General features: G+C 36.9%; 1 protein-coding gene across 10 annotated transcripts; it reads left to right on the top strand.

The window, feature by feature from the left end:
• The first annotated feature begins 62,003 nt into the window (after positions 1 to 62,003).
• On the top strand, positions 62,004 to 143,587 carry LCORL (ligand dependent nuclear receptor corepressor like). 10 transcript variants are annotated; one of them, XR_014590089.1, is made up of 8 exons: positions 62,004 to 62,207; positions 87,906 to 87,971; positions 94,664 to 94,743; positions 94,974 to 95,103; positions 104,130 to 104,384; positions 112,158 to 112,210; positions 113,128 to 113,218; positions 142,194 to 142,299. XR_014590089.1 is itself a non-coding variant. In XM_083861489.1 (8 exons), the coding sequence occupies exons 1-8, from the start codon at positions 62,060 to 62,062 to the stop codon at positions 142,797 to 142,799; spliced, it is 951 nt and encodes a 316-aa protein (XP_083717615.1). In that variant the 5' UTR covers positions 62,004 to 62,059; the 3' UTR covers positions 142,800 to 143,585. The 10 variants fall into 10 exon arrangements, 7 of the variants coding, with proteins under 7 accessions (XP_083717615.1, XP_083717610.1, XP_083717614.1 ...); XR_014590090.1 differs by lacking the exon at positions 142,194 to 142,299 and adding an exon at positions 122,206 to 122,295; XR_014590091.1 differs by lacking the exon at positions 142,194 to 142,299 and adding an exon at positions 114,624 to 114,737.
• Positions 143,588 to 144,179: the final 592 nt, after the last annotated feature.

Raw genomic sequence — 144,179 nt, 5'->3', positions numbered from 1 at the left:
ATTCAGCAGAATGAAAAAATTAATAACTTTATCTTGAAAGCTCATTTTGACCATAGTTGTTTACAAAAGCAAACCTTCAAAGGCAAATATTGGATTATTTCTGTTGGTTTTGCTCCTTTATAAAAACAATTTATAATTTTGATTTCTATCTCAAATGCTTAAAATGCTCATTATGAAAATATATATAGCTCAGCAGGATCTTCACACAATATGTTGATTACAATTCTATGATATTTATTTAAGACTGAGAGAAACGTCCCTGGCATATTGCCAGTATCTTTCACTACTGTCTACACTCAGTACAGAGCCTGCATAACTGAAGAGGTTAAAAAGGCTAAATTCGGGTACATTTACTTGCTGCTTTAATTATTGAAGAGAAGACAGTTGGTCACTAGTGGCTGATAACATTCCTACTGTTAAAGGCCCTTTTATCTCACACAGTAAGGAGAAACTTAGCTTTTTATATAAATAATCATCTCTATATAATGTTAGGGTTTTTAAAAACGCCAAATTTTGCATTAATTTTAATTAAAAACAAGAAATTGTAATACTAATACAGAGTGCCTAAGTAAAGATAATAAAGTACAAATTATTGATAATTAAATAGTACCTGTGGCAGTACTTGAAAGTATTTCTATTTATCATTAACAAGAATCTGAAATAAAAAGAGATGTATGACAACCCAGATCTATTATTGTATTAAAATTGTGTTCTTATAAGCTCAAATTTTCTTTCATTAAATTATTAATATAAAAGCTTATAATTTGATACAACAATATTTAATTTTTAGCACATGATCAGTAAATTATGAACATTATTTTTGGTACCTTCTTGTATTCTTTTCGTTCTGACTGATACAGTACATTTCTTGTGGCAAGTAACTGAAATTTTTTTACATTATGATTTACAGTTCTCTCTTCTATTGGTAGTCAGTTAATTGAATAGTTTGTGTGTGTGCGTGGCTAAGGTGTTGTGGCAGATCATCACCTCTGTATTTTTTAAACTTTTTTAATCATCTCTGATGTGGAGAGATTTGTAGAGTTTTACTGGGAAAATAATTTAAATATGATAAAATCTGGTTTTAATAGAATACATATTTTGACAATATTTCTATTTTTAATAGTCATAAAGTAATCTTTGAGTTTACCTGTGTGAGATCTAAGAGTTAATCCAGACTTCAGAATGTCATGCTAAAAGTTAAAGTATAATAATTCATGTGAATCTGATTTTCAAAAACCTTGGTTCCCAAATCATACCAGTTTGACTAAGAGCAAATAAGCCATTGCTTTTCTAAAAAAAAAAAAAAAAATCTATTATGTGGATGTGCATTTTTAAATGAACATTAACAAATCTCATAAAAGCTCAAGAATAAAAAAGAAATTGAACTAATTCTGTTAGCTAATTTGCAACATGGACTTTCATTGGCGTTAATAGCAGAAGAAAGGTTTTAGCATCTAACAGCACCAGGTCTATTCTTATTTATTTTAAATAACACCTTTATTAAAAGCTGTCATGTTACAAGTGAAATGAGGGAATGTTTATGTATGCATCTATGTAACAATGTGCAATAATAAAGATGTAACAATTTTGTATGTGCTTACATGCACTAAGTAAATCTCATGATCTCTGAAAGGCAGCAGGGTTTCTAATATTCTTGCTTTTGAATCTGCATAAACCCTTTCCATTTCTTTATTTCTTATTCTCCCTCTCTCCCTGGTGAAGGACAGGAGGGCATGTATATTGCTGACAGGAAAAGCTTTGCTTAATGAAAATAAACCAAGCTAAAGATTCTAGAGGAATGATACCTCAACACTGAAACTATGTGCATTTGCTTTCTGTGCATTTTAGCACCAAACAGATGAAACACTGGTGCCAGTAACTGGAGTGTAGAAAAGGAACAGATCAAGAGCTCTTCACGTGGAAAGATTGCATTAGCCCAGGGAACAATAGTCTCCTGATACTGCTGACCCACAGTGTAAAGAGGAAATGTAATTCAAACAAGTGATAGCAGGTGTATATTACTCAATGACCTACTACCATGGTTCTCATTTCTTAACCCTTAAAGGCAAACATCTATTTGTTGGAGGACAAAAGAATGGTCTTGGTATAAGAGAATATGACATACATTAACACCAAAAGTAAAAAAACCCCCGTAAGTTAAATATGGTTTATGTTACAGAAAATTCTTCATACACATGAATATGCACATATACAAAATCTGTCATTATTAATCTTGTTTCCTTATTTGAAAATAATGAAAAATCATAACAGTGCCAAAATGCTTCTCTGCAAGGGTTTTAAATGAATGTTTCATACAAGAGAAACAATCTTTCCAATATTATAAGTGATACTACATGACCAAATAAAGGGTAATTGCAGACACCCTTTATTCAGCATTACATTTTACCATTATTGTGGGAGTTTTGCCACTGTAATTTTTAGGGTTCATCCCACTTCTAAACAGCCATCTCCATGGCTTGATTCCACATTGCTACAGAGATGATTCCATCGCAGGCGAGCAACCGACAAGAAAAGGAACCGGGAAATGGGTTGGCCTGGCTCAACAGCATTCACCGAGGAGAATTCCTTAAAATTCTCCCATGGCAGTTCAGATCACTTAAAAATTTTTGCATGCTGATATTATCTTATATATTCATGAGTTGTGTGAGGTCTCTTACAGGAAAGCCCCATGAGCAGATGCAGCCAAAGGAGGGGCTGCTCCTCGCTAAAAGCAGCCAGGGCCTCCAAACTCCCCACAGTCTGAACAGAAATGCGTACAAAGAAGCCAGATGGATCTATGCATGGTGTCAGAACAGACCAAGCTTTGAAAAGAATCCAAGGGAAACTTATTCCACTATTTTCTTGGAGTATTAGAGATAATCTCTTATGGATACACTGAAGAAAATGGTTTGACTGTCCCTCAGCTTTCTCTTTTCATCCCGTGCAGTCTTAATAGCACTATCACTAGCTCATCATGTGAGGAATTCAAAGCAAATAGCTGTTATAAAAATAAAAAATAGACAAAGGTCATTAGCCTAAAACTTTTGACAGCAGCAGGCCTACCTGTATGCTTGAGTACAGGGCACCACAAAATATTAACTAAATAATAGTTAAACTATCATCAATATGTCACCTTAAAGTAAGAGTCTATGTTACTGAGCACTACTTATCTTTAAACATAAATCTGTTTCTTGATCTCCACAGTTTCCTATAATGACCTCTCTGAACTTCTTTCAGCACCATCTGGTACCAGAAAAAGTAAATCATATATCTGTACTTTTTCCAATTTTCATATGCTGCAAATACTTTCTCTTGGTACTGGTATCTGTGGTACCAGTCCACCAATAGGACTTGTTCATATTCAGGTCCTGTTCAAAAAGTAGAAATTCCATAAGCTGCTGAATTTATTGATGTATTTGAATATTTGCTGGTGGTAAATAAACAGCTATTTACTGAAATATAGGTAATATTTTTAATCACCAATTTAACTATGTACTATTCTAAGATACTGACCAGGAAGTTATACCCATCCTCCTAAAACTAAAAGCATTCCTAGTCCTCCTAAGACTGAAAATATCATGTAAATAATATTTGCCAGTACAGTAACCTACCAATTTTGCCACCTTTCAATTACTGGTTTTACTTATTTCACAACATGGAAATGCTTGGCTTCCTAACAGGTTGTATTATTTAGCACAAGAGAAGATAGGAGAACATGACCTGAGCAACACGATTACCTAAAGCTTGATCTTGTTCCCACTGAATGGCTTCACAATAACTGTATCATTACCTCATGGCTTTGGGTCATTTTGTATCCATGAACACAGAAGGCGTCTGTGCAGGAAGGAAGTACCATTATCTCCCTTGGGAAATCTGACGGCACAATTTTGTTTTGCAGCTCTGTGGAGTCTATCTGAACTGGCAATCCTGGAGAAGCAGTCCCACTCCCAAAACACCTGCCTGTCTGCAAGATCCAATTTTCTTGGATCTTGACTGTGCAGCCACATGTGATGGAGCCAATCAAAATAAGACACGATTTTGCAGGACAGTGTTCTGATGTATGAGCTGAAGCCAACTGAACCTGCAGCTACATAACAGTAATTTCCAGTCAAGGGGAAGGGGCCAAAGACAGGCATGGGAGAGGGACTGCTGCTTTCAGAGCCAGTCCCTTTGGGTGTGAAACCTATGCTAAGATGTAAGAGCTACCAGGTATGATGTAGTGGCAGTACCAAAGTTGGGACAGCTTTAGGTCTCCAGCCTCATGACCTAAGTTCTTGGAGAAGAAACACATGTAGTTGTGAGAGGGTGAGAACCAGACCAAGTCATCTGTCTAGGCCATTTGCTGAGTGGGAATGTGTGCCTAATGTTTAAATGCTTCCCTTCACCTCTGTGAATTTCAAAGACGAAAGGCTATGCTGGGGAAGGAAAGAAATTATGATGTCAGCAGAATAAAAACAAAACAAAAAAGCCTTTCCATCCCTGATATTTCTCCGCAGGGAAAAGAGGGAATAAACAATCCATATTTCCTGATTTATTGCCAGTCATTGAGTTGGCTGTAACATTTACTATTTACAACCTTGTGCTGGGATGGCTGTTGTGTCAATTTTTTCAGAGCAGAAAATGGAGACTAGGACTGAAACAAGTATGGTTCCCTCTTTCTTTTTCTCTCCTTTTCCCCAAACACCCAAATAGCAGCACACACACCAAATTCAACCTACATTGTTCATAGAATTAGTGTACCCACTACATTTTGCTGTTATAATTATCTGCTTTTTATCCTCTGCCTCTGATTTTCCCCTCACCAGAACAAGTATATTGTAATGTACCGTTTGCAACTGCTGGAACACAAAACACTAGCATCCATTTCCCAAAATAATATATTTACAGTAAATGTACCAGCTTTTTAGCATGGGTGACAATGAAGTACTTTAGCTACAATCAAGACCATCAACAGATTGTACGGCAATCTGTCACACATTCTCAGGAGGAAGAAATTGGCAACTCACTACACTGAAGAACAGTAATCAAGCATCTGGAATATTACAGTACAAGTAGATTTTGTATGATCTGACTAGTTGAAGCAATTTGTAATAATGACTTTTTAAAAATGGGCTTGCCAACAAGACTCTGCAACAAGCTCAGGCTCCTATTGTCGCCAGAATGCTTAATGCATGTGACTCTGTGATCAATAGTGTCTCTCATCTATTTTACTAATGACACTGTCTAAATTATTTCTACCCAAAAATAGATGCATTTTAATGGAAAAAAAAAATTAACTCTTGGTGTTAATCAAAAGTAGTATTCTGTTTCTATGGATGCCTAATGCTTGGGAAGAACTTTAAGAAAGCTCAGTAAGCAAAACATCTGTGTCATTTTCTGCGCCATTGGCAAGTAAAACTTAATAACTGCTTTCTCTCATGTGAGGAAAATGATATATAGAACAATCTGAACAAAACCAGAAAGGCTGTCAAAAAATAATCCAAAGAGGGAAAATAATGTCCTCTGCTCTCTATCACTCTGAGCTTGGACCATTACAACAGTTCCTTTTGTTCAAAGGAAACCAATAAGAAAAGAATGAAATGAAGACTGAATATTATGTTTAATTCTTGAAAGCACAAGTTATTAATGTTGTGAAGTCAAATACTCCATATAGGGGAATAAACTGACAGGGATCCCAGTCAATAAAACCGTTAAGATACTTCTGGTGTTGTATCTGTCAATCACCCACACATCAAATAAAACAACAAAAACAACAACAAAGCCACCTTAAAGAGAATTCTATGATTTTCTTTCAAGACAACTGTTTTAAAAGGGAGACAAAATTAAATTCAGAAGTACCTTATGAATTATTTTAAAATTAGTATGTTTTTTAAAACAAGCTTGAAATTATTCCTACCTTCTAATTCTGAAAATATGTATGCAAAATGGAGACTTAAACCAAAATTTTGGGGTAGTCGTTATGAAGGATATAGCTTATGATTAAGGTATAGGATTAAGAAATAAGCCACTTCAAACCAGCAATACTTATGAAATACATAGTAAGATGAATTAAATAGATTTATTAATTAACTAAATCAATAAAATTAATTATTTATTGCTAGCTTTAAATCAGAATAGCAAAGCACAGACTTGCAGAGCCTTAAAGCCATTGTGTGACCCAGTTCTCACAACCAATTGCACCTGTGCAGGCAGAGGACTGGAAACAGCAGTGGGTATGAGCTAAATGAAGGAATCAGAGTAGTCACTCACTGCTCCTGCTCCGCATCTTCTTTATTATTCTTCTTTTTGAGCCCAAATCAACTTCTTCAGAGAGTCAAGCTAGTCCTAAACATGAAGATCCATGCTGGGCCCCATTATGGTCAGGAGTAGAGAGCTGCTATACCTTTCCTTTTCTCTGTTTCAACAAGTGAACTAAAGTTTCCCATCATTTCTGTTGGTCATAGTAGGCTGAAGGAAAAGCCTTACCCAGGGATGCTAATTTTCTTGTGCCTATACTTAGGAGGGGCAAACCTGGCAACAGACACACACACACTCTCACTAGCAGATTACAGGATTACAGGCCTTTGGTGTCTCTCAGGGTCAAGAAAAACACCATCTATACGAATCTTCACTTGACTGATGATTAACGCATTCACAGCTCACTATTGTAGGACATCTAGGAAAGCAGACGTGCCTCTGACCAGGAGCTGCCTTACACCCAGTATCTACCCTCATAATGTACCTCCTAAATTCTGCAGACCCTGTCATATCCATCTCACATCATCTGAGCATCGCCCTCTCAAAAAATCACTGGATCAGTCTCATCAAAAGTTAGAGCTACAAGAACACATCTGAAATCCTCCCTTGCTTTTCTTGGAGTTGTCTTAGTTCTGATGAGGGGCTGCTAAAGATAGCTGCAGCTTAAGAAGCACTGTAGTTTTGAAGGGTGCTCACTCTCCCACTTGAGTTTAGCCTAGCTCAATCCTTTTGCTTAACTAAGCTTTGATAGATCCACTCTTATTGGCAGATGATGCCAAAGAGGAAACAGAAACCCTAAAAGTCTTATGAATCATCAGGCTGAAGCTGGGAAAACTTCAGTCATAACACTGAGTGTAAGGGAAGAAAAGAGCCTCAAAGATGATGTGATGTAGAGGAGAGACAGAAAAGCTCCTTTGTGTTCACACACACCTAGATAAGGCTTACTCCTGAATACCTGGAGTTATCTGGAGTACAGACTCCTGTGCAGTACAGGACTCCATGTCTTGTTTTGAGCAAGGATAACACCTTGGAACAAAAAAAATTGCCTTTCAGTTTAAGCCTTGCTTTTGCATATTAACATTGGCAGACAGCCTGACTAAGCTGCAGGTACCCGCCTTCTGAACTTTCCTCCTCCTACTTGTGAGTACCTGCTGCTCTGTTTAAAAGTGTGTCACAGGGTTCAGACTCAGAATACCCAACATTTATTCTGACTTGCACATCTCACTGCCTGCAGATCTGCAGGGTGCTTTGTGAAACTTGGGGGGAAGGGGTGGAGGGAAGGTCAAGCAGCAGCACATTGATTACATTTGTGGACACATAGAAGAGTTATGGAGAAAAGAGGGCTACCACAGCACATCAGGGGAGTCAGACTGTACCTAAGGGCTTCAAAGTGACTGGATATGACTGCCAGTATGAACACAGACAGTGTGAGCAAATTTGCAAATTCCAGGGAAAGTGATGAGAGCGATCAGGCAGTGCCTGGGGCATCAGCGCCTGGCATGAGCACTGCAGAGGAGGTTGGCCCCAAGAAGGGGAAGGAGAAACTGAACTCCTCATGGCAACTGGCAGGGATCAACTGCTTTAACATCAAAACATCGACTACTGCAGTAGCTCATTTCTTTGTTGGTACAGTCTGCAAGGCTCTATATGGATTATCCCTGCTCTGCTCCCTGGCCAAGGAGGAAGTCCACCACATATAACCTCTGACAGATGCTTCTTCCCTGGAACATGGAAAAGATTTTAGTGGGCTGAAATGTTTATTCTGATCTTGCAAACCAAGTACTTCCTGATGGGCTTTTCTGATGTCATTAGAAATTGGGTCACTAATACTTACTAAGTACTTTTAAAAACCAAGTCTGCATATTCATTTTTATGGGTTTGATGATATGTTATCATAGATTAAAATGAGTGCTGTTTAATTTTATTTGGAGGAGATCTCACTGCTATAAAGAATTTCCATTGCTCAGTGTCCTAGAACCAACTTAAAGTATTTTTTCATACTTCAAAAATTACATAAATATTTCCCAAACCATTTCATTAGAATTTAGAGGAAAAGAACCCCATACATTTGTCTGAGTTCATAGTTCCTTAATATTCTTTCATTAAATGACCTTTAAAATGTTTTTCATGCTCAATTAATTTCTTCACAATCTAAAATTTAACTGCTGTATAGTGGTTGTTATTAAATATTCACAAAGAAGGAGGAAGCTCATTTTTTAATGTAGAAGTTAGCAAAGTGTGAATACAAAAGACTCAGCCCTATGAATGTGTTTGTTCTTTGAATCTTTATGGGTGGGACAGGAAAAACTGACAGAATATTGCTTAAGAAATGGACGAAGGAGTTATCATTTTTTTGGTCATTTTATAATATATTCTTTCATTCAAGAGCAAAGCCAAAAGCAGAATTGTTAACATCTCTCACATGATTTTTCAAAATTGTTTTAGAAATGTGAGCTAAATATGGATATTGTGAGAGTTTTTCCATCATGTGTAAGAGTACAGTAAAGTAGTAATAAAAGCTCTTTATTTACACCATAGCTCAAGCGTCCTGCTTACACAGAGCATTTTCAACCTATTCCATTTTTAACAGTTGCAAATATAATGCTGATTCTGCAGCTGATATAGCAAAGGACAAACCATGTTCAGCACCATGTCAGCTAGCTGTATTTAAACTCATTAAGAATACAGCCTCAGTTTGGGGGCATGATATGATTATTATCAGAACTCATCCTTTGCTACACTGTCTGAAAAATCCCACCAAGATCTGTTAGCTGACTTGAGCATTAAAAATTTTATTTAGAGATGATAATATTTGCACTCTTTCAAGCTGTGTTTCTTTTACTCAAATTGGACTTTCTTTACCAGAAGGATTCATTGAGTTTCAAAACTGAAGCATTTTCTCATATTTTACTAAGAACTTTCATATAGTAAGATACCATCACAACTGAGATGTGAACTTGTGATGTTTTCACTTAAAATAAATTCCTTTACTTTGCTACATTAACTCTCTGTATTAACTGAGAATATAAAAAATAGAGCTACCTTACTGATCCTGTTGTATTTCATTGCCAATTCCTCCCTCTCTTCTGATCACATACTCCCACGCACATCACTGAATGTGCAGTAAGGCACCCAGGCCTAAGTCTCAGTGCTCTGCAAGTTCTGCTGGCATTTCACTTTTGCTCTGCCTTCATCTGTCACCCTAATATATTATCCTGGGGAATCTGTGCCAAAACCTGTTCTCAGACACAGGAAGGCAAACCTGAAGGCACTGTGCTGCAAGTGCTGGCTCACACTCATATTGTCCCCAGCTGCCCTGTCTCAGCTGGACATCACTCTGGAAGCTGCAGGGCTGGGGTCCTGCAGGGCAGGAACTGTCAGTGACTCGAAGGGACAGTCCCTCATGAGCAAAGCACCCAGATAATCTCGTTAGTAACTCTGTGAGTCACAGCAGAACTGCTTCAGGATGCCAGAGCAGCAGTGGGATCCATTTAGCTGCTGTAATGCCTAAAACACTTAAATGATGGAATAATTTACTCTCAGCCTGTCTGCTACTAAACTGTGGCTCCTTCCTAAGAATAAAAGTATCAGCAAGTATCAGCAACAGTGGCTCTGAAACACTTTAATAACAGAACACTGCCTAAGCAGTTTTAAGGAATTTTTCTTATATGTTTTTTTTATTCTATATTGAAAACACTATAGACACTAAATTCAGAGCCAGGGGTTGCATTAGTGGTCTGCAGAAAACACAGACAACCTATACTAACTCCTTCTAGAAACATGATAACAAACTGAAGCTTTCCAAGAAACAAAATATATTCTTTAGAAGGTCCCAAAATTCAACTGATGACCAAAATTCTCTGCTTTATTTACAGATACTAGAATATGAGCAACATGTGTATCAAATAGTTATAGTTCTGGCCTTGTTGTAGAAAGAACCTTTAAAAAGTAGTAATTGTAATCTTTCAGTTATATATATTTCATCAGAAAATGCCTATTCATTTGAATCAGGAAAGAACTGACCCTGGAAAACCTATAAAATGACATACAAAAAGTTCAGAAAATACCAGTACATTTCATCATGGTGCTTTAAAATTTTGAAAATTAGTTTTCCTGAACTAAAAATAAGTTTAGGTAATAACAAAATAAAATGTTTTTAAAAAAACCCACAATCAAATAGAGAAGAAATATTTGAAGACATTAAATAAAGCATTTAAATTGACTTGAGCTGACTATTTTCCTCATTTATGGTTGTGAAGACTTTGAGATTTTCATATTGCATTCCTTTCTTGAATAAAAAACATTTCACACTCCAAAACTTGCACCAAAAAAATCCCTTCTACTTTAAATGAAAATCCATACTTTAGAGAACAATCTTGTAGCTCTGTCACCTTGGCCTGGTGAAGAACTACCAAAACACTCTAGGAAGCTCCATTGTACTGCAGTGCTCTGAACAGTTCAGCTTTCCCTGACTCTCATTGTTCTGCCTACACCATGTAAAGCTCTCCAGTTTCTTTGTATGACTGCTTTACAAAAGCAATTATAAAGAATACTATTTTTATGTTTTGAGTATTCTTCAGTCAACAGAGGTTACAATAACTATTTTTTTTAACACAAATGCTGAGAAAAAGGCCTGACCTTGCTGCTCCACAGCTCCAGAAACAATTGATCTGCTAGTTCTTTCTGAAAGGATGTAGCTTGCTGAAGTAAATGCAATATGCCAAGGCTTAGAAGTACAATTGACTAGTACATATCCCACCTGTGTGAGTACCTCAGTGGACCCCAGTCTTCTGATGATTAATGTATTTGGCTTGTGAACATGCTAATGAAGATGCTAAGTAAGGATAAGCATTACATGATGCAAAACAACAGGCTCACAGAGATAAAAATACATCCATCAATGCATATGTGATACTGCAAGCTGCTTTGAATCCGCTTTGTGAAGTTAATTCAAAATAATAAATGCAGCGTTTACAGTAATTACTAATCTAGAAAGATCACTAGAAGTAGTACTGAGAAAGAGTTGTCTTGTATCAGAGAGTCAAGAGTCACTGGGATATTTCTTCATATGGAGTGTTTTTTTCTGGGATGATCTGGGAAAGATATTTAATAAACATCCTGCTAGTGCACTGACAATGGCCACAGTGTCTTTTGATCTCTTCCTGTGGAAAATTTTAGCTAAGACTTTTATTACAGAGCTTATGTTTTTAATGGAATGCAGAAATATTTCATGCCCCATGAGATATATAAATAGTGTGTGGCATAGATGATACTGTGGAACCTTTAAACTTGGTGTGATTGCTGAGAATTACAAATAATTAGATCTGATGATGCAGGAGACTATTTCCAGACCTATATTCTTGTGCACTTTCTCTTTTGTTCTGTACCTTCTCACATGTCTTATTTTTGTGGAAAAGGTGGCTCCTCATACAGGACTCAGTTTTAGGGCTAAAGCATCCATCAATGAAGGAGGTCTCCATTACTTTTATTGTTTTTATTACTTTTAAAGTTGCTGCTTTTATTTTTTATTTTTTCTGCAGTCCACAGGGACAGATTTCACAGCCATGAAAATTGAATCAGTAGCAGTTGATTCAGGACATTCAAATTTGATTCTCCAAAATGTTGAACAGGCTAGCCCTTATCCAGCAATTTATACAAATAAATGCTCAACCTCAAACATATTACAGACTTCAAAGAAAGCTTTACTTTGTGTATGAATATAAGCTATGGTTAATTTACTTTAGTGAGAGCTACATAAACCAGTGAGAATATGATTGTTGCACGATAAAAGCCTGTAGCACTCATTTAGGTACCGATCTATAAATCTTTAGTTGATCGTGGCAAACCAATCACTAATCTAATGGATTAATGGAAAGAAAGAAAGAAAAAAATTATTTACTTAAATAATTCAATTGCAGCCTTGGAATTCAAGACCTACTGGATTTCCTATATCCTGAACTCTGTTAAATTATGTCCTCTGTTTTTTTTCAGATTTTCAGTCTTCTGGAAATGAAAAAAAATCTATTTAAAATATCATGTATATAAATGTCATGTATATGTATATGTATATGTATATATACACACATAATACATACATATATCATATGTATAAATGTGTGAAGCATATTTACCTGCTACATATGTAGCTCTTTCACCTAATTCTTAGCAAAATAGAAAACCACTGGTCAATTTTAATGTTTCATTTCTAATTGTTTTTCATTTTGTAGCATCTTCCCTAAATACAGATGGGAACTGATAGTATGGTGTCCAGTACAAGATAACTTGGTAAGGTTTTCATATAGAACATTCAACTATAAGGAAAAATGTGCCGACGTTCCAGGGCAGCCTTTGGTGATGTAGCACTTCTTCCAGGGCACACAATCTCTTCAATCCATCAAATGAAAAAAATATGAGCTACCTCTACACAAAGAAAGCTTCTGCTACATCCTAAAGAGAACACCCTGCCACAGAGGTTTCATCTTTTTTGACTCCTTAAACCAAATTTCTGTGAACTTCATGCTTTGCAGTTTGTTTGAAAGTGTAGGAAATACATTAGAGTGCTAACCAGAAATTAGTAAAAGGTGTATATGCATGACCAGAGCAAATGTTATCAATGTCAGGCAGGATATTTGGTTTGGTGTATTCCCAAAGATCTGTATCACCATGTTAAGTTTCTAGTATAAACAGTATTATTAGATTCCTTAAAGATGGAAATTGCTTCTTACCTATGAAATATCTTTGCAAATTATTCATGTAATTCTTAACTACTTTTGACAGAAATATGTGGAATTTGTAACTGCAAGTTTCATGTTTGGCTCAATTATAACATAAAATATATATGAGAAAAATAAGTGTAAGCATATGCCATAAAAATTATAATGCCTTTAAAGGAGAAAGTCCTCTGGATAAATTTGTGTAATCCTTGAGAACAGAGCAATCCATTCTCTCTAAGTGAAATAACAGCAATAACTGTATAGTTCCAGAAATCTTCACTTGCAAATGACTTTAGATAAAGTATGTTTCATAATATAGACACTCAATAGTTAGTTATTAAATGTTCCTTAAAATGCAACTGTAAAAACATCTAATATAATGCTTTTTTTTAACTTTTAAGCCAAATCTTTCAGTAGTCAATACCTTGAAAGTCCCTCACACAAAGCTGATTTCCAGAGAATCCTGAAACAGTCACATCCTTTTCAGTCAAGTGTTCACAAAGGCCGTTATTTCTGCAGACATGAATATACAGCAACAAATTTAAACAACGAACTGTCCTGTTTCAAGTGGGAAATTGCTTCCTGGGAAATTTCTTTTAACAATTATAAAAGCTTTGAACAAACTATTCACTTCAGAAAACACCACTGTCTAATTACATTCTCTCACCTTCTCTGATAAGTTCCATATAGCTTTTTTTCTCTTTCTCCTCCTACTTGTATTTTACAGAAATTACATATCTCTTCACACATTTGCCTACTCATTTTTACCACAAGCATTTTTTTTTTAATAAAATTAGTCATTAAGTACTATATTACAGATCCAAAGAAATCATCACCTTTACCATTCATCAAGAGGTAGTTGTGTGCTGGTCTCTCATCATTATGTCCACCTTGACCTAATTATTTTTAGATTTTTTTCCACTGATAACTCCATAAGTTAACTAATGTTCAGTAGATTTTGAACTCCTCCTAACAAAAATATGTTATCAGAAATTGTCTTGTTCCACCTTCTCTGACTTTAGACAATTAATTCAGATTAGTTTAGACACCAGAGATACATAGTTCTGAATAATTCTTTGGGCAATGATTTTCCTAATTGTCTGACGTCTGTGTGGTGAGGGGTTACAGGGACATGCTTGCAGTTGTATTGCAGACCAAGACATAGTGTTTGGAGCTGAAAAAAATTTTTGTGTCCGTCTTAGGAATCTGAAATTGTCAGAAAATATTTTTCATAAATGGCAGAGAGTAAATGAATATTTTCTAACTTTCCATCCCAGGATCATAACGAAACATTAAGCAGTATCCTTCACTCCCTGAGTTCTGCAGCTACTGTTTTGTAAAATGTATCAGACAATGTCCTCAACATGAAGTCTTGGAATTTTCTCCACAGTTTCAATGCAGGATCAGGTCAGTCTTATCACAGATATTCATGAATTCTTTCCATTTTTTACCTCCACCTCATAGTTTGTGGAACACCACCCACATAAAGACTTACTGAAGTGATAAGAACACTAATTAGATAGCCTGACACACAGATCACATTCCCATATGAGCCTTGGGCAACATTACAATTACTGTGAACTCAGAGATGAATCTGGCAGTATTTCAAGGTGGAACACACAAGTTCATCTGCGCTGAATCCCCAGAGACTCTGAACAATTAATAACAGTGATTGTATATATAATCTGCAGCAGAGCAATGTCTTCCTTTTAAGTCATCTAAAACATCACAGAAGCTAAAAGCCACCCTACTGTATCTATGCTATTATTTCCTGGTTGTCCTCCCTCACTGGAAATTATCAAGGCTTTAGACCCTTGTGGGGAATCCTTCAGAGATCCATACCCTCACTAACCACCCTTCCTGCAGCTGAGAATCCCTTGCAGCAAGAAGGGAAATCACTGAGAGCCCAATGCTACCCTGCCCTACCATGCCACAGCCTATAACATCCATTTGTCTCTCGAGACCTGCACAATGTCTCAGTGGCAGCTTCTGCCAAAGTCTCTTCCAACACGGAAATGCTATAAATAGCCGATATGGAGGATGCGGTCACCCGAAGTCAAGCAAGGATGTATCTTCTATTACATCTACTGATACAGTTGAAAAACAACTCCAAGCTTAAAAAAACCCCACAGATTGCTTTTCAATTAAAACTGAGATTATGTGTTTATTATAAATCTATGCAAACATTGTTTTCTGTAACCTGATAAAAATTTTGTCTTTATGAGCATAGATCTCATGTTAAGTTGCTCCTACCATTCAACATTCAGAAAAATTGAGTCATTCATCTTTCAATATTTGAATTGTCCACTGTTGGTTTTTTTTTAATTTGCCTTTACTTGGACATACATGATATTTATTAATATAAAGGTCACACTTCTTGTAGTTCACATTTTCTGCTACAGAATTTTAAGGAAATAACCACAATTACCTTCTGAGCATGTCTTAAACTAATATAGTGTTTTACCAAAAACATCTCAAAGTATTAGACAACGACCAGCTAACAGGAATAATTGGGAGCAGCTGTAATTTGATGAGCCATTTTTCTGATGTACTTGTTTTTAACAGATTTCAGTTAATTGAGGCAGAGGAGTATAACTATAAAGTTGTGATTCTGAAATGTGAGTTCTGCACTATCAAATTAAAAATAAAATATAATTTGTATATTTTATGTAATAGTTCAAAGAGTAAGGTAACTTCTTTTTATTACTGATACAAACCTGAAAATGCAATTGTGGGAGATTGCACTTCTGAAAATTTAAAAAAAAAAAAAAAAAAAAAAAAAAAAAAAAAAAAAAAAAAAAAAAAAGATAATTGCATTATGGGAAGTAAAATCTGTGGAATGAGAGTAACCCTAAAATAGTAATTAGAACTTGCCAATCAAAGTCCTCTAAACTAAAATAAGGTTTATGAAAGCTAGATGATATCCTTGTGTTATGGAGAACACAATTTCCTGCAAGGAATGAACATGGAAGCAGACAGACACTTCAAATGAGCCTTCAAGAGCTGCACTAAAGCTATTTCATCAAAACAATGCAAACCAAATCATGATCCAATACTTGAAAGAATATGTAAGGCAGTAAAAGCAAAGAGAAGAAAGCTCCTTAGCTCAAAAATTGTTTCATAGGCACAAGGCACAGAACTGCAGCAGCAAACACAAAGAGCCTTGTTCCAAAACATGTTGGTTCTCGATCACTGTCTTGGCAGTGTGGTGCCAAAAGCAGTTATGTCATTTAAAAAAAAAAAAAAAAAAAAGCTTCATGATTTAAAATTTATATTGATATCATTTAGGATATCAAAAATACAGTCCAGGTTAGGAAAAAAAGTGAACTTAATCTGAGCGAAAATAAATTGAAAAAGATGGAATTTGCAGCCGTACTGCAGGGGAAAGTATCTATCTGTATATATTGAAAACACCAGTTATATCTACTGAAGGAAAAGGAAGCTAAAACAACTGAGGAACAGTTTGAGGTGACTTTCTAGGTGGATATTTTTTTCATCATATTATGGAATATAGGTGATGGAGACCAAATTTTCACCTTCTTCCAAGGGAAAGGATGAGTATCAGAAGAGGTTCATCACTTTGGGAATCAAAGAACAAATAATGCCATGTTTATGTTGAATAGAAAAGATGCAAATCTGGGATATTTTCTGAGAGAAGAGTAAGGTTAATTTTTCCTAATGTAAGAAATGCATTGCATATAAGTTCATAGCCACCCTTCAAAAAAATACCACGTCCACCTGTGTATGTTCAATTCACCTTTTGGATGACTCTTGCACTGTTATTCCCATTACATTCCATAGTCAACATGCTCAAATTTTGCGAGACATTCATATGTGTGTGTGTAAATGCATGTACATCTCATCATACAGATGTTTCTAAGATTCTTACAAGTATTTGCATTCATGAAAGTGAAAAAAAAGCATGGCCAAAAGATGTGAACATCTATGAAATGGACAAAAATTATTGGGCTAAACTTATAAATATGTAAATGTAGACTGTGTTAGGGTCAAAACTCACACAGCAAAAGACACAAGGTTGAAACTATCACCTATATTCACCACTTATAGGCCTAAATCTCCTAAAGTCCTGCCTAAGTTTCAGTTCACTGATGAACATTGTTCCAAACAGTACACCTGAATAGGAGCATTCCTTGAATAGCTCCAGCTAATCAAGCAATCCAGATTTCTCTGAATGACAACCAAACATTTCCTTAGGAAACTCACCATGTGATGATGATTCACTATTGGCAAGGACCTCATATCTGTCAGGCCTGTTCGAAATTATCTATTTCCTTTAAGTCATATTAATGATGATAAATTACATTCTTATTTTTCAATGGTTTTATCAGATAGCACTTTTTACACCATTTCACTTTTGTTTTCAGGATAGCTGGAATATCTTTTACCCTTTTGAATTACTGATACAAATGGGGTTAGTTTTCAACTCTATGGAACATCCCTAGTATTAAAATGTTTAATAAGTTCAACACTAGCAGACCAGATATCTTAGCCAGCTCTATTCAAACTCTATACTCCTGTTATGAACATCAGCAGTGGTTTCAGCTCTTTTTCTATGAGCAGGCTAGAAAGTTCTTCTTAGTTCTTATGTAACTCCTATACATCAGCCTTTCCAAACAGGGGATAGGAATAGCTATTGAACATTTCCTGAGACATTATCTTCATTTTAGCTATCTCCAATTTCATAATGGCCCATCCCATTAGTAGGATCTCCTTTGTTCCCAATGTGATTTTGAAAAAACTAAATTTCTATTAGCCTTTTTACTGGCAGACATGGCTTTTCTGCAATTCCTATTTTAGTAACAATTTTCTCTGCTGAAGATTGAAGCTCATTTTTCTCTCTCCTTTGCTTTTCTTGGATTTCACAGACTGTTTCTCTATTTCTGATATCTCCATTGCACCACTGATAAAGGGTGAGCTTCTAAGAAAACAAGTCTCTTACCTGATACAGAATCAAAACTTGGAAGATTTTCTGATAATTCTCTACATTTACTCAAAATCCTTATTTTTGAATAATTCTTTCCTTAAAGAAGCCAAATTATTAAACTCCAAATTCAGTCCTTATCCTCTATAATAATGTTCAAAATATTGATGTTCCATGGTGAATTCATGCTACTGCATTTGATTTTAAAACCTCTATCAGTGCTTAGAGTTTCTTGCTCCACACATTCTCTTACATTTGCTTTAACAAGTAATTATAGGTTTTTTTCCCTACACACTTTATAGTCAGATGTTTTCCATTTTTATTAAATGATCTTTAATAAATTCCCTTTTGTGCCTGTATTTGTTAGTGTTTACCTGGAGTTCTCTATACTGTGCTAAAGGTACAACAGTGGCTTATGTAAATTTAAGCAGTAATTCAAGTGGAAAGCAGAGGAAAAGAAGTTGTGTGCTGAACTCAGTAGACATTCTCAAAAGTGTCTATTACTAAAAGTTCTGTTATGATACCACAGCTTTTGGACACGGATGACTAAAACTCAGCATCAGAATAAGGGATGTAAAATAATCCACACAACAATGATTTTATTTCCTTGGAGGCACTGATCAGGAACAGAGGGGTTTATTTTTTCAGGTGCCTGAACATGAGTTATGCTTATTTTTTTTTTAATATTCCTTAAAATTTTTAAGGGAGCGTTACTAAGATATTCACTTCAAGAGTCTAAAATTTGACATAGGCTTGTAAATATTTTATGTTGTTTTCCAAGTGAAAATTAAAATTCATCATTTTGATGGGCTGAGAAACTCACATCATCCAATACATGGTCCCACCTCCCTCTAAAAAGCATTGACTTTGGCAGGTTTTGACCTCAGCTGTAATGATTTCTGTTCTTTAGTGGAGGGAGAATTTACTTCTATGGAGTGCTGAAGAAATTTTAAGTGGAAAAATATCTGTACTGAGAAAAGAGTAAATATAGGTTTAGTTGGATAATGCCCCTTCCTTACATCTGTGGGGTGGAGATGGTCGTTCCATATTTTAAGATACATTTTCAGAACAGTTGAGGAAGCTTTATCACAGCTTGCATCTACCCAATAGTTATTTTTCATTAATTTTAAATATAACTTAAATAATAAAATTTGTGCAAAAGAGTAACTCATAAAAACTATGTTCCTTCTTAGCCAGAGAAAAGCAAGAAAAAGTTTGTGTCATTTCACAGGCTGCAAAACTAATCTAAAACAAATGTAAGGAGACTTAGACACTCTGTTAAGTACAGATCTTCTACAAAACCAGAATATTCTGATGTTCATTATAATTTTATTTCTTGTTTCAATTTTTAAGGCATCTTTCTGAGAGCTCCTACTGAGGTAAAAACTTTTTCATCATTTTCAGGACAGTACAGAATTTTATTCTTTCTTCACCTGTTGGCCTATGCCAAAAATTATAATCTCATGTAAAGTCAATTATTATTTTTCTTTTAATAAAATGGACATTATACACAGTTTTCTTCTTACATGTTTAATAAAAACTGAATGGCCTAATAGAAGATATGGTGAAGGCCCCACACGTGTTTGTTTTCACCTGCTTGATTCCAGCTATCAATTAGATCTCAAAGAAACAGCATGACTTTGGCAAGTGTAACACACAATTAAACGGTAAGATCTTGTTCTAATGCTTCTGTGCTCTTGTAGAATTATTTTATTTTAATTAGTTATTTAGATTTATAAATAAATGGCATGTCTTCTCCTCTCACACCAGGCAATCAGGGAAACAAAATCTAAGCTTAATTATGGTGTGCTTTTCTCCATCTGCAAACTCTTTTAATCATTCCCATTCCAAATTCTATTGCTATAAGGATGTGGGTAACAAGAAAGATTAGTTTTGTTGTCATATTTTCTGGACATTTTTGCAGCCTTTGATTATAGATCCTTGTAAGTATAATAAAGATTGCAGCTGTTGAAAAAGGCTGACTTCATGCTGAAAACTACCAACAATTATAAACTTCTGTACTTCACATTGTAATAATTATTATACAAATTCTACTTATGTCATTTGATGTCAGAGAAGGGTGAGATCCATGTTGCGGCTTAGTAGAATATGGTTAAAATGTCAATTAGCTGTGAGACACAAAAGTATAACAAACCAGACTTCTATAGTTCCCCTGCTCATGGAACTACTTATTTAAGCACACAGTCAGCTGACATTTACACAGATTGTGAATTGTTATTGCTGTTGATGCAGAATTTGCTTGCTTGCTTAATCTCAGAAAAACCAAAAGAGGGATACACTAATCCCACAAAACTCATCCAGAAACAATACAACTTCTTTCATGTGATACAAAGACTACGGCTGTAAACTCAGCAGCCCTAATTTGCTCCTGGAGAATAATCTCAGTGCCTCAGGATTGCATTTTGAAGCACCCCAGTTCCAGGAGAGATTTAGATGGGCGCAGCAGCACGTGAATGGCAGGATGTGAGCTGGTTTAAGGCCAGCACCCAAGTTATCCAGAGATATGATCAAAGAGATCCAGAGATATGATCCAATGTACCTGGAAAAGACAGTGTTGACTTTTGGAGTTTAACAAGATTTATAGAGCCCAAAGTATGTTCCAAGTAACTTTTAAAAAAAAAAATTTCCTTGTCAGACAGATTAATAATATTCACAACACTGAGATTTTACACTAGCCTAGAAGTCTCTAGCCACAATTTTCCAGAATAATCCAGTGTTAACAATGGCCAAAATGCAAAAAAAAAAAAAAAAAAAGCAAAGTCCATTACTATGTTTGTTGCTAAATAGATATATAAAGTTACAAGTAGCGATGTGTATTTGCCAAAACTATCACTATTTATTTCTATTCTGTATTTGTAATGAAGCAAAAGATGTTACATATCATATGATGTTAAGGATGCAGTAAAATTTACCATCTGTTGACAAAGAAAGATGTGAAGGAGAATTTGCTGAAATTAATGATTACAGTTACTGAACATCTTATATCTAAAATCCCCACAGCAACTAGCTGAAAAGCTCCCTGGGATAGTCTAGGGTTATTCTAAGGACTAGGAAACTTTTCTAATGTCAGACATGAGCAAGCTAAAGGGTGAATCAGGGATTTCAGGCTGCCATTCATCCCCTGTGGCACAGAAGGGCTCCCATGCCCAGCTGTACAATAGTTCCCATTTTCAGGAATGCGTGAGCAGGGGTTTGCAGTACAGACTACCCCTCAAAGCATTGTGATGAGTTGTGATGGGAACAATCAGGAGGGAGAATGACCTGAATGAACAGTTGGGGCCACTTTAGCCCCTGGTAAATCACCACCAGACAATTTTAAGAAGGACTGGAGAGCAGTAATGCTGTTCTGGCATTCATGTAGTATTTAATTTATCAAAACTCATGTTTCAGGGATTTAGTGAGTCCTTAAATACATTAATAAAAAAATCTCTTCTTTTTCTGAGCAACACAGAGCTGAGAGATGCATTCAGGAGAGACTTTTCTTAGGATTTAGGATATTGGTCAACAGAGAAGTTTACCTAGAGAGGTCAACAGGACAGGTCAATCAGCTTTCTTTGCTGCTGAGCAGCCCATTTTCTTACCAAGTATGAAACAATTCAGCTCAAAGGATTATATCTGTATCACTAGATTTGGAAAGTGTAAACTTCTGTTACTGTTTGCAAGAGATCAGCCAGGACAACCCACATGCCACTGATTAGTCTCCCGACATTTAGACTGATTTTCACTAACTGAAGTATTTGGATTATAGGGGAGGTAAGTATGTGACACAACAGCCTTTGACATACAGAAAGTCACACTAGTTGATTAAATAGAATTCTTTGGCAAACATATCTGCTGAACACTCTGACTTGCATATTTTCTGCTTACAGGAACAGACACAGACTTGACCCAGCTGGGATGGATTCCTGAGCTCAGATGAAGAATGACTGTTCCTAGAATGATTTTCACAGACCACTAGATCACTAACAGCAGATATTCAAGAGATAATCTAATTCAACAGATAAGCTTTATTCTGTATAAGTAGGCATATTAAGAAGAATTAACCTGCCTGAAAATAGGTAAAAATTTTAGACGCTGTAGAAACTGGAGTTATCCACAGTCGACTGGCTGGTAGACTGTAGTTGTAGGCAGAAGCAAAAGAGAATTTAAAATTAAAAATGTGTTTGGACACATGATTATCAATAGTTATCAAAAGTCCTTTTAACAGTCATAAACTGTTTGAGCTTTTAAATCTTCCTAGTTTTTTGTCAGGAAAGAGATGCGATTTTCTTTATGCTAGAAATAGAAAAGCTGTAAACATCCTCAACATAAGTTTCTATTTCCCTTAGTTTGGAGTTTCGTACTGAAAATCAAAAGGCTAAATTTAGAAGATGAAATCTAGGCATCAAAAAACTGCAATGGGTTGCCTAAATTCAATTAGTTGGGGAATAGACCTGGTTTAAAATATTGATATAAATCAATCAGACATCAAAGGACATGGAATTAAACTGGACTGATACAGTCAAAATGAGAAATCAAATATTTTTGGGAGGTTCTTGGCATGAATTTATTTCTGCTCATAGAGCCAAAATTGTTTTGTGAAAATATAGTGATGCCATAATAATAGGATGGATGAGATCAAAAGAGCAATGCCTTTATTTCCAAGGATATAATGTGTGCCTACAAGTAATCATTCTCCAATGCTCCTGAAAGTTTAGAGTACTGAGTTAGTCACAAGGCAACAAAAGGAACCCTCCAGCAGTAAGTTATGATCCCTCTGTCTGATTAACTACTCAAACAAATTGCCCTGAGAAATACAACTTTTATATATGATAGAGCAAAAGCAGAGTAGGATAAACTCTGAGAGCAACAGAACCAGGAGGTTTAGCTAACACTGGTCATAATCAGTAAAAAACTGAGGCCAAAAAACATGTAGATCCTGTCATGCTGCTGCAGAAGATGTAGAGTATAACAGTGTAGGGGGTCAATAAAGAAGGAAGACATTAGGAAGCCCATGTATCTGTATCTGTATCTTGTTTCTTCCCTTCCACTTACAGGGAAGAGGACAGATAAGTAAGTCCAGCCTGACAAGTCACCAAGCAGACCATTAGCCACTTTTCCACAGCATTGTCTGAGGGTTTGTGAGCAGGTAGGGAAAGGGCACTTTATTTCCCTTTATGCTTCCATTCCTCATCTCTCCATCTCAGATTAACTGCATGGCAAAGGAGGCTTTCTATCTCTCTGGCACTCTCAAAAGAGACATCCTTCATTCTTTGGTGTATTTGGATTCTGAAGAAGAGAATTGCCCCTCCTTTTAATTTTCTTTGTCTACTTTCTGCTCTCTGCCTTTAATGTTGCTTCCATTAAGACCCATGGGCTTTGTGGTGTTTCTGTGGGGTTTCTGTCGTGCTACCACTCCAAAGATCAAGCAATATCTTTAGTAACCTGTGCCTCAGAGTTGCATAAATAAGGGTTTAAACCTGTGAACACAAACAGGGTGATCCTGTTGATTCAAATGGTCCATATTAGCATATCATATGTAATACAAACAGACCTAGCATAAAATCATTTATCCTAGCCACTATATACATTAGCATTTTTCTTTTTTTTCTTTTTCTTTTTATTTTTTCTTTTTCTTTTACTTTTTTTTTTCTTTTCTGAAAACAAAGTATTTGTCAAAGGCAAAATACCATTCATCTAAATTGTGATTATGGAAAATAGTTTCACATCTGATATGGTCAATCTTTCTATTAAAATATTAATTAGGAAATTATAGCAGTAAAATTTTAGGTGTGTTTTTAATATTTAATTTACGCATTTCACGTCCCCTAAATCATCGTTTACTTTGTAAATATTTGCTAATCTAACAAAACATGTACTACCAGCCTCAGGTCATAACTCAGGCTGATAGCAAGGAGGACTTCGTGCCATTTTATGATGTGATGTCCCCATTTAATTAACTCTTTTAAACTATTAATATCAGACTTTTTTTTTCCCTAGCTTCATGTTGTTTCTTGTGTGACTAAAAAGCTCTGTGTACTATTCAGCCAGCAAAGGTTGGCTTCCTCCCTCTCTCATAGCAACAAAATCCTGGCTACCTCTGAAGTGGATATGCTAAATGGGAGAGATTTCACATCATCTCTTGTCTTTCTAGCTCACATGCATAAAATTTCACAGTTCTGCTCAGGTGTTTTTCAGCAACCATTTTGCACGTTATATTAATCAGTTTGCTATTGATGACCACATCTACGCGGTAACAAAAATATATCAATTAACATAATTAATCTGTTTCATGATATATGATATAGACAGACATTTTTAATAAATATAAAAAGAGCATGAACATTTACAAATCTACTTGCTGTTCTTGTTTAAATAATAAAGCCATGTTCTTCTCTGGATGCTTCACTTAGAAAAATACTTCTGACTAGCAATCTCTTGGACCAATACATTAAGCATTTATGTTGAACATTGTAGCCAATTTTTTCTGACAGAATTTATACTTTCTGGTAACACAGGGTTCAATCCTGGTCCAGTCCTGTAACCCTGATTCAAATCGCTTCACGGGAATAATATCCCTAATTTCAGTAAATCTATTTGCGTTTGTGCTGTTCAATATCCTGTCAGCTCGCTGAATCAGATCATTGGCAAAGATAGACAAATGTACTCAACCTAGGCAACTTGCATTTCCCTGTTTCTAAATAAATGGGCTTCTCCTGCAGTATAAACCCCACTTACTTTCCTCAAAACTTTAAAGGAACAAATATGCTCAAGATTAATCTCTTTATAATGACATCTGTTATTTTTCCATTACTAGTTTTTGTTAGAGAATGTTTTGTTGCTTAGTTCAGCAGTCAAAAAGGATTGTTTTTACAAGGCACAAAGGAAATATCTCCAGACCAGTTCCACAAGCTTCTGAGCTCCTTTCACTTCTAATGAAGCACCATTACTTAGCAATCATAGAGCATTTGCTAGCCCTCAGTAGCTCTTACTCCATGAGACTATTTATGACAGCAGAACTAAAAGTGAATATAAGCATCTGCACAGTGACAGCTTTGACAAGAGGTTCTGTGAAGAGTATTGCTAACACAACACCTTGCTCCTCAGAGCAAAGGCAGGCAATATGATGCACTGCTGACTAAGCTGCTATGCTAATAATACAATAATGATTTAAGTTAGAGGGATTTTTGACCTAATGGTAAAAGGAAAAACTAAATACATTACTAGTTTGGTGTAGTAATACTGCCTAAATCCATTTATCCCCATTTACACTCATCTACATTACTGTAGTGATTTTTCTCTCATTTTATCTAAGCCAAATTCTGGTTTGATAGTCTTGCTGGAAGGGAAATATGAGAAACAGAAGGTCTGCAGCAGCTGAAGAGAAAAAGAAAGATCAGGACCTTCAGTGTGATTGCAGTGTGCATTGCCTGAATTTTCTTTTCCATCTCCTTGGACAAATAAGAGTGCTTCTAGTCTAGGTTACCATAGTTTCTGGTTTCCTTAGTAACCCTTTTGAGAGCATTCATGTGTTTGTGTCAGTAGGCAAGAGTGTGAGGGGGTCTAAAATGGAATACAAACCTCTCGAATTTGGAGTTAAAAAATTCCAATTTTTCTCCTCAACCAACAAAAGAAAACAAAACATAAACCAAGCAAAGTCTTACTGGAAATCAAGCAGAATAGCTATGACAGGGTATGATTTAAATCACGATGTGATGAAAGGATGAGTTTGTTCTCAAGTCAGAGAGATCTTCAGAGTAAACCTGGAATCTGAAGAGAAGAAATGCAGTTACTGTTATTGGGACAGGAATTTGGAATTGTGAACTGTCACTTGCAAGGATGTGACACCTTTCTAGAGTTTTGTTGCATGGTAGTTACAAAGAAAGCAGTTACTCACTTGAGGCATAATGTTAGCAAACAAAAACAAGGCCAGTAAGACTCATGTGTTAGTATCTTTGTGCAAGTATAATGGAAATGCTTTAATAAGAATATAACCAGAAATATTTTGTAGAGCATTTCCTCCACATTTCATGCAAAAGAAAATGAAAAAGAAATATAGTTTATGAGCTAATGGCTTGATCTTGCTTTTTTCTTAGTCTGAAATATTTGATATGATACTTAATTACTTGAGAGTCTAAATTTAAATTTAGAAATAAATATAAATATATATTTATTAGAAAAAACATTTTATATATATTAGAAAATATAGAAATTTATTTATGTTTAAAGAAGACTACTTTTTACTAGTAGCCTTCAGTAACCTTTCTTATTGTACATCTGTCCTAAAACTTTTCAGTAGATTTGTTCTATTGCTCTTGCTCTTGAAGAGCCCTTCTGTGTTTGGAAGCTGTGCAGACACTGAAGGCAGGTCTTAGCTACGCAGGATAAAGAATGAATATGAATATAAGAAAACACATTTTTACTGTGAGAGTGGTTGAGCTGGGGAACAGGTTGCCCAGAGAGGCTGCAGGGTTCCCATTCTTGGAGATATTCAAAACTCAACTGGCCCCAGAGTAGGACAATCTTCTCCGAGGAAGGCAGTTGCATTAGAGCTCCAGAAGTCCTTTCCAATTTCTGCTCTTCTGTGACTCCAAGATTCTCTGAAGTGTGTAATGACTGGGAAAGTGCCTAAATGCATATTACTGAGACATCTAAAAAAAGTCTGTGGTTCATGTAAGGAAGCACATTGCTGTTTCACAAAAATAATATTTTTCTAAATATTTATTTAATAAATATAGCATTTGACAACTTTAAGTATAAGTGACTTTGAGGGTAGAAGGAAGGAAGGAAGGAAGGAAGGAAGGAAGGAAGGAAGGAAGGAAGGAAGGAAGGAAGGAAGGAAGGAAGGAAGGAAGGAAGGAAGGAAGGAAGGAAGGAATATATATGTAATAGTAACTATAGCATTGGTATTAAGTAGATCAAATGTCCTAAAAGCAAGTTCAGTAATTATAGGATTTTACATCATAGGGATTTGGGGAACTTAGCAAAATTTGAAGCTAGAGTTGGAAGGATTTCATTTTATATGGGAGAAAGATAGAAAACAAGTACATAGACAAGAGTGATATGGAAAATGGAATTGTTTTAGAAAGACAAGAGAATAAATATTTATCATTATTTTGTTCATATTTTCCATTCTTGTCCCTGAACTGTCATTCCCTTGTGCTGTTGATGGCTTGCTGTGTTTTTGAAGGCAGATATGGAAAAACTGCTGTTACTACTTTTCTAATTTTTGGCTCCTGTGCCAATGTTTTTTAACTTATAGTAACAGATTGCAAAATACATTTGTTGATATTTGTCTAACTGATTTTCTAAAACAAAAATTAAAAAAGGATTACATAGGTCAGCAATGAATAGTTTAAGGTTTTTTTCTATGAGTTTCTTTGAAAGGAAATTGAAATTTTTATATATTGTTTGCGAAAGAAGCATTGCTAACAGCCTTGTTCTATATACAATACATTACATATACATTTTGAATCAGATAACCAGTTTCAGTAATTTGCTCCTAATGAGCTATTTGCTACACTTCAGAGGTGATTTATGGATTGGCTTTGACTGATTATTGATTATCAGTAGGAGCTCTGCCCTCTGGTAGATACTGGCCAGTTTATTGTCCTCAAACTATGTCTGATCCTATCTTTGTTTTGCATTTCATTGCCTTGGATCTTGCAGAATATTTACTTCAGCACAAAGAGGAGAACCAGAACAGTAATGTTTTGTGCTTGTTTTGTACCTATTATTCCCATCAAGAAACAGTCAGGGCCTTTTCCTTCAGATAAATACCACTAAAAGCACATGGGATTACAGAGCACCACTTAAAGGTCTGACTCAAACCTCAGTAAAATCTGAGGGAATCTTTCTATTTAATTTCATAAACTTCAGATCAGATCCTGAATAGCCCTGGTTTTATATTAGAGTCAAAGACATCTTTCTCTTCTAAGAGGCTGAAGTAACTCCCTAGTGACTTCTAATGCTGTTTTTGAAAAGTAGAAAACTGTCAAGAGGAGACTGCATAATAACAAAGAAACAATTGAAAATACTATTGCCACACTTTACTTCTTAGCTGCTGACCACAAAATTTAAGATGCAGCTCAACTGAAAAAGAATGAAAACTCAAAGTAAAAACTTACAGTAAGATCTGTAGCTTGTATGTGTCCAGATTCCTGGTAGAATTTCCCTCCTCACACTTAAAAAAGTCTGGACTGTAGGGGATACTTATAATTTGGGTATCATTCTTGGTTTGCAGACTGAAAATGCTCAGGTATCAAGTAGAATTCTTCCACCATAAAATAGTAGTGTAACACATTAGTGCTACAGTTAAGATTAATATTTTTATAAAGACACATATTATTCCATATTAATAAATTTTCTTCTTGGTAAAGTGGGTCCCTTCAAGATGTTGATGTTTAATATTCAACAAGAGGAAACAAACAAGTCTTACTGTTTTCTTTCATCTTCTCATTCCTTCTTTTACTACTGCATTCTAGTTTTGTATTAAAAATAATGAGCATTCCTACAATAGACAAAAAAATCACTGAAGCTCAAGTTCACTTATTAGCAATCAGCTGTCATAATAAAAATAAGTCTCTTCTAACCCAGCAGCATGCATAGATATGATAGTAAGAAGCCATGAATTGGATCACATACTCATTACAGTGCCATATATTGTTATCATATTCTTTCCATCTGATAGTGTTTAATAGCTCATATAATCCAGACCACACTTCACTTTCTTGCTGCAAGTGATGTGTCCCCCCACCACAATAAAGAGAGACATTAACTGGCACACTGGGTGACAACCTCAACATAAGGCTTGAGTGACAGAGGCTTAAATGATCTCTGAACATACAGGGTGCTACCCCAAAGCAGAGTTTAGGTAAAATTATACAGGAAAATTTTCATTAACACTGCCTGGTATTGAAACTTGATCACAAAGGTATTACATTGCAAGGAAAAAGAGCTTAGGGGATAGTGGATTTTTATACATGATGGGTGTTTTTAACAGTTATTCTTGAGTGCTAGGTACAAGTATAGGGATAATCTTCAGCTATGGAATTAAAACAGCAAGGCTGCATGACCCCACTTTCAGCAGAGGCTCTGTCTGGTAAGATTGTTGGAGAATCAGTTAAAAGGTGTCTCGTTCTGATTAAACTACTTTTTTCTAGTAACTTTGTACTTTGTTCAGATTCAGCAGCAAAGAAAGAAATTCATGTTCCTCATTTTGACCCCCAGTAACCCACTGGCTTTGTGTACTTTTCTATTAGAATGAGAAGCACTGAATTTCTAAGGTACTATGAAATACATGCATTGTCAGTAACGCTACGAAAACCCCTACTCTTATACAGTTAATTAGTCTTGTTACATTAATTGAAAACCATTCAGAACTCAGAAGCGAATGGAGGGCGCTCTGGGAAAGCAGCCAAGCGGGGTTTTAGAGAGCGATGCCCGCTGGACGCGCCTCTCTCTGCACAGCCCGCGGCAGGAGGGGACCGAGCCCACGCTCCCGTTCAAAACGCTGCCGAGGAGACACGTATTTATCTCAAGTAATCCCATTTAGTAGTGGTTATAATAATGAAAAAGGTGGAAAGGAAATGCCTTTTAAAGACTTTCAGCAATTAAGAAGCCAGGAAGATATCTTCTTGCACTGACCATACTGAGTCATTGATACTGGCTAATTGCTCCTCACAAAATAACTGTCCTGTCTTTCAGATGTTTGCAATCCTCCAAATACAGTTTTTGCCTCTTTGGGTTTTGGTGGTTTTTTCCTTTTTGTTTTTGTTTTTGTTTTGTTATTGCTAGTTTGGTTCTTTGAAAAACAGAACGTCAATAAAATAATGATAGATAGTAAATTAAAAAAGGTAGATCAAATATTTCGTTGATGCACAGAAACTGAACTCTGCAGTGCAGCAAATAGAAAAAAAAAAAGGACTAGGATGGAAACATTTTTAAGAGCTGGATGACTCAATGTGAAGACAACGAAGATATGCTCAGCCCTTTCTGAGCTCCTACTCCAGAAGAAAACATAAAATACAGTAACAATGTGCCTTATGATGGATTTCTCTTACTGAAAGGCAAATATGTAGAAAACCAGAAAACTGGGAATTATATGTGCACTTGTATTCTAGTTTCTGGAAAACTGAATTTCAGTGCGCTTATCTTCAGGAAAATAAATGTTTTTGTAGTAGAATACCCTTGGCCACAGATCAAACTCCCACCCAGCAGCTCTGTCACCCCTCTTTTCAATAGTCCAGGTTGAAAATAAGACAGAAGTATTCCTGGTCTAGCAGAAAGACAGGGACATTTCTCAACAGTTTGCAACATGGCCAAAAAGGACTTGACTTTGGAAAAACTAATTTATTTTAATACCAATTAAAATAGACTTGGTTAGAGAAACAAAGACGAAAATTTAAACAACCTCCCCATTTTTCTTAAATATGCTTATCTACTAGCTTCCTATTTGTGGCTAAGGGACTTAACTGTGAGCTGCTATGAGCCTGCTGCACACAGATTGGATGGGCTGTGTCCTCCTCACAGAGGCACCTTGCCAAGCAAACCCAACACAGAGTTTGGTTCAAAAACATGACTAAATTTATATATGAAAGAACATTGTCTGCCATAAGGAAAGGCTCTTGTTCTACCTTTGGAGGCAATAACGAAATGCTCTTGGTTTGTTCCAAGACTGGAGGAGGAGACTGAGGGGAGACCTCATTACAGTCTGCAACTTCCTCATGAGGGGAAGAGGAGGGGCAGACACTGATCTCTTCGTTGTGGTAACACAACCAAAGGGAATGGCATGGAGCTGAGCTGGGAAATGTTGAAGTTAGATGTTACAAAATTTTTCACCCAGAGTGTGGCTGGAACAGGCTCCCCAGGGAAGTGGTCACAGCACCAATCCTGACAAGAGTTCAAGAAGCATTTGGGCAATGCACATGGTGTGATTCTTGGAGCTGTCCTGTGCAGGGCTGAGTTGGACTTTGATGATCCTTGTAGATTCCTTCCAAATCAAGATAGTCCATGATTCTATGATTTATAAAGATTTGTATATTTTTTATATTCTTGTGATATAAACTGATCCAAATTAAATCCAATTGTAGATTGAAAGTTAGTAGAACTTGATTTTCTGACAAATACATAGCTCTTCAAAAAGTCAGATCATTTGTTTTCTGGAATATGCTGATAAATTGATTAAAAAGGTTTAACTCTTTTGGGAAATAATGCTTTGAAACATGAAAGGTGTTGATAGTCTTACAGAAAAGATATGCACCTGAAGGCTCTCTTCTTTCTATCATACTGTGGTTGGACCAGTAAAAATGTATCTTTCTTAAAAATACTGCCTTTTTAAATCATTGCAGAGTTCATTCCCATGTTCTGAATACCATCAGGTTTGTAAGATATTTTAGTAATCAGGACTGTCTTTAAATGCTGCAATTCATGGCTACAGAATATTTTTTTTCCGTTTTCCTCTTCTTTTTCCTCCCATATGTACATCATAAATTACCCTCCTTCCAGATACGTTATTAGAGACATCCTTATTTGGCCATATGCATTGTCTTTGACTTTTTTCTGTTTTGACTTTTTTTTTTCCTACAAAGCATTTTGTGACCTGAGCTCTTTTTGCAATAATAGAAAAAAATGAGGAGCAGTGCACGCATTTTTCAAAAATTGATGCTTGAATTATTAAATACATCTCTATTCCCACGTGCAGTGACAGTCAAGTAGAAAATGAAAGCTGTCTATAATTTAATCATAGTACATACAATAATAATTAGTTGTCATTAGGACCTGATTTTCACTGTGATGTACAAACAGAGAAGAGCTGCATTCACAGAAGTGAGGTGTTGTGTGACTTGCAGTGCAGGAATGAGTAATTTTTTGTGCAAAACTGCACTTTTTATTTATTTCTAGTGTTTATTTCTGGTGATGTTACATCACTCTAACTTTTAATTGCACACAGTGAATACATGAGACTAACAGACGTTATAATTGAAAGAATCCATAGTTTACAAATAACTTACTTTTGATGCAAATCATAATAGTAGTCATATTCTAGAAAAGGAATCAGAGATCATGTTCTTATTTCTAAGTGATTCCTGTTTAAATTGTGTGTTCGTGCTACTATTTTGAAATTAAATGCCACAGTCTCAGCTCTCTAATGACAGAAATTTGTTGATTACTACAGATCTTTAAACAGCACTCAGGCACATATTGAAACAGATTGATAATGCCAACTGGATACAAAGTGGGAGTGTTAAATTCTGCTGCCAGTTTCTGATGCTTTGAAACACTTTGGGAGTAGAGTTCTGGTGGCTTCAGCATGAAGACTGTGCTAAGCACTGTACACATAAATAACAAAAGATGCCTATCTCCACCAGCCTGCATCCAATGCAGAAAAAGAGTCATGTTGACCAGATCAATATGCAAGTGACACAGGGCAAAGGTCATAAACACAATGATAGGAAGATATGAAAAATTCAAAGTCTAATTGTCATGGCTACGCAACTGAAGGACTGGCAGGAAAGATGTCCATAGTCTGTTGAAGGACAAGTGAAAGTCTGCTTGTGGCACTGTGTGGAAGCAGCCTGGAAAATGCCAGAAATAGCTCTCAAACATATATAGCTTGTACTGAACATGTGGTGCTACTAATGACTACATTTTGTGTGCATGTTTTGCATGTTAATAAATTAATTAACCATTTTTAAAGTAACATGATGAAAACTAGAGCATATAGGGTTTTGTTTAAGGAACTGATTAGACATCAGTGAAGGAGAGGTGTAAGTTTGATTCATGTTGCTGGACAACAGACACTGATGCTGGTGATGATTAAGCAGCAGAGCACTCAGTGCTTTTCAGTGGCTGTACAGCCTTAACTAAGAAACACAGCAGGTGAACCAGGAGCTGCTTCAGTCAGTCTTTGTGGCTGGGCAAAGTTGAGCAAATCTGGTTCCTATGAAAGTTAGGATTCAAAACAGACACTGGGACAGTGAGAAATACCCTCAGGAAGAGCCCATGAGCCCTCTAGCACCTTGCAGGTCAGGGTATTCACCGACTCTTCACCAAATACATGGAATTTCTGTAAGAAAAAACTTAGTGTTCTATATTGCATGTTTTGGAGGGGTTGGAGCCTTTATTTTTCACAGTTTTCACAATCAATAGAGTGCCCAAACCTGCACATTGCGAATGGCCACTAGTTCCCAAAGAAATTAAGAGGTACTACTTCTCAGGCTAGTAGAGTTTTCTCCCTCAGTTGAAGAACACTATTCAAGACTATCTGAAAAACACATGAAAAAACCCTGTCACCCCATCACTAACAAATCACAACACACTGCTTGCACAGGAGATTAATTGTTCACAATCTCACAGCAAATTTTGCCATAAGTTGCGAACTTTCAGTACAAAAGGATTTTTTAAGGCCTTATCTCTCAAACTGATGTCATGCAATGAGACTTGCAGCTTTCATATAATCTAAAAAAGGATTTCAGGGTGTCATAGTTGTAAGCATATTCTTGAATGCATGACTTGGCCACACCTCGTGGGTTTAGAAACCAAAATGTAGACCAGCTATCTACAGACCTGCCTACCTTAGTGCCTATGTCATATACCTGAACACCTTTTTCTGTACCTTACTAGATAAAACTTTGGTCTGAATTTTTAATAGCACTTTGATCCAGCACTAAAATAAGGAAGTCCTTACTGTTCAGACTAAGCACACCAAGTCCAGTGTCTAGAAGGAACCAGCACATTCCACTCAAGTCTGCTACAAAATCAGATGTTGTCCCAGGTAAAGAAGATAAATTATTCCACACCTACTCTTTTTTCTTTTTTTTTTCTTTTTTTTTTTTTTTTTTTTTATTAAATGGATTTTCCACTGTATTCACCTACTGAATTATACATTTAAGCCATGCAACCACAAATTTTTTTAAAAGTTGCAATTTTTAAAATTTGCTTTCTTTCTTCTATTATACTTACAAGGGCCATTTAATGCCTTTGATAATGCAGAACTTTTGCACTACCTTTTGTAACAACATAGCTAAAACCTGTAGGAAAAACTTAAGCTCTGGACCACCCCAGGTTTTCTCTGCTTGTGAAATATTTACTAGTCAAAGGACAAATTTGCAAGCATTTCACTTCTGAAAAAACCAAAAATTTCAGGTTATGCTATCAAGAAAAAGCCCCTTCTCTTTCATATAAAAATTTGTTTTTACACCTGTCATACAGGACTAAATGTAGCCTGATTCTGTGCTCCATCATGTTATATTGCCAGTTTCTGAGTGGAGCAAAAGTGGTTCTAGACTTCAAAGATTCTACGCAAATTCCAGCTGTAAATGGTACTAATTTTTATGTTCAAAAGTGGTGTACTGCTTTATGTAGATGCTTAATTTCTATTTGTAGTTACTTAATGTATATTTAGACATTAGATGGCACTTTTAGATGGCCAAATTTTAGATCATATACTTGGTTTGTATACCTGTAAAGGTTCTTAAGAATAAGGTTTGGCCAACTACTCACAGAAAATGTTACTTCATGTTAATCAGCACATTATGAAAACATACAAGCCATTGCTTAAAGTCCTAGCCTGCCTATATTTGGTCCTTACAGATTACATCTTCTCAAATAGAATTAGAATTATGGCTTTCTTATTACCTACTTCTATAAGAAAATGGGGTGTTCTGGAAGCAGGTTAAGGGAAACACGCCTTCCAATGTTTGGGATAAGGCTTTTGCTCATAACCTGTGTGCATGCAAACGCTTTTAGGCCAGGCACAAAATGAACACATAAGCACAGACTGGTAACTTTTCCCATAGTCACTGGAAACTGAACACACTGTGTGATAAATTCAGCAGAACAACCTTCCAATGAGTCCCAGAGAGTGGCAGTAACAGAAGAGAACATCTGTGAATCTGATATGCTAAACCCCAACAGAACACTGTTGGGGCACTCAGCATTGTTAAGGGCACCTCATCTCACTGCTCACCACGGGAAAGGAATCATCCCTTTCATACCCTTAATCTGACACCAGAAGTGTTACAAACTCATGAAAGGTTAGAGTCCCTAGTTCAGTAACCCAGATCATCTTGATTCAGCTTAGATGTTCCCTGTGTGAAGCATTTACATCTAAACTCCTACCCTGCCCAGATGTTGCCGAGCTACTTCTTTTCAGACCCAGCCTGCATAATCTTGCAGACCTATCTGAGTACCAATTCTGGGCTTTATTTCTAAAAAGTTGGCCCAGGTGGAGAAGTCTGGCTGTTTTGTTCATAGAGAAAGAGGATAGAAGAAAAGTTGTCACTGTTACATTCCATAATAAACATCTCACTTTTTAGCTTCCAGTTGTCTGTAGTAAGACTTTACAACACCTTGAATAGTCAATGACCTCTCAGAGAACTTTTGTTACTCAGTACACACTGAACCAGAAAAACTTTCATAGTCATTCCAAGTTCATGCTTCTGTTAAATGTCCTTACACCCTTCTGAAGCATAGTGTTTTCTCCAAAACTGTGTTCAGAGCCAGGAAGAGTATTTGGAAATCCAGTATGAACATCTGATACCTTACAGTCTATACTTTCTAGAAACTAACAATCAACACCTTAAACATGTGACAATTTAAAGTCAAAATGTTGATAGATTTGGAATACTGATTAATCCTTTTCCTCAGCAATGTGAAATCCACTAGTGCAAAATAACAGCTTTAACACTTGTAGAACACACACCTTCATCCTGCCTAAAGGCAATAGGTAGAGCAAATAGGACAAATCCTAGAAGCTTAGAAAACTAAAAGAAAATTTAGGAAAAAAAAACCAAGTTCAAAAGCTAGTTGATTGTACTTTACCTTTAGGAGCCTAACTTGAAATCAACCAAGTATTTTTGATTTTTGGGAAGCCCCACACTCACTTTCCAAAGACTAGCTCTGTAGGATGAGCCTTATGGGGACTTCCTTTCAAATTCCTTTGAAAACTATTGGCCAAAGTTGGTTTGAGTTTTCTTAGCTCTTCAACTAAGCTGGCAAGTTGTCAGTTGCTCTTCTGAAGGGATATATTGTACCAAGACTTTTCTTGAAAGCCAAATCAGGGTCCAGCAATGAATTACATAAAACTGTTAATCTAGAGCTTGTATAACTAGTGTATAACTATTAACTTGTATAACAGTTACATCATCCTATTTTGCATCCACCTTTTTCTATTTTATGCAACTAAAGAGTGGCATGAAAAGACCATCAAACAGGTACAGGACAAGTAATAATAAAAGGTTTTATAACCATGATTCTGGGAAGAGTGTGTTCCTCACAAAGAAGTTACGCAACTCATTCTTAGAAGTGACAATAAATCTTTATTCCTCTCCTTTCTCACCCTTTCCCATCCACACGCACGCAGGCAGAATTTTTTATGCTATCTGTTGGAAAAACATACGTAATTACATTTTCAGATTTGGAGCCTGTTTGTCATTCACCTAGTTTATTCATTATTCTGTATCTGTGTGAGGCTTTTCACAGCTTCATATACATAAATAAACATATGTAAATTCCTTCTTTATCCTACCCATTTTTTTAGGTATCAGAAAAACCAGTTTCAAAATATCTTAGGTCAGGTATGGAAAGATTCACTGCTAAGTCAAGCTGTTCTAAACATACTGTCTTGTAAAAGATCACGACTGAAAACTTGCAGATTATTATTTTAGACTACAAGGATTCCAGTCTCTCCCAAAACTTTTAATGCATTTGCAATAAACCTCCCAGCTAGAGAGTCATCAGTCACATAATCAAAACAAGCATTTTTAGAGATAATCTTTTAAATATATTTTGAAGCCTTGCATTTACAACAAAGAGCACAGGATGATCTAGTAAGACAGAACATAAACAGCCAAACTGTGCTGCAGAATTTGTAGGGATTTCTTGTGTCAGAGCAGGCAAGCAGATTTCTAACTGTCCCATACTATCTTCCTCTGTAATAATGAACCATGGCTTCTCTCTTTCACAAAGCACTTGAGATTTACGGGTTAAGTACTTTTTTCTCCGCACCATCCCTACTCCAAGAGGAAATAAAAGTCACAAAATTAAAAGGGAGTTTCTTGATCAGAAAAATGAGTAAACCAAAACTGACAGGATATTGTCAGGCATGTCCATGGAGCTTATTATGATAGCAGGTACAGCTCAACAAAATCCAAAAAAGGACTAGATATTGAGGGATAGTGTTTCTGACATATATCAATTAAAGATACTCCAAGGCACTTAACTGAAATATCTAGGGAAAAAACTAAACTTTTGGGTCAAACTACTTCCTGTTAATAAAAAGTTAGCATGGCATTTAATATGTGGGGGGAAAAAATTGCTGCAGCTGCTTGGTGAAGTTTTTGGAACTATGTTCTTCAGTCTATGCTACCTGTCACTGGCTGTTGGCAAATATCTGGCCGTGGGTTTGATCCACTGTGTTAATTCCAGTATATATATTCTGTTGTTTATTACATTGATAAAACACTATCATTTCACAAATTAAAAAGACAAAATTGCTACCTAGTGCTACAAATTAACAAAGCTGGAAAAAGCTGAAACAGGATTTCTTAGTTACACTATTAGATGATGTGTGGTACTGGTGAATTCCTGTGAGGTGGCTCATAAATTTGAGACAAAGACTTTGCCTCCTATAAAGTCTGAACGTTGTAGGTGCCGCCTTCTGTAAATATTAATAATGGCTGCAGAGAGAGTGCCACAAGCAAAGGGCACTCAGTCACACAGAGCCAGCCCAACAAAACCCTCCCTACAACACAGATATTGCTTTTTCTCAAAGCTTCATATAAGATTGTAAATGTAAGGTATATTTCTGTGCATTCCACAATAACAGGTGTATTAAAGACTGCAGTTACTTCTACATTGCTATTTTTGCATTTTGATTTAAACATTTTGCAGTATTTGGGAAAGATTTGGTGTGCTTTAGAGCACTTGCAGTGACTGCCCCAACCCAAAGGACATGCCCATCTTCTCTAACCACACTCTAAAAAATACTCTTCAAACATAAACTGTTTCAAAGGAGACTCATTTAATCACTTCCAAAAATTAAAAAAAAAAAAAAGAAATAAATACATAATGGAACTTTTCAATGACTATAAAAGAAAGCACCCAAAATTCTGCTAACAATCTGACAGTCCAAGCAGGTGCCCAGCAGAGATCCCTTGTGCCTTGCTTCCCTGGATAATGAGGACGCAGACTCAGGAATGGAGCCTAAACCTGCCAGGAACAACCCAGAATCCTTTCCATTTTTTTACTGCTCTGTCACTTTAAAATATCTCACAAGCATCCACTGTCTCAAAAGGCAGCTTGAAAGAGGCAGAAATTGCCGTGTGTGTGCACTCTCCTTTTGAATCCAGGGCAGATCAATGATTGTTTATTTATCCTGAGCAAAGCAAGTGATGGGTTTTTTTTTAAATTCTAGCAGACGAATCTCTCATCACTGAACCTGGCAGGGCAGGTCACACAGAGCTGGGAGTGGGCACAGGAGTGGAGCAGGTTAGAAACTGGCTGCCTTGGTCACCAGGGGAGTACAATTACTTAATGACAGCAATTTACCCGTTTTACAGTTTGCAGTGCCAAGGAAATATTGCTTGTGACAGTGGAAACAAAACAAGCCTGAACTGGTAATTCAGCACAGAAAACCTGAGCTACTTCTTCTAAAACTGAAAATCATGGAATTTATTTCAGTGCTTGATTAAAGTTTTAGATGCCCAGTCCTAAATAGATTTGCTGGAAAGTTTGGCATACCAGTCCTTTTGAATAACAAGAAGTTATGGATTAAAGTGTCTTTGCTTCTATCTAGCATTTATTATCTTGATGCTAGATTTTTTTCTCATGATTATTCCCTGTGTGCTACTCATCTTCCAACTGTGAGAGTTATTTATTTGTGCTATTTTCCTAGGCAACCCTGCTAATTCCCTACTGGAAGATGATGTGTAAGCATGGGGCTATCAAAACTGGCTGAAGTCTTCCAGTGCAAAAGAAGAGGACATTAAGAAAGAAAAGCGTTATTGAAACCACTCAAGGCTAGATTAATATCTTCACCTTTCCACATTAAATGAGTGCTTTTCAATTTTGTACAATCATCTATTGTAACAGGAGTTCAGGAACAGAAAAAATATATTATTCTTTTGTATTTAAAATCACTTAAGGAGAAAAGACAGAAAAGGATTTGGTTTAACAGGTAAAGAACTCACAATCATTAGGAATAACGTCATTGGTGCACAGGAGGGGAAATCCCAGCTATATGTATTTTTCCCTGTTTATGTACATCTTTAATGATTTCTCCAAGTCAAAGGAAACAAATGAAAATCAAAATGTGAAAGAATCAGTAATTAAACTTGATTTTTGATTAAAAAATTAATTAGCCCAAAAACTAATATTGAAAGCTTTTACAGCTGGATAACTTTCAGACCAAGAAACACTGGAAATCTATCACTGTTTTCTGACCTACTTTCCATGGTCATGGCTAATTCGATCTTCTTGCCTTTCATATCTCTGTCTCTGCCAACAGATAGATGAGCAGTGGAAGAACAGAAGAGGCAGGTTGGGTTAAGAGGACAGATCAAGACAAATCATTACAAGCAAGAGACTGGAAGATTTCAGAGACCTTCTCCCAAAATAAGCAGACAATTTTTCTTATGAGGACGAAGTCAAAAGATGTAATTATTACAAATATAGTATGTCTCATAAATCACCAAAAAGTGTTCATGTAAATGATCTGTGAGAGCATAATGTCATGCCTGAAATTATTATACCACTTATATTTCAAATCTAAATGGTACAAGAAGTTAAACAAGGAAATTAAATAAATAGTAGATCTATTGGGGAAAAAAAAGAAACATCAGAAATTAGCAGGGAAATCGAGTACTTCAGACATTTTTTATAAGAACTATTGTTATTTTTGTTTAATAACCACATATTTGCTTTGAAACAAAAACAGCTATAGGATGTGAAACCAACTTACAAACCCAGAAATCACACATTTTGTTTCAATTAAACTATTTCACTTGACCTGAACAACATAAAGGAATGCTTTTAAAGCTAATTGAATTTTGCACTTTTTCCCCTAAGAAACTTTTCATATGTCCCAATTTCTAACCTGAGTCCTCCCACATTGATTTTACTCTGATTTTCTAACTAAATTAGGTTTAGGTAACAGTACTGTCAATTGACATCTGTACTCTAGGTCTTCAGATAGCTGCTTTTCATCCCATGACTACGTTAAAATACAAATTTAGAGATATGAATTTCTACAAATGTGTCTGCTAATTGAGAGCTGTTTGAAGAAGGCAGACTGAATTGCATATCCCTATTTAAAGCAAGACAGTGTAACTCCAGCAGTTTCCTGTTTGGACTAAGCCAGCCTCTGCATGAGCTGCTACGTGCCCAGCCAGACATGGAAGTGATTTAGGAGTCAGAAAAAAAAGAGGGGGAGAGGACCGGAGTAATAGCACATCAGCATGTTCTGTGAGATGAGAGAGAATTAAGACACTGATAGGTTGTAAGCTTGTTTCCACTAGTACCGTCCCTGTGACTTTTTTCCCCCTCAAATCTTTCAGTAGAGCTCCCAAAATGAAGTAGTCATTATTTGCACACTCCTAATTAAATGTTAATAAACTGGTGGGAGAAGTTGCATGAAAGAGATTTAGTAGGTAAACTTCAGATTCTAGGAAGATTCAAATAGAGACACCTGACAGCAGTAACAAGGCCTTGATTCTGAGGATCTGCACCTTCTGACCTTGGCCTGACTGGAAAACAGGCCACCAGCTGCATTGATCCACGTATACAGTGCCTAAAGGCAACTATCACGCCTTTTCATGCTTGCTTCTAATAAACACATTACCTTAAGGTAATGATTGGTTGCCTTTTTTGAGGTGAACAGTTTATTCATCATTAAAAACTATAGCTGGACTGAAAGAGATATAAAAGCAGCAGGAGCGTTGAGTCTCTCAAAGAACATGCAGATGTCTTCCCAGTCCCAGATTGTGTTCACACTGCTGTAATCCTGTTTTAAAGAATACATTGATTGCTTTTCAGCATTAAAGAAATAACTGGATTTTGTGGTTTTCAGTTATGACCACAGAAACATACAGGGCAAGTTTCAACCAACAGTCCCAAGCTTTACCCTCTTACCTGTTTTCTAGTAGAGCTGTGTGCTCCTCACCACCACAAAATAACAGCATCTGTATTATCAATTTTATAATTTCACAGAATTTAATTTTTATTTGTTTGTTCTTGCCTTCAAATTTCCCTTTCAGAAAGCCATTAATATTGGAAATGAAAGATGTTTCAAAAATGCCATTCTCTCATTTGTTATACTACTTTTAAAATTCTTTAGAAAAACAAAAACAAAAAACAAACAAGCAAACAAAATCACCTCAAAAATGTAAATAAATTTGTAGGAGAAAAAGTTATTTATTTCAATGAAATAATTTTTTTTCAGCTGGAAAACACTATGATGAAGATGAATTTTCAGCCAGTTCCGAATGATGAAAAAGAAGGTGGAAATACAGAAGTTGTGCAGCTCCATGGCTAAGGCTGTGTGGTCTGCTACACCTTCAGCTGGATTAAATATGCTAGGTTTCACAATTTCACAATCTCAAATTTGAAAATAATAATTCTTCAGAAAATGAAAGAGCCAGACAGGCAATTTTTGTATTTAATTGGTAACTTTAAAATATAGATGCTGTATTCCGCAGTGTGGCCAGAGCCACACAGAGAACAGGAAAGGGGGTGGTGATTTCACTGCAACTTTCAGTTTCAGGGCTGCTAAGGAAGTGCATTTCTTTCAAGAGCTGGCGCCATTGTTTGTGCATTTTCTCTGTGACAAATATTTTGTCAGAAAATACAGTTAAAGTATCTGGAAATACTTTTGTTAACATTAAAATAATTACCACAAGTTAACACGTTACTATAAATGTTTTAATGTTTTTAAAAAGTTATTTCTTTATACCATAGAAGATTACTATACTATAAAAAGAGAGTAATGTACCAATCATTAAGACAGTGAAACTTCCTGAGGCATCTAGTAAATCTAATGTAATATTTGTGGGCTTTTTGGTTGTTTTTTTTTAACCTAGACTGAGGTAAATGTATGTGGGATATTAAAAAAATATTACATAGCCTAATAACTTTAATTTTGTCTATGTTGAGTAACCAGCTTATACTAACAGGGGGTTAGTTACTGTGAGCACAGTTGTTCATAAGAATTTGCAGAATAGCAGCCTGCAACACAGTCCTTTCAGAAAAGCAGGTTCAACTAGGGAAGAGTATGAAACACACATAAAAGAAAAAAAGTTCACCTTTGATAAAGGAGTCTTTCATAGTGTTTTTTAAACCAAAAAGGATTTTGGTTTTGCTGTTATTCAGAAACAGTGATTATTTTACAGTTTTCTGCTTCCATCCTTTTTTCAAACCTTTGAAGCCATACTTTTGTAAGAAATGGAAAAAATTACTTCCCTCAGGGTAACAGGAAGAAATTTTTCATGTAAAAATACATAGTTCAAGCTCAGAAATATATGATAGGCATTTATTAATTTATAGTATTTTACCTTCTACCATATATGGACTAAAAACATTATCAGAGGATCTTTTTAAACAACAGAAATTTTTCATATACTGTGATATTTCTTCAGTGGTCTTCTAGAAAGTGGTTTAGAACTTATTTTATAGTTTAAAATGACACATACTTTTTATAAAATATAATGGAATATTTAGTACAAAAACCTATGGTTCTCTACTGAAAGGAATTATGAATCTTCAAAGGTCAGCTATAAATATCTTTTCTAATGCCTATGTGACTGAAAAGAGCTTCCTAGAAATGAGTATAATCTTTGTGTAGATTTTCAAGGCAATCACAATTTGGTAATTTCTACTTGTTAAATTGTTTTCTCTAACTCTCTTATTTACAGCTACTCTGCAAGGTTCATCCTGTCATAGCAAACGAGAAAAAAAAAAACCTGTTTGAAAGGAGCAGCTGGCATTGTTGCAAAGTGGACTGAAGTGTGTTAAGACATGAAAAAACATAAATTTTTATTCCTCATCTACTCAGACTTTAAATCCCCAGGATACCAGGGTCTCTCTCACAGCACTAAGTTGGATTTCTCTGAAAATAAGACTCACCCTTCAGGTGAGTATGATATGCACGGTTATTCAACAGCAACCAAATGAGGAAAGATTTCAACATCTTTCCTCCAGTCTGACTCAAAACTACACAGAAGAGTAGGGCTTTTGCAGTTCTTTCTCCCCAGAAATAGTAACACAGGTAATCCGTTGACCCAAAATTCTTTTTTTTTAAGGTCTACCAGCAATAAGAAGTGCTCAAAGGCTGTGTAATAAGCCAGATATCAGCTTCAACAACCTGATCAAAGAGTAACACGAATATAGAGCCAGAAGAAAAATAATACACCTCAAAATAACACAAAATGCAAGCATTGTAAGGGCTGAGTAATTACTGACCACTGAATGATGCCAGATACAGAAAGGAAACTCAGCAACAAATGAACCATCCATAACCAGAGCTAAAACTCTGTACATGTGAAAACAACCAAAGAACTGGAAAATACTGCTCAAGTTTAAAATACAAGCAGTGGAATCTACAAAAAACACACCAACAAACACAAACAAACAAAAAACACAAGGAAAGAAACTCAAAAAATAAGAACAAAACACCAGAGTAACTGTTCCTCTTTTTCCTAGATGCCTTTGAGGCATTTAGTGCATTCAGCTCTGTTACAGAAATCTGAGGATTATTTCGTGTCAAGGAACTGGAAGGAACTGAACAGAGTAGTAATTTTAAAAGAGTGCTAAATGCTGACTTTCCAGTGCTCAAGTGAATGTAGCAATAATTCATTCTGTCTGAACTTTTGCAGTTATAACACAATGCTTTATGTCATGATTCCCCAATTAGTTTAATTCAGTATAAATCCACACTACTGCTGAGGGGGTTCAGCCTGTCTTCCCCTGCTCCTGTTCCCTCCCTGGTGCTAGCACTTGCACTCAGGATAACACATGGCACAACAAACCGAGACCTCATGTCCATGGAAATTACAGTTAAGGGTTTAGTTTTTAACCAGATCATTGCCAGATCTAATTCAGCTTGCAGTTCGAGAATGTTCAGGTCTGCCCAAGGGAAGGGGCAAGAATAAACAACTGAAACTCTGCTGACTGCTATTGGATTCCCAGGGAATGGGGAAACCCTAAAAATTGAGCAAAGTGACTGTTGAATACTGTAGCCTTGCAGAGCAGCAATGAAAGTGAGTCCTCAGTTATCTCTCAGTTTCTTTTTCTGCCTGGCACTTCATATATTTTTCTGTTATTTAAGCAATTCAGATGCAGTAATAACAGTTATTTGAGCACCATTAACTAATGAGAATAATTGCCTATTGTGATCTTTATTAAATCCCTCCTTTTTCTTTGTTTTTGAATAGTTCTGCTTCTTACAGTACTTCTTTCCCGTAAGTTGAATAGGATGAGTTTATTTCCATAGCATCTGCTAACATAGGATGTTGGTTTAATAATTATGGATTAAATCCCTGTACAAATTAAATCAAAAGCATCTCTCTTATTGAATTGCCGCTTCAATTAACCCATTGCCTTCAAATGCAGGAACTGTGCTAGAAGACCTCCAAGCCTCTATTCCTTTCTGTCTGGGAATCAGCAGCTTTCCTTGTGCTGTAACTTCCCCGAGCCCATAGAGATTTTACAGTTTCTCTGACCTGCTGGGAAGGGAGTTGTATTTTCCACCCCACAAGCACACAGATCTCCCCTAGCTGCCCTTAGACTAATTTGAAGACACATGGAGAATTTGGCAGAGATTATTGCAGTGCAGTGAATGGAGCCACTGTAGTTAGTAAGGGCTTCGTGAACAAGCCCATATTACAGTGTCATAACACAAATATATTACTAATTAACTAAATAATGAAGGGGAAACAAAAACAGTTTCTAATGCCTGGGGAATTACAGAGCCTAGAGATGAAATAGCAGCTTTAAACAAATATTTCTTTGTTTTTGTTAATACAGGTCGCTTATTTTAATACACATTTATATTAAAATCAATTATAACGTATATTGGATTTTGTGGCTATAATTTGTATTTCCTGCCTTATGTGTCACTCACTCATTAGGTTCCTAAATAACAGAGAACACACTTAGTCAGTTGGCATTTTCCAGTGTTTTAATTGCCTGCTGTGATATAATTATTGTGACATTTTGGGATGTTTTTAACATCCTGAATTAAATATTCTGACATCCCACAGAGCACTTCATGAAAACAGTCAAACTGTATTCAAGTCATTAGGAGTCTACAGTTGTCCTTTAATATTAAAATTATTTTTGACACAAAAAATGCAGATAAAATTAAAGTGCTTAACAGCTTATATCTTATGTCAGTTTTCATCTTTAAAATTTTAAAATGTTTTAGCATATAATGAGCAACTGTGGAGCTCAAAATATCACATTAATTTGTATTTTATTTATCTTTTTTAAAAGAAGCTATCAAAGAATGTTGCATAAGAAATTCTATCTACAAAGCTTAATTTTTGGTGAATTTTTACAGCATAATATCTCACAAATATTTTAAAGAATAAAATTAATCATTTCTTCTGATTCTTCTTTCACAACAGCTGTGAAATACTGTACATCTTTAAAAAATATTTTTCTTGGCACAAAAAAATAGTTCATGACAACATAAAATCCTTTGACTTTCAGATTAGACTTCATTTCTAGAACCATTAATTATTTAATGGGTTAAACAATGAGAATTACATATGTGAAATAGAATGTCGTGAATTAGTTTCTAACAATGGGCAAGAATCCTTAAGAATAAGATAAATTTACATAACAAACAGCCATTACCCTGTCTTGGTTTTTTTAGCCCTGTTTTGCAAATAGTTTAGAAGCTTCCTGGTATGTGCTAGGACTGCATAGGAGAGGTTATGGGAACCACGCAGCCAAAAAATCAGCTCAACACATCTTTCCATTCCAGCCCCTCTGTCTCTACCAACACTGCTACAAAAATGTGTAATCTCATCAGGGATAGAAAGGGAAGTCGGGAAACTCAGGGAAGGGGGTACTGTGCACTGGCAATCTCCAGCTTGCACCTGGTCCCTAACCTCTCATGTGCTGCCTACTGCACAGCACTGTATTGAATTGCACTACAGTCACCCTGGAAAACCAGGCATAAACTGCTACAACTTACACATGTGAGAGAATGGCTCTAAAGGCACAAATTGCATGAGTCAATGTTTAATATATACCTAATGTTTCATTTGTACTTACCACCGATACTCCAAAACCTCAAATGAAATCCTCAATTCATATTCTCACATTTTAAGGACAAAATAATTTTTTGTTTTTATCTTAACTGCAAATTTAGGTAGTGTATGAGATTAATAATTTAAATTTCCAAAGATTGTCTGTATTTTCCTGATACAGGTTTAAAAGAAATGCATCTCTGTAGCACTGAAGTAATACTCCACAAGTTTTAAATGTAATTATGTATGTTTTTACTAAAAATATGCAGGACTACTGAGTGACTAAGGTTCATGCAAGATGTGTGGAAAGACTTCATAGTTTGTGTGGAAAGGCAAACCATCAGTAGAGAACCAGAACAGAAATTAGAAATGAGGAAGCAACTGCAAACAGCACTATACTCTGTTAGCATCAATTTGACAGCAAGAATATAGGAAGTGAAGTTCTTTCTGTTTCTGAGGCAGAATACAGAAAAAACCCCTCTAAATCAAGTCAATTATCTGGTATAAGTGATGAATGTGGCAGTATTACTGAGCACAGTGTGTGCAAAATTAATGTCCATTGTAACTTTAGTGAGAACCTGGAGAGAGAGATAATGGAGATACAACCAGGGGACAAATTTGAAGGAAGGATGTTACTTTTATGTGCACAATTACCTGTCTCTTCTGAGTTATTGCTTTGCTTAGGTGAGTACTTATTTACTTCATATCTTTCTGATGACTCATATTGACTCGAGCGTGCCCTAGTGTACTTACTACAATAAAATTCACTGAAACAATCACAATTATATGATCAAAATCTTCAATAATCCAGCTGGCATTTAATGCTGTCTACACATCAGGCTTCTATGCAGACTCGAGTCTTTTTATGTTCAAATCCTATCTTCATTTTTATATGTCTTTAAAACAATTTCAGTGAGTTAATTACAATTCCAAACAGCAGATGTGGGGTTTAAAAGCCATAGGGTTTGCACCAACAGGATATCTGAGCAAATATCCTGTTAACTTAAGTGAAACTTGCAAAGATATGGAACCAAGAAATTAGAGATGAAAAATAACATGTTTAAAATTAAGCTCACAACACCTGTGTTTGCATTTATAGCCTGGAGCAGATTACCACTGGTCTTATTTTAGTCTATTATTGAGCCACTTTTCAATATGTTATAAGACCACGAAATTCAATGAGACCAAGTTCCAGGTCCTGCACCTGGGTAAGGGCAATCCCAAAAATAAACATGGGCTGGCAGGAGAAAGTATTGAGAGCAGCCTGAGGCAGAAGACTTGAGGATGTTGGCTAATGAGAAACTCAACATGACCCAGCAATGTCCACTCACAGCCCAGAAAGCCAATAGCATCCTGGGCTGCATCAAAAGCAGCATGGCCAGCAGAGCAAAAGTGCTGTTAAATACCAGACGCAAGACTTTGAAAAGATTTTCTAAAAGTTTTATGGGATTTTTTTATTGCAGGAATATCTACTAAATATTTTGTTTATACGCTGAAAGATGTTAAAAGGCCATATCCTCACTTAGAAAATAATCACCCATCAAACAAAAAAAAACCTTATTGCTCTAGTCATTGAATTTATTACTTCTTCTGAGATAGTATAGAGTTACTGCCATGTATTTATTCTCCATAGTTCTTCCATCTATATCAAAGTCTTCAGTAAAATAATGCTCATGTTTCAACACTATCAGCAAGGTATTTCTATTAATAAATTGGATCATTATCTTTACTGAAGGAATATTATATTACATTAGCATTTTAGTTCAAAGATTACTGTTCTCAAGCATGTTTCCCACTCATTGCCACCTACTATGCTCCACTACACATCATGGAACTGGTTTAGAGTCTAAAATTCCTTTCATATAAAACTGAAGTAGAAGGCATATACCAGAAGCACATGTAATATTGTCTACTCCTGGCTGGACATCTAGGCCAGGGGAGATTAGTGCAAGTCCAAAGAAAACCTCAAAAAATATAAATAACAGGAACATAAGACACAATCACCAGTACAAAATGCTACAGGTTCAATCAGGAAAACTTCTTGCTGATACAAATTTAGTCCTTCAGTCCAGAAGAATGTTATAGGAGTTTTGATGTTTAAATGTACAAATCATTGAAACCCAAGATTTTTAAGAGAAGTTATAAAAACTGTGGTGAATGAAACAGATGGCAGGAAGTTTCTCTCTTCTTATGAGGTATATCATAATTTTGTAGAACATCAAGCGCACCCTTGCCAATGGTTCACCTTGTAATGGTTTCCCAAAATATCTAGTGATAAGCTATCCTTGAGACTTAAGCTTCCAGGTTATCTCTGACAAATCCTTCTTGACAATGCATCTTCACCTCTTAAATAAAAAACTCAACAAGGTGATCCAGACTCTACCCTTGGTTCCATCTGCAGGGATTTAAACCTCTCTTTCCCAAAAAATATCTGTAACCATCTGTAACCTTTCTGGGTGATTTGGGGGAGAACGTGCTCTTTCTATACTACGGACACTGGGACATCATGCAGAAAGGAATTTGTCATCAATTAGATGGGAAAGAGAGAGCCCAACTTTAACCTATTGATTGAGACATATCTGTTAAAGACAGGAATACTCAATAACAGTCTGCAGGTTGTTGTAGCTGCCATTACAGAAAGTGATTCCAAGCACTGATTTAGAACACATTACAACTGCATTTTGTCAGGGCCCTAATCCTGTAGTAAGTATTAGGTATGCTCTGAGAACACCTCCCAGATGAAGCTGCTTAGAGGATTTGGTAGAGAAATGCTTCCCAGATTGCTGCCAGACTAAGGCAGAACATACGAAAACTCCAAGCAGGACATGCACAAAAGCAAGTGTCTGGACATGTACACTCATTAAAAGGAAAAGAAGCAAAGGAAGTCAAGTAATTTTGAGGTATAGTAATACTCTCCCTCCAAAAGGAATAGCAGTATATTGGAAAAATAGAGATGAACAGGAAGAAGCATATATACTGCAAGCTGCATAACACACTAGGCTTTACCAAGACAGCTTGAGCAGTGGAAGCCAGTCAGTGAACTCACCCAGCTGTGCTTACAGAGCATTTCCAGCCCCTGGGCACGGTCCTTTCAAACTGGCCCAGATAGTGCCGCGCTCTCTGCGGTCAGCAGGCATAGCACGAAACCAGGGCAGGAAAGAACTTTTGGTATGCACTTAACTTCATAATTAGGAAAGTGGGTAAGTGGATGCTTGAAGTTAATCACCTACTTAAGTGCTTTCCTGAATTAGAGCCATACACTGGTATAACTGATAACTATATCTTTATGTAGACTCCATTTTATAATTCTACACAGAAGCATGGAAATAAAGTATTCAGGTTAAAGGAAGTGAAATGAAGTTGAGTAAATTCTATTCATGCTAATTTTGTTAGCTTTTTTCAATGCTGTCACACCAGTTTGAACTTTATTTAGAAATCTTTGATTTTTGTCATTTGAGATTGATATGTTTCTAACCAATAGCCTACTTATACAAAAACATTTCATTTCCCTTTTGCTTTTGTTTTCCTTCATATTATAACAATTTGTACTGTTTCTTACCTCTATTGCTAAATAGATATGGTTGTTAGGTTTGCAGTAATTCCAACCATAATTGTTCAGTTTATATGTTTCCTGTCCCTCACCCCAGCAAGAAGCTTTCTGAGTAAATATTTACGAGGACATAATTTCAGTGCAGTTTAATTAAAATGTTAATTTGTAAAGAACTGTAAACGTATACGGTTGTTATTATTAAAGCATATTTTAAAAATCACAATAAATAAGAAAACATGAGCTAGAATTCCTATAATCCTGTTGCTCATTGTAAACAACCAGACATTTATTTCTAAAAATGATCATTCAGCATTGAATGTTTTATGTTTGCTGAATTCATACAAAAACTCTTCCATACATTTGTGTTTACTAATCATTCTCCAAAATGTCATAAAAAGTAGAAACAACATTGTTAGCTATTCTGAAAAACTCCCAGGTTTCCACAAATGTAGTTTGTTCTGCTCATACCAGAACTGAGACAGATGTAGTTACAACAATGACAGCATCAGCAAGGGCACCTATTAATCCATAGTTTGATCTTTGCTCTCTAAAAGTTGTTGTTCAGGTTGTCAAGTATTCACTGTATTTCATTTCAGGGATAGGGAGTTATCTCTGTGCCTGTTATATTTCAAGTTTTTTATCACATTTTTCTCCAGAAAAAAAAAGATACCCTACATGGCCTCAGTCTTGCATAGTTTAAACAAAGTTTTACTAAACATTCACCTTGGAAAAAGTGACAAAAAGGGTTAAAGGATGACAAAATAAACAATTATTTTGCAGATATAGAGCTGATCAATGAAATAAGAACACAAAGATATTTATTTTTTGCAGTCAAGTAAGTTAGGATGAAATTACTGGGAGAGCAAACACTTGTCCACATAAACATTCTGACAGGACCAAGGCCTTAAGTTATTAAAAAAAAAAAAAAAAAACCACCAAAAAATTCAGCCAGAAGCTTGACATTAGCTCAGTTTCCCCTTTTCTTAAAGATAAAATCCCAAAGATATGACAGATTTATAATCCCTAAAAAGTAGAACAAACTATGTCTGTAACAAGTGCAAATCCAGAAACATTGAGATATTAAAAATAGTCTGAGAAGAAATCTTTCCCCTACCTGCTAAGCCCCTAGAGGCTACAACTTTCCTTGAAGTTAATTTTTCTTACTCAGAAATTCCCCAAACTAAGTACAAATGCCTCAAGAAAGAAAAATTCTTTCTATTCTCTCTAAGGCTTGACTATTTGAGTATTAATGCTACTGCAACTTAACCCTAACTCTTTTACAAATTTGTTTCCCGTAGAAATTCTGTGTCCTCTTCCTCAGACTTTCTCACTCTCCTAAAAAGGCAAGAGTATTTCTCATCAAGTAGTAAAGAAATCAGTTATTGCAATAACCCCATTATTTCACACTGATACCTCCTCCCAGGTGAATGTGGTTAACTGATCCCAGAGGAATTTCCCCCTTCTGCTTATGGACTTCATCTGGGCGGAGTGCAAGACCCAGAGCAGCCGAGAGAGGTGGCTGTTCTTTCTGTATCCAGTCATAGATTTATTAAGCATAACACAGAGTAAGCTATGTAGAAAAAAGCTCAATTGACTATCATAATAGGCCTGGTTATAGCTCTAAGCTTGGGTAATCAGGTTAGCTAAAAATAGCCTCTGTGTTCTATTTTCTAATCTGAAATACATCTCTTTTAGAAGAAAGTTAAGAAAAGGAAAGAGATTTTGATTATAGTTGTGTTGGTTTCTTTGGGGGTAATTTTTTTGGGATATGGGGTTAGGTTCCGGATATTTTCTGAACACAGGGTGGATAATGTAGAGATGTTTTGTCATTGGTTGCTGGCTGGGGTGAAACCACCACGAGCCCTAATTTAGGGAGTGATGAGCTTGTGTTTTGCATTTCTCAGCTCTCATACTGGGTAATTTTTTAATATATTTTCTTTTGCTTTGATTCTTTTGAAGATGGCATATTACAGGCAGTTTTTCAAATCCTGTTTTGGGTTTGCTTCATTGTTTTGTTGTTTGCTGGAGGTTTTTTTTTAATAATAAATCTGCTGATACTGTCTAAAAGTCCACAGTATGGGCTGGAGAGAGGAGCAATAGTTATGTTTGAGGCAAGCAAGCAGATCTTCAAACAACCTTTCCATAAACTCCAGGATCCCCACTCCTCCTCAGAGAAAGATGCAAGAGGACTACCAGATCACTTAATATTTTAAGGAAAGATTTCTAAGTCAAAATTTCTTAAGCAAGCTATCCCAAAATTAAAAGAAAGCTCTCTAAAATGAAACTCCAAGAAGCTTATGGAGCTTAGAGGTTTGTATATCTTGTACCAAGAGGATTTCCTTACAACTTCTTTCTCCGGCTACTCTTGCCTATCACTTATACAAAGCTGTATTTCTTGTCAATAGGCAGTAGGAAAAACTGTCATAATGACCCTTTCTTTACATACTTTTGCTGCACTGGTAAAACTGCACTCATTCTTGTCTAATTTTTGTCTTTGTTATTTGAAGGAAGAAAAATATATAAGAATATGTTTCAACATTCCTTTCTTTTGACTTTAATTTTCATCCTGAGGTTTGCTTCCTCAAGGATGACAAGGAATTGCTACTGGGTTTTGTACGTGTACACAGGGATATTTATGTGTGTGTGTGTGTGTATACACATATATATGGCTTTGTTTCTGAGAGAGAAAAATCTGTTGCAGGTGATCTGGATTCTGCATGGAATTTCTTCACCTTCAAGGTGTTTTCATTGTTTTCAATGTTACAAACTGGCATTTTAAAGAAGCATACTGGTTCAGAAGGATTTGTTTTACATGCATTTCTCTGCTCCATGGCATGTTATTGCTTGGCTGAATACTCTGTAACTAAGAAGAAATATCTTTCCAGATGATCAAAAGGGTGACCATTTTCCCATGTCTACGATCTCTACCACTGTTTAAGTTTCTATCTTTAGATAAACCTACTACCTCATTTTCTCAGCTCTAGTCAGAGCACAGATGTGCTTCCCAGAGTAAATTCTAGCTGCGGATAGTATAGCCAATTCCCATGTGGGATAGAACAGCTGAATATCATATACTATATGAAGGGTCACTGTGAAGTGTAAAAAAGCAAAATCAAATAGCTGTATAGATGCATGGCCTGTTTGGTGACCAGCTGTATATCCACACAAGGTCTTATCATGAGGGCCAATCTGAGTTCAAGTTTCTGCTTCATTTTTTTCTCCAGATCGCTTTTTGTCATGTCTTCCCCTTGGATTTGTCCTCTATTGTGTGTATGTTTATCATCTCATCCTTGACATGGTTCTTGTATTATCTATTACATAGGTAACAACAGCATTATTTTATTAGCAAGCTCCAAGGTTTCACTTCTAGTGAAACAAATAAAATGTATCCCAAATAATATAGGCTGTAAAGAAGGGTGATAGAAGTTGTGTAATAGTATTGAACACTTAATGATGAGCTCTCTTCATATTGAGACATCCTTGGATGACATTGATTTGTCACATGCTGTGTAGGACTGTTTATGACAACTTTGATCAGAAGTACTCAAATTTAAGAAACAATCCGGCCACAGATGGCAGTTAATCTAGTCTTTGACTAAATTAATTGGTTTCATAATTGGGTACACATGGAGCTCTTTAAACATTAATCACAGTCCTCTTAGATATCTTTAACAAGAGAAAGTATGGCTGTTCTAATCAAATGCTTTGTGAAGCTGAAAATAACCAGAGTGCTGTCCTAGGAAAAAAACCACCAAACCTCAGAATTGTATTTAGTTCTGCAGAGATAAGAAACAGCAAGATGAGAATTGGCATGTTTGGTTAAATTTAGGGAACATTTTGTAACTGCACAGAGGCAGGAAACTTGTTGCTGTTATCCTTTCACTGGGCACAGAATTTGAGATCAAAATTGCTTTGGATTTTAAAAGCTTGTGTAATTTCTACAATGAGTTTTCTGTTAAATCTCTTACAGTTTCATATACACCTGTAGATACAATAATGAAAGATCAGAGCCCACTTAGATTATCAGCAACAAATGCTGTTGGCTTAAGACATTCTGAGAACTTACTTTGACTCTGCAGTCTGATGGAGTATCTCACTGGAAGATGTATTAAGGCAGCGACGCCTGACTGATAAATGCTGAGAAAAAGCTGATTGTGAGAATGCATAAAAGGCTAAGAATATGAGAAATAATCTAAATAGGAAAGGCTTATTACAAGGGTATGAAAAGTACTCACTATGAAACCTTGTCAGCCAAATCTGATGAAGTGATGATACAGCCTTGTAAAAATATTTGTGTAATATTTAAGTGGTTAATTTTTAACAGTAAAGCACTACTAGGATAGAGTTTCTACCTTAAAGAACAAGCCATTGTCAGCTCTAGCACTAGCATTACAAATTCTGTTGTTTCTTTAAGCCCAAGACTCTAGAACCAGAAAACAGGGGCCTCTTGGCTTTATTTTTTTTTTTAAGAAACTGTAAACATTACAGTGCAGAAAAGGTTGAAAACATACCTTGATTCAACCCTAAGCAGAAAGGCAGTAAGAAAATGCAAAATGGAATGTAATTGACTATAGAGAATGGATGAACAGATCTGAGAAGGAGAAGGAACAGATCTGAACCATTGTGGCACTGGGCCCAAACTTGAAGCATCCCAGCACTGCCTTGAAGTGCTGCACACCAGCTTCTCAGCCAACTTGGTCTGTACTGTGGGGAGGTATTGCCAGGGAATATAGATATCTAGCTGTGAAAACATCCTTTGTGGCAAGTGGTGGGAAATGAAACACTTAAATTTTAAACAAGAGGAGGAAAAGTAAGAAACCCTCAAAATGTTTGGATTTTATGGGGAAGTTGCCTTGCCTAAGACAGAGAAGGAAAGGATTTCTTCTCTTTGCATCTCAATTCATGAATACTTGAAATAAAACAGACTTTTTCAAGAATGATCAAATTATGGGAAAGGACAACAGAAATATCACACTTTTTCTCTTGATGATCTGCAGTAGATCATCTCTGCTGTCTACTTTTCTCAGCAGGAATCCAATAAGGAGCTGTTCAGTTTGTCATATTCAGTCTACTGTGACTTCATTTTTTTATTAGCTGAAGGGATTACTTAATGTAGCCCTAAAAAGGAATACTTAATATGAATAGATACTTGTTCTGTTACTTTGTTTGAATTAGCCTAATACAAAAACAGCCTTTAAAATCAATGTGAAAATGGTAAATGTCAGTAAGTAATAAATAAAAAAACTCCCAAACTCCTTGAAAAATAACATGAACAAAAAAAAAAAAATTTAAAAAATCCATGTTTGATTTTAAAATCACAGTATGAAAAAAGGGAAAATAAGATAACATCTTGGTTATGCTGAATTAACTGCATTTACAAAATAGGAATGTTATTTTCATTACATTTGCAGCATTACTAAGATTGATTATAACATGAAAAGATACTTACTGAGAACCAGCAGACAAAAATCCAAATATTTCAAGAATGCTGTTATATGAAGAAATCTAAGGTACGTAGCACACTGAACACCACAAGATTGATCAAGCTACTGAGGGAGTTGCATTTCAGTAATAACCAGGTCCTTTTTTTAACTCATTTTGAGTTTGAGAAATCGTGTTACTCTCCCTGTTTTGCTGAAAGGATAGTGAATTTCATACACAATATTCCTTCTTTTCTTTTACTTTTTGTTGTTGTTGTTGTTGTTGTTGTTGTTGTTGTTGTTGTTCAAGAAGTTTAGCTTGAAAATTAAGATGTGGAATTGGTAGGAAAAGAGGTAAAGGGGAGAGCAGTGGGGGATTCAGAACATAACCTAAACCTCCTGCAATTCAGCTAAAAGAAAAGTTATACATAAAATTGATAAGATGAAACCTAAAGATGTAATAAAAATAGTTGTTCTAAGTCAATCCGTGAATAGTTCTACTTCAAGAGGCAATAATTCTGTAAGTGATGTTACAGGAAATAAACTGCCTTACCCAAGTGACTACCACTCACAGTGGATGTGGGTTAGGTTGGTTATAAAATCGCAGCCTATTCTGGAAACTGCAGCTGCAAAGAGGTACAAAGGACTCCAAAACATGAATTTCTGCAGTAAACCCAAAAACCTGCTACATGCATACACCTTCCTTGTCACTGACTCACACTCCTGGGGAGCTGGTATAGACCTAGGAGGTGATACCCTACGCTCTGCTTCCGGGGCAATGGCTCTCATGGAGCAGGCAGCTCGAGAACTGAGTGTTCCTTAAGCAATCCTTGATTTATATTGCAATCCATCAGGGAGAAGGAACCACCTCCTGTGATGCTCCACACATGCTGTATCTTGTCATATGCTGGTTCAACTTTCATACAGGGAAACTTACTCAGTGTGACATTCCATACAAGGAAGTGTAGGTTTTAGGGAAAATTATTTCTTAAATAATAATTCAGCTGTACTCTGCAACAGAAGTAGAAATCCTTGTCTTACTTAGTTTTAGCAAGTTCTTAGCTACTGTAACTGTAAAAGTCATTCCTGAAGACATAAACAGTTCTTTGTCTTTTCAATCATAACACAAGTTTGGATTACCAGTGCATTCTCTGATGGCTGGCTCAGTATTTCATGTCCATCTCTAATATTAAGCTGCAATTAGTGATTGATTCTCTCTGGATTTAATAGCAGTATATTTTCAGCTGCAGAGTTGCTCTGGTGATGGCATACTTAAATTACTTGGCCACATGGGAAACTTTAGAGAGAGTGAGTGACATTACTCGGCTGTGTGGAACATAGGATAAAGGTTTAAGTGGAAGGAAAAACAGCCATATTTGATAGATAGTGCTATAGAGACATCACTTAGGAGTATATATCAGATTTTACCTACCCTCAAAATTTGATTTTAATAGTCAAATAATGACATGTTAAAACAGCAGTCTAATCTACAGTAGAGTAATTTTTTATTTTCTGGCATTTCAAGCTGACTGCTTTCACTAACACACCTTTTTCTGCCAGAGTAGTACTGAAACAAGATATATCATCCTCCTAAGAACACTTTGAGAATAATAAGTGTTTTAAATTAGTACCAAACAAAAGTTTCTCTTCAACTTGTTTTTTATAATATAACACCATGGAATCTTTCATATAGTTGAATATTAATATTTTATTTCACCTTACAAGCCTGTGTTGTTTAAAGTCTCGGTTTTTTTCAACCTCACTGAAACTCCGCTTTGAGGAAGGATTCTATAAATAACATGATTTTACTATGATCGAGTGGTCTCAGCTCACCATAAAAGTTGTGTGATTGTTTTTCTAGCTCCAAGAATTTCCCTGAATACAATGGAACCTCCACACATGCATTCTCTTGTGTAGCAGAACATGCATGTGATGAGATCATGCCCCTTTGGCCCCAGTATCATAAGATCACTAGTTTCCAAACAGTAACAATAAACAAAGACCTGAAAATAACCTATGAAAATTTCACTGTATATTCTAAAATGGTATATAATGGAGAGCTCTAGTCATGTTTTAGTTACCCACATAAAACCAAGTCCATCTATTTTATAAACATTTACTGTAGAGTTTCATTATAATGCTTGCTTGCTACAAACAAGGCTAGTTTGATATATGGAAGTGACATCTCTATTTAACTAAACTAGCTGATATAAGTAGACAGGACATGAAGAATATTGGTGTTCTTGAAAAGCTTAGTGCTTTCCCCTAAACTAATTAGATGATGTGATAAGAGCACATCCACTCAGATACAAACTTCGTTTCACCTAGTTAGATGCTCACAGATTGAAGAGCCCTGCTGCTAGAACACAAGAATCATATTCCCATTTTTTACCTTCCTACACAAAGCACAAAGATGTTTGTAAAAAATGGTCATCTGCCTGAAATAATCATGTTTCATGTACTTAGAATTAGGTCTAGAAGAGGAACAGAAATACAGGCAGTGGAATTAGCTAATGCCAATGAGAATCACAAAAGCAGACCTTGTAATTAGGAGACAGCAGTATTTTTAATTGTATACCCTACTGAAATGCACAGTCATTGAGCACTAAACATATATCCTGAGATATAACCAATATGTGTGATGTGATTTTGGGGGTTTTCCTGTGCAGGAAAAAGCTGGACACAGTGATCCATGTGGATCCCTTCCAACTCACAATATTCTACATACCCTGAAATTTCAGGCATAAACAGATAATTTCTTTCTTCATCTGTAAGATACTTGATATTATAGTCTCTCCACCCATCATAATTTGTAAACTATTTCAAATTTCATATGAGCACAGAGATATAAAAGATGTAAACCTGGAATGCTTACAAATTTAACTTTTCCTGGTGATCCAAAAGTCGATGAGTAGACCTGAAGTTTCCTGAGTTTTCTGCTTTGTTAAAAAGCTCATTCTTCCACTTGTGTGTGAAATGGAAACTCTTCCAATTCCTCCTATTAGACTTTGTTCTTTCATTTTCTCTTCATTTCCCTTCTGTTTCATTTAGAACTGATGGCAATGCAAAGAAATATTTGGAGTTTAACTTTCAAGACTCACAGGGCCCCTAACCCAAATATCAGCAACATCTGGATTATGAACTTTTTTTTTTTTTTTTTTTGTATCTTCACACTGATTGATGTTGAAGTCAAATTCCAAGTCTAAACTACTATATTAGTGATAATCTTTTTACCCAGGCTGTGCTGCTTGCCTCCACAGATACAGAAGTGATAGGTAAAGGGCTGGCCCCTCTCTCACAGCATTCTTGCTGTACTGCTCTACAGCTGCTGGTCCAGCTGCCTCTGCTGAAGGAAAAAGAATGATCGTGTTAGTGTTTATGGTGAAATATCCTCTAGTGTCATTATTTCCACCCTTCTATTTTCTGTTGCAGTGTATCTTTCAAATATCAATGATTATGTACAATATTCATTCATAAAGCTATCCCACAATTCATCATTTAACCCTTTCTGTTTTACCAGGACACTGACAATTTCAAGGTTTACAAATTGCATTCATGAGAGAGAGTAGCTCACCACTAATTGCATCTGCAGAAGGCTTTCTACAAGGTTTTGACTGCTCAAGTTAGACTGTTTCAATTACACTTCATCATTGCCCCCAAGTTTCATAAAGCTCTTATATGACAAAGATCCATGCAAAGCTGTCTGTACAGGAGTGAATTTCACCTTTGGGGACTAATTATAAAGATGTTCTGGTGATGAACAATTTTGCAATGTTTCAGTTACTTAAATCTCTCCAATGTGTTAAAAAATTAATTCAAAAATTAATTCAAAATGTCAGATTTTGATGCAGTTGTGGTATCAAACTGTAAGCATCTCTGAGCGTTTTAATTTCTCTTTACCCCCAAATTAGTATGAGATGAAACAAGAAGAACAGTAGTAATAATTCTTGCAGCTTCAAAAATATTGTCGGACTTTGTCTCCAGCGCCATTTCTAAGTAACTGGCACTCTGATCCCATAAAAATCAGCTAGGACAGGCAGCTACAACTAACCAAACTGAAACTACCCCTCACTGCTTCAGCTTCTGCCCTCAAATCAGCCTTGGAGTTTTGATCCAATCCTTGTTCAGAAAACTGGTAATGTTTCTATAAAATCAAGTACAAATCCACATAAGAAGTAATCTCTTGGCTGGAAAGTCATGTTCATAGAGAAGAAAAACTAGTACCATTACTGTAAAAATAACATCCCTGAAGGTTTGATAAAGCAAGATCCTTGTCTTACCTGGCTCAGTTTTGTTTGGAAAAATAAAACAGTTTTGCAACAGTGCAAAACTAGTCTCTACAGCATATCCGATGTCTAGATAGTATTTTCAGAAGGACTAAAAGTTCAAAACCTAGGCAACTATAAAAATTCTGTTGCAAATTATTTCTTTCTCTCTGAAATCTGTCCACCAAGGTTTTTAGTTTTGTTACTTTTTCCTTTCATGCCTGCAGAAGTCTCTCAAACTGGAGAAACCTTGAAACTGCAACAAATATTATGTTAATTTCACAAAATGAAGGGAGAGTGCAGCTCCTTCCCTATCTTTATTTAATCACAAAAACCTCAAAATAAATCTTTTCAGACTTGAGACTGATTCATAAGACTTTTCAGTCCTCATGAAACTGATTCACATTATATAAACTCAGGGATTCAGGTAAACACCATTCATTTAAAATTCTTCTGCGTTGAATTCATTAAGCTCGATTAGCTGTTTTACAGAAGTTTACTTTTATGAAATTTCTTTACAAAAAAATTATGTGATCTGCCATCTGTTTCCAAAGTTTTGTTTGTTCCAGTGGAAGGAGAACTGAACTTCATAGATCTCTACAAGCAATCCCTGAATGTGTCCTTCACCCATAAAACAAATCTTTATGAAGTTCAGAAGGAAATATCTATCAGGTAAGGTTTGCAGTAGAAGCCAATTCATTATAGATTTGTTTTTAACCAGTCTTATGGGGGAAAAAATTACAGGGGGGTATTATTCGTTTGGAAATAATGCATTACCCAAATAAGGTTACATTTTAATTTGTGTAGGTTTTGTCTTCTCTGAGTTACCTTGGGTTTTGCCATTTCCTTGGGGTAAGACTGAAAATTCTTGTTGCTGTTTGGAAGGCCAGTAAGAGACCCAAGGTATTTGCAACAGATCTGAAGTGAAGAAGGAGACTAAGTTGCTGCTTATTTATTGCTGGCTGTCATGATGAAAAGTTAAAGGAAGAAACAGGCTGCCTTTACACCTGCACTTCCAGTCTTGCCATTCTCCTGAAAGGCTCCACTAAAAAGGTAGTAAGGGTTCCACTCCTACACAGCCTTGCTTCTTACAGTTTACACAGATACATAGAGGGATGAATGAGTGCAGAATAACTTTCCCTTCATTGTTCAGACTTGAAGCTCTTCTGCAGTTTTGACACAGTATTGCTGCTGTTACTCTGCTCATACTCTAGAAAAAGAAGAAAATTTGGTATAGATAGAGTGATTTAGTTCTTTCCAGCCTTGCACCTTCAACCCCTATGGGGGAGTAAGGGGAGAAGCAATGGTGCCTTGCCTTTTCTATGGCCTTATTAAATCCTGTTTTCTATTACAACCTCCAAATAAGCACAGAAAATGTAACGTCTTGTTGAAGTGACACTGCTTACAAAGGCTGGTATGAGAAGGATAGCATGGGGGAGAGAAGGCAGTCCAAGACACACCAGGATCCGAGAAAACTGCAGATCTTGATTCTCCTGTCTAGGGAATTAGAGACTGCTAATTGCTCTCTTGCAAGACAGAATAGCGATTGTCACATCAGACTGGTGCGGAGGGATATGTGTCTTGTGCTGGAGGCACAACACGAGGGTGACTGTGCAGAGCAGCAGAGCCGCCCGTCCAAGGGCTTGTCAAATGCTCCAAGTAATCCAACCTGACGTTTGTGTGTTAACTTTCTTGCAGTTACCTTAATCTGACTTCAGTTTGTAGGTTGATAGTAAGCCTTCTCAGGCGTGCTTCCAGATACTGAACTGAAGTGATTTGGCCCCTAGTTTTCACTCCAGTCGTTTCCAAAGGGGTGGTGGGAGATACCGCTGTGTGACGCCAGTCCCAGCAAACCTCCCTGGCCGGCTCTACATGACCAACGGCCCCATAAAAACCGGACTGAAAGCAAAACCGTTGAAAACAACTTATGAACCCGTGAGCAGTTCAGAAAACTTTGAAAATCTCCCTACAGAGTGAACCTGGCGAGCTGGCTCGGCGGGCCCAGCGCTGTGTGACAGTCCGTGCAGCAGCGGCGGAGGGGCCGAGCTGGCGGCCGCCCCGGGGCAAGTGCGGGCGAGGGGCTGGAAGAGGCGGCGGGCGCCTGAGCCGGGAGCTCCGCTCCAAGCAGCGCTCAGGACAGACCGGGGGATGAAGGCGAGACCCGAGCGGGTTTCTGAGGTGCTCTGAGCCCGGCACTCTGAGGCGCTAGGGCCGCCTACACGGCCCGCTCTGCTGCCCACCCGAGGAGAAACCTCGGGGGCGGTGCCCCTCCCCTCCCTCACGAACTACAGCTCCCGGCGTGCCTTGCTGCCGCCTGCCCTGGCCAGGCCAAAGCAGGTGGCGCGCTGCCCTGCGGGAGCTGTAGGCCGGGGGAAATCGATGGCCAGCGGGGCAGCGGCGGGCAGGGAAAGGTTGTCGGTTCTCGGCCCGGTTCTCGGCCCGGCCCGCGGTCTATGAGGGAGAACCGGGACCCGGGCACGGAGGGGCGGGGGAACCGCGGGGAGCGGGGACGCGCGTCAGTCACCCCGCCAGGCGGCGCGCGCGCTCCCCGCGCCGGATGCTGAGGGGGGGGAAGGGGCCCTCGGGCGCGCGCTCGGCGAGCAAAGGGGGGTGGGGGGGAGGGAGAGGAGCCGGGGGAGCGCGCGCTCGTATGTAAATGAGCGGGCGTGAGGTCAGAGGCAGATGGAAAAGGGAACAGAAGGAATGGCCGCCGCGGCTCCCGCTCCTCCTGCCGCCGCCTCCCAGTGCCGGAGCCCCCGCTGCACGGCGGAGCGCAGGGGAGTCCGCCGAGAACTCGACTCCTGGCGGCACCGGCTCATGCACTGTGTGGGTAAGAGAGGGGGCGGCGGCGTGTCCCGGCTGCAGCGGGGGGACCGAGGGGCGAGGACGGGGCGGCCGGAGGGGTCTGAGAGGGGAGCGGGCAGCGGGCGGGCGAGGCTCCCCGAGCCCCGCTCTGTCGGTGGGCGGAGGGGGGACACGGGGATGGAGGAGCGGCTCCGGCGGCTTTCTTGGAGGGCGGGAGCGGCGACGGGGCTGTAAGGGAGAGCGAAGGTCCTGAGCCGCCTCCGGGCAGCAGAGGGTGGGTGTTACGGCTTTGCCTGGGGCCGCCGGGTCCCTCCGTTACCGCCGACCGAGGCTCTTTCTCGGCTCGGGTCCTTTTGTCTCGGCTCCTTGTCGTTGGCGCGGCGAGCGCCGGTGGCTGCCCCCCTCCTCTCCTCCTCCATCGCCACTGCCTGGGGGGCGGAGGGGGGAAGGGAGCCCGCCTCTGTGTATGTGTCTGTGTGTGCGTGCGCCTTTAAGAGGGAGCCGCTCCTGCACTGACGGTTGGGATTTGAAGTTTTCCCTCCCCCTGGAAGTTGTCATGGCGACGGCAGCTCTCCCCCCCCTCCCTCCCCTCCGCGCTCCCGGGGCTGCCCCGGTGCCGCTCGTGCCGGGAGCGTTCCCGGGGCACGTGACTCCCGCGCGTGTCCGGCTGGCGGGGGCGCGCGGGCCCGGCCGCGTTCCCGCCCGGAGGAGCCGCGGGGCCGGGGCTGCTCCCGCTGCGCTCCGCCCGGGCCGGGGCAGCCTCCGCTCCCGGCCCCGGCCCCGTGAGCGCTGCCCGCACTCGGCACATGTGCCGCCTCGGGGCGGCGGGCGCCTCGGTTGTCTGTTTGTTTGTTTGTTTGTTTTGGGAAGGTGGGGTGTGAACACTGAGGCCAGGAACTACTTATCTCCATTGTTTCAACAGACGTTTTCTTTCTTGGGGAAATAGAATCCTTGGTCTTCAAGTAGTGTTAGAGTCAGTGCCGATGCTCCCGATGGCTGAGCGGGGAAACGCGTCTGGTGTGGCCGGGAGGGTGAGCGGCGCTTCCTTCGGGGTTTCCGCGGGCGCCTGAGACAAGAGCACAGTAAGAAGTGAATGCCCAACAAGCGGCTGTACCTGTATTTACAGGCAATTAGTGCTGTCCGAGTTAGCGGATTTTTTACATTTTTCAGTGACCTGAGAACTGCTTCACAGGAACAAGCTTCTTGATGTCCCTGTGTCTCCCCAACAGCACCTGTTATGACACCTGTGTATATGTTAACACGCCTGTGTATGCCTGCAGTGTCTTTTTATTCCTCCAAGTTATACTGTTGTTTAGAAAATAGTGTTTTCTAAACACTACTACACTATATAACGCTTCTAATAGAACACAGTTTAGTTAGAATAAATAGGAAAGCCAGTTTATTGGCATAGATGCTGTGATAAGGTGTTAAATCTGAGGATGAATGTCTCTCAGAAGTGGCACTTTCTGTGGTTGCTTGTTATTTCATGGCATTTCACTTAAAAGTTTAAACTAAAATCCCAGAAGTCTGCTTGTCAGTGGATGACTGAAGGAACCTTTGAGTAGTAATTGTCTGCTGTCAGATGTGTTTGAGAAACAGTTGCACGGCAAAACCCACACTGAGAGAAAGAAAGAGTGTAAAGAAGTAGAGTAAGTCGGGTCCTCTGCTAGGCAGATCTCCTGGGTTTAGGGAACTTCTTCAGAGTTACTTTTTGGGCTGGCCTTTCACTGAGAATTGCAAAGTGCAAAACTGTCACGTAATTACTTACATTTTACACTGATTGCACTGTGGTGGTGCTTCGCTTTGTCTTATTTGGAATAAAAATTAAGGGTATAGCTCTTTGTGTATTCATGACATGAAATTTAGTTAGTTAAAAGGAGCCCTGAAATTATTAGCAGCTGCTGAGGAGAAAGGACATAGGTTATGGTTTAATAGTTAGTCAAGAGCTATCTCGGTTAAGAACTGTTACCTGGCAGGCCTGTTGAGCAGCCCTTATCAGAGAGAGAGTGTAAACAAAGTGGCAAGAAAGTGAGTAGTCAGGATAATGGAGGTAGAGTACGTTTAACAGGTTTGGGCTGGGGATTTTTGTTTGTGGGGTTTTTTTTCCTTTACTCCTTTGAAATTCTGTTGCATTAAGTTCTGTAAAATAACCTCCTACAATAGCTAAAAATAACTTCTAAAGTAAGAATGGTTCATTGTTCTCACTTGCTAAAGTACTTCTAAGGATTTGAAGAGTCTAACAAAGTTAGTTAGTGTTAACTGGAAGGTCTGAATGGCTGGGTTGATGGCTGAAATGGCAACATGGTGGAGGAAAGAGTGGTGAGTATGATGGATTTGGCATTCTTCTCAAGAATCATAGGTTTGTAGTAAAGTGAGAAATAACAATATGGTAAGGCAGTAGTCCCCCAATTCTTGAACAATTGGATGAACAATTTTATTTTGATGTCTTGTGTCATTTACTGTATTGATACTAAATTCAGTATTGGCATTTCTGTAGTATAATTAATTGAACACTTTGAAATTATTGATCTGTCAATGATTCCTCATCTACGTTCTTTATGGGGATGGTAAACTGAGCCAGAGATAACACCTCCAAGACAGTGGTTGAGGCTCACAGTGAACACTGTTCATATTTATAACAGTGAGGCTGAAATAATATTCAGTGGAGGGCTAGTGATGGTTAGGGACTTCTGCTTGAAGGGCTCACTTGCTGAATTCTTCATTGATCAAAGCCTGGTTGCAGACTTAACTCTAAAGCCCGTGCATATTTGTAAAAGCTTGGGGTTTGCCAGCCTAATACGTTAATTTGTGACTTGCAGAATATGATTTAATGTCTCATGTCAAAATCTTCAAACACTTAAGGAATTTGAAAAGAAAAACAGTGATAAAATTTCACTGACATTACTGAAAATCTGTTTATTTGGTATCTAAACATACTTGAAGGTACAAAAGACTCCACATGGTAAATGAATGGAATATATTAACAGAAATTTGAAATAGGTGTTCTGTACAAAATGTCTGTTCAGCTGGAAATCTTTGTGTGTGTTATGTTGAGCACTGACATTCCTAAGATGCTTAGACTTGTGCTTATTGGGTGTTCCTAACTCTTGCATGACTCGATCAGAGTTCAAAACTAGATGCTCTTAAAAAGCACCTGGAGATCTCAATTCTGCTGGTGTCCTTACCGCTGTATAGTACGTGCTGACAAGTACTGCTTATACTTACCAGCAGTGCTCACTGGGGTGTTTTGTCCTAGGTACAGGCTTTGGGACATAACTAATACAAAATACCCTAATTCTAAATTGTGTATTTATAGAAAAGTGCCAGAAAGCTGAGAATTTAAATACCTGAGTTGGCCAGTAACTGAGTTCCGTGGTGGTTTAAATGGCAAGGTATTTTATAGAGGTGAATATCAGAAGGATTTAAAAGTGCTCTCTGGTGCTTTTTGTTAGAACTATGTAATGTGAACTGATAAATTCTATTCCATTGGATTAAGAGGCTTTGGCAGTATGGAGCTGTAAGTCTAGCTTTGTGATCAGCCTTAAAAAACAGGATTTATACAGGTTTTTTCAAGCAGTAATTGATCCCACTGCCCAATTTCATTTGAACCTCATAGGTAGAGTGTTGGCAAGTATGTTGAGTTCCTCTTACTTTCATGAATAGGCACAGAGGAGAGACCAGGTAATGACTGGGATGCAAGAAAGGTTCAAGCACAGACTTTTTGCTGTGTTATCACAGTGGCCTGTGGGTGAGGTTTGGAGCAGCAATATGAAGCTTTTTAATGGAAAGCACCGGGTCATTCCAGCCATGGATATTGGAATCTTGCTGGGACCCTGCAGTGTGTGGTGAAAATATAACAATGTCTAATTTTTTTTTTTTTTTTTTTTCATTTTCGGTGAAAGATTAAAATATTATTTCTACCTTTTCTAAAAAAAAATTATATTGCTATTTGGGGAAAGGGCAGAAGTTCTACTGATCCTCTGCTGCAGCTCAAGGGCACGTGTTTGACAGGAAATAGCCTTGGTATTGCTTTCTTATGAAAACTGAAATTGGATCAAAGTGAAAATCCATTTTTGTATGCTTGTGAAATCTAGAATAAAAATACTCCTTTGCTCTTGTTAAATTTTTTAGACTTTTTTTTTCCTTCAAAACTAGGATATATTAGTGCATCTAATTCTGTTTTAATAGAACTAGACTTTCAATTTTTCTCTCTTTTTTAGTGTTTGAACTTCTGCTCCCACTTACTATTTTTTAACAAGCTGTCTCAAAAGTGCACTTTCTGAGAAGAGGAATTCCCCCCAAACAAAAGATTTATAGCTGCTTCATTTGGTGGTGTCTCCACATTTGCAACTCCTACATTAAATATCTTTATTCTCACAATATGCAGCAGTGTTCTCTCTTTCCATGTGGCTGTAAGTACTCTGCAGCTGGTTAGTGTCACTTTTTTTTTTTTGTAATACTGCCTTGGCTTTAGGTGATTTTCTGTGGTTGCCATTGTAGTAGTGGGAGGACCAGTTATTTTACTACACATCTGTAATGCTGTTGTACCTACTAATGATTGTTATGGTGGCTCAGTGCTCTGTCACCTGTCAGGCCACTAACAGACTGCATGCAATAGTGACTTCAGTATGATACCTGCTTTGAACTCTTTTGCTTCCTTGGCACTCCAGCATCTTTAAACAGCCAACAAGCCTGGAATGGCTGTAGTGCCATTATCCAATATGATGGGCAGCAATACTTGGTGTAAGGTGTTCCTGTGGATCTGTTGTGCTTTGAGCTGTGGTGTGAAACCTTTGGTGTGATTCCAGTGAGAAGCAGATCAAGGAAGTAATCTCAGTGTTACTGCAAATGTTAGAAGAAGAACAGGAATTAAATCTAGATCTCAATCACAGCACAGGTTCACAGGCAGTTTTTGATGCAATGAGGGAAGATGGTATCATGTAAGGGAGTAGCTCAAACTAGTATTAGAGAGTCAGGTGTGCAAGTGGGCATTAGCACTGAACACTTACTGTGAACCACAGTTTAGAAATGCAATAAAGTGCTCTTTTGCGTTGCTAAGTCCCATGGAACTGTTACTAGAATGGAGTAATTGCAATTCTGACTACATGTTCATGCCTCTTGGATGCTTGCATCAGCACTCAGATGGGGCCTCTATCTGATCTGCTTTAACTCACTCTCTGGTCAGCTGGCTATTGCGGGGTTAGGGGTTTGCAGAAAAAATAAATCTGGTAGCTCCTGCTGCTAGCACAAGGATAGGAATGGGTGTTTACAACAGAAGCAGCATGGGTAATAGCAGAAAGGAACCACTGGATTGGTTTAGTGATAGGAATGGAACACAGTCCTAAACCTACCATCCCAATTTGCCCTGAACAAAACAGGTTAACAAAAGCAGGAAAAGTGGTCAGTGTGCGTATATAGGTCATTGGAAGTTGCTGTGGTGTATATATTTCATTAAATGTCTTTAGACTGAAGTGAGAGAAAACACATGGGGTTTGTTTTGTGTTGGACTACCTTTGTTTCAAATATGTAGTGTTAAATCAGCTTCTTTTCCATATCCTCTCACAATCCATTCCGACTCATCAGCTTTTCTCTCAAAGAAGTAATTGCCCACTGCTCTCATATGTTTTTGAAGGCCTATCTTATGATTAACTCTTGAGAGAAATTTCTATGTGGTGAAAAAATTATAAGAAAAGTTAGATTAATGACACCCAGAGATTTATTTGAAAAAGCAGAGGAAGTTCCATGTATTTAGCTGTAGATGCCGTGCTAGTTCACTGATCCCTTGAGAACCTGCAATTGTAAGGATCTGTGGAGCATAATTTTTATGAAAGATGAAATTGTACCTGCTACATAGACTAATCCATGGATTGTGTGGCATGCATGCAGTGCTTGGTTTGAATTCCTTGCACATGGAACAGAAATGTGTTGCTGGGCATGCAAGCAGATAAAACCTGTGATTATTTTTGGTGCTCCCTATGTCCAGATACTGGTATGTGGAAGCAGTTCAATTTTTAAGTGTTCCAGGAACTACTGTAATCTTTGTCAGTGTTTCTAGGCATAGCTTGAGCTTTCTTATTGTATGTTCTTATATGGTAGCTGTTTACTTTTTATGTGCTGATAGAGAGCTGAGAAATTTAAACTCTGATAAGGCTTTCTACATTATAGGCACTGAGAATTTCCTAAGCTGGAACTTGTGTAAACCAAAACCATGGAGTGCAAATAAAGTCACTGCAGTTCCCTCTCAGTTATTCCCTTGATTTGGCATTTAGTAAGTAACTGTGTACTCTAAAGCTTGAGGTTGGTAACTTTCAGGGAACTTTTTTTGTTGTTGTTGATGCATAACACAGTATTGTTGTTTTTTCTTTCTGAACTCACTGTACCTTCCTTCAAGATTTATGTTGACTGGTATGAGCATTCATTTATTAAACAGTTCAACAAGCTAGACTATAAAACTAATCTAGCTTAACACTAACCTAGAAAACAGTAGGGGAAACGTGGCAGGAGGAAGAAGAGGAAAGAAAAGGTCAGTCCTAGTTTAACTTGGATCAGTTTTCCAATCAGGTTTACAATGTACCTGTTTTTTCCCCTGAGTCAAGTATAAGTAGCTTTACTGGGGAGAACAAGGCTTCTGATTTTTAAACTAAGCAACCGCTTAGTTTAGCAATATTTTTGAGTGTTTGAAGTATGTAAGTTGGCTGGAGAGTGTCCTCACCAACAAGACTCTTGATGAGGGAGAATACAGTACCACTAGCAATAAGATCTTTCCACTTGTTTTCCTTTCATAGTAGAACTTGTCTGGTGTAGCAGTGAGCTCCCCTTCTGTTTGAAGTTAGTCTGGGAGACCTACTGTGAATGTTTTTGTTGTTGTTGCTCTGGGTTGGTTTTCTGTTAGTTGAGTCTCCTGAACTGCCTTGCTGTGTAAGGAACATAATGTGTTATGCTGATGGGTTTATCAGATCAGTGTGTGCTGTTGAGAAGCTGTATTCCAGCTACTAACAAATAGCTAGGGCTTGTACTGCCTACAGCTAAAATGGGAAAAATTACTACCTCTTTCCCTTTTCCACCCTTGCCTTTTATTTTTCAGCTACATTATATGGGTGCTTTGAGTAGAGGGTTACAATGGATCCCTTTTTCTTGAATATGATTCAAGTATCAAGGCTTCAAACAAAGTGTTGTTCTAACCTTTAGACTTCGATGTGTTTATGTAAAGTGTAGAGGTCAGGCAGAGCTTTATAGACTTCACTAACTTAAAATTCTTGGTCCCAGTTAGAACTACTGTCTTTTATGTTATTCTTGAACTTTGCTGTCTTTAATGTGTTTGGTGGGAACTTCGATAAGTTGGAACATTAATAGAGGTTGGGACAGAATGAATTGGTGTGGTTCACACGTATAGTACCAAACTTCTGAGAAGTTAGATGACATTCTAAATTTGGCTACCTTACATTAGGAAAAAAAACTACAGAGCACGAAACCAAACAAAACTGATATCAAACACAACCTTGGGGATATAAAGAGATGTGATACATCTCTTCTTTTTCCACTGCTAATCTACCACTTTATCCTTCTGCTCACTAGAGGCATGAAGAAGCCAAGGAGAAGTGAGGGGAAACAGGGAAGATGGATGGTAGTGGCTCATCGGTTTGATCATGTAAGGGCGCAGAAGATGTATTGCAAAGAGCAGAGAACTCTGAATATGCAGAAATGCATTGAGCTGTGCAGGCTGAATTCCTTTTTATAGGGTGTGTTCAGTAGTATGTCACTGCAGATCAAAGAGCCAGGTGTCAGGGTGTTATTTTGTTTCCACTTCTGGCACAGTCCAGGTTCCTGTGTAGTATCTTGAGAAGCTGGATTAACCCCTTCTTAGATAAACATCCTATTCTTGGCAAAATTCTTCTGGCATCTCAGTTACTGCTCTTGTGTTTGGTTCTCAACGTCCATCCAGGCTTGTATCTCCATAGCAGCATGTGTTGTGTTGCAAGAGTGTGAGTTGGGTAAATGTTACTAGATGTAGCTTTTTTTTTTCCTGTTTTTAATTTTTTTTAAAGTTTGTTGGTAAAGGAAAGCTCACTGAATTTGTGACCTCTTTAACTATGTTCTTTGCTTTCAAGTTCTCTATAACCAGGTAGAATCCTGATATCCAGTTTGACATCCTAGCTTTTGTGGCACCTGGGTATTGATTACTCATGTTCAAAGTGCTTTTCAGTGGGAAAAACTACTGGTTTTCAGCGTGTTTTCTTGTAAAATGTTGCTAGTTTATTTTTAAAATGCTAAAATTTCAGATTTTAAGTGTTTATCTTCCTTCTTAAACAGTTCCCAGCTTCTTCAAATCATCTTAATTAAAGGCTAGTTAGTCTTACATGTGAATAATAGTTCTCACTGTCATAATTCCACTCATGGAATTTTATGGAATATTTAGCTTTATAAGCTAGCTTTAGTGCATTTCTAGTCTGATGATCCACTAATAAGTCAGAGGGCAGTAATTAATCTATTGTTCAATATGCTCCTCCTTTTCATACTATTGTCAAAAAGCTCTGTATGTCTTATTTAATAGTTTTATTTTCCATTCTAAAAGCACTGCACAATTTCAGAATGCCAGGTTAAAGTGCTACTGGTGTGAAACTTCTGGACATCTTTTGATTAACAAGGAATTAGCATTGCTGCCATGTATAATGTAGATTATAGAAGACTGCTTTAAAGGAGCCCTGCTTGTGATTGCAGCAGCAGTTTGGCTCACAGAGCAGAGTGTGCCACAGCAAGACCCAGCTAAATGCGAAGATCTGACTTCACTTAAGTGTAGCTATTAAGCCCCCTAATCTGAAAGTGGGGGAGGATTATCAAATGGCTACTGTTTTGTGACCTTAGGTCATTCTGGTGTTAGCCACTGTTGAGGAGGAAGAAAAGTAGAATCTGAATTTTACTGCTGGCTTAGACTGTTCTATGTATGGGCTTGAGTGCTAGCTGTGACAGACTGTTGCAAAAGTTTGCTGTGCTATCAGCTAAATAATGCAGTGATTGTGGAATTACCTGTGATTCTGGTATGTGCTCCTTCAGTTTTCTTATTCTTCCTGGACTATCTCTATCCTTCTCTCCATTCTTCAACCTTCATGAGTAGTTTTTGACTAAAAACAAACTTGCAAGTGATACGGTACAGCTGTTGGGAAAATAAGGTTTGTAAACTCACTGCTGCCATTTTGAAAGGTGTTCCTACCCACAGCAAGGGGCTGGAACTAGAGAAGCTTTAAGGCTCCTTGTTGGAATTCTGGAAACTAAGGATTTTAGACTTTCTGTACTAAAAGGCACTGACCCTCAAGCAAGCACTGCATTTGACTTGAGGCCATGGAAGAGGCTTCCAAAATTGAGTGATAGCACTGGGGTTGTGGGAGTGTAGTTTGTATAGTATTGTGTTATCTCACAGGGTGAAAAACATAGAATTTGGGGCTTTAGTATATAGTAATATATACGGGGCAATATGGAGGATTTAAGCCATTGTCCAAGTCCTTCTTCACCTTCTTCTGGTTTCAGGTGTTTTTTCTAATTGGGTGAAAAAGGCCCACATTGCAGACCTTGTGTGGTCAATTATTGGGTTAAAAGTATAAATAATATAGGTGTCTTCTTGTTATTGGATAGTTTATGCTTAAATAACCTTGGAAAGAGTTAGAGACATCTCCATTTTCTACCTTGCTAGTTAGAGCTCACAACTCGTGAGACTGTAATATAGATAAGAATTAGTAAACGCTGAGTCTGAACATGAAACTGTGACTCCCGTGTATTAATCCCGGCTCTAACACGAAGAGAAGAAGATAAAAACCTCACAGTCCCTTCCAAGCCAAGGTCTTCTATGATTCCTTTTTACTTGGGAATTTTGCCACCTGCTGTGCATTCCAGTCTATTGTGGCTTTTGAGGTCAGAGATCTTCCTGTGATATTTAAAGTTTCAAAGCTCTCCTGATTGAAGTCCTGCCACACCTCTTTCTGTCGATGCCTAAATCTTGTTCAGTTATCGATGTCCTGTGATCTATCAGGAAGTGAGGTCCTTTGGTCAAAGTAATTTCAACTGTGCATCTCTTCTTATTTCATTACAGGTATGTTCCTGCACATCATTTGATTAGATGTGAAATGAAATGTCATTTGTTTATCTTTGAGGCCTACATCATACTCTCTGCTGATGCAATGAGTGAGAACTTCCAGTGTACTTTATTGCTTCTTTTAATTGTTGGTTAAATGTATTTAGCAAGGTAAAACTTACTCTTAAAGAAATTGTCTTCTTGAGGCTAGACTATCTCCTTCAGTGTTCATTTTTCTTGTCGTCCTCATTTTTTGTCAGTTCTGTGCCTGTTTTACATGCGCAATTCCCCACAGGCTTGATGAAGTTTTGTCTTGAGATGCCAATTGATGTTTAAATTGGTTAAACCATGACAATACTTCTGTCCTTATTCTTAACTGATGTATATGCCATAAGCACTTCATACCAGTCTGCTCTAATGGTGTCCAAAAGCATGCACTGCCCTTAGAGCTCTCTAAAGGCCTCAGAAATTTGAGGTGGCTCTTGACTTTTGGCCTTTCTCGTTTTTCGTAGGTGCCTTACTGCAGTTTGCTATAATACCTTACTGCTTTTGAAACAGCATCAGCAAACCCTCCCTTAAACTCATAGTGGCCTTCCTTTTCAAATGCCAGATATTATATCTTCTCTGAAAGAATTTCTTCAACAAGACCATCAGACTGGTTAGGATATATTGGAAAGTACCTTTATTCTCCATCTCCCTCCTTGTGGAAGTCTACTGACTCCTGAACAAATGGGTTCTACCCGAGTAAAATAGAATTTAATAAGAAATGATCCGCTTGGAACTTGTGGTGTCCTTATCTTGAAACTCAGGAAGTGTCCAAAGGGCTCTGAGCTTAGTGCTGATGTGAAAAATTGCATTTCAGCACTGACCCTGGATCAACTTTGTGCACAGCCCTCAGAGGCAATGGTAGATGAGCCCTGGGTCCTTAGTACCTCATTATGTCACTTGCACAAAACAGAGCCTTTTCTTAAAGCTATAGCTTCTCTGCAAAACATCAGAGTTTCACTGGACAATTCATGTTAGATATAAACTGCTTAGTAGATGTTAAAATAGTAGAGTTTTTGATCAAGTGTTTGTCTGTAAATCAGTCATGTCTAAATTGGTGTTGTCATCTCTGGCAAGCACTCCTTGTCCCACAAACCTTCAAAGAGTGAAATGAAAATTTAATGTATCATGGATTTCTTATTTAGGTAGTCAATGCTTTCTGCAGTTACACTTCAGGAGAAAAAGCTGTGAGAGAAACACACTGTAGTGTGACCCGAGGAAACTTGCATGATGAATTAAGGTTATTGAAGTCTGTGATATTACTTGCTGCATGTGTCTCTTAATTGATGACTTTAAGGATACTTGTCCAGTGGTTCAGGAAGGGGATTTGGTGCCCACACCTGGCTTTGTAAGACCTTTACACCAAGTTCCACACACAGTAGTAGTTTGATAGCTGCTGCTTGGTGTAACTTGAAGTAATTTCTCGCTTTCATATTGTCTGAGGAGATCCTGACATCTTTTTGGACTGAGGAATCAAATCATTTGCCTTGTCAGCCTCATTCAGCCATCAGCATCATAAACTACCAAGAGCTGAAACAGCCTCTTGTACTGTTGTGTGCGAGAGTAGTTACTTGATAGTGATTTGGATGATGTATTTGAAGAGCTGTTAACTCTCCTTTGCTCTGTGTGCTGCTGCCCTTCTCCGCCTGCCCTTAACTGACCTGATTAAGTGGCATTCAGGGTAGTTACAAACTGGATACTCGGCAGCTTGGTGCAGTCAGCATCTCAAGTGACAATCAGGAATTTTCTCCTCTTTCATTCTCCACCTTTCTGATGAGTAACAAATCTTTATTTGCTCTTTGTTGAGAGATATGAGTGATCTTGACCTATGAGACTGATTTAAGAAATTTGATACCAGGTAAGTAACTTTATACTAAGTTCTCCAGAATATTGGTACTGAGATTGATCTGATTCCTGCAGACGTTTCCCTCTTGCTGAAAATGTAGACTGTAATCACACCTTTCATTTAAGAAATCCTATTCATGTATTCTTGACCTTGCAGTTCACTTAGCTTCCCTAAGTGGTTACAGTTGTCTTTCCAAATTGTTTCATTAAGAGGGAAAAGTACTCTACTTATGGATCAGCTCAAAGTACTGAAGTTTCTTGTTTTGTCTTGCTTGAGACTTGTGGAAGCTGGGTTATGGCTGTCTTGGGTCAAAGAAACTAAACTGTGAGTGGAATAATGAACTCTGCTAAAGATTCTGCCTTTTCTATTTGTGTTACAATTTATGATTCTTATGGAGAAAAAGAAATGAACCCCAAAATAATTGATTCAAATCGGGTTTTTTTCCAGCTGCTTATCTTAGTGCAGAATTTGTGCCGAGTTGTTTGTTTTAAAGAACAAAATAGGGATGTGCACTTTTTCCTTTTTTGCTGGATAAAGTGAAGAGATATCTCTTGGTTTTTAAAGCGGACTAATAAATTTAGAAGTGGGAATTACTGTCTGTGGAAATGATGAATGTTTGCTTTTGCTAAGGAAGAGACAGTGCTGGAATACAGAAGGAACAGAGTGTTTCTAAGACAGGATAGCTACTGTTTAAACCCATCTGCCTTGTGTAAGAGCTCTTGTCTGTTCCCAACATGATTCAAGTATTCAGAGTCTTGCCACTAAGTACTTCAAAAATGTATCTGGTTTTCCTTTGTGGTGTTCTCCCTGCTCCCCATCTTAGGAAAGTTGTTAGTAATGTGAATTTTATAGAGTCTAATCAGAAATTCAATACAAAACTGTTACAAAAATCTCCCAGTAAATTCTCATATCTACTACATGGTTGAATTTGGGTGCTATATGAATTCTGTTCTGCTGCTGATGAATTCAAGTTCCACACTTTGAAGCTTACCATTTTCTGATTTATGTTGCGCTATTTAATGATTGGAAGTTTATCAAAAGCTTTTACAGATGCATGCTAATTGCTTAAAGAAAAAAAAGACAGACCAAAAAATAAAAACTAAAAAACTAAACCCCAATCACACCTGCTTAATCTTTTGAATTGCGTCAAATACTAAAAGCAAATCCCAGAGTCTTTTTTCCTGTTCTCTTCTTATATGTGACACCTTTTATCTGATGAAGATGCCCAACGTGAAGCTAAAATTTGTGGTTTAAGTCTTTCTTTCTGTATTTCTACTTTTCTAATCTCCAGGGAGAAATGAAAGGATTCAGCCTTCTTAATCAAAAGTTAAACAGTTGAAAACTTTTGTCTATTCATTTCAGGGTATTCTGCAAGTTCAGCAGATGTTGACTTAAATGATGCAGATTCCAGGTTGGTTGTCCATGACCTGTAAGCTGGGATATACAGTGCCTGCGTGCCTTGAGCAATGTCATCTTTTCTTCACTGAGCATGTTTAAGAACTGGTTTGGAATCAGAGTTTAGCTGAGTTCTTTCAATCAACAGGAGGTTGAGGTATTTGCAATTTTTGCCTTGAGCACCAGAAAATATTTTTGAGCACCAAAAATATTTTTAGAGAAAGTAGGTGTAGTTAAAAATTTTATTTGAAATTAAGTTTTTAAATGCATATAAGTTGGTTTCTTGTTAACATGTCACTGGCTCTAAATTTTGTCTAATTTGCAAAGCCAGATTCTGCCTGGATTAAAAAATAATGGCTGTTAGAGGGGCTTGGGGGGAGGTTGCTGGTTTATTCTTTTTAAAACTACGTATACATAAAAATCAGCTGTAAATTAAAGGTGAAAAATACATGGCATAGGTATTATAAAATGCAGAAAAGTGAACTGAAGACAAATTTAAGGAATTAACTGCTATTAAAAAGGTACGTTCCCCTCATTTCATGCTAACATTGCAGTACTTCTAGGATTACTAAAATGTTTTTTAATGATATGGTTTCAAATTTGTGTTAATGATAGTTTGAAAATAAATATTTTGAAGAATTTGACACAGATTCGTAGAGCTGGTAGTTCACTCACTGTGTTATAGTTTGGTAGCTTGATACAAGAAGCCATTCCTTCTGGAGCTTCAGCAGGTAAGAAAAAGTGTCAGTTGATTTCAGTGCAGTCTAGTTGCTGGATTTCAGTCAATTTCAAACTTTCTAAATAATAGAAACCAATAAATAGTTTCTCAATAACAAATAGTTGCTGAATAGGAGGAAGATGGATCTGCTGGGAGAGACAAATGACTTTTCTCCAGTTCATAATTTCAAAGCTATTTGTGGGGAATAGACAGGTTGTTTGAGTGACACAGAAATTATAATTGAAAAGAAACCTGAAAATTCCCTTGAAAACTGATTGTCTTCCGAAATTCCTCTTCCTTGTGAAACTTAGTGTCAGGCATCAGTTTCATGGAATGCTCTGAAGGCTTGTAACTTCATTAACTTGCAGTAGGCACATGGTGTGATACAGACTCCTAAGCTTCAGTTTCTCACAAGGCCATCAGGCTAGGAATGTTTTGGGTTTGGGTTTGTTTGTTTTGTCTTTTTTTTTTTTAATTTTTTTTCTTTCTCAGTGAACTGGTGCTTTCTGATAACTGGTTTTTTTTTTTTTTTTCCTAATAGCTTTTCTTAGCAGAAAGCCAGATATTCTTTGATTCTGATAATCCAGGAAGTGTGCAAGACCTGTTTATTTGTTAGTATTTGTTAGCTGACTCCTAGACACTCTCCCAGATGCTGGCTGGATGTGTGATACTGCACAGTAGTGAACTAATGTTGTGACCTATTCATTGTTACAGACTCACTGTGGACTTGACTTTTCTGTGTTTAATGAACATCTGACTAGGCTTGCATGCAGAAGAAAATAATTTGTCTAACAATTCTAAACTTTTTAGGTAAAATAGCTAAACTTTTTAGTCCTCTTGTAAGTCTTAAAATGATAATTAAGAAACAGTCACATGCTTTAGGCATATGGTTTTCTGAAAGTGACAGTTGTTTCTGTGTCTTACTCATGGGCATTATTCTCCTCATGTTTTAAAACACTTAAATTTATACCAAGTGAGGAAGTTGTGAGCATTTTTCCAAGCTGGATATAATAATCTTTTGCAATGTCTTCTTCCCTCTGAATTTCCTTCTCTAAGGATACAAACTGTGAACTGGTCAAATTATTGCCAGGCTGTTCTGAGTAACAGTTGGTATCTGTCTAGGTCTAGATGTAGAGTCTTGGAAAAAGAAAGGCAGGATAAGCTTCAGTCTGAAGAACACCAATATTCACACCAACTGCATATTTAAATGTGCCAGTGCAGCAGCAGGGATTAGATTATTGTTCAAAGAGAGTTTTTAGAGTGAACAGAAATTAAGTTTTAGTAACTGTCACTTGGAAGCATTTTTCTCTCTCCCTATCCACAGAGCAGCATAGTCAGTTCTGAAGTGTCTTCCTTATGCCTTTTAAATTATAAATAACAGAATCTCTGGCTCAGAGTATCTGGCTGCTACATTAGAAATTAAATCTACTTTTAATTTTGGAAATGTGTGAAGTTACAGTAAAAGGTGTCATGTTGGGCTCTCCTGTTTACAAGTCTGGAAGGACACATTGGCATAGAAGATTACTTCGGAGAATGGAGCTGCTTCTCTTTTTATTGAACCTCATTTTTCTTGCTGTGATTTATAAATACCTGAACTCAGAGTTGATGCTAATTGCAGTCTTTATTTAACCTACAAAAGCTTCCCCCTCCCACTCCTGTTGGCTGCCACCCTTTACTTTAAAATTGTGAACAATTGGGGGGGGAGGCAGCACATTTCCTCTTTTTGTTCTGCCTCTGAGGTATGGCCAGTGTCAGTCTCCCTCTTTGTATTCAGCTTAATGCTTGTAACTGCTTCATCTTACAGCTAGAGTTTTTGATGTACACAGTATTTTTCTGAAACTGTATTTCATCACTGTCTTCATCCCCACAATAAAGCAGAGCATGAAGAGTTGAAACCAAGGAGTTTTATCCTAAGTGAGAAGTAAGCAGTTAGAACTGACACGGTTCTGTAGGATCATTTCAAGTTTTGGTCACCCTGTCCTGCTGGCAGCAGCAGTGTCCTCAGCTGCATTAGTTCTTGGAGTCATGATTTGCAGACAAGGAAAAGCATCATTTTAGCTATGGTTTGGAATTTGTATTGGAGTCTAAATAGAGGATTTCCTCCCTTTCATTTTGGAATCTCTGGTATGTTGGTTCCTGTTTGCTCAGGGAACTGAATCAGTATGGTAAAGAAAATGAGTGTTTTAAGTTAAATGTTTAGAGCTTTCTATTATAAGAGAACTTTTTTAGTGCTGTAAGCAAGAAATGGATTGAAGCTAGACAACATACTCAGCAGAAGCCCCCTGCTCCATTCCTATGTAAAATTTGTCCTAAATTAAGTCTCAAGCATTTTTCTGCAAGAAAAATGGATTGCTTTTTACCTGATAATCTGGCCAACACTTTAGCTATCAAATAATGTATTTTAAGAGTAGATATTCTGTAGTAACATTACAAACAGGAAAAATAAAATATTTGAATAAAGCCATAATAATTTTTGCTTCTGTTGTCATGTTTTATATCTTGTGTGTTTGTATTTGGGGGGGGGGGGTGTGCTTTTTTTTTTTTTTTTTAATCTCAGTGCTTCAGCTGTTTCATACTATAGTCAGTCCTTTCCAGATTGTTGTAGTAGTAGATTTAAAAGCAAATATATAAGTAGAACCAAACACCACAAAATACATTTAAAAAACACTGTATAAGTAGAAACAAGCCACCATCAACAACCCCACAACTTTGAGATTTATGTAAATATATAAGCAAGACTAAAATTATTAATCCTTCTCTGGTTAGTGGGGGACAGTGGGCAGACAGTGCTGACCTGTGGAAGGAACGGAGAGGCAAAAGAAACAGACACAGATGTTAATGCTTGATTTAAGTTTCTCTGTTAAACACACTGCTCCACTCCCATAAAATATTGAAATAACTGTCTTCTCTACAGAGTATTCTCCTTTAACAAGTTGTAAGGGAATTTCTCCTTATATCTTAGTGATGGGATAAAGGTAACTAGGTATAATTTTAAAAATGGATGTAATTATTTTGTTTTTTTTAAATTTTGAATTAGGGCTACAGAAAGCTCATAAAATATTTTCTAAATAATTGAGAGTGGTCTGATATATCAAAGGAACTTGGTGATGGCTGAGTAATAAACACATACTCTTAAGGGCTTTGAGGTTTTGATATAATTAATTTTATTTTCCTGTCAGTTGGAGACAAAAAAGGTGCAAAAGTTTGTAGCAGATAACCATTTTTCAGGCAAACCAGTTCCTTTCTGTAGTAGTAAATACTGATGGACATCAGAGTGCAAGCTGCACCTGGAAAATACAGATGTGTACTTCAGAAGGCTGTAAGTTAACATGATTAGAAACTAAAAGGTGACTGAACATGAGCTCCAAGTCCCCTTCCTGTGAAAGGGATAATTTGTGAGAAAGGCAGATGACTTTTTTAAGTAAGCCGAAACAAAATACTGCTTCCTACTCTTGCACCTGTATTAATGATAAGTAATATTTATCAGTAAATATTGAAGCACTATTGAGAGAGAATTTGAAGAAAAGTGAAAGGTTTTCTTTCAGGGAAACTGCAACTTGTGCTTTGTCTGCCTGGGGTACATTAAAAAAAATTAAAGACAGTTCTAATACTTGACAAAACCAATGAAACTGAATTCTGTCTGCGGTATGATTGTTTTATTCCAAGGTGTCTGCCTTTGTAAGGCAAACCACAAAACTTCCTCCAGATATACTCCTGTACTGGGCCAAGCTAAATAATGCAGTCATGAGAATGTACAGAATGGGGAGAATTTAAGGTTTTTTTTTTATTATTTAGATATAGTACTGTTTTGAATTACATGCTGTTTTCAAAAGGAATCACTTTTTCAGGCGTGTGAAACAGGACAAAATTACAAGGACAGTGGGGGGAAATCGAATTCATTTTTATCACGGTTATGTCAGTGAGTTTTAGCTCAGAACTTCATGTTTGTGTGTTATACCTTGGCATGAAGTTACTGCTACTTAAATTAAAGTGTGTATGGGACGAAGAGGGCAGGTGGTGGAGGAGGTTGGCTTGTTGGCTGGGGCATAAACCAGTGTGCCAGATCTGTCTTTCAGTCCTTCCTTGTCCATAATTTCTTTCCAATGTGATTTTAGATTCTGGAACTCCTCATACAAATTATGTTAATAATCCTCATAGATCAAGAAATACCAGCTCAAAATATAGGTTTTATTACTTCAGAGTGGGAGCAGAATTCATATGTCAACTAGGTAAGTGTTTAGAGGCAAATGCAGAAACAGAAATTGAACTCTTTAGTTGTTATCAAGTCTATTTAACAACTGGGTAAAGCAACAGTCACTGTTACCACACCAAAAAGTAAAAGAAGGTAGTTGAATTTTAATGCTGTGTCTGGCAGTGCAGTGTTCAATCTCATTAAAGGTAATCTTATTCTTTGGATTTTCCTAATTACATTTTAAAGACCATTTATTAAATTTTGCAACCTTTTAAGAATGGAAATCAGCAGTTCTGAACCTACTTTCACATTAGTTTTGATTTCAAAAGCAACATTAATGGGCTAAACTCCACACTGCTTAAAATATGCAATTTTTTTCTTCAACTTTTGTTTTCTCTGCCAAGAATATTAAATTCAAAAAATAAGGAGGATACATGAATCTTACTTGCTGATGCTTGTTACTTAATAAGATCTTAAATAGGAGTAGGGGTGAGGCCTGATTTTATGTAAGAAGGTAAATAACAGGTATTTTGGACTTCAGTAAAACAACTTGAACTGCCGTAATTCAGATGTGATTCTTGGTGCAGTAAGCTACAAAGTCAAGGGTGATGGAAGTAAACTTTCAGGTGCGCAGAAGTTGTGAAGATTTCAACATATGCTGCTGGTGACTTTCTTAGGTTGGTTAACAAAACTGTGTTTTGCAGAGCCTCGAGGTTCTTTTTTTCCTACATTGCCTCCAGAGGCCATAGTGCATAAAGCTTGAAGTCTCATTTTGTTGTAGTAAAAATGCACATGCATGCCCTGTCCTTCAAAGCAGTGTGCAGCTGTCTTACCCTGTGCCTAGCTGATGATATGCTGGAGAAGAAGGGAAGAACTTAATTTGCATGCACTCAGAATCTTCCAAATTCCTTAACACATAGAGCAACATAGGGAGGACAGTAGGATCTCATCTAAAGGGTAACCTTTCACATTAGATGAAAAGTAGAGCAGTACCTATGAATCAGATGAGCAATCTTGATAAGCATCTCCCTCTTTCATTTAAATTTTTTCTATCCCTGTAAGGAGCATTCATCTACTGTTTCTGGTATTCGCCCAGAGGTATGAATATAACAGTCTTTATAGCTTAGAAAAATATCAAACAGAAGTGAATTTATTTAGAAGTATTTGCACTTTTATCTTGGAGCAGATGAACTGATAAAAGGCTTATACTTTCCTAAACTGGAAAAAAGCTGCAGCAGATCAGAGGAGGGGAGAGCAAGTGTAAGCAAAAGGGGTTTTTAAGTGCCTTACTGTGAGGTCATTGATGTCATTATTATAGTTTGTAAAAGTTTTGTGAGGCATCTCTTGAGATTTAGTATTGTTGTGTTCTAGCACTGAGGAAAAGAACAAGTAAGAAGTGCTTTGTTAAAGTTTTTTAACTAAAAATGGTTACAAAATGTCCTAAATATAGGCTTTAAAAAAAAAGCCTTGTAGCTAAAGCCCTAGAATCGAATTACTTCTGAAACAGAAATGTGGAAATGAGAAGATAAAAAAGATTATTAAAGAAACAAAGTCAGGGGAAAGGAAATATATCTGCTTTTATGAAATGGGCTTTCATTTGAAAAGAACATATAAATTCAGGAGTTAATATGGCCATATACAAGATATGAGCAATCAAGAAATTAATGTGATGTAGAGTGCATTAAACCTATCAAAAACTTTTTAATACAACCTGTACATACATTGCTGTTCCCTTTCCCAATTACAGAGTAAGTAGTAGAACTCCTATCTTCAGACCCACCAAGTGGTTCATTTGAAAGTGATAGTAAAATATCATCTTCCATTTATTACATGATTTTTTATTTTTTTTTTTTTTTTTAGGCTATTCTTCTAACGCATAGTCTGAGTCATTCAGATTTTTCGAAAACATGCTTGCAGTCTTATTGCTTCATTCACTTAGAGGATGTGAGGAGGGAAGGAGGAGATGGGTGTTGAATTCAACTGCGAAGCCAAAGTAACTGTTTCCTCTCAGAAATGTTATGGAGATAAAGCTTTTGGAAAAACAATAGCCAATGTATAGCTAAACATGTCTGACCTCAGTTTGTATTGTATGACTGCTCAATTACTATATCTGTCCAAAATTAACCTAGACCAACTTTGCATTAAAATTTCTGTATTTCTTCACCTTGTGATTTTTCTCTGGGCTCAGTGCAGCGTAGACTATCCTTTGCTTCCACGGTGACAGGGACTGCGTGGCTGCTTCTGAGTTTCTTAATGGAGAAGGCTTTTTATAATTCACAGCCATGCAGGTGCTGCTGGGGAGTAGGATGAAGAAAGAGTCTGTCTGATCATGAAGAAGAGTCCCTGTATATTACTTGGATACATCTAAGTGTGTATAAGCTGCACAGTGTTGGAAGCTTCCATGGAGTATATCCATTTAATTATTACTCTGTTTTATTCATGACAAAGAATTTTACAGCCTGCACTGTCATGTGTGGCACTCTCTAATGTATAGATTGGCCTTAAGATGTTTCAGACACTAAGTAGTTTACAGTAAGATATTATGGAAAACGCTATGATTTAAGCTTTGTGAGCAGCTGAAAGGTAACTTCTCTTTAAGGTTTTAAGTAAAAAGTTGTGAAGACATTCTAAAGACTTCTTTTTGACTTAATAATCCTGTTTTAAATCTGAATAAACTTGTAGAGACACTTAACACACTGGAATTTATTCACAAAGTATTGATTTTTTGAATCTCTCAACAGTGGTGGTTGCTCTTCACCTTGCGACTTCTTTGACTTTATAAAATAGTTAGCAGGATAACTCAATAAAAACCTTGCCATAGACCCTTGGCCCATATGAGACTTCTCTGGTTTAGACAAGACAGTACCAGCATCTTGCTTCTAGTTCTACTGCACTCTCCCCCTGTATTGGGGGAGGGATGTAAATCAGGGACTACTGAGCCCACAGAAAATTACTCAGCTATTCAAGTTCCTCACTTCCCTTGGGATCCTGCATTCCATCTCATGGCTGCTGTGGCAGAGACCATTGTTAACTCACATCACTGATTATCTTTTACTTAATGATAAGTAGCAGCTAGATAGTGCCCCCCCCCCCCCCCCACTGAGCTTCACCACCACCTCAGGCAGGTTTGTCCTCTGGACACCACAGCATCCCCTGGGTTGCTTATGCACTGACATGTTGCATTTCTAGCCTGTCTTGGTAATTGTGCAGCCTTTTTTTTTTTTTTTTTTTTTTTTTTTTTTTGTAATGGTGGTGGTTTTGGGGGGTATTTTTTTTTTTTTTAAGATTTCATCTACCTACCCTTGATTGGCAGTCTGTAACAGATGTTCACTATGATGTTCACCTGGTTGAATCCTGACTTGTAGATTTTTAACTGTCCTGTAGCCCATCCTGGAGCCACTAAGGCTCCATTTGTTTAAGTTCAAATCTAAGCACTGTCCTTCACTTTCTTGCTTCCCCTTTCATAAAAGCCAGTATCCATCCACTGCAGTTGTGTGAACTGCCTCACCAGTAAGATCATTGTATGCTCTAGTTTATAATCCCTGGTGCTTGTTTCCTGTGCTGAATGAGTTCATATACAGCTACTTAAGGTGTGTCCCTGCATATGCCACTTGTTCAGGGGGACTGTAAGGACTTCCTTGTGTGCATTTGCCCTTTCTGCCATTCTCTTCCTTTCTAGGCTTCAGTCTCCACTTTTCCTGACAAACCTAGTTTTAAGACCTCATTATGAGGCGAGCCCCTTGGCAATGATGATTTGCATTATCAAATAGATCCTGTCTTTCTTGAGTGCTCTGTTTCTCAAAGGATCCTAATGTCATAAGAGCTGAAGTCCTGCCTGCAGCCATGTAGTCAGATGTTGATCACACAGGATGTTTGCTTGCCCTAGGAAAGTCTTCACCCTGGATCAACACCTGGGCTCTGTTATTTATTATACTGACACCTATGTTCCCATAGTTAGCTCTGGTCTGCTGAAGATCACTTTTGGCAGTATCATGGTGGCCAAGTAGATGGGTTAATATGGTATTTTCAACAGCCAGATGAGCCATAAGAGTTTCTCTGTAACATTGTCGGTTTGGACCAGAGGCAACAGCTGGACTTCAAAGACAGGCAATCTATCTGCTGGGGAGAAGCCCCATGGCAGCCTGCAGTTACTGTCACCTATTGCTTCCTCTTGGTGGCCCTGGCTGTGACCCATGGCTTATATGCCAAACCTGATAGAACTTGCTCCTGGGCTGTTTGCCTTCTTGGTAGCCAAATAGCTACTGATGGAAAACGAGAGCCTCCTTCCTGCTGCTGGAGGTCACAGCTTCAGCCTCCCTCCTCATGGGAGTTCTGTCCCATGCCAGCCCCGAGTGAGGAAAGCAGTATTGTTGGTGGGGGAAAGGCAGGAGGGAGATTTAGTATAGGGGAAAAAACCACCCCATTTACAGCTTTATTCAGAAATATAAACTGTGAGAACTTGTAACTGGGTTGAGACTAGCTCTGTCACAAATTTCTACTTTTGAAGACTGTTGGAAGAACCTATCTTGGATTTTAAAGGGTGTCAGATAATAAAGCTGATTCTTTTTACATGAAGATATAATAAATTTATTAGAGAAAGAAGGAGTTTGAAAAATTGGGGTATTGCAAGTTACTAGAGCCAAGTATTTCTTTTCAGTTTGGAGCTAAAGTAACAGTTTTGAAAGGCAGTTTGGATTCAGAGGCAATCAACCACCATGAGACAGCAAATTCTGTAAAACTATTTTGAAGCAGATTTTTTCCATTAGTGAATCATAATAAATAAAAATATAATAAAAAATATAAGCAGTTTGTATTTCTGACTGGTTTCTGTAGGCTCTTCAGGTTCTGGAGAGTTCCAAAGCTGCTGCTGCTGTTTGCTTAAGCATACTGACTCAAGAAGAAAACAAAGATTTATTGAACTGCTTGTGTCCAGATGGTTACATTTTAGGAAACGGTGCCAGCATTCATTCATCAGTACTAGAAGTTAAGATATATCTTCATGTTGAGGTTAAACTAGAATTGCATCAATTCTGCTAAAAGGCAGTAGTAGTTTGTGGAGCATGGATGTAGCACAGGTGCTATCTGGGAAAATTTTAGCCTAAGGTCTGAAAAAAGATTCTCTTGATGTTCTTAGGTTGTACAAGTAAGTGTTCTTTTAAAAGAAGGCATCCGGTATCCAAAGGCAAGGAAGCAAATGATGGGCAGGCTAAGTCTCTTGTGGCTCCTTGGGGAAGTTCTGTAATGCTTCAAGAAGAGAGGCAGCCCTTTGGATGGGTAGGATGGAATTAGGTTTGGTGAATTAGCCAAGAAGTGGGCTGGTATATTCTTTCCTGAGGGTAAAAAAAAGCGGGGGGGTTTTGGGTCTGGGGGGGGCGGGAACCCAACAACAACAACAAAAAACCCCTAACAACTCCCACGGAGTGCTAATAGCTATCTTTAATACAAGCTGTATGGAAGTCTGTTTGGAGGTTGCATCCTTCCTTGACAAAATGCTGTTTACAGAGCTGGGGTTTCTGCACAGGCAGGAGCAGGTAGTAGGGCAGACAGAAAAGGACAAAAGTAAAGGTAGAAAAAAGTACCACCCTCCACAGGGTGGGAAGGGTGGTATGTGTCCGAAGACCAGGGAGGTTTTGGGTGCTGACTGGGATGGTAAACAAGCTTCCTGTTGTTTGATTGACAAAGTCCTGAAAAACAGGAGTTGCTATTTGCTCTTTTGAAATAGGCAGAGTTGTCTCCAAGAGCTGCTTCATTCATTTCTTTACCCAGGGACAATAACTTGGCAGAACATAACTAGCTGCTGACCTAAAATGGCTTACAGTCTGTAACATTAATGGCAATACACATCTCCACTCTGTCGTGTTTGGAGGATTGGTATCTAAACTTCAGGCTTCATCTCTCTTGCCTTCTTTGTCTGTAACCCGTTGAAGCCAGAAGAGCAGGGAATGTGTGCAATGCTAATATGATATGAATTTATATTACATTGAATCTAAGAGTGGGTGGATGGTGCTTTAAGGTAAATTGGTTTTTTTGCTTTCTAGTTCCTGTAGGCTGTTTGAAAGATGTGTGTATATATATATATTTGTTAGAGGACAGTGGGTTTGTCATTTAACTTGTGTTGTCTCATGGTACTATATTTATTACAAAGAAAAGTGGAAAATGAAATCCACATAGTTCAAGATACAAAGATATAAATCCATTTATAACTCAAATAGCAGATTTGTAGAGATTATAATTGATTCACAGTATAGTCCATATATTAAAATTACTTTGCAATGCAAATTTTAACAAAATCTGACTTGTCATACTGAACAGCTCCTATGTTTTATGATAGCTTCACTTGTCTGCTTCAAATAGGATACATATTTATTCTTCTTTGTACTAGTGTACATAGAATCTAAACCAAAAAGTAAATAAAACTTCTGGTGAGAGAACAGGATGTTGTGTTGTCTTTGAAGACATCATATGACAAGCAGATTTTGTGATTCTCAATGTTCTCTGTTGATGGCAGTTGTTTCCTGGATATTTTGGTATTTTTATGTGGTGTGATGATAAAATAGTTGTGCACAGTTCTGGTCTAGCAAAATAGCTATGGGCAGGCCTTTAGTATAAAGAATGAGAACCTGCAAATGCTGCTTTGAATTATCCTCTTATTTTCAAATAAGCTTATTATTTGGAAGGAGAAGGGGGGGGGCACTTGGAAACTGTTTCTATATTAACAAAACCATTATATTGATGCTGTAAATTGTCACCATATTTCGTCAGTTGTCAAGCATTTTTTTGTGGGTTTGGGGTTTTTTAATTAATTTATTTATCAATCATTTGACTTGCTCTGTGTCTCATCACCCTTATTGATGCATTTAATTTTTACTAAACGCTTAAACATACTAGCTGGTAAGTCTGTAAAATAATTGGATTTCTCTAATCCTCAATTTTAAAACATTTTTGTATGGATACAGAGGACTAGAGAGCACTGTCATAGTATCAGAAACAAAAGAAGCTTGCTTTTCTTGTATTTGTTGTAATATTAGCCTGCTCAGATTATGTAGGCAGTCATGAGAAGTTCCTAATCTTAAAGTTTTCATTTTTTTTTTTTTTTCATTTTTTCTTCTCTCTGTACATGACTTTGATTCTCAGGCTAAGAGAGAAACTCCTTCACTTGCTTAGAGCTATGAGGCTAATCCTCCCACCTTTAGGCTTCTGTGGTAGTTATTTTAAGTCTAATGAGGTTGTTGGGGCATGGCTTAATAGGGTGATTGTGGGCAGATGGCAGTTGCCTTGTCTTACTTTTATCTTCTAATGCCGTTGAGTAGTACTATAGTGGAAGGAGTAAATATTTGTTTGATAAATGTAACAATTTTTGGAATTGCTCTTAGAATTTGAGGATATGTGTTACCAGTTCTCTGGAATTTGATTTCCTTTAAGAAATTTTTGATTTACTGTTTTAAATGTTTCTTTTGTCTCCAGGTTTTGAAAGTATTTTAGAAGGGCTTTATGGACCAAGGCTACGAAGAGACCTCAGTTTATTTGAAGGTAAATGAGCCAGCTTTTAGTGCAATGACCTTAACTTACTGTTTTTTCTTTGAGCTAAAGGTAGTTTCAAGTGTATGTCTTGAATTTGAAAAAGGAAATCTTCCAGTGCTTTTCTTTCCAATGTTCATTTATTCATTTTCTTGTCAATACTGTGCATAAGCAAAACATGAGGTAGAATGATACCTAGGTTTTGTTCCCATACAGGGGAATTTGGATTAGCTAAGCTTTTCTGCAAAGCTCTCATGAGAAAGACTTACTGTTCTGGAATAGTGCATCTCCTACTTTGTTTTTTATCAGTTTTTAGAAAAGGCGGAAAAGCTACTCATCTTCCTATTGACATTAATTGGTAAAAGGAAGATAGTGGATGCCAGTTTGGTGTAGTGGTCAAGAAAGCTTATGCTTTTTATATATTCATACTTTTTTACATCTTTATTATATACACACATCAAGCTTTTAAGTTTTACAACACTTTATATGTGTATATATATATATATAAAGTCATAGTATGGTTAAGTGTGTGAGTGTATATATACACACACGCCTTTTCCATTACCCTTATAAGACCTAATATTAATCCACTTGGGTTTGGTTTTGCTGGAATAGCTGTCAATAACATGTAAGTCCTTAGTTAAGTATGGAATGATTTATCTGTCTTTGACAACATGGGGACTATACAGCAAAAAATGGCTTTGGAGTGTTGAAAGAATTGTTTTGCCAAGTTCATTTTATGATTTTAAAAAATGTTCTTTCTATTATCAAACCTTAAAAATGTTCCATCTCATTTCTTTATTATTCATTGTCTGATAGTGTAATTTGTAAAGCATGTCACTTATTTAGTGCTAGTATATGAGGCAGAATGGCATGTACTGTATATCTTTGCTTAGAATAATTTTGAAGCAATTGCTTTAACTTGATTGTGGTTTTGTCCTATTCATAATGTGCAAGTTCCTTGGCCTGTGTCATATGCATAACACAGTATTTTCATGGGGAAGGGGAGGAACTTGGAATACTAATTTGCTGATGCTGTCAGAATATTTTTTCCTGTCTCAAGCTAGGCCTGCCACTAATAAGACATAAAAACATTAAGAAATATGTACAGTTGGATTTAAGCTTGTTTTTATGACTAGTATTCTTTCTCATCTGCTGTGATAAGCAAGGAAACATTTGAAAAGGAAACAGGATATTGTTATAAGTGTGCTGTATCTCTTATTTTTTTCTGGTTGTAATTCTAATATATTGTGTGTATTAGGCTTTACACTGATTAGTAGTTAAAGCTTTCTTTTTTGTATCAAAGGGTTTACATTTTCTTCTTTTTTTGCCCCCTTTTTTTTTTTTTTTTTTCTTTCGGATAAGAAGACAGAAAGTTCTGAGTTAATGAGGTAGTGGCCAAAGTCCAAGCTGCAGTTAAAGGGGCATAATACGCTATACAGTAAAGCTTATATTGCTCCTTTAGAGTTCATGTGTGCAGGTATTTGGGCTGTCTTAGAAGTAAAGTTTTAACTTTAACTTTGAACTTATTTGCCTCACACTGTTGAAGATTTCTTACCTATTTAAAATCTGATATTTGCACTGCTTGCATATCTTTACTATTCGATGTCCTTGTGACTTTGTCTTGCGAATTAAATTCATGTTTATCTAAAATGCAACATTTCAGAGGGTTTTTTTTTTTCAATTTCTGAAAATTTTTGTCAGTAATGTGCAAGAGTTCTTCAACAAGTAAAGCCTATTTCCATGTCTGCATCTGTAAAATTAGTTTTGGAGCCAATGGCAGAAAAGAGATGGCATGGTAGGTTGGGATGCCCACCTTACCTTACTCTATTTTTGGTTCATTTTTATAGTTACAGTATCTGTAACTTCCGCAATGCCACATGAAATTGTTAATACTGGCACAGTAGAGGTCAGCTTTATCATTAATATAGTGTGCAGGCTATTTCTGACTTGAAATCTGAATTTTGTTGTAAAGATTAATACAGAGCTCTCAAGTAAAATTTGTACAAATCTTTCTACTGTCCTAAGTGCCACTTTTCACTTTACAGGTAATGAAACTAAGATACAAAGTAAATAATTTGCCTTAGTTGTAAGATATGGCTGGTAGAGTTAGAACTCATGTTTTTAGACTCTAAGCAATGTGCCTGAATTACTGCGTCTTTTAGGCTGTTCATTTTCCTCATCATAACCACTAAACTAGGGGACAGTTGACAGTCAACATGTACTATTATGGCTCATTAGCAGCAAGTGTGTTTCCTCAAACATGCCTCAAGAAATTATCTGGCTTTCTTGTGCAGAAATATGTGAGAACTGGCTGAAATATATGCTGCTTAGATACAATAGCATTTTTTTCTCTTAGGTTGTTGGCTTTATCTATTGGGACATGAAATAAAATCAGTAATGTGCATAAAATTTAATATGATTGATATATTTCCTCCTTAGTTCTTTCTCAAAATATAATTTGATCTATAAATTAAAATATTATATTATCTTAAAGTTACTTGAATGAATAATAAATTTGTAATGACGAATTTAAGTGGTAAAAAGGTACACTTCAGTTTTGCTAGACTGTGACACTTTTCCAAGAAAATACCTTTTGAACCTTTTTTGTGTCTTGAAATTCTTTTATATTTAGAATTTACTTTGGACTTTCTAAAGTGGTTCTTGTCACCACTATTCAGCACCAGTTTGTTTTCCTGACTGCTTGCATTCTGCAGCTTCCTGTTGCCAAGGGTCAAGTTCTGTATCTCGGCATCCGACCTTGGTTCAAGCTCTGAACGGAGGCTCCTTATGTCGTTGAATCTTTAGGGCTTTCTAATCCTTTCCTTATACCCATTTTCAGCTAAGTAGATTCACATATAAATTATTATTCTTTACACTCTACTTATGGATAGTTAGCTAAACTGTTAAAAAGCTTTGCCTCTAATCAGGTGATATGTGTGTACTTCCTTTTCGGGGGGATTATTCTATGGGGGGATTATTTTGGGGTTTTATTCTCTTAAGCACTGAGGAAAAGCTGTACCTTGTTGGAGAAAAGCAGTTCTCCATGCTCTTTCTCTGCCAGGAAAAAATCATCTTTATACAGGATGAAAGTTTTTATTTTTTCCTTATGTTGTTTTGGAGTATTTATAGTAGTGAAAAATTATATTAGAAACAGAAATCTAATAGAATTGGAGTTTTTATGAAATTAAAAACATGAAGGACTTGATAAATATTTCAGCTGGTTTAATGTACTTATTAGTGAGCAATAGTGCTGTATAAAAAGAAAGGGAATGATATGTTCAAAATTGTCACAAATAGCTGGAAAATCTTTTGGAACATTATTATAATGAAAAAATACTGCTAAGTAAGAGTTGAATTTTTTAAGTTGTATTTAGATTTACTAGACAATTATTTTACATTTTAAGATATAGACATGAAATCTGTTCGGTACTATAGATGTCTGAAATAACTTACTTAATTTGGCATTACTTCTTGGGAAAAATAGTTTGGGGAATCAAAGATGTGAAAAAAAAATATCTTTTTTGTTGAAGTTCACCATTTTATTCTTAATAAATTGGAAGTAAGTTTTACAGATTTGAGCTAAAGGGTTTTGGTTTCAAGTAATAATCGGTACTGTGTTTGGTATTAAAATCCTGTTTCCACAGTCTTAGCAACTTTCTCACAAGCTGGCAAGCATTATGGGTTGCAAATTTTTCATCATCTGACCCCAAGCAGGATAAAATGGGGAGGGAAGATGATGTCCTCATGCTAAATTCAGTGCAGCTGAGGAAAATTTGTTTGGCTTAAAATGCTGTCTGTGCCTCTGATTTTTTTTCTGAGTCTGGCTGCCTGTAATCTGTAGTTAAAAACTTTAGACTGATCTCAGGATGCTTCCTGTGGTGGTGACCTGAGACTGTTAGCTGTCTGGCATTTGATATATCTTGTATACATCTGATTCAGTTTTGCTTAGCTCACTGGCAGACTTAATATGTCTTGTACATGATTTATACTACTTTGAATAAAGAGTTTAGTGTTTTGTAGAGCTAATGTTTCTCAAGGTTTGCTATTTTGGAAATACACAAAGATTGCTCTCTAGTTTGACTTTTACCAGTGGAAAATCAGGATTCCAAGGCAGAAGAACTTCTCTGAAAGTGTAACACCTGTCCTAGAGTTACGGGTAGAATCCCAAGGTTCATAAATAGAGTTTTCATGGTTGCAAGGAAAACAGCAAATTTGTTATGAAAGAATAGTGTTGTTTTTATGCTGTGGATATCCAAAAGGGTCCAATGGGCTGGGACAGGTAGATTAGTTCAGCAAAAATTACTCATGTCTTGTTACTGTCCAGTGAAGAAAAATACCATGTCTGTTTTTAATCATCAGCTGTCCAACCTGTAAAAATTGCTGAAAGCGTATAATACAATAATACAGAATTCTGTTCTAAATTAGCATTTTACAGCTGAGCAAACTAGATTTAAGTAGTAATATGGAGTTACATTATGTTTGTTCTCAACTGAAGAACCTTTATTTTTCAGAGTAATTTTATTCTGATTTTGCCTTTTTAATGATATCTTTGAGAAGAAGTAAAAGCTCAGCAATTGTGGGGAGAGGGTGGAGGACAGTGGACAATGGGAAACAACTCTGCAGAAAAGCAGGTCAAAGAAGGAAGAGGAGAGAGGTGCTCCAGTCACTGGAGCAGAGATTCCCATGCAACCCTTGGAGAAGACCATGGTGAAACATGTAGAACCTGCAGCCCATGGAGGACCTGTTGGAACAGATATCCATCCACACTTCAGCCAGTGGAGATGCCCTGAAGGAAGCTACAGCCCATGGAGATCCCATTGTGGAGCAGGCCTCTGTCAGGAATTGCAGCCCGTAGAGAAGAGCCCGTGCAGGAACTGTGGGTCTGTGCAGTGTTCTCCTCCTGAAGGACTGTAGCCTGTGGAAAAGACATGTATGAAGAGCTGTGGTGGTGGGAAGAACACTGGAGCAGTTTGTGAAGGCCTGTAGGCTGTGGGAAAGACCCTAAGCTGGAACCAGGGAAAAAAAAGAAGGAAGTGGCCGAGAGGAACTGTTATGAACTGAGAGCAGCCCATTTCCCATCCTCCTTACGCTGTTGGGGGTCGTGGAGGGGGGGAGGTAAAAGAGTCAGGAATGAAGGAGTGAAGCTGAAGCCTGGGAGGAAGGGGTGGTAAGGTGGTTTAGTGTTTTCCCTTTCTTATTATGCAAATCTGTTTTTATTGGCTATACTTGAAATTGATTCTCCCCAAGTTGAGTCTGACTTCTCTGTGACATTAATTGGTAAGTGATCTCCCTGTCTTTATCTTGACCCACAAGATTCTCCCTGTGATTTTCTCCTCTACCATCTTACTAGCCTCTCCTCTGCCCTATTGAAGAGGGGCAGGGGATTGTGGGGTTGGCAGCCAGCCAAGATCAGGCTACCATCATGTGCCGCTGAAAGCAGATAATCTCAAGAAGTCCCTTAACAGAGCTGACTGTAATTTAGTGGTATGGAGAAAAGGAGGAAACATACCTGGTAATTATTGATGGGAGTAAAAAAGTTGTTTAGGTTGTAAGCACATGAAGTGGAAATGAACATGATGGAGAAGACCTTGTTAATCATGTTTGGATTCACCTGCCAAAACACTGCAGCTGTAATAAAGACAGTTGAATAACTAGGATATTGTAGGAAAACTACTGCCTGCAGTGTAAGAAGTCTGGTGTAAAGGTAAAAGACATCATTCTGAGATCTTGGTCCCCATGTTCAGGAAACAGGTGTTCAAGTGAGACTTGAGCAGAAGAGATGGAGTTGAATCTTGTGAGGTAAATCAGGTGGACTAGATTAGCCACAAAATAAAGTGTAAAGAGGATAATGAAAATCTTCTCTAAATGCCTCAAGGTGCTATATACCTACCTATTGTTCATGGGCACAAGAATAAAGTTGCCACAAAAGCAAACAGGAATAAGTTGCCACATGCAATTCTAAACAAGAAATTAAAAGCTTAATTTTAACTATTGGCGCAGTTGGTTTGGGAAAAGTCTTAAAGTAACTGGTATTCATGAAGAGAAGGGTACTGGCTAAAAACTCTTAATTTTTGAAATTGAGCTTAGTAACTTGTTTAAAGAAAGTAGATTGTGTATCCATTCAGTAGAAGACTGGACTTGATATTGGCAATGTAAGTTTAAGATCTGCATACCCTCTAGACCAAAGTACGTTTTCTGATAAAACATATAAAGGTACTTTTCTAGATAAATCAAGTGCTACAAGTGAGTTTAGGTATTGGATTTACTTATAGTGATGATCAGTTAAAATGCTCTAAGTATAATGCATGTAGTTCAGATGATGAGGAGTACATATCCTAATTCTTAGCTTAGTTTACCTATAAGTTTGCACACTTCAGTTAAAAAAAATGATGTCGGCAATTCAGAGCTTTCTTTGCAGTATTCACATGCTTCCAGTAATCATGACAGATAATCAATTGAATTGCACAAGTTTACCTTTTCTTTTAAGGAAGGCACTCTCTGCTGTTTTTAAGTTGAGCTGTACAAGCCAGACAATAATTTGAAAATACCTGAAGAATTGATTATGACTGAATGCGTTGTACCAATAAATACATGTCATATTAGTAATGGGATTTATTAAAGAAAATTTTAGGAAGTCTATTTTGTTCTCAAAATCAATGTTTGCTTGCCTAAAACATCTAACTTTCTTTTCTTCCTTTAAGACTGTGAACCAGAAGAGCTAACTGACTGGTCTATGGATGAGAAATGTTCCTTTTGTAATTTACACAAAGAAACAGCCAGTGTAAGTATGAACATTATAAACATTAAGCATTACTCCCCAACACTCGTTTCTTGGTATGAAAGTAAGAGTCAGAGAATTGAATTTTGCAAATACGTTAATTCCGCATTTTGACTCAAGGTACTTCGATTTTAGTGGTTCTATTCTATTCAATAGCTCAGTAATTTAATTGTATATTTTACTACCAGCAGACTAACTTCTGGAAGATGTTATGATCTTTCTATGTTTTCTAGGATCGTGCATCAGTTTTTGGTTCTTCACAGTCAACGCCTACAGAGGAACTGTCATCTCAGGGCCAGTCCAACACTGATAAGATTGAATGCCAAGCAGAAAACTATCTAAATGCACTCTTTCGAAAGAAAGGTAATAAAAGCATGTCTTTCATTTTATGAAATATGACAAAAAATCTAAAAGAATCAAATTATTTGAGGTTAATTTTGTTTCCTAAGTATTTTTTAATTTATGTACTGAAGTAGATCTTTCTGCTCTTTCTCTTTTTTGTTCCTTTGGTTTTCCTTAATCTTTTTCTTACTTGAATCACCAAATGAAGTACAACCCTTCCTACTTGCCATTCCTCTTCTTCCTCTTGCATTATGTGTATTATTCTTTTGAATCCCTGTTCATAAATGGTAGATTTTTCTTTTTACCATGAGCTGCTACTTTGTTTTCATGCCAACCTCAGGTGTCATTCTCTGGAATTCTAAGCATTTAAACATTTTCTGTTCCTAAATTCTCACTTCTGATTTTCAATGGGAAAAACACTTAGGTGAGAGAATGTGCTTTGCAGATTGCAAAATAGAATTTGGGATCTTCTAGCATGAAAGCTGCTTCTTCAAATACATCCAAGTTGGAGGTTAAATTTCTTGTCAAAATATAGTATTTAGTAGATCATTAATTCTTTGATTGTTCTTGGTTTTTGACACTTACCAAGATAGTGCAGTACATGAGTGAATGACAAGTCAGCTTAGTTCATGAAAGTTACTCACTGCCTACAAAAGCAGAAACATTTATTTTCTTCCTTAAATTCATGTGAACGAAGAAATGTGAATGAAGTTACTGTGAATGCAGTAACTACAATTTTCATAGATTTTTCTTGGGTTTAGTATGTGGATGTTAGAATAGCTGAGTGAGATATTCTTGCTTGCTTGTTTTGTTTGTTTTTTTTTTTTTTTTTTGCTAGGGTGACAGCTCTCTCTTGCTTTTAGCAGAGATACTGTCTCTTCTTCACATAGGTAGGAGAAAAAAGCAATGTTAGTTTTGTCTCTTTTGCATTGCTGTAGCAAGAGAGATTATTATGCCCTTGAACCTGGGGTATGTAGAATCTTTTTCTGTACAGACTTTGTATCTACTCTGTCTACATTTTATTTTTTTTGCATTTTAAAGAACTTGAAATGCAGTGCAACAGCATTTTGAGTCCGTTCTTTGGACTCCTGGCTTTCTTTCAAACCAGCTATTTTCCATTTGAAATAAAATGTCCAATGAAGCTGGTACCTCATGACTTCTTAAACTCTTATTATATTGTCATCACACGCCCAATTGTGTGGTATCTCCCTAAGCAGATATTTTAATTCCTTCAAATTTCTACTTTGCCAGATCTTGGTCTTGATGTGTACAGTGTTTTTCAGTGTTTGCCTGCTTTGTGCTCCTACTGCAGATGATCTCTTTTGATAATCCTTGAGAGGAACTTCTATCATGGGAGAAGTGAAACTTGGCATGACCTCACCTTAGTGGAGTGAATGACTTCTAAGTGAAGTTTTTCACAAAGAACATTTGTCTTTTAGCACCTTCTTTAGGTTTGATCTACCAGATCAGTAATGCTAGGTTAAAGAGGTTTTGTCTATTGAAAAACAACCAGTTGGTTTTTTTGATTCTCTGAAGTACTTCTGTATTCTTAGGTAAGAATTTACTAAGAATATTGCTTCAGTTCAGGTTTTAGCAAAGTCTTTAAAAGTTGTTCAAATTATGGGAAGTGAAATGGAAGAAAATAGTAAAGGGCATGTGAAACCAATAACTGGTTTGGATTTTAGGAGGAAGATGAAGTGTTTTACTAAGAAAATCCCAAGTCTGCTTTCTGAATTTTTGTAGGTTTTTGAGTTCAAATATCAACTTTCGAAAAAAGGAATCAAAAAAAATTTCAGTAATTGTTTAGCTAAGGAATAGTTCTTACACCTGGTCCCAAACGAGATGTTCTTTCATTGTTAGAAAATTGTAGAATTCTTGGCTGGCTGTCTTTAAAATGGAGTAACACTTGTTTGGAATATAAATTCCTCAAGATGATCTACTCTCTTGCTATTGTAGCTAGTTTAGGCCTCTATGAACAACTTCTAAGACTAGCGAGCAAATTAGAGAGTTCATTTGTTGGTCCCATTAATCTTTTATTTTGAAGAAATTAACATATGGCTTTTTTAATTTGCAAACTAGTTTGAGAGAATTTCGTTGTGGGTCTGGGGTTTTTTTTGTATCAGGAAACTTGTTCAAAAGATCTCGAAACATGCAGCCATGTTGTTGTCCAGAGCAGACAGCCTTCAGACATTAATGTATGACAATTTGTCTGTAGAATCTGGGACAAAAGATGATAGAACTCCTGCCAAAATGGGTAAACTCCTGAAATGCTGTAAACAACTAAAGTCTTCCCATTAAGAACCCAACTTCACTATGTATTAGTGAAAGACCAGTTTTGTAGTCAGTTGTCTGTGGGAAAGTCCTGTGCTCAGCAGACACGTCAGCCAGTCCAAAATCCTTCTTGTCGTCAAGCACTGATTGTTGCCATTAACCAATGTATCTGAAACTCAAATGCTTTCTTCCCAAGTATGACATCTCTCTTTACCCTTTTGGTGGTGTAAGCAGACTGTGGTGCTTTTCCTCTTATATAATGCTGAAGTTCCACTGTTCTGTTAAGGGAAAAACACAGTGTGCTTTAAAAAATACATATTCAGTCTTTTTTTACTGTGAGTATTATAGAATATGACATGTGATCATAGTTATATCGCAGAATCACAGTTGTTTAAAAGCTTGATCAGACATTTTGTTCGTGGACTATTAATTTTCTGTATTTCTAGTAATACATACTGTGTGTTCTTAGGAGCTCATTTTTCCATGCAATATTAATTTGACCTCTTTAAAAAAATCCAAGGAAAAACAGTTTTGAATCAGGTTCTATCTTCAGGATTGATGATTCACCAAGGGACAACTGAGACATGAGAAGTTCTTGCAGAAGTTAAGGAATTTAGGTGCAAAATTATAAAGAGAATGTTTGAGATTACTTGAATCTTTCCAGATTCTCTGGGCTGCTCTGTCAATTATCTTCAATGCCATGTTTCCCATCCCAAAGTAATTTTCTTGTAAGCTTTTTAAAGCTCTTTACTATTTCTAGATATCCCTGTCATGTTCTAAAATATTTCCATTCATAAACATTACTTTCTTACACTGTACCATATACCTGACTTTAAGTTCTCCTGTTCTTTTGCGGTTTTCTTTGAGTTGCATAGCTGTCACAAGCTACTCTTCTTGGGCACAAGGTATGCTTCTTGTACAATGTATATTTAATTTAGCAAACCTATGACAATGTGATCGTGGACGCATTATCTCAGACTAAAAAAATGTGTTACTTTCTGAGGTGTAGTTTTGAGTTGCACACACTACTTCATCCAAAACCTGCAGTTTCTTTTGATTAATAATCTTAAGAAATCTAATTTGTCCTTTCAACATCTGGAAGGTTCCTGTAATCACTGAGAGCTCTGGCAAAGTTTGTGTAATAAACTTCTGCGATAGCTTTGCTGTCCCTCTTAAACTTCATCGGGAAAGAATGTTTAGTGGGGTTTCACTGCTTTCTTAAGGAGATAAAGCATACTTTTTGTATTGACTACCTACCTGCCACTGACCCTGCATTTCTTGATCATTTCAACTACATTTACGAGGATTCGTAGAAATATGACTGAATATAGAGTAGAGAAAACTGCAACCTGAGTAGAGGAAGAAAAAAGGTGGAATGTTTATGAAAATGGAAGAGTGAACTTACTCCTTCTGTTTGTTCATTGGTCAAGTTAACTGAACTAATCATGATACATGCCTCAGAGTAAATAGTTTTATTCCTGTTTTAACATGCTGATGACCTGACAGTGACCTGAATGGTTTTACAAGTAGAACTAAGAACGTCACTGGGACAGTTTGGTAGCTATTGAGGTGGGGTTGTTAAAAGAAAATGTGGCTTTTTTTATGAAAAAGGGAGAGATGGAGCAAATTTAAGAAGCACACTGAGAAGCAATCATGTGTTTTTATATCTGCTTCTCACACAACTGGATTGCAGGTACAAAGAGAATTGTGATTCCCTGCTGCTTTTCACTGCCTCCTGGCACTGTGTCAGAAGACAAATTAAGTTATTATTAGGTTGACTTTTTTTAATGAAAAAGGACTGATTTTCAATAAATGGAGTACTCTTGTGGAACACTATTTTGGGAGCTTTTAACTCATGGTTCATTGTCCTGCCAAACAGTCAAATCTGTCACCAGAGATACTGCATTCTAGTCATTACACATAATGTTAATGTACAAAATAGTTTATAGCAAAGATTTGAATAGGTACAAGCTTATGCAGCACATAAACTGAGGAAGTATTAATCCTAAATGTGAGCTTTGAATTGGAATAAGTCATTGTAATTAGTCATAATTACATGATGTTTATTACTCTCTTCTCTTGCATTCAAACTTACCTTGACAATCACAAGCAGAAAATATCAGATTACATCATACAAATTCAATCTTCTTTTATCCTAATAACATCAGGTCTGCAGTGATCTGAGAGAAACTAGAGGAACATTAAGGCTAATTTTTATTCTAAACCTTTAGAGACTGTTCTACTAGGTCTGAAGTAGGATGTATGTACATACATGATCCATGGACTAAATACTTTTTATTTTATAACAACTGTAAAAAATGGGAGTTTACACAGATGTAGGCATGTAAATTTAAAACTTTGCTAGTTTTAGCTATAGTCACAACCCCTAAAAACGTCTTAGAAAAAAAACCTATTCCGATCATACCAAGTATATCTGGTGCCATCTGCTGATAACAATTAAGAAATATTTGGTAGTGATACTAAGTTCAGAGTTCTAATACCTTTCTTGCCCAAAATATGTTTTATTGTGTTCAAAAAATTTATATGACTAATTACAAATTTCTCATGAGTTGTGGAAAATTACCACTATGAATCATAGGATGGGTAAAGTCCTTCCCCATGTTGGATGGAACAATGTCAAACAGATTGGGTAATGAGATAGTGGAGAGCAGCACTACAGAAAGGAGCTGGGGGTCCTGGTCATTGGAGAAGTTGAACATGAGCCAGCAGTGCCCTGGCAGCCAGGAGGGCCGAGCATGTCCTGGGGTACATCAGGCCCAGCATCACCAGCCAGGCAAGGGAGGGGATTGTCCCGCTCTGCTCCGAGCTGGGGCAGCCTCACCTCAAGTTTTTGGGGATGGTTTTCGGTGCAACAGTATAAGAAAGACATTAAACATTAGAGAGTATCCAAAGGATGGCAACAAAGAAGGTAAAGGGTTTTAAGGGGAAGCCATACAAAGAGTGGCTGAAGTCACTTGCCTTTTTCAGCCTGGAGGACACTGAGGGGAGACCTCATTGCAGTTACAACTTTCTCTTGAGGGAAAGGGAAGAGCAGGCACTGATCTCTTCTCCCTAGTGACCAGTGACAAGACCTGAGGTCAACTTCAGTCCCAAAGCTGTGCCAGGGGAAGTCTAGGTTGGATGTTAGGAAAACATTCTTCACCCAGACGGTGGTTGGCCACAAGAACAGGCTTCCCAGGGAAGTGGTCACAGCACCAAGCCTGACAGAGTTCAAGAAGCATTTGGACAATAATCTCAGGCGCTTGGTGTGACTCTTGGAGCTGTCCTGTGCAGGGCCAGGAGCTGGACTTCAGTGATCCTTGTGGGTCCCTTTCAACTCGGGATATTCCATGATTTTAAGACAGGGTCAAAGTCTTTACAATGGTGCATAGCAAGATAATAACATATTGTAAACAAGTTGAAATGAGAGGTTCTTTTAACTGGAAGGAAAAATGAGGACAGGCAAGCAGTTGAACATGTCACCCAGAGGTTGTAGAGTCCCCCATTCATGGAAGTATTTCTTACCTAACTATGTAAAATCCACAGGAACTCACTTTGACCTCAAAAATTACTACTTTGAATAAGCAGTTTTAGTAGAGACCTCCCACAGTACTTCCACCATGATTTACCAGTTAATGATTTACATTACAGGACAGTCAATGTGATAGCAACACTATTTGGATTTATGACAGATAAGTTTAGACTACCCGAGTCTAACCCTTTTGATTGAATATACATTTAGCAGCAAGAGCACTTCAGATGCAACCTGGAAGCACATCTTTCAGAGTATATGTTCTTAGATACAAACACACCACCCTCTCATCATATTACCTTTTTAGAGTAAATTAACTTAAAATCTGTAAACTGCCAACTGTAGCAGTTGAATATATAAGAAATTCTGCTCCATTTATTCTTCATAGAGAGTATTTGGAAATCATTACAAAAAAATGAAACTAATACAAAAGAAATTATAAGAACAAAAAATAAGACCTTTAGTATTCTAACTAGGTAAAAGATGACTCTGCTCCTAAGGAAGACGCTGACTTCTCCTGCAAGTGTTTAAAAGCTTGGCTATTACCAGTGTGAAGAGTCTAAAGTGGAATAGAAAGGCAATAAAAACTTGACAGTTCTGAATTAGTTTTGTCTTGCAGTTTTATAATAATTGATGCAGGAGATGGTGACTAATAAGGAAAAATCTGTTCCAGGCTGTTGTGTTTTCCTGCTAATGGTAGGTCCCCTGAACTCTTAAAGGTACAGGTCGCACCAGGAAGTAAAATGATTCTCCCATTTGCACTGATGATAACCTATTATTCAGAAGTTTCAAAGAAGCTTTTGTTGTGTGCATGCAACAAACTAATTGCTCTATATAAGTAGGGTCATTCCAGACCCTACTCAGTCTTGATAATGTTTTGTATAATTAATTTTGTATGAATTTCTGATTACAGGCAGTCAAATTTTTGGGTTTTCAAGCTAAGCTGTTCCTCAGTAGATGTCATTGTCTGTAACTACCATTTTCCTGTCATGCAAACACTTTTCTTCTTAGATAATTCAGTTATTTGATTTCATCTCTTAACTTTCTATGTTCTTTTTTTGTATTTTGCATATGCATCAGTACTTCACACTTATTGCCTTACTGCTGCAGTATCTGTTGAAATTTTTTTCTTTACTGCTAAGTGTGTCTCTAGGATGGTAAATTCCAGTTGACCATTTGTTGAGTTCATTATTTAGGAATTAGGAAATAGGTATGCTCTGTTTATATTGCTGTGCCTGGAGGTTACATAGTGGGCAGAGACCTTTCTCTTTGTAGGTATTCTCCATCATTTAGAATTTTATCTGATACCTCTCTTTAAGAAACACCTATCAGTTTTAGGTATTTTGGTAGAGATCTGGTTGAAAGATTGTTGGAAGATAGAGCTTTAACCATGAGTAGGTTTGTTTTGTCATGCTTTGGGTAAGTTCTCTTGAAGCCAAGATGTTTTAAAAATGGTGGAGCTTCACTGTACCTCATCAAACACTATGAAGAGGCTGACCAAAAGGTCTTGACAGGAGGCATCTGAGCAGTGAGTCAGCTGCCCTCTCATGTGCTATAGACAGCAGATCTCATAGGTGCAGGTTTGTAATTCCTTGTAAAGCTCGGTTGATGAAAATGAATTCTCAAAAGGGAATATGTTTGAAATATACCTGAAACAAACAGGCAAAAGATCTTCTGAGCATTCATCCTAAACCTGAGCAACCTTCATGGATCAGTACTGGCAGTCACTCTCTTGATAGTAGATGGATAAAGCTTCATTGGCATAAAATGCTGGAGCAAATATGTTGTGTGATCATCCAAACTTCCATTGGGAAATGTTTCCGTGCAAACATGTACCCAACCCAGCCCTTTCAGTTTCTTCACTGCCATGAAAAAACCCTTGGTTTATCATCTGCTTTATCTGTTTCAGATTAACTTTATTATCCCAGCAACTACAGAGCTGTGTCCTTTGGTATTTCCTCCAGGCAATCAGGGCTCACCTAAAAGCTAATTCTTCTTCATTGCTGTTCCACTTGATTTAAATCCTTCTCCCTTCTCGACTGAAAACTGTTTCACTCATTACCTATGAACTCAAGGATGGGCAGTGGTTAAAATATTGAAACGTATATTTGTGTGGAGAGGGCTGTAGAGTTGAAGGAAAAAACGAAGAGTGGGAAAGTGAAATAAATACTATTACTGCCAGTTTAAGGGAAAACACAAATCTCTTGAGTATAATCAATTGTACTTGCCTTGTGAAATGGTGTGTTGCAGTCATCAATGCAGTAACAGCTTACTTTGAGTTTCTTAATTACATTACTTCTTATGCTAAGTTACACTTACATTTTGTTTTTTCTGTTGCTTCTATTTGGATTCTTTTTGGTGATTCACAGTTGAAGTTTCAGTCATGCTTTTTAATAAGAGGTTTAACTTTTTTCTAGCTGATAGGTAACATTAAAATAGAGTCACGTTTGATCCTTTTTTTGTTTGGTTCTAAAATGAGATCCTTTTTTCAATTGAAATGTTGCATATATAAACAAAAAATTGGATATACTCAGTTTAGAATAGCTTTTCTTCCAAGTATTTTTATTGCTAGCTTTTTGAAAATGTCCTGAAAATCCTGTAGGATTTTACAATAAACATTTAAAACTTTGTTTGGATTCAATTGCTTGTATTACTACAAATTTTTCAAGTAGCATCATATCAGTTTTGACATTTCAATCCTGAACCTACAATGGGGATTATAATCTCAGAGTGGAGCACATGTCTTTTTGCTCTATTTTCTTTTTAAGATCAGTTCATCAAAAGTCCCAACTGTTCCATGTTATAAAGAGGACTAGTATTTTGTTATGGTTGTTCTTTGAAAGTAACTGCTTTCTGTATTGATCCATATCTTATTTTACTTTCATGGTTTGTTTCAAAATTCTTTATTTTCAAAACTGAAAATGAACAGTCTGCAAATGAAAATTCAACTTATTTGCCAACAATACAGATTCTGAATCCTCTAAGTAATTCAGCCCTGCATACTCTTACTTGCAAGCTATGATAGAGGACTAAGGTAAAAATTAATGATCTCTGCGAAATGTTCTTCCAAGTGACTTCCAGTTAGGAATGCTCATTAAACAAACCTGATAGACATCTGAATTTGTATGTTCTTTACACATGTACTTATTTAACACATTTATGTGCTTATAGGAAGTATTTATTATAAGAAAAGTAATTAAGTTTGGTTCTTAATATAACTGCTGCCTGTGTTTTTTATTTCTAGATCTTCCTCAGAACTGTGATCCTAACATTCCCCTAGTTGCTCAGGAATTAATGAAAAAAATGATCCGTCAGTTTGCGATTGAGTACATTTCAAAAAGTAGCAAAATTCAAGAGAACAGAAATGGTTCATCATTTGAACCAAGTCTGATGTGTAAAAGTATCCAAATGAACCAAACGGAAAACTCCCTTCAGGAAGAACAGGATAGCCCTCTAGACCTCACTGTGAATCGAACTCAAGAACAGAATACTCAGCAAGGTAAATTTCTATATTTGATAATCTGTGTTTTGCTGTAATTTATTCATTTTATGCTAAGTCCCTAAAAAAATAAATGTCTATGTCAAATAGAAATATTTTTTATGTTGTGTGTTAGCAGATAAGTATTCTGATTTTTGAGTGCCTGTGTTAAATAAGTGGCATTGGAATTATTCAGCTTTGGAATACCGAATCTAACTCACCTGTGCTATCACAGGTAACGGTAGTTCAAAATTTTGTTGAAATGACTGTCAAAAAGCCTGAAAAAAAAGATGCTGGGATTTCAGAGAGCAAATGTCTCTCTGTCAGCTCTTGAACACTTTGGTTCTTTAAATACAGACTGGTTAGAATGATGGGAAAAGAAGATTCATCTGGGAGAAAATTTCCATACTTCGTACCTTAATCATTACAGATCAGTGCAGCTTTCTTAACAGAGTAAAGCTAGAAAAATAGAGTCTGTCTCACTATCATTTACAAAAAGGAAATAATTTCTTTGCCTCAAGGAATATTGCTATCCAAAACTGATAACAGTATAATCGCAAGAGTGTTTTGGACTTTGAACTAGATTTGGATTAGCAGACATTTTCAGGAAGGGTTGTGACCATCATGTGCAACTGAAAGCAGTGGCAAAATCAGCTTTTGTCTTATACAGATACCAGGGTCTGTGTTAATCCTGTAATACTGCAGACCAAGGAGGAAAGTTGACCTGTATGTCATGTACCATACTAAAAAAGTTGCAAGAAGAACTTTTGGGGTTTTTTTTTTTGTCTGTTTATTTTAATATACATGAGCAGATTTGGTATATGTGTACCTAATGATTCAGTCTTTAATTGGAGATCCTTGGGGGCAGGGAGCTCTGATGGATTCCTCATGATAATAGACCTGGTCTAGGTTAAATTTCAAACATCCTTTCTCTTTAACAGAAAGAGCATTATGAAATACTGGAATTCTTGCTTTTATTCTGTATGGTCAGACCAGTTCATGCTAGGGTTTAGTAAATACTTCATGGTTTAAATCCTGAGGAAATACCTGTTGTGCTTGGATGTAGTTTTTCTGTGGATGAAGTACAGGTTTTAGAGGTTTATAACTGGCCAGGTTTAAGCACGTTTCTTTTGCAAGATCAATAAAAGATATTTTCCTGATATCAGCACAATAGTATATTGCTTTCTTCAACAGTTGATTGTAAATAACTAGTCTTAAATGTTCATGGAGGAGCAAAGTCCCCAAAGGCAGGTTCTGGTCATTGCTGAGCCCAGATAGATCTTTGTGGAATAAAAGGGAAGGCAGAAGGTGGGCAGGGACAGGAAGAAAGTTATGCTGCCCCCCTTTTCCGGAAATCCATTGATCTTTTCTCTAAGAAAAACCTAAAATATAGAGAAGTTGAGTTATTTAAATAATCTTTTTATGTTATTGGATTTTTTTCTTATAGGAGTAAGGCTAAAGAACAAGTTTAGAATTGGACCTTCAGTGAAACACCCAAATCTAAAATAGTTGCTCAGCACGCACAGTGTACAAGTTAAACATTAAACTGTGTAAGACACTGCAGTGTCTCAGGACTTAAACTGCCATGTTTGCTGGAGTGCTTTTTAGATATTAAAGGTAACATATTGCTGTGAAATTTGGAGATACTGAAATGAGAAATAATAGAGGAAAAAGACAAAAGGTGGTTTGAACATCTTATCTACCAAGGAAATTGTGTTGTGCTTTCTGTTTTCCATGAAGTGTTAATTTTGAGCTATTTTAGCTTTTCACAGTAGTGATGGCAACACAAGCAAATAAGTTCAAGATGAAAAATGTCAGCCTGCTCTTTTTATTTGCATTGTGTTCTAAGTGCAAAGATTCATGAAAAAGTTAATTAGCTTTTGTCAGGGACTGTGTAGTTCTGTACTTCTCCTGAAGACAACTTGGTTATAATAAAGTGTCATATGTTTATTGTAGGGAATTATGAAGGCTTTTTATTGGATTATTTTTTTAAATGTATAATTCTCTAACACAGTATACTTCTTTGGTCTAGAGACTTGTAAAATCTGTACCATGATTCCATTCTTATTAAGGTTTTTGACTGTCATGCAACTCTTTCCAGTATTTGCTATTTGTAATTCCTGTTATAATTTCCAAATGAAGTGGCAGTAACAGAAGAGGCAGTTCAAATTTGTACATGGCTTTGATGCATCCTCAAAGTTGAAATCTTTCATTCAAATCCTGTTAGGCAGATAATAATCTAAGTATAAATTATTTAGGTTCACTTTCTGATTAGGCAGCTATTTTGTATTTACAACAGTTATCTTTGAAATTAATGATTTAACTAGTTAAGGAGATGATTTTGCTCCTTTGCTCTGAGAGTGATTCTTGGGCTTGAGAGGCAGGAATAAACTTTATTTTCCAGGTTACTAGAAGCAGTGAGCAGATCCAAGCTAAGTCCTAGCTCAGCACTGAAAAGAGATTCTGCCACTGAAATTCTCCATTAAAGAAAGCTTCTTTCCTCCAGTATCTGGAGGACATCTCTGAAGCCTAAAAATCATCAGGTCTGACACTTTTGGAGCTGACAGCCCTATTTTGGGGTTTACAGGGCAAGGTTTTGGTAGTTGGGGAGGGCTGTAGAGTGGCATCTGTGAGAAACTGTTGTGGCTTCCCTGTGCCAGGCTCAGCCAGCTCTGCCACAGACCCTCATCAGGCTGAATTGGCCCCAGGAGCTGGGCTCGTGGTGCTGCTGTGGAAGCATGTTTAAGAAAGTGCAAAAATGCTGGACAGGCGAGGGGTAAGAAACAGCGCTGGGAACAACGAGGTGAGGGAAGGGGGAAGGGAGATGCTCCTGGCCTGAGAGCAGGTATTTCCATGGAGCACATGGAGAGGACTATGATGGAAGATGTGTTTCACTGCAGCTTATGGAGCACATACTCATTCACATTGCAGCTTGTGGAAGACTCCACATTGGAGCATCTGGGTGTTTCCTGAAGGATCTGTGGCCTATTGAGAAGAAGCTGTAAAGAAGAATTGTACTGACCTTAGCCCCCATTCTTAGTCTTGCTTGTGCTCTCTGGGGATGGGGGAAAATAGGGAGACTAGGAGTGAAGTGAGAGCCTGGGAGAAGGTAAGGGTGGGGAAGTGCTTTAATTTTTATCTTCTTCTCTATCCAAATCTATTTTAAATTGCAATGTGTTGATTGTCCCCAAGTCTCTTTTGCCTGTAATGGTAATTGGCAAGTGATTTCCCTGCATTTATCTTGATAATCTTCATCTTATTTCTTCCTGCCCCCATTGATAACAGGGAGTGGTAGGTGGGCTGAGTTGGGGTCTAGCTACTGGCTGGAGTAAACCCATTGCACCTCTGGAACTGCAGCGTTTAGTACTGAGTATGACTGTTTATGCAATGGCATCCAGGTGTGTCCAGATGACACCTGACTGCTAGTGGAGTCCCAGAGCATTCTCTACTTTCCTCTGCAGATAGAAGTGTGGTAATTTAGCAGGGTGCTTTAATTTCTGTGTACCTTGCTGGTAATCAGGCAATCATTTCACTCTCACTCAATTAGCACCAACTGTCTCCAAAAATACCTGTATCTTGCTCCTTGTTCTAATCCATGTAACTCTTAAGTCTAGGCTTTGAAAATGAATACTCTGTATTTTGAAACAAAACCTGTTTTCCATGCACTGCATCTGACAAAATGTTTGTTTTTGCAATATCTGCACATTTTGCAAATGCGTGTTTTTGCAATATTGCTTTTCCCCTAAACTAAGTCAGTGAAGAAGCAGCATCCTTGCAGAATGAAATGGTGAACAAGAAACAGTGTTGGAATATCCTGCAACAACTTATTTCCTCATGCAGTCATGGGGCTGAGCTCTTTCAGGAATGTTCCTAGCAGCAGCAAAGTTTGATGCAAAGGCTTCTTTCACTTGGTGGATACAGGAGGATTGATCGTCTTCAAGCTTCTGAGCAAAGTGACTTTAAGAGTCAGAAGTGGAAGCAGTACAAATACATAATCTGCAGCTTTAGCTGCACAAGCTTATTCTTGTTCCTGGATCTTCGGGAACTACACACTGATAGTGTGTAAACATAGCCAAAGCATGCAAGAAAATTTTCATAATTTTCATTGAAAATTGCTCAATGTTTCATTGAGCTATTATAGACTGGAAGACATCAAAAGATACCTGGCAGTGTATTGAAAGAATTCCAAACTTTACTGAAAATAAATATTTCTTCAGATCCTGTTTTTACTATATGTATTGGTAAAAATACTATGCATTTTGAAGATATACATGCTATATTCCCAAGATAAATTGTATGAGCTGTAAATATATTCAAGAAACAGTTTAATACTTTTGCATTAAAAAGTCACCCTAAAAAGCTGCATTCTTAAGGGGAGTAGGTGTTTTTCTTCCCTGGCTGCCATGGTGGCTAACAGCCAAGCTCCTTGTCAGATGGTTACTTGTTTACTTCTCTCACAGTGGCACAGGGGAGAAAATGGGAAGAGCAGAAAGGAGAGCTTATGAGTTGGGATAAGGACATGGTCATTGATTTACTACCACTCGCCATCATGGGCTAAACAGGCTTTGCTTGGGAAAAAGAATTCAAATTATTGCTTATTAATATAAATATTTCAGACCATAGAAACAAAAAGAGTCATTAAAAACACTGCCTTTTCTCCTTCCTTTCTGAGATTCACTCCAGGTTCCCTTGCACTGATCACCACCACCCCCGAAGTGCACTGGGATTGGGTGTGGGCTGTCCACAGTCTGTACCTAATGGTTTCTCTCCGCTGCTGGACTTACCTCTGCCATTTTGTCATTCTTTTTGTTCCCATTTTTTGTGTCCATCTGGCACTTTCCTCCCTTTCTTAAATACCATTTTCCAGAGGTTTTGCCCAAGTGGCTGCAGGATTCAACTGTGCCCTGCAGTAGATCTGGGAACCAGCCATCTGTGTCCAGCACAGCCCCTGACCTGTCCTCACAGATACTGGCAGGACTGTGCCATGATCGCTCAGTGTATGGCCATACACTTTTCATCTGGCATTTTTTCATGTTACAAAACAGCACTTCAAGTCAAAAGGGGCTACTCAAAGTGTTAGTTAAGAATTAATAAAAGGCTTTGGTGTTCCTGCTGACAGTTTCCTGAAAACTCTTTCTGTGTTCAGAAGCACAGAGAATAGCCAGCAAAAGGCAAGGCAGCATCAGGAAAAGTACTGAAGACAAGACTGTTGTGGTTTTTTACTACAAAACCCCTTATCCTGTGGATGGATAAGATAAAGGAAGAGTTAGTTACTATATCTCACTATATTAAAACTAGGTAGGGCTCTCTGAAAATTGCTAGAGGAAAAAACAGGTAATGGACAGGTTTTGCTCAACAGTTCTTAAGCATCGAAACTGCTGTGACAGGAGGTCATGAGTCACTGGGTTCACAAAGGGCTGTAGACTTCACAGCGAACAGAACCAAGGCCGGAAACTAAAGCTAGGGTAGGCAGAGATAAATCTCTGAGATCCCTAAGCAAATGACAGCAGCTACTAGGAGAGAGCAGGAGAGCAAAGAGCTGCAGGTAGTAGCCAGGCTGATGTGGTCTTCTACACTAGGAGTGGAATGCTCCCCCTGCCTGGAGGCTGAGAAGAGTAGGTTATCTGATCTAATAAGACACTTCATAATAGCTAATGAGAGATTTCCTGAAACCCAGGAAAAAACTTAATTCAGAAATCAATGTAGAAATACCAGTTGTAGGAACTCAAGACTGACCTGGTTTCCATTGCTTCCCCTTCCCCCTCCTGCTTCCCTAAAATCACTAGTCTGGAGGACTTTCAAGTGATTGTGGTGCTGATTATTTTGAAAATGAACTTTGATCACACTTAGTTTCATCTTGGTCATGGTGCACCTGATGATCTTGTGCTGAGAATCAAAGGCCAGAGGTTGAGCCTTTTCTTTGAAGATAAGAATAATTGAATTTGCATAGAAATAGCTGGATTAGAAGACCGTGAGTAGCAAACCTGAAAAACATCTGATATATTTTTCTGTATTATCCAGTGTTGCATATTTTTTTTTTGAAGATTCACTTTTTAGTAATCATGATTTCACCTAAAGAGTGGAGGTAATTTCATATGCTTTATTAAAATCACCTTACAGAGTGGTTTTTCTATTCCTGATATAATTCAGTTCCTGTCTAGAATTCTTGCTGTAATACCTGTTCTGATTAATTTGAAAGAAATCATAGAAAGTTCTAGCTCAGTTTAGAGAAGACTATTCCTACCTTGCAAGTAACAAGATTCCAAGATTCATAGTCCACCTGTAGTCTACCTCTGCAAACTTTTTGGTCCTGTACCTAATATACCAAAGTGAACATCTTGACTGCGTATATATACATAAATTCATTTCATTAGGTAGGATTTCACTGTCTTAGAGCTTTACAGCAAATGCTCTCATTTTCCTACAAGGTTAAGATGAGTTTTTGTGAGGGTTGTTTCTTGTTGGTTTTGGTGTTTTGTTGTTTTTTAATTCAAATGAAATTACTAAAAAAAAAGTCTGTAATCCAGTGACTCTATGTGGTATCTTGCATATATATGAAATTTCTTATATGATTCTTTTTACTAAGTATCATCTTCCCGTAAAGCATTGTCTTCAGGGAGATGTCATGTACTTAATGAATTTGCATTTGCTGTGTTGGAAGAACCAAATGTCTTGAACCTCAAATTCCTTCAGTTCCACATATTGTTTAGAGGCTGAAAATGTATCTAGTTTTTTGTTTCAGGAGGCTGAATTTTCACTGCTGTGTTCTTTAGTTATTTTTCAACTGATTGCTGGCCTGGTGTTGTCAAAGCCCATTCTGAAAGATTGGGAATGAAAATTATTTTCATTATGGAATTTACAAGAACCTTTGGATATTGTGTATTTTTTGAGGCTTTTTCTTCTACTAAAAATCTAGCTAGCTTTGCCATTTGTTTCCTTTTTTTTTGGTGGAGAGACAACTAGCATTTTATTGCTTGATAAGTTGTCAACTTTGGAGTAATTTTTTTTTCCAGTGATGTCTTCTAAACTTTTTTTGTGATGTGTATGAATATCAACTGAAGATGGAGAAAGTGTTGTGAAAGGGAACACACAAGCAGTTAAGAAAGGGAGGAGATACACTTTGTGCGACTGACAGAACACAACAGATTAAATCTGTCTGTTGCACGGGACTCAGGGACTTGGAGTTGAGCTTGGGTATTCCTGGGTAGGCCAAAAAGTCCATGTAGAATTTTTCTGTAGTGTTCTTGATTGGCTTTTTCTTCTGTGATATCAATGCATCAGGAAGGTTGATTAGCATTAGTCCTTCTTGAAACTTTCTTAAGAAAGATTTTTTGAAAGGAATGTATTCAGATGAAAAGGACCGCCATTGCTAAGTTGGCATGTTCATATATATTCATCCCCTAATGCTGAGTTATGATGTTACTTTTTCTCTCTTTGATCTCCTTCAAATAGTACAAAACAGTTGTGGAAGAACAGTCAAAAAGCAGTCCAAAAAAAAAAAAAAAGGATTTTATTATTACACAGAACTCTTATTTCTTTGCATTATTGGTATAAAGGAGAGCTGCCTAAACAATTTTCTTGACTTGTTATTTGACTGTTGGCATTTGGATCCTTCAACCAATGTTTCGTTGTCTGCATCTGAGGCTGTGGGAAAATATGTGCAATTGATTGACATTTTAGAAATAATAGGCAGTAACATGAAAATGATACTGTAAATGCAGTAAGGGGTAGTATAAGGGTGATTATAGAATTGAATGTCAAGCTATATGTTGAAACTCAAAATTGAATTCGCAGAGCTCAGGCACACAAAACAGCCCAAGTTTGAAACAGAGAACCAAGGAAGAAAGGTATGAAATTAAATATATTTAGGAGATTTAATTATAATTTAAATGTAATTGATTTTTTTTTAAGAAAAAATTAGAGCTAGTATTTCAACTGTTAATGTTTTTAAATACTGATTTTTTTAAAGTATGTTTTTCTGTTTCAATACTTCTTAGACTTTAACAGCCAAGTATAAATCTTGAATTTAGCATTTACCAGTGACTTGACAGAGTGGACTCCCATCCCACTTTAGGTCTTTCATTTTTCTAATTTCTAATATTACTGCATGTATGTGGAGGCAGCTGGAGGAGTATGTACAGTTAAAGTGTTAAAACTCTGTATTGGGCTCAAGCTCCCAGTTACGGGGAAGTTACTGGGAAGTTACTGGGAAGTTAGCCAGTTACTGGTACCTGTTCATCCAGTAACCTGGTCTGGTATCATTGCTGACCCTGCTCTGAGCAGGAGGTTAGTCTGGAGGCCTCCTGAGATCCTTATTAGCTTGAATTTTCCTGTAAGCCTAGGATTTAGTTATGTCAAGTTTAACATCAGCATCAGAATCGTGTGTTTGTTTATAGTATGTAAATATGAATAATAATTGTAGTATTGAGTGCATTGTTTCAGTTGCCTTGAAAGCAAAAAGTGCAACATAGACACATGATTTTTAGGAAAGAAATCATATTTGGTTAATACGGGTTCTTTTAAATATAATTATTTCTGAATATTTACGTTTTAGTTTTTCTCAATTTTAAAAAAGTTTGGTTACAAATCAAGTATACGAAATAATTTGCTGATGACTGATACTGTTAGTGAAATAAGGCATCAGAAATTTTACAAGATGAAGTATGTGCTTGAAAATTGTGCCATAGGTGAAAATACATTTGCTGACAAAATCTCTGAGATATTCCTTAAAACCATTGTTATCATCACTACTCATTCTTTGCAGGGGATGGAGTGCTAGATCTCTCTACAAAGAAAAGCGCAAAGTTGGAAGAACCAAAATATGATCCATTGTGTTCTGAAAACTCAGTGTCTGGGTAAGCAATGTTTAGGACTCTCTTTGGCTTATCGAAAAGACAATCCAGGTTTCTTTTCTCTGGCCAGGGTTTATGTTCATAACATACCTGTATATACTGGCACACACATGTGGTTCCTATTTTGCTTTCAAAAGAATTTTTGTCACTCATAAGTGTGTGTCTATGTATATATCATATGTTTCATTTGTCTTTTTCCTTTTTTTTCTGTTTAAAGAAAAGTTATCAGAACAATCACCAAACTTTAGTTCATGTTACTAAAAATTACATGAAAATTGATTACATAACACATTAAAAGGAAGAGACTAGTAGAAGAAAATGCAAATAATTCTTTTAGAATTTATTTAGGGAGCTTCAATTTTGGACAAAAATGACCATGTTAATAATTAGATATAAAAATCTTCAACTAACATGAACAAGTTAAATGACTATTATCTATAATATTCCATACTAGAGAGAGCAAGCGTGTGAGAGAGAGCTCTTAATCATCATACTTATACTTGCATCATGGTTCTGACTATGGTGTGTGGTGGCAAATGGTTAAATTTCTTTATTCAGCAAGGAAAACTTTATTGCATCTGCTGAAAGCTACCACAAAATTAGTGAATTGCATTGTTTTGTTGGATATTACGATCTTGGCATCCTCCCATCCACTAGCCATAGCAGGACCCTTGTTGTCACCTGTACGTCTTACAAATAACTTACTACAAATAGGACTACAGTAGCAACATTTGTTGAATGATGTAAAAGTGCATTTTATTAATTTGCTGATACAACAAAGTTTGAAAATGAATGGCTTTGTAATTAGTGAGCTGTAAATAGTGAGTAGAAGTTTTTTAAAGTGTGTCTTATTTTGCAAAAAATGGACTTGATTGTTAACTACAGCACTTTATCTTCTTGTTGTAGAAAGCCTAGTTTTGTGTAAGTCTGGGATGTTTGTGTGTAGTTATGTACTTACTGCTGCAAATTTTCTATGAGGGGGTTGACTCTTTTATTACTTGTTTAGCGGTAACGTCACGTTTCTACTAACAAAAACTCCTTCAGGATTTGGGTATTTAACGGAATGTTAATTGTATAATTAAAATTATAACAGTGTTGCTCTGCAAGCATGTGAACAAGGGACTATAGCAAGCACATGAGACTATTACCAAATACTGAGCTAGGATAAAAAGTTCTTGGAAGGGCTGCTGTAGAAGCCACAGTATGATTTTTGACACACTGTCCTACCAGAACTGTAACATTTTGCTAGGATAATCATTTAACTACCACATCTCAAAGGCTAAAAAGTATCAGAAGCAGTGATGTTACCGAAGCAAGGAGTATAATAAAGGAGTGGACCCTTCCCTTCCATAGCTGTGTGAGAGTCTCTCATACATCAGTTTACCATCGTTTCATTCCATCCATCCAGGAGACTACACAGAAACAGAGAGGACTATGTGGAAAGAAGTGCTGAGTTTGCAGATGGTTTGCTCTCAAAAGCTTTGAAAGACATTCAGTCTGGAGCACTGGACATAAATAAAGCAGGCATACTTTATGGCATACCTCAAAAAACTTTACTTCTCCACTTAGAAGCCTTACCAGCAGGAAAGCCTGCACCTTTTAAAAATAAAACTCGAGATTTCAATGATAGTTATTCATTTAAAGACAGTAAAGAAACTTGTGCAGTCCTACAAAAAGTAGCCTTGTGGGCAAGAGCTCAAGCAGAGCGCACAGAAAAAAGTAAACTCAGTCTACTTGAAACCTCAGAATTAAAATTCCCAACAGCTTCCAGTTACCTCCACCAGTTAACTCTACAGAGAATGGTCACTCAGTTTAAAGAAAAAAGTGAAAGTCTACAATATGAAACTTCAAGTCCTACTGTACAATTAAAAATTCCTCAGCTAAGATTAAGTTCTGTGTCCAAACCACAGTCTGATACAGCTGGTCTTCTGGATGTTATGTACCACGTTTCTAAAACCTCCTCAGTCTTAGAAGGATCAGCTCTTCAAAAATTGAAAAATATCCTCCCTAAACAGAACAAAATTGAATGTTCTGGACCTGTAACTCACTCAAGTGTTGACTCCTACTTTCTGCATGGGGACCTCTCTCCTTTGTGTCTTAATGCTAAGAATGGGACAGTAGATGGAACCTCAGAAAATACAGAAGATAGTTTGGATCGTAAAGATAATAAGCAACCAAGGAAAAAACGTGGCCGCTATCGGCAGTATGACCATGAAATAATGGAAGAAGCAATTGCAATGGTAATGAGTGGGAAAATGAGTGTTTCCAAAGCACAAGGAATTTATGGGGTACCTCACAGCACTTTAGAATATAAAGTAAAAGAAAGATCTGGAACATTGAAGACTCCACCGAAGAAGAAACTCCGATTACCAGATACTGGCTTATTTAATATGACAGATTCAGGGACTGGCAGCTGCAAAAATAGTAGCAAGCCTGTGTAGAATAATTGTTAGCAAATTGTTTTGTGTGTGTGTATGTATGTCTGTATACACACACTATGTGAGAAATACATATGCTCACTCTGACAGAAGACATGAAATTATACAGTTCATAAACCACATACATGCCTTTTGAAAAATAGTTTTATTCAGGGTTTTCACTGTGGACAGAATTATAGAGTTGCTCGCTTAATTCTGATAGTGTGTATTTAATATAATCCTTGTATAAATAGGTGAAAAGATTCAGGTTTTATTTAGTAGTCACTAGCATAAAGGTGTTTTGGGAAAACAAGTATTTGTCATGTGAAGCATAATTTTTAATTGATGAAGAACCACTTTACCCATTCAATTATCCATCTTATTATGGAAATACACAACCAAGGGTTAGCAGACTTCTATAGTTCACAGAATACTTGCAATAAATTGTAAGTAACTCAGATTATACACAGCAAGGGATTTAAAAAAAAAAGATAGTTCCTCACAAGGAAGTGGATTTGTGAAGTATTAGTAGGATATAGTACATTCTGTGAAAAAAAGAAAGTTTGTTATTTAAATATCCAATACAAGTAAGAAAAACATTTCATTACAAAAATGTGTGTTTAGCAGGCATAAACTGCATTTTTTTATCATTTTAAGAAAATTCTGTTGTTGGTTTAGAAAGAAATTGGTGTTTACAAAGTGTACACTTATGAAATCCGAGAAAATACTGTAGTTATAGAATTATTAAATATGAAATAAGACAGAATACTAAGAACATAAAATAATTTAAACTTTAACATAATTTTCCTTTTTAGTTTGATAATTAAGGTAACTTGTAAGGTTTAAAAAGAAAGTTGGAATGCAACTTAGAGCATGTTCATAATGTGCACAGAATGAGCTTGAGAATGGTTTGGATTTGTTTGGTTTTTTGTTTAAACGTGCTGGTTAGTTGATGTTATGACTACTTAAAATTTATTTAAGGATTGTGTCACACTCCTATTGAAAAACCTCACTGTAACTGTATTTGCTGCTGTGACATTTCAAAAAGTTTTCAGTTTATCAAAATGAATACCAAGTTACATTATCATCTTGCTAATAACCAAATTTGCAGTTCAGGGTCTTGATAGAAATACAAATATGAAACAGTGAAGCTGTTTTGAACTTTCAATAATATAAATTCTTTATAAATTTGGTAGTTAGAAGTTAGGCAGTTCCTTTTAAATATGTAACTTTTAATAGAATTTAAGGGAGACCAATTACCTTCATATTGCAGTTTTTACATGAATTTCCAAGTATTCACATTGGACTTTATATCACACTTAATTTTTTATGTAATATCAAAAGTATGTCTACATATGAATGGGGGCTTGCTTCATACATTCACTACTGAACATCAATGCCCTTTTCCTCTCAACATGTAATTTTTTCTGTATGTATCTAATTTGGCATTAAAAAACTTTCTCCAACTTTTATACGCATGGTACACACATGCACACATTTTTTTTCCCCACTTAAATTTGCATGTGTATGAATTAATTATAGAAATTAAACGGGACATTAGATACATATGGGCCACATCAGGTAATTTCATTTATAGATAAACTTCCCATTAAATTCAGTGGATAGCATACCACACTACTGGTGGCAAAATCTAGCCCATATCTATTAACACTACTAAAAAATGACAACTTCCACTTTAAAACAGAATAATCCTTTGAAACTGCACAGCCAGTATCTCAGTTCTTTGGTCTCTCAGATCTACACTGAATCTTCTTCAGTCACTAAGGTTTACTTGCATATTACAGAATGAATCTCTCAGGCACATGATGATTCTTGGGGTGTTTTGTGCAGGGTCAGGAGTTGGACTCAGTGATCCTGGTGGGTCCCTTCCAACTCAGCTTAATCTGTGATTCTATGATTTTAAGCAGAAATGTACCTGATAAGGAGTTTGCAGAGCAGCAGATGTCAGGGTCATCTTTCATTTTAAAATAATTAAGCCATATTTTGTGAGGGCCAGAAGGATTAATTTGTGAATATATCCCCACTGAAAAATGCAGCTGAAAAAACCTTAAAAGTTTCAACATCTGTCTTTATACAGTTTTACTTGCAAAAATCTGGGGCTTCAATACATTGCCTAAAATTTGTACCATACTGATGTTTTCTACTCCTCAGACTTTGTTAGAAATTTGAGTCAGAACTTTATATTGAAGGCAAGTGACAGTACTCTTTTTATATCATTTAAAAGATGACCTGACCAAAAATTTAACAGGATTCATAAAATCAGGGATCATTTTACTATTGACTTAACACTACTCAGTAATTTTGTATGTAATATTATAATTAATTTTCAACATTTTAGTACTTGTATTTATTTTTTGGTCAGAAATAGTAATTAAAATATTTTTTGATAGTTTATAGATGATACTCAATCTGTAAGTGTTTAAAGAACAGAATTATTTGTTTTTAATTATTAGGCTAACTTTTAATTACACAACTAAGGAAAGGCAGGGAAATGTGTAAATTCTTCTCCCCCATCCCCTATGTATTTCATTAATGTCATTTAAATTCTACATTTTGAACTGTTTTATAAATTCAGTTACCAGTCACTACTTAGTAATTGACAATTTCTGAAAATTCCTGTTTCAGCAGAATTTTAAATGAAGGCGAAAGCAAGCCCTACATGCTTTCTACTTATTTGAATGTTTCTCAAGTATTTTATATTAAAAAACAGTGCCTCTGTTTTTAGAACTACTGCTCAGTAAAGTTGTTTAAACCATTTCTGGTAGCTAATGACAATTTTATATTAAATTGTATATTAACTTTAGTGAGACTGATTTTTTTAGTTGTTTACAGTACAAATACTTGTATTTGTTTTTTAATTGCAGTATTTCCATTGTCGCAGTAATTTAGTAAAACTCTGTGGCTGCCTTGATTTTTGACAGATTTTTGTTAACAACTGATTTTTAGGCAATTAGTTATATTTATGCATAAATCAATTGCACTATAATTCATGAATTATTTATTACAATATTTTCTAATGAATTCCATGTATTTGTCTTGTGTTGTAAATGTACTGTAATTCTGTTTCTTCTTTGTGTTGTTATATTCCTAAATCTGATTGTATGAATTTAATTGTTTAGTTAACGTGTTTCTACGTTGTAATTTGTAGTAAAGCACTTCAATGCTTTTGCACATAAATTTACAACACTGATGTGTGATTGATTTGCTCATTCAGTAAAAAAAAAGAAAGAAACAAAAACTTGTACACTGACTTATTTGACTTATTCCTGAGGCACAAGTTGATTAGTAGTGGCATAAAACCAAGAACTGTACAAGTTAAGCTCATAATGACTAATTTGCTATGAGAACTTTATCAGCAATAGTAGCTTTAAGGAAGGATGGTTTCTTTTCTCAGAATTGATTAATTACTAATGAGAAGAAAATCAGAAAATTAATTTTCTAACACCCCCTTTAGTTAGCAGCTAAAAATTATAAATAGTATATCGCTTTTTTGAGGTACTTATTTATTTAATAAAGTCAGAAAACAAACGTTTCCATAAGACAGATTTATATTTCTATAGTATTTCCATGCTGTTTGTATGAGTTCTCGAAAATATTTTCTGTTCCAGTTTTGTTCCTGTTCCTGGTCTGTAAAGATCTTGCTGGAGTGATCTGTCTTCTCTCTGGCTGAGTCGACAGGGGAAGGACCTCTTTTGGGAGTCCTCTGATAGAGCTCTTCCCTGGTAGTTTTTGTGGAGGAGGCAAAGTTTAACTTCTTTATATGTAAATTAATACACTGAAAGTCTGGTAATTAACCTTATCACGTTGCTGCCTTTGTGCCATTTTTGGACTCTAGTCAATCCCCACTCCATGTTATTAACTGCCCCTATCTGCCAGAAGGGAAATATCATTTCGTGCTAACCTTTGTCTTGAGTGATACAAAAGGTACCAGGGTAGCAGTGTATATTGATCCTCCCACCTCTTAACCCCTCAGTTTCCTGCACACTCTCTCCAGCCATCTTTCTGTGTGTGGTTTGGAGGAAGTGTGCAGTTTGTCAAAGTGATAATTCTTCCTTCTATGAAATTATTGCTTAAGCCTTTTATCCTGAGGATAGTCTAAACTACGGTATAACAACACAAATTTGAAGAGATATAGGAAGGTATTACAGGAAACTGAAATGTAATTCCATAGTTGTATTGAAAAGCTACTAAAATTAGTATGTTTAAAGATATTGACATCTCTACAGGGAGACACTTCAAGGAAAGTATGTTGCTTTGATGCTTGAATTTGTTTGTGTAATAAGCTTTGCTCCCAGATGAGACTGAGTAAGAGCTTGATGTCTTTTTACGAACTCGGAAGATCATTTGGGCTGTGGGACTATTGCAGTAGAATAGGTGAAAGTTGTCTGTCAGCTTTAGAAACTAACTCGTGTTAAGGGTAAGCAGATTATAGATGTCACACAAGGATGGATAATCAGGAAAGAAATTGTTTTAGAAGAATGTCTCTTATGTCTGTGATAATCAGAATATTGGTTTATACAACAAATTGATCTCCACATAGCAAATTAAAAACAGTTTTGAGGCCCACAGATGATTTAGTTGCTCTCTTTGGGAAGGTTGTAAGGCTCCAGAAGTTTCTTCCACAAGTGAACAGACTTTAAATAGTGGTTATGGATACAGGTCCTCTATAGTTAAAGCTCTCCAGTGAAACTAGAGACACACCTTGCAAGTCTAGCCAGATAGAAATTCAGTTTAGAAATTCAGTCTGACAGAAGACTCCACTGTAGCTATCTTTTTAGCAAATTAGTATTTAACAAATTTAAACTAGTTTACAAACCAGAATACAGAAGATGAAGGCCTAGTGACATGTTTTTTTTAATCCTTTCAAAATATTAATTAAAATCATGGTGATGGGGAAAGAAATTACCTTTTATCCTTATTTGTATTATTAGAATAAGCTTTCTTTTTACAAGTGCAGTGATTTTGATACCTTGTGACTTCTGAATTTGTTGGAGGAAGTCAGGCTTTTCTCAGTGTACTGGCATTTCAAAGAGTCAAATCCTGACACTGACATTCCTTTGAATAATATGGATTTTACTTTAGATTGCAAGTGCAAAGTGCAAAGAGAGTTTTTCTTTTTAAGAATTAATCATTTCAGATTAAATATAATTGCAACTTCAACTAATACCATCACAATTCTTTATGAGTTAGTCTCATCTAGATGCCTGATTTTGAGTGTATACCATTTCACGCTGAATGTTACAGGAGAAGGAAAATTATAGGTAACTATATGTAACTATATTTAAATACAGCAAAATAAATTTAAAATATGTTTGTTCATTGATCAGTATAGTTGTAACACAAATCAAACTGATAAATTTTTGAAGGCTTAAGTACAAAAAACTTACAGGAGATAATATTAAGGAAAAAAAGTTAGTGTCATGTTCAGAGTTTGGTGATATGTTTAAACTATACATACTTTTCTAAAACAGAATTCTTCCAACATTTTTGCTCATGCAATTGGTTTCAATAAAACATTTGAACTAGGTGTTAACTATCTGTTGATAGTTGCTATTCAGCATAAGGATTTTGCATTTAATTGAAGAAATACCTGTATTAATTTCTACCATGGAAAATTTTCAGCTTTTCAGTATAAATGATTGATTAGGTAAGTAGTGACATTAGTTTTAATAATTTATAAGAAATTGATTAAATAGTTAAAGTAGTATTTTATAAGTCTTTTTTTTTTTATTTAATACATATGAGAACAACTGCTCAGCAATTTTTAGATATAGGCCTACCCTGTTTAAAGGATATTAACTTTTATCTTGGAAATTACTTATTCCAGTGGTGATTATTTTTTTCCGTTTAAGGAATCTCTGTGTGCACACGTGTGTTTAATATATTGGAATGAAGAGCTTGTGATGCACCACTGAAATTTTTTTAAAAACTGAAAGAAAAAATGTTATCTGCAAAGAGCAGTAGGCTATTTTTTCCATTTTCTGTTAGCTTTATAAGTGTTCTTTAAAAATAAATATAGAAATAAAAATGTCTTTAGAAATACCTTTAAGTGTATCCTGAAGAGCACTCAATACACTTGAGTATTTAAATATCTAAGAGTGGGATTCAGGAGAGATGGATCCATTCTTTCCTCTGCTACAACCTCGAACCTCAGTCATTTACCTTCTCTGCGTCCCAGTTAGTGAAGTTGGCGTAATACCAAGCTTGCTGGGTTCTTGGTGAGATTTTCTTTAATTGATAGTTAAGTTAGTTTAAAATACCAGAAGGTTGACATTGTTGTAATTGCTGTTAGGTTGAAGAAGCTTTATTTCAAAATATTATTTTTCCTCTTAAGTTCTTCATGATTATTTTTCTTAATGGTAGATTAGTGCTATCAGTATAAAATGCCCATCCTTGCTAGTGACATTTGCAGGTATGATTGAATACTGCAAATACAACAGAACTATCTTGTAAACGTCAAGTTTTTAGGCTTGACTTTAACCGTTAAAATAAACGTTAGATGTGGTGTTTTACTGTAATTTATATTTTGTTTTGATTTGTTTTCATTTTCAGTTCAAGCTCAACAGCTGATGCAAATTCAGAGGAAACAGCTAATTTGGAAAAAGGAAAATCAACATTAAACCAAGTTTTGGAGTCTTTTTGTTCATATCACTGGCAACAGACTTTGGCTATGTTAAAATTCCTAATACAGGATGAAAATATTCCTATAGTTTGCAGTTGCAAGCAAACACATTTGGTCCACTCTGAGACTCTCAGTTCCCTTACTGAAGAAGATGTTCACATTCCATTTTGCAGTTGCAATGGACACATGCTGACACAAAGGTGCTGTTTACAAAATCAAAAGCCAAACACTTGTTTACCACCTCTGTCTGTTTGTATTAAAGATTTCCATTCTTTGTCATGCCAAGCTGTAGCAATTGGATGTATTAAGACAATGGTGAACAAAGCATGTAGTTCTCCTAAGTATTGTGCTGACCAATTGCAAAATTGTAACAAACATTCTGTGAAAGCAGCAGCATGTACATATTCAGCTAAGGACTGTGACCTCTTAAGCAACATTAAAAATTCAAACAGATCCCGCAGCCCATCGCCACCTCCACTATCACCTGTACACAGTAAAGAATTTGAATTGTCAGAAGGAATGGTTATGGAATTTCCAACTTTAGACAACAACAAGCTTGAAATATCTATCAACCAGCCTCCATCTCTCTTGCCAGCTGAAGGAAGCAAGGGAGAATTTGAGTATGAGGGTAAAACATGCCAAGGAAAAGAGATTGATTATTCAGATGGAACACTGGTATCAGCAGACCAAGAAAGCAATGATGGTTTTATGAACTCTGAAAAAGGTGAACATTCTGCCATTTTTCAAGATTTAATGGACCGCATTAATGAGAAGTTGAAATCAATAGACACTACAGATCTAGCAACAAATCTCGTAAAACTTTCTAGCAGTGACAGGGCACCAGAAAATGATGTCAAATTAGGAGACTTCATAACTTCTCTTTTGCATAATGCTAAGGCAAGTGATTACAGCTTTATGGAATTACTTCGCCAACATGATAAACAAGTGGAAAATAAAATTATCCAGACAAGATTTCGCAAGCGTCAGGAAACTCTATTTGCAACGTATAATTCTCCTGATTCACCAGTCATTCGACGACAGTCTTTGCAAATCAAGAGGGAGCTTGCAAGCCTTGATGAAACTATTGTAAGAAAAAAGTCAATTTCTGAGAGAAATACAAAGAAAGCTACAAAAAAAATTGAAAAAATGCATCCGAATAAAAGGCATCATTTTACTGTGATAGAAGATGAGACTTTGCAACATCTTGAAAGTAATCCATGTGTGAATTGCCAAACCAAACCAATGTGCTTTCCAGTACACCAAACAGAGTCTTTCAAACTACCTCTTACTAATTTTCAGACCAGCTCCAGCTTTTTAGTTCTTTCAGAAAACAGTGCTATTGCAGCCAGCCAGACAAAACTCCCAAATACACAAGGAGATTATGCAACCTTAAAAGAGACTTCTCAGATTCCTCTGAAGGATGAGAGTAATGAGATCTTGGGTAGAACTAAACGCAACATTGTGCCTCCTGGGTGGTACTCTGTGTATGTAACAAACAATATCATGTTTAGAAAGTCATCCAGTACAAAAAAGTCTTTGAAAAGTTTGGAAAAAATGAAAATAAATAAAGATGTTCATGCTGAAAGATGCAGTGACATAAATATAAGCAAAATTGTGAGAGACACAAATCTGCAAGTTGTTGTGGAGCGTTTAGAAGATACAATAAACTTAGCCAGAAAGACTAGCAGCTCATTGTTGGATAGTTACAAAATAAGCCAAAACTTAAAAGATAATGCTTATGAACAGGTTATGAACCCAGCTCCTAGAAGGGGCTTACCTTTCACTCTGAGTGAAATGGAATGCACAGGACAAAGCTTCCTTCCACATTCACATGTGCCAAGCAGCAGTAAAATCAAAGCAATTTGTGTTGCATCAAACACACAAGAAACTGTTATAGATCAAGAAATTAATGATGGTCTTTTGAAATCTCTGACCTTTAATTCAAGCAGTTCAACTTCCAGTAATGGGGACTTGCATGTATCATCTGAAGCTGGAGAGATCTCATCTCCCTTAAGCTACTCTAGTCCTATTAAGCTTATGTTTGTCTCAGAAGTTAACAGTCATGAAGGCATCAAATATACTTTGACATCTGCAGCTGCATCTTCTAAGGGAAACACAGATCTTTGTGTGTTTCAGGGGCCCACAAACACTTTGTTAGATAAAGAGGCCACAGGTGACCTTTCTCATGCAGTCTGTGTCAAGGGTTGTGATTGCAGTGAGAATGATACTAAGGAGGGGTCAAGCTATGTTTATGCAGAAGCAGTTACAAGCCCTTGTCCAGTTGGTCAAATTAACATAAATGACTCAAAAAAAAATGATGAAGTTGTGTTGAAATCAAGCAGCAGCAGTGAATCAGTTTTCAAAAGGAAACCTGGTAGACCAAAGAAAATAGGTCCTCAAGTAGTTAAGCAGGTTAAGAGACCTATTGGGCGGCCTCCTAAACCAAAAGTAGACATGAGTGGAGGCACAAAACCTAGACCTGAACTTAGCTTTGGTGGTAAAAGTCTCAAGTCTGATGCAGCAGCAATGGAAGAAGCTAACAGCAACAAAAATATTACTGTGACAGTTGTTTTTGGAAGGTCAAGAAGAACTAAGAGACATGTTACTGAAGGTAATCTAAATCTCATCAGCATTCTGCCCACACAACGTATTGATTCTAATTTTGCCAGTGATCCCAGCAGAGCAAGGCACAATGCAGAAACTGGAAATGCTTTGGCTGAAATGGTAAAAGCCTTCCAGAATCCTTCTACTGAAAAGGAGGTCTCGGGTTATGACTATGTCAGGCCTATCAAGAGTAATCTGGTGTCACCACATCCTTGCGGCAATGTTATACGGCAAATTAAGAAACCATTAACCACCGTTCGAAAACCTGGCAGGCCAGCAAAAGTAAAAATTTCTGGCATATCAGTGACTGTCAGTAGACTTTCACCTCAGGAAAGAAAAGTGAGCATCAGCAATGGTTTGCCTCCTTTACTACAGCAGAACATTTTAGAAAAAAACATGCCACAGGAAAGAAAAAACCAACTGTGCAGTAATATGGGTCAAGTAAAGAACGTGCAGAAAGATTCTAGAGAGGATGGATCCCATGATGTTACTACAACAGTGTCAAGAAAGCGTGAAATTCCATCAAGACACTCTCCTAGAGACAGAAAACCTTCACTGCATTTTTTGCATTCATTAGCATCTTCTAGTGCATTTACTTGTAGAAGTGCCTTACTACATAAATCTTACAAACTGCATTTGAAAAAAGCTAAAGAGCGAAAGCAAAAACTTACACAATCAAATCAGAGCACAGCATCCAAAGATACCTCAGAACTGAGAAATTCAGGAAATGATAAAAAGGATCTTAAGGATGGTGAATTCGAGCCTATTAATGAAGTATCATTGGATCCCATTTTTTCATCAAATCCCTCTCTCAGGTGGTGGCCTACTTCCACTTCAAGTGACACCTTGTTGGAAGAACTAAACAATAGATTTGAACAGATGACTAATACCTGGTTGAGAGTGGGGGGAAGTGAGTTTGACAAACGTGTATGTGAAAAAAGGGATCCCATTGAGCAAGACTGTAGTACTGAAATGTCAGACCCTCTAGACTCCTGCCTTGTAGAACTTGAAACATCACCTATAAAAATGCTTTTCCAGAAAAAGTGTAATATGAATGAACTCTGCACCTGGTTTATGCAAACTACAGAAACACAGTCTCTCTCTCTTGTGAGAAAGGCAAATGCTCGCAATCCCTTAGAAGTAGCTAGTACTAGAGAGATAAAGATGGAAACTAAACAATCTGATCCTAGTACTTGCCCTTTCAGAAAGCACTTTAAAAAGTTTGCACTATCCTCCCCTTCAAAACCATCAGGGAAATTGCAAATATTACATAACATGGTGAGGTCTCCAGTCTTGAGCATGAAAAGTAATTTCACTTTAGCCAGATTAAGAAGAAATGAATTTAAGAAGCTGCAGCATGATAGGTGGGGACAAACAAAAAACCTCTATAATCAGGCTCCTGGAGGCTGGAAATCAAAAAAGAAAAATCTGCAGTTGTTTTGTCAAAGCCAGTTGTTTAAAAGTACAAGTGGGGAAACCAGTGATGAAACACCCAAGCTCCAGGAGAAAAACGAAGTAGAAATCCAGCCCACTCAGACTTTGGTAGAGTCTCAGAATAGCCTCTTGCCAACTGAAAATGAAGCCAGAGATGCATTTGTTCAACAGATGATGGGATCTTCTGACTTTTACCCACATCCTGGTTTAACAAATATACTTAAGTCACATTCAGAGGCAAACGGAAAAATTCATTGCCAGCAAAATGTTAGAAAAGAACAAGGCCAAGATAAACTGTTTCAAAATACTTGGAAAGCCAAAACCTTTAAAGACTGTAGGATATTTCTGAGAAAAATCAACCATATTGAGCAGCACAATTCATTTAAGTTAAATAATGTCATTTATTCTCCTGAAACTGTTGACAGTAGAAGCACTCAGGCCTATATGGAAGAAAAAAGACATCCTCTTTTAAGGTCCCATTCTACTAAACAAAATAAATTCAAGAAACAAGAAAATGAAGTGGAAACATCTAAAGGATCTAATTCTTCTAAAGTGACTGAAAAGCTGGATGGCCAGTTTCACGGCAGACAATTAAGTAGTGTTGTAAACCAGGATGATAATCCTGCTGGTAGTTCTGAAGGTCTTACTAGAATAAACAAAAGAAAAAGCCCACAATGGGAGACCACTGATACAAATTTAAGAAAAAGGCATAAAAGACAATCATGCAGTAGTGGACAAATGGCACCTTATTACCCAAAGTACCAAGTAGGTAAGTTCCTGTTCCCCACTTCATCCTAAAATTGAAATCCTAAAGAATTGGAGAGGTCAAACAGCTAAGCACTTTTTTTTTTTTATTGCATGTTACTAATTTTAATTTCAGAAAAGTCATTAATTAAACATTGCATAACATCAGAATAATTCAGAAAGTGCAATTTTAAAATGTGTATGATGTTTTGCACCATTCTTTCAGCTCTGATAAGCTAACCAATATAGTTCAGACAGACAAGAAGTAAAGTTCTGACATTCTGAAGTCAGTCACAACTGGCTATTGACTTCAAAAGAACAGAATTTCATTCAATTTTGTAGTTTCTCATAGTGTGAGGAGCAGTAAGCTATAAAATGAAGCATAAATTCAGTGCATTAACATATAGCTGGTTTTTAAAAAATCTCATTGAATGATTTCTGTTACAAATCTGCAATAGTTTTGACAGTAAAAGACAGTATTTTGTACTTCTGAAAATTATTAAGTCAGAGACCCATTTTAGTATCCTTTCCGTGCCAGATAAAATCTGCTGACTCTAAGAGTTTTGCACACTGAATCCTTTCACAACAATTTAAAATGCAAAATTATTTTTGACAAGTACAATATACAGTTATATGCTAATTACTTTGGCTCAGAATCTTTTTAGGCTAGTGTGAAATAAAGTAATTCTTTTAAGATAGGCATTTATAAATACATTGTAATACAACTGTGATCTCAGAAGGCCATTATACTGCTTAGAAGGATAGCACATTCTGTTGAGTGAAGAGATCTCCTTGAACAGAAGTCTCAACTCATTTCAACAAAATGACTAAGGTGTGAAATCCTCATCAAGTAAAACAAAACTCCTGCAATGTGATTTAAATGACTGCCTTTGTAGAAACAATATTGTATTAGCTAATTTGATATATTGCTCAAATAAAAAAACTTTATTCAAAATATCAGAACAAAATCTTAGGTCCTTCTTTGTAGTCTATCTTGTAGAAAAGGATCTCTGATAATAAATGGAAAGGTTAATTTAAGTTGTAATATGAACAATATAATGACTCTTGTATGCGTTATTTCTTTTGTACTTCATGTGATATATAGAATTCTTCATATTAAGCTCATTAAGTATAACCCTACTTTTTCCAAAGTACAGCATTTTTTTTATCTGTAGACTACTACTCTTTTGTATATTAATTCATTGGTCTAGGGCCAAGCTCAGCATACATAACTTGTTTCTAAGAAGTTCAAACTTTTACACAAAATTGCTGTAAAAAAAAAAAACCTAGAAAAGGAAAGGATATCACATATCCATTTCTATATTTCAAATGAATAAAGAGCTCTCTCAAAACTCATTGAAAAAATGTTACATTCCAATTATATTTATCTGTAAATGTTTTGTTTCTACGGTAATGCAAGACCTATTACTGTGATATGGTCTCATGTTAGTTTTAATTGGGACTCAATTTTATCTACCTGATAACTTTCATCCTTTAGTTTTGGATCTTCAGGAAATCTGATAACTGTTTTGATATTTTACATTACGTCATTTGCAGTTTTTTGTTATTTTCCCTTTTACTCATGGTTTCTCATATCAGTCATTGTCTTTGGAAAAGCTATGGAAGTTCATTGATTCAGGAAATGTCAAAAGACAAAGAATGATGATTCTGGAATTGTCTCCACACTTGTAACCCCAGATCTTTCTTAGGGGTATTATTGCACTATCAGAGCATTGTCTGATATTGGAAGGATGTCTTGTTTTGCTGTGTTGATTCAACATTGTGTACTCTCTGCACCAGCCAAGGAAATCATACAAACATCTTTAGTCTAATATAGCTACTCCCTAAAAAGAAGCAACATGATTTCTAGCTGTGCATGCATGTGACTTCAAACATAATTCCTGCATCTGGAAGTTTAATGCACATGAGAACATCCTGTTTTGTTCATATGTTCTTTGGATTGTATTTTTGTTTATGTGGTATCATAAACTATATCATTGTTCTTGTCATGTTGCTTGAAATGTTGCTGTAGACACATTTATGGTCAGTATTTGAAGTTTTTCTTCAACTTTTGCGAATGTCGGGGTCTTACCAAATGTTCTTCAAAGAGGGAGATGTTGTGATGCTGGTTTATTGTGAAATATTGTAGCAGGTGGGCAGAATGTTCTTATCAAATTTTTATGTACACTTGGTTTTCTTACCAAATTTTTATGTACACTTGCATGTGTAAGCAGGAATAAACAATTGAACTCTTACAGCACAAGGTAGTGTCCAACAACCAAAACAAGCCATGCACTCATTGCAGCAACAGAAAAGAGTTAATTGCTTTTTCTCATTGCCTGTTCTATTCAAGATAAGGTGGCTGGTAGATACATGGGTCTATTTGATGTTTATCACTACTTCCAAATTATTGCTTCCACAATGTGTTTGATGTGTTGAGGGCCAGTTCCCTTTTACTCTAAAACCATCTTCTGGCAACTTTAATTTCTTTAGCAATACTGAAATGCTATTATTCTCCATTATGCAAAGAAAATTACATAAGCATGTTTTTAGGAAAGCATTTGTTTTCTTTTCACGAGAGTAGTTCACTTGTAACACTGAAGGTCACATTCACATGCTTTGAACTTGGGCAAAGGGTTTCAAGAAAGCCAAGTTATAATACAAAAATCTATTAATCCAATGGTAAAACTGGGACATGTAAAATTCTCATTTTACAATCTTACAGTGTATTGAATATTTTAAAATTCTGCTTCAGAGGGTGTGGACTTCATACAGATGGAAAAGAGACTGTGAACCTTCTACAGTAGCAGGCAGAGCTGAAATCACAGACCTGTGCACTTGCCCTTCATATAAGGGTGGGAGTTGGCATACACAAGCTTTTAAAAATCAATTGTTATCGCTTAAAGTTAGGATGTTTTCACCTAACATGAACTTTCTCATTTTCACCCTTGCATTTTGGCTTTTCTTCAAGTACTCTGGAGTTTTAAACAGATCTATTGAATTTGTCAGCAGAGAATATGACTTTTCAATTTTAATTTTTTATTATGTTTGAATGTGGTTTTTAAATTCTACCTTAATAAAATCAAGTTAGTGCAGTAGTTGAAAAGAGAATTTACTATTTTGAGAATCTTGTGGTCATTTCAAAGTTGGCTGCAAGAGTGAAGAATTGTAACTATGAAAATGTTGGTGTTGTGAGTCTAATTGGTCTGTTCATTGTGCACATAAAATAAATCTGTATTAATATTATGGACAAATATTTTCTTAAACTTCCATTACTACAAGTTTGCTAAAAATTGGAAAGGAAAATTTTGTAAATTCTTTTTTACACATCTGTGTTAGCATGGCTTTAGTGTTCCAGTATTTTTGCTTATTTGTCTCGTGGTAGTGCAATCCAGTAATGATAAAGCTACAAATGGGAATGACTTTCCTACTACAGTGAATGACCTACTTACAAACAAGACTGGTTTTAGCAGGTTGTTCAGCTTTCATGAAGGACCACATTCAACACCCCTAATGAGTGACAAATTTAAAGTATTAGGTTAGGAAAAGTGCAGAGTAGACATAGTATGACAGTCATTAAATCTGTTAATTTTAAGAAGGCTCTTTTCACAAAGGCTTTTTATCAGAGGATTACTTGGCTCTAAAATAAGTTTCACCTGTGATGCCGAGTAAGCAGAAGTTTTCATACATGTAGTTGCCAGACCAGAAGTTACCTTTTCACAGGCAGAAATAAACTGAAGTAAGAGCATTAATAGAAATATAAGAAGAATGTGAAATGAATGGCTGTTCTCAGTAAGTGGGCCATTTTTAATGCAGAAGTGTAAAAGCAGAAAGGTACACTTGATATATAGTTGACTATACATGTATAATAAATCCTTACTTAATGAACCTCAGTGAACTTAGTGGTCTCTGCCTCATTCCCCATGATGCAACAACAGCAGCTCCCATGCCACAGTCTAATGCTCCATTTTGTTTTACACTCTGGAGTTCTACTTGCCAAATTACCTGCTCTTCTTTCCTTTATTTTTCTCACATCATGTGATCTAGTGTGGGGTGTGTAGATTTTGGGTGCTGTTTAGTTTTAAACTGCAGTTATTTGCATATTGCCTTAGAGCATGCTGTTACTCATCTTCTTTTGAGGGTTCTGAGCTAAGGATTTTTACTCATGCTTCTTTGAAGAATGGACTTTTTTAAAGAACTTATCTCTGAGGTCTTCAAATTTCTTTACCTGCTAGGATATGTAGTTTTCTGTAGTTTAGTGCCATGCTCATTAAGGCTTTGTTTAAGATTTATATACCCAGTTTTATACCTAAGCTGGGGTGCTTTTCTCATAACTTTATTCAGTATTGTTTTGCTGTCTGTTTTTAATTTTACCTCTGCAAAAACTGAGACACTCACAGTCATGTTTTCCTATTTGTCCTCAGTCGTGGGGAAATGTCTGGATTTTTCAGCTTTCTTTAGGGAACTGGTAATACTAAATAAATATAGACAATCTTCTGTTTTTCTTTGTAAGCCATTTTCTAGAAGAGAAAATAGCAGTCTTCCAAGGTCTGCACAGAGCTTTTGAAAATCTGACAAGTACATATCCTTTTTTAAATCCTCTCTTGCTGTTGAGAGTTCATGGCCTTGAAGCAGAGCTTCTGTTGCTGTTAAATAGAAAAGGAGGAAAGTCAATCAGAAGAACCTGTGAAGATGTAACCTGTAAGTTAAGTATTTATGTAGTCTGACCATGACCAGAGCAGATTAGTTTTGTTGAGACAATTCCACATTTTGGTGTTGAAAATAGTTCAAGAGAGATGCTTTAATTCATAGGAGTCCCATGTACTGTGTCTTACTTTGCATTTCTCTATTGTTTATATGCTAAAGCTAGTGCTGCTTTTTTACTTTCACCAGATCTTTGTAAAGTGTCTTATACTGGAATCTTCAATTAGTTACATTCAAAAAGTGCAGGTTCTGATTCCAGAATGGGGGGGGGGGGGGGGGGGGGGGGGGGCGGAATTTAAAATGGTGTGAGATGACTGAGTTGTTGTTTGCACGTATGGTTGGGTAGATTTTCCTTTCCTAATTCATCTTTCACTCATCAAAGGATAGTTTTAGTCTGACCCCCTTGATGGTTTGAAATCTTTTTCAGATTTTTAAGCCAAGTATAATGCTGCATTTATTCAGTATTCATCCTTTTGCTTGTGGTGTCCTTTTGCTGTAATTGCACTGTCATGCCTTGAAGATATTGTTTAAACAACCTTTGAGACTAATAGAAATATTTTTGTTATTTGGTAACTGGATATTAATTTAATACAAATAGTATTTTAGCCATATTTTAAGGACAGTACTTCCTTATCAAAAACCTTTTTATCTCCAATGTTTCCTGTGGTCAACATGGAAAAGAAAGGCTCTCTGAAATGTCCTTGAATCTTGGGTGTCACTGAGAATGCTGTGTCTCTGAAAGCTGTTGACAACCTTCATGTTCTAATTAAGACAGATATTTTTACAGTGATCAACAACTAATTAGGTGGATGTATCTGAAAGGAAATTGCTGTACCTGAAAAGCCTGATATTTTCAGAACAGTGTTTTGCCAGTATTGCCATGCACACCCCACTGCAGCATCACAGCTTGGCGGGTTTGCCCTTGGTGGCAGTCAGAGCTTCCTGTGTTCAATGCCAGGTTGAACATGATGGTGGTTCTGGGTGTGTGATCTGGATAAAGAAAGTTTTTGGAGTCCTCATTACCCATGTTTACTTCATAGTTATTTCAAGAAACTTATTTTGAAAGAAATTAGATTAAAATATTTGGAAATCAGAATTACAGGTTTTACCAAATACAGTTATATAAAAATATGTGATCTATAGACCTGTACCTGAATGTATTTATGTATAGGGATATGTGCTACCTGTAAACCTTTCTAAGATATGATCTTAAGTGAAAATCATTTATTTGAATAACTGCAAGTAGAAACTCGATTGAGACGCCAATTTCAAGTTATTTGGATTTTTTTACTTTGTTGCTTACAAGGGTTTTTTAAGTAGTGCTTTATAAAAAGCTAGAAAGGTTAATCTTATTTCACTGCTAGTCAAATGAAAGATTGAAGTTATTGTAACTGAGTAATAATTATTATGTACTCCACAGTCCTAACCAGGTTAGGACTCAATGTTTTAATTGGTTGCAGTGTAATTTGATAAAATAATGCTGTTCTTGAGACACATCTCTGTCCATCATCTCCTTTCAATGCATGAGCTATCATCTTGAAAACCATCTATGAAAACCACAGTTTTCATATCTCCTCCATCAATTATTTATTTTTTCCCATTGTTGGATTGCAAGCTTTCAGCAGACTTACTTGTTTTCTCACCTAAATGCTCAGTTTATATTTCATTCTCAGTGTGTGATTTTTCATAAATTTTTTTTGTAAATTAATAATTTAATAAATCAGAAGATCTGTATTTTCCCTGCAGTTTTGTACCTTTTTTACAAAGGTGTGCACACTTTTTCAAGGAGGGTGATGAGCCCAATTGAGATGTCAAGTCATTGCACATAAGCTCTGCTCCTGTAGTGGAAATTGCATCTTTGCCATTGGCTGTCTCTTTCTTTGTTGGCTGTCCCTCTGCTTCTCGTATCTCATGGCACTTATTTGTAGTGTTGCACCAGTGCAGCATTGACTTGTGCTTCCTCTGTGCTCCATGAGAGCTGCCTGTGCCGTTGTCCCAGAGGTGCCTGTCCTGCACTGGTGCAGCACTGGGGCCCTGCTGAGCTGTTGTTAATTTCACAGCATTGCAGTTACTCATTTTGTTTATTCAGACCCATGTCTGAGCCACAGTTCAGACCAGCCAGGCCATGACACTCTGGTTATTCCACATTTCTCTGCATCCTGCCCTCATACTTTGCTCTCCTTTAGTACCACACTGTAACTGATTCTCAGATGATGCATCAGCTTTGCTTTTATCCCAGTCTGTGTGTTTGTGTGCCCAAGCATATCCTGCAGAAGACAAGTGCAGCCCAGTTTTATTCCTGTTTTGATTTTTTACTGCGTGTTTCTCATTGTGTACTTTGGCCGGTCCATTCTATCTACTCCATACACCTGCCAAGAGATTTTTAATACCATGAGAAAAATGTCAGTCAGCTTTTGTCACAGATTGCTTCAAACCCAGATATGGAATTCTTTTGTAAAATCCATACCAGATTTTTAATCTTTTTTTTTTTTTTTTTCATATGGAAGACCAGGTAATTTAATTTTTTTCCTACAGTGTAAAGATATGTCTTTTGCAAGGTCAAGCTGTTTAAACAGATTTCATCTTCCTATCTCCATGCTTTTGGGCCAACAGCTCTGGATGCTTTATAACCCTGGACACGTTGCAGTTTCTGCTGCCATATTCATGGCAAATTGCACATTCTGTTCTTATGGGACAGGTTAAGCAAATTTTGTTTCTCTGTATTTTTTCATAACTGAAAGGGAACCATTTTCTGTTGCTGATTCCTTTCATGTTACAGACATCAGTAAAGGCTGTTTAGATTATTCTTCAATTTCTTTGGAATACAAATAATTGTATGTCTTGCTGTGTCAAGAGGATGTAAACCTTTAGTGAGAAACTTCATCATTTGTGGAGGCAGTGTGCCCTCTTCTGTATAATTTTCTTTGATTTCATCAATCTGACTGGATTTTACTATTTGATTTGTCTTTTCAACAGCAGAATCTCACGTGACTTATGTCTGTTTTCAGCAGCTTTATTGGTTCCTTACCACAAATTAAATTTAGACACGAGTTTCACACTTTATTTCAGTGGCTGTGCCACTCCCTTACTCTCCATCCTCCACTTACTGCCACGTCCTCCTTTCTGTCTCCACTTCTGGGCATCCATTAGAGGAATCTGCTGCTGTCTTCTATCATGATTGCTCTGTTAGTGGGGCAGATACCTTAACTTGACTGCAGCTCTTTCTTCAGTTAAGATCAACTTTAGATTACTTTTCTTGCTTCATGCACACCAGTAGAAATGGCCTTAAAATTAACTTAGGACTTAAAATACTTTTAAAAGCGTATGTCTGAATTTCTGCTTGGTTTGGGATGTTTTGTATCAGTTGTCAAGCCATCAGTGAGTAGTGTGGCTACAATCAAGTTTTTCCAAGTGGGTCTTACTTAGATATTCTTACTCTTTGTTTTCATTTTGTATCTCAGGGTAGAATACCTGTAAATTATGATTCTGCTAGGTATGAGAATGATGAGGCTTTCACATTTCGTATTAAAATACATGCATACATGAAAACTAAGGTGTTCAGGGAAGTCAGTCTTTTTAGATGGATCTTGTCACAGGTTCCTATTACCTAAGGTGTGGATTTCAGAAACAGTCAGATATTATACTTGATGTATTACTGACACAGGCCTGCCCTCAAAGCTCTCTTATTTCAAACTATTGCAATCTTGGTCCAAACAATGGATTATTTCCCCGTACATGAAATGGAAACCTAGCTGAAAAAATCTTATCTAGAAGCTGTAAGAACTTAAAATATTTTTCTTTAAAAATAAATTCTTATTCTCACTTGAATTTTGCTCTTTTAGTTTATTTTTAGTTTATTTTTGAAATTTAAGAAATTTATTTACAATGCAAGTAAATAGTTAAGAGCTATACTTAAGGTATCAAGTCTTAAAATTTGATGGTTGTTGTTACCTGTCTTTCTAGTTTAGAGTTCTTGAGATGTGTGTTTGAATAAATTCTCTTGTGTATCGTATTTGTTGCTGACATTTCCTATTTATCAGTTTACTACTTGCAGCTGGTTTTAAATTACATTTAAGTAGTAGAAATCTCAGAAAAGGAAATTACTTATTTGCAAATTGCTGTTTGACCTTCCTTAATTCAGAAGCCTGGTGGGTTTTAAACCACCCAGGGACTGTCTCATCGTATTTTTGAGATGATCTCTCTCAGTAACATAATTGCATTTATAAAGTCAAAAAACTATTATGGATTAAAGATTTGAGCTCAAATGACAGGACTTCCATAGCTGCATTCATCACAGCACTGAGATGGAGGCATTGTGCTTCCTCAGAACAGCCTGAACCAGCAGCACACATTGTTCTGAACCTCCAACCTTCACCTTATTGTGCCTCATTCCAAACCATTTTTAATGATGATTAGGTAGAAAAAAAAAAAAAATAGCAAAAGCTTTTCTTCTATTATAGTATGTTTGTGAGTCAAATACAACAGTGCTCATCTGCACAACAGGTGTTTAGGGTTTTTATTCATTTGCATGCTGCTAACTTCTAGTAATAACTAGAAATTAGTTTTCTTTCAGGGAACTGATGATCAGAGGAAGGCTTGTTTCATGGTGGTGCCTAGAAGCCAAGAATTCATTATGTTCATCATCAAATTAATGATGCTGCCTTTCAATTGTTACAATCTTAGCTGCTTTTTGTTCCCAAGATCTTCTAAGACAGTATGCTATGAACAATTTGAGATCATAGAATTTTTTTTTCTTTATCAGGTTATGTACTATCATCGCTAGTAAATTACCCTCAAATTTTATGACTGGTTCATGCCCACTTCAGTGATAGCTTACATTAATATTCTACTTCCTCATTCTTGAAGAACCCTGTGCCTTCTGTGGACTGCTAAAAGTCTGTAATACCACAAAACATGGTGATTCTTGTCAAAAAGATCCCTGTTCCACATAACTTTCTGTCAGGCTGCTTTAAATAATTAAAACTTTAAAAGGGGGAAGGAATGTTGTTGCTATTTAAACTTGTCAACATATATTCAAGTCTGCCCTGTATTTTGGGGAGCCATTAGAATGGAGCTCTGTACTTCCATGGCTGTGCAAGCCTGATTAATTTATTTTTAAAAAAGAGTTTTAGTTCCCAAATTCTTCAATGAAATTGCAATTTAAACCTTTTATATTGCCTATGATTGGTTGTGTTGGGGAGAAAGTTACGTTATTTTTCTACCCTCACTCTGAATCTGTTGCCATCCATTCTGCTTGTCAAATGTTTAGCTGAAAATGTAACCACCTGCTGTTCAGTGTTACTGTTGTGCTGTGGCCTTTGAAGATGAAGTACTAATGTTTAGTACTGCTATGTAATTTTGTCTCTGCAAGTTAAACTTAAAGCTTGAACAGTGTGTGGGTATCTCCATTTATAGATTTAGAAAAATCTACCAGTCAGTAAGTAATGCTCTTTCACTGACAGGCCAAGAGAGCTCACAAATCCCTGGTTGCCTCTTCTGGCTATCTTTCTTATATATTTTTTATGTATTTCATTCATATTTCTTTTTTTTTTTTTTTTCTGATCCAAGAAAACAACTCTGAGTTAATCTGAAGAGCAAAATAAACTTTCCACCATAATTTCAGTCTGGGATTATGGCCGGTTCTGACTTCCCACCCTGTCTTTTTGTCTCCATTCAGTTCACCATTCAGTTCACCTCCTTTGTATTCTGTACTGTTTTATTTGTCTTAGCACTCCAACTGTGTTAAACTCAACTCTTATATTTAACTTTTAAGACACCCTGAATATTGCTTATCTCCCCATCTTGCTTTGATTGATTTCCAGGGCATTTCTTTCTCTCTCTGATTCCCAAATGAGATTCTATCCACACCACTGAAATATGTTATTTCATATTACAATGAGAATCCAGCTGGTAAATGGAAATGAGACATTAAAATTTTTCTTTGTAGATTTCTTTGCTGCTGGGTTTTGGCATTGTGGAAAAAATGAGTTTAAATTTTAGAGACAATCAGTCAGCCTGTGCATGCTTGGCTTGCTGTCTTTTCAATATATATTACATTAACAAATCAGTCTCTGTTGGAAATCATACTGAGGCTACTGTAGTCATTGTAGATTTTAACCTAGTGTATTCCACTAGTTACTTTTTGAGAAACTGTTTGAGTAGAATGTGTACAGAGAGCATTTTTTTAAAAAAATTCTGTTTAAGTTTTACTATTTCTACTCAGTATTTCTGAAACCTTTCTGTAAAAGCCTCGAGTCAGTGCTGTGTGTCACAGATGCTGCTATGCTTTCCAGGCTATCAGTCTGCAATCACTGCTGGCAGTGTTTAACAAGTGCAGTTTGCAGAATTTCTGTCAGACAGGAGCGTGAGAGCCAGTTTGACCTTGCTCCCAAATAGTGGGGAAGGAGATAATTTACCTGTACGTGTGGCAGAAGACTTAGAGAAACATAGCCCTCCAGTGATACATTCATAGCTGTTTTACAGCACACAGCATTTATGGCAATCTCTGATGGGAAATGCTGAGGACTGACCTAACAGATATGAGACATTTTACCCATTCCAACTTTTTCTTTTTCCTACTTTTTTTCAACATATTGTGACAGATTAACTCAGCAAATACATGGACTAGCACAAGCTAGCCAGATTTTTTTAAACTTTATCATTTTCATATGACAACAACAGGTGTCAAATATCCTGTTTTTCCAGAAGTATGTGGCTCCAAACTGCAGAGAAAATAAGCAGTTCAAAGAATATTATTTTCCTTTTGTACTTGGCAGCCTCAACTTTTCTGGTGTTGCTCTCCCATCCTGCTATTAAAAATCATTATTTCTAATAGTATAATGATGATCTGGGTAAAACTAAAGAAAGAAATGTGAATTTAAAAAAAAATAGTTGTGTTCAGGCAGTTTTAACACGAAATGTGGAAGAGAACAAGGTTTTCTTTAGCAGTTAGAAGCATGGGGAAGCCATTAATTGCTTACTTCAGTAGAAGTAAGAATTCAAACCTTTCTATTTATTCCTTTTTATTTAATGATAAGAGGAAAAATTTTGGGGGAGAGATGATCCCGTTAGGCCCCAGCAGGTCTGTAAACTTAACTACACACAGGGTTCTCTGCTTAGCCAAGGAGACCAGAGAGGACCTGAGAGTCCATCAATGTTCTCTGATCTGGCTGCTAAGATGAGTTAGAGTAACACTGGGGTGATTTGTTAGAAAGACACAGGCAATCCATCCTTTCTGCAGCGCTGTTGAAGACAGATGGTAAACTCAGAGGTGGTTCAGTGGTGGTGATGGGGGAGCTAGGAGTTCCATCCAGCACACACAAAACCATCCTGATGTCCTCACTGACTGCTCCAGACCCACTGGTTTGGCGTGCAGCAGCTTCCAAAGAAAGCCCAGAGCACGTGAGGGCATTCCCAGCTGGCACTGACCCCGCAGTGTGTCCAGGCACAGTGAGCTGTGCCCATGTCCTCAGTGCCACATCTGCCACCCCTCTGTGCTCCACACGGCTCTGGGGAAGAGTCAAACCTCTGAGACTGAGCAGAGAACCTGCTTAGGGGCTGCTGAATTTGGCTCCCCGAGGCATTTTTTCAGATTGCTCTTGTTTCAGATCAAAAATATAGATAGTCATGTTTCCATATTCCTTTTTTTTGCTCTTTGCTTTCTAAGAAGAGACAACAATTATTAACGATCAGTCGTTATACATGGTGAAATAGAAAAGTTTTTCAGTTTAGCAGTAAATATGTTACTAGCACTTCAAGACCTAGAGAAAAGGGCTAGGAGAGGGTAGTATAATTAAAGATTAAGAAAAAATACTGAACTTTCAAGAAATCTCACTAATTTGTCATACAAATTGTGAAAAAAATGAAGATGATTTTCATTATTTTCTCTGTAATTTTAGCACTGTTGTCCTGTCTTCAAATTCCCCAGTGAAAACAGAGCTGTTGGATATGCCATGGCTGGAGTTTATGTTCCATGTCACAGAAGCACCTGTAGCTGATTTCCACAAATCACATGCACAGAAGCTGATTAACTGAGTCAGTCCGAAGTGAATAAAAACAAAACATATGATAATTGCTGGAATGGTAAATACATGGCATCAGAATTGCAAATTCTAACCTTTTTAGAGACCATTATGTAAGGTCAGTATATGTGTGTTGTCTAGGAAATTGAAGGGAACTCCATCTTCTTACTGGTGTGAGTGTTGGTAGTGCAGAGCTCCAGGGGCTGTAAAGTGGGGATATTCTTCCAGGCTCTCCTGAAATAGGCTTCCTGGCTTCTGGGTCTGTCAGGCTGTAATCTGAATTCTGTGTAACCTTTTCTTTAGCTAGGAATGCTGTGGAGCTTGTGCAAGTAGAGTGGAATAAAATTTAGAGTAGAATCTATTAATGGATTTGACTGGAAAAATTCAAGTGCTTCTGTTTATCCCTTTAATTACACTCTCTGATTTAAAAATATTTAAATACGCCATTTTAAAGCACTTTGCAGCTATGTACTACTTCATAGTTTGCAATTTCTTGGTTCCCAAGGCATTTATGTTCCTTTCAGATAGCAACCACTGCCACCAAAGAAAATAAAATGAAAACCCAAAGCCACTTCAACCCTTAAAAAACCCAGATCAAATCTTTCCTGCCCTATCCTTCATTTAGCTGTTGGGTTGTTGTTAGAAGTTACGTTTTACCTGGCCATGCCTGAAAAGCACAAAACCAGTAGGGGTGAGGAAAGCTGCTAACTGCAGAAGTCACCCTTAACACCATCTCCCATATGCACTTAATCCCGTGGTCATAAGAAAAGCTTTTGACTTTCTGAGGGCAAAAATCCAGCTCTGAAGAGGTTGTAAACTCCAGGAAGTAACCTTGCTGACTGAAGTCCTGTCCCTCATCTACACCTGCACTCCTTTTCCTTCAGGAAGGAAGAGATCAGAGCAACCCTAGGGAAAGGGTACAAGGCAAAACAAGGCAAAAGATGGAGGCTGAATAATGGCACAAGGAAATGCAGGGCACGGGAGCAGTGCACCAGTTGGAGGGTTGGGAACTAGTGTTAGTAAATAAGAAATTTCTGTTTCACTGCCATGGCAGAAAGGCACACAGCCTTGAGGGGAGCTTATATTAAAATGTGAAAGAATTAAGGCTGTTTCTGATATCTGCGACAAACAACAGTGAATTGTCATTTTAGCTGTTACCTGAGCTCTGTCCCTTTTGCTGTGACATAGGAAACGTTTTCATCAAAGTCAGTCATTGGTATTTGAGTAACACAGGCCAGTGTTTTAGGGTATAGTCCTACACTGGCTGATGTCCTCAGCTACTCTGCTCACCCATGTGAGCACTACACTGCAGCACATCCAGTCCTTCAGAATGTGCACCTGAGTTCTGTGATGAAAGTGTTCTCCTCAAATGCAGCAAGTAAAAGCCATTTTTGCTGCTTAAATACCCCTTTGGTAGGAAACTGTGTTCAGATGGGTTTTATCATGGTGATTACCTCCTTCCCTTAATTACAGTATGTAGAACATTAGTTTTAGTAATTTTCAACTTTGTATCATTCTTGAAGGTCTGGAAAACTTTGAAAAGGATGGTGAGAAACAATGTATCACACCTGGGACAAATCACTGCAGGAGGTAGACAGTAAAATAAAAGGGGTGAAGAGGTTTAAAATGAGGATTGAAATTGTCTTCTGAGTGTGTTTGGTATCTTAAAGCACTTCTGACTTTTTTATATATTAAGAAAGACATTTTTGATAATGAGGATGGTGAAACACTGAAGGAGGTTTTCCAGACAGATGCTGGACACATTCTGGATTGGGATGGATGGGGCTCTGAGCAACCTCATCTAGTTGAAGAGGTCCCTGCTTATTGCAGAGGGGTTGATGACCTTTAAAGGTGTCTTCCAACCCAAACTGTTTGATGATTCAATCCACACATCCATCCTAGTCTGCTTAGTGACTTGTACAAAGGACTTCTCATGTTACTTTTTTCCCTAGATTTCAAACAAAAATACTGTCTATATGCAAGTCCTTCCATGGCTGCACTAAATTGATGTTTGTCAGCAATAAAAACAAGCCCCAAAGTCCTGCCCAGTTCCTGCTCTGTGGCTTTACAGTAGTCAGCTGGAGATGATTTAAGCAAGGCCAGCTGCTACTGCATCTCCTGCAAAGGAGCAGCAGGAGCAGGAGACTGACCTGGGACAGGTGCTGCCCATGGACAGGCCTCAGCCATTCCCACACAGACCAAATCCATTTTACAGCGCAACACAGTCAGCTTCTAATCTCTGTGTTTCTGGAACACAGTGCACTAAAACGACAACAAAAACCCTCAACAGAATACGGGATCTGCCACCACCTCATCTTGCCTCTTATCAGCTTGTTTGCAGGGCAAGAGAAAAGTGTACTAAACTTTTTCTCATTTTTTCCCTCTCCTACCCCCCACTTCTTTCCTCACAGCACGCTACAAGTGAAAGTCTCGGAGCCGCAGAATTCAATAGACATGAACACAGAAAATGAACATTTGAAGTCCATAAAGATGTGCCTTAATCAGCCCACTGAGTGGAATCTGAGTTTTTCAGCAGCATCTCTCGCCAGCTGTAAAGTTTTTAACCAAAATCTCAAAACTGATGAGAACAAATAGATTGCAGCTGTTCTTGCACTATTATTTTGTACATTGTTCCTGATTTTTTTTTTCTGCTAAATAATAAGCATTTATTACATTGATCTTGAAATGATCTTGTGTGATTTGGCTTTATATACTACTAGCATTATTCAGTTTGATGTACTTTTTCTTTTCTAAATATGAAGTTTCACATCTGACCATCATGAAATTCTTGCAGTACAAATTTATATCAGAATCGGATGTTCCCCTTTAATGGTATTGTGATTTTTCTATGTTCTTTAAATTTAACTATGGTTTCCCAATTTTATTTTTGTGCACGAAAGTTAATATATTATGTAATTTGTGGCATAGGTCACCATGTAAAGATTTATGGTAATAATTCAAACCAATCTGTAACAGGTGGAGACCGACTACCTCGAAGCAAAGCAGTACAATGGTAAATTATCTGAGGAGATCTCCTTCACCAATGGATTGAAATGTGTGGAAGCACCAGTTTGTTTCTGCAATATGCTTTCATCTTCACTTACCTTGAGGACTTCTGTGTGACAGTGTTTAATGACCCTAATGTCTAAAAGAAAGACCAAGCCTGCTGGAGAATCTCGTGAAAGATTGTCATTCAACAAATCTGTATCTGCACTTTTTGAGGTTTCTGCTAAATGGTCTTTCCTCCCCCTTTGTTTAATGAATTTATGCCTGCCACCAATTAAAATGGATGTAAATGCTCTTCCTATTTCTTTTTTTCCGTGTACTTTGGAAATTCAATGTAAAATCAAAATTTTATCTCTACTCAAAGAAGTAGTAAATGGTTGTAGCTGACTACATTGTAGACATTCCATGCTTTAATGATCTTAGCAAGGTTCATGTACTTCATTCATCAAAACTATTATTAATAGAGCTATAACAAAAGTGTTAGAATAAAACCATATAATATACTTCTCTTTTCTGGAGTCATACATTCAGTAGCTAGAGTAGAGGTTTCTTAATTCATGATGAGTTCTCTGTCCTTTACTTGACAAGAATTAATTTTCCAGAAGGAAATTTCCTTGGAAGACACTGTATTTTATAAAACAAAGGTTTTAAGGATTCGCCTTACAAAACTGAAGATGCACTTCCTCTTTACAGGGGTTTGTTGGTTTGCAGGTGCAATCCAGTAACTGAAATAGAGATTGTTATGAATTTTGGTGTCACAAAGAGATTGTTACGAATTCTGGTGTCACAAGATCCCAAGAGGGTATTGAGTCACTGACACATTGGACGTTATTAAAAGTGCAGAATGTGATTAAAAGAATAAACATTCATCATGGTTTGAGCTATTTAGAAGGTCTTTATGTATCTCAACTGTTACATGCATGTGGATTCTGTGGGGGAAGAAAGCCAAAAGGAGGATTAACTTCCCAGGGGAGAGGAACTGAAGTTGACTTCAGTGGAGCCCCACCAAAGCACCAGGAGTCAGGCAGGACACAGGAGTCTTACAAACGCTGGAGCCAATGCAGCTGGAATTGTTTGTGTGCCCATGGGAGGAGATGCCACATGGATATTCTGATTTCAAAGACCCAGTAAATACCAGAACCTCATTGGTTTTGACATGTCTCCCTTAGCTCCAAGCAGAAGCCTGCTTTTTGTTAACTATTATTATTATAATATTCCTTTGAGTTTTAGTTGGCTCAAGAGTTTTCAAGCATAACCCAGGCTCGCCTGCTCATGCTGTCCTTCAGCCTGGAGAGCAACTGGCCAAAGGCCTGTTCTCAAGATGAAGCTGTTTTAGTCCACAGGCTGAAAAGACTGAATACACAAGCAAACAATTGGTTTTAAGAAACAAG

Source organism: Zosterops lateralis (genome assembly GCF_965231275.1).
Source record: "Zosterops lateralis genome assembly, chromosome: 5".
Classification (NCBI taxonomy): Eukaryota; Metazoa; Chordata; class Aves; order Passeriformes; family Zosteropidae; genus Zosterops; species Zosterops lateralis.
The sequence above is the reverse complement of the archived record's forward strand: the minus strand, read 5'-3'. Positions and strand labels throughout refer to the sequence as shown.

What these genes read in the sequence shown, in the direction of transcription:
- LCORL (XM_083861483.1), top strand. Translation starts at nt 62,060, where the DNA reads ATGGAAAAGGGAACAGAAGGAATGGCCGCCGCGGCTCCCGCTCCTCCT. An exon ending in CCGGCTCATGCACTGTGTGG is followed by an intron (nt 62,208 to 87,905) that starts GTAAGAGAGGGG and finishes TTTTGTCTCCAG; the next exon opens with GTTTTGAAAGTATTTTAGAA. An exon ending in TACACAAAGAAACAGCCAGT is followed by an intron (nt 94,744 to 94,973) that starts GTAAGTATGAAC and finishes TATGTTTTCTAG; the next exon opens with GATCGTGCATCAGTTTTTGG.